The sequence below is a fragment of the Ahaetulla prasina genome, chromosome 1 (assembly GCF_028640845.1).
Source record: "Ahaetulla prasina isolate Xishuangbanna chromosome 1, ASM2864084v1, whole genome shotgun sequence".
Lineage (NCBI taxonomy): Eukaryota > Metazoa > Chordata > Lepidosauria > Squamata > Colubridae > Ahaetulla > Ahaetulla prasina.
This window is the reverse complement of record NC_080539.1, coordinates 68434336-68578514: the sequence shown is the minus strand read 5'-3', so window position 1 is coordinate 68578514 and position 144179 is coordinate 68434336. Positions and strand designations below refer to the sequence as shown.

The following is a 144179-nucleotide window of genomic DNA, read 5'->3' as shown; positions in this document are numbered from 1 at the left end:
GCGAATGGGGTTGACTTTGTGATAAGAAGCTCTTCCTCAAAGTAACTCCAAATTGTTTCACACAGGCCAGTGGTGAGTTGCTCCCGGTTTGGTCCGGTTCTTGCGAACCGGTAGTAATGGTGGCGGGAGGCTCCGCCCACCCACCCAGATGTCATCATGAACGATCTGTGCATGTCAGAAGCTTCTGCGCATGTGCAGAAGCACGTGCTCCCATTACGAACTGGTAGTAAAGGTAAGTGGAACCCACAGGCTTACACACACAGGCCCATTCACTGGTATATTCAATCTAGTGGTAGTCAACCTGGTCCCTACCGTCCACTAGTGGGCATTCCAGCTTTCATGGTGGGCAGTAGGGGTTTTGTCTGATAGTGAAGCACTTTCCTTTTTTTTTTTTAATTTAATTGACTTTAAAAAAAATTCATAGCATTATTTAAAAACATTTTCATTAGATTTTCATAAAATTCCCAGCAACAATTTTAACTTCTGAAAATATACTATTTGTATCACCCACGCATAAGTTTAGTTCACGTTACGTACGTGAAACTAAATGGCGCTATAGTGCGACCACAAACAAAAGAGCCTCATCCCAGAATAGCTCGTGCATCTCCCCCCACACCACCCAGCTGTAACAGACAAGCAGAGCTGGTAGCTGGCGCCCCCCCAAACCAATCCACGATGCGCGAGAGGCATGTGCAGATGATGATAAATGGCGCATTACTGTGGAACCAGTGTGGGGTTAGAAAATTTTCCTACTTACAGAGATGCAAAAGTGGGAAGTAGGAATAAAAAGGTTGACTACCCCTGTTCTAGTCTAATATCTCCTTTTGAGTTAAATCTTTCTCCTATTTGCTGTATATACTTGATGGAAACAAACCTTTAAGGTGCTCCAAAGGGTGGAAACAAATCCACAGAGTTGTACAGTACTGGTGTGTACTGTACAATTCTGGATTCACCCTCATTATTCTTGAAATCTACAGTGGTAGGAGGAAGAGGTAGTTTGTCTGTATTCTCCATTCACAATTGACCCATTAATTGAGTTACAGTTTGGCTTTTAATTACTCTTTTAAAATATATTTTAATCTATATGTTTGAATATCTATGTTTTTATACGTCAATGTATCTTTAGCACAAGAACCCACAGAGACACACACTTTATGAATAATGCTCCTTTTTAAATTATTTTTTAATTATTATTTTATTATTATTTCTGTATATACATCATTATTATTATATTAGTATCCGGGTATCATTCATTTAAATATAGATAATAGTAATATTAATATTTGTTACATTAATTATACTTATGTAATTGTGGTATTATTATACATATTTGTATTAGAGTGTGTTGCTTCATTGTTTCGTTGTTCAGTGTTTTTGTGCACCATTCTAATAACAATCACAATATTAATAAATAATGCTCCTTTTAAAACACTATTGCTGCTGTTTGTATTATATTGACTTTTCCCCCCAACAAAGCTTTTTAAGCAAGTGGATTGAATTTAGTGCATCCTGAAATACACTACCATATCACTATAATCAGCAAGAACCTTGACAAGAGATTCAATTTAAATACCGTGTTTCCCCCAAAATAAGACCCTGTCTTATATTTTTTAAACCCCAAACTTAGCGCTCAGCCTTATTTTCGGAGAGGTCTTATTATTTTGGGGTGTGTGGAGCAAGAAAGGGCTTTTCTTGCTGTCTTACCTGATTTCCAGCTCTGTCTCCCTAACCCTAACCAGAGGAAATGGCAGGGTCCGGCTGTGCATTTCAGGGAGGGCTTGTTTTCAGGGAGGGCTTATTTTCAGGGGAGCTTATTTTAGTGCTCAAAAGCCTGATTGGGCTTATTATCAGGGGATGTCTTATTTTCAGGAAAACGCGGTATTATCAGCAATAAGTGAGGTCCATACACATAGGAAAACCCTGCATCTTGGCTACTTCCTGTCTGTTCTGTCTCCTTCCCCACTTCGGAGTAATGAGCTGGCCTTCAGCCAGTGGATTCACGGCTCTTATCAGTCCTGGCAGAGAAATTGCAGCTGCTTGCCAAAGTTCAAACAAATGACTCGCAGAGTAAGACTTCAACTTTTTTTGAAACAGTTCAGCTAATCTTTTGCTCCCCGTGGAGTGTGAGTAGTCCCAAAGCTCCTTATATATCCTGTGGGGTAGGGCTCCTGCCCCACCCTTCCCTTTGATGATGCCGCGTCTCCAATCTTCTGAAGCAGGGTTAATCCAAGCTTGATGATGATGATGATGATGATGATTATCAGCTGGGTCTGAAGGAGTAGCCTGAGGAAGGGAGGAATCAGGAGATGATGGCCTCATTACGTACTCCAACTGGTTTGGTTCTGGCTCCTGGAGCCGGGCCAAAGGCATCGGTGCTCCCGAGGTAAGCCTTACTGGCCCTTCCACCTCACTCTCGGAGTCACTTTCAGGCAGGGGGCCAGGTTCGGGGGCTGGAGTCACAACACTGTCGGTCTGATGATAGTGATGTAAACTCAAATAGAAGAGAATGACTGTGATGAAATGTGCAAAGTGATAGCATTTAAAATGCAAAAAGACTAGCTACTAGTTGTGGCTTAAGAATGAGGTTTTGCTTCCTCTCATAAACTCAGGCATGAAAAGAGCACATCACTCTCCATTTGAAGAACTATGAATGAAGCAGCTGGAAGCAAAGCACTGGAAAAGATACAAAGTCTACACAAAGAAATAAAAAGAACAAATCAGATTTTTTTTCCTTTTTCTTTTAAAGCTCTGGCACATTCTCTTTTCTTTCCATATTTGCCTGAAGAATGCAATGCAATTGCGAGAGGGACTGACCAGGTGCAAACGTGACTTGACTTTGCGATGCCCGGTTATGCGCTGCAAAGCTAATGGTTTAGAGTGGTAAAGATCAGCATGCAGTAGAAAAGCATCAGTCTGCACTACTAAGTCCAAAGGCAAGGTAAATGTCAAAGTTTCCTGTGGCAGAAAATACTCAGCATGTGAGATTTGGCCTGTGCATCCTCCACCTCTGGTTTTAATTCCAGCCTCTCAAAAGCTGGTTGGAGAGATTTCAAATAATTATCCAGTTTATTTTGGCTTCCTCTTCATCCTTTCTGGAACTAAACATTCTTATAGAGTGGTTGTCACTTCAGGATCAATAGTGGAGGCCTGCCTCATCACCATGTCTGGGAACACCTCATTAGATCAATGACAGCCTTTGGCTAGACTCCCTCCTAGGTATAATTTATAGTGATAACAATGCTGTTTTGCTATTTACCCATCAGAATTAGTATAAAAAGATGAGACCAGAGGCATTTTTCAATAGGAGGGAAAGCAGGATACTAGTGAGTGAATATACAAAAGAAACCAGAAGAGAATAAGTGAGGGAATGGCTTTAGGTAAAGCTGGTATTAAATACAAATATATTTGAAAGAACAGAATGATAAAGAAAAGCTCCAATTATTCTGAAAACAGACTAGAAGACATTTCTGTGTGGAAATAACAAAAACATTGAAGTTTGTTGATATGTTATATAAATTTGTTGATATATTATTATTATTTTTCTTTCTTTCCTCCTCTCCTCCTTCTCAATCCTTCTTTCAATTCCTGTCTGTCTGTCTGTCTCCATCTAGTGCCTCCCCACACACAGAGGTGGGGGGAGGGAGGAAGAGAGAGATCAATGAATTAATTTTCCACAGTTGTCCCAATCCAGCAAAACTTTCTGTACATTCCCCAATTTTGAATTATGCTTTGTTTGCTTTACGTAGAGTTGAACATCTTTTCAGTGAACACTTACTTTCTGGAGCAGAATTCTATCTTATTCTTTTATATGATGTTAAGGCTATTTTATGCTACAATTCTCCTATGTCTGCTTGCCTTGCAATGGTGACAAACTGTGCCATTAATTTCCAGCAGTCATGGTTATAGAAAGCTGCAGAGACTACAAAAAAAACCCCCAAAAAACAAAAACAACTTGGGGGCTGCACATTCTCTATGTCTCTTGGAAACTGAATTCCTTCTTTTCAAACCCTTTTCAAACATTTTTTTCTAGATAACGGGCATAATTCAGATACCCAGAGGAAAGGTTACACAAGTAAAGATAAAAGATTTGATTATTCAGTGACAACCTAACATTTAGTTTATAGTGTCCCTCCTCCCACCCACTCTGTAACTACCTCTAGATTTTTCTAGCGGTCTTATGAAAGGGTGCCCTATAGCAGGGGTCTCCAACCTTGGCAACTTGAAGACCTGTGGACTCCAACTCCCAGAATTCTGGGAGTTGAAGTCTACAAGTCTTCAAGTTGCCAAGGTTGGAGACCCCTGCCCTATAGAAAGTGGATAGCACCTTGCTTCATTCCATATAAGGATTTCTAGATTATTGTCTACCAATCTAGCATTCTCTGTTGTTGTTGTTGTTGTTGTTGTTGTTGTTGTTATTCTTCTCCTCTTCTTCATTACAAGGCTAGTTCAGAATGTAATGATATGCACAAATTACTTTGAGAGGCAGGAGAGAAAGCCACAGACTCAACAACCAGCATGTATCTTTTAACTTAGCTCATTCAAGGAGGGGAGGGGGCAAAGTGTTTCAAAAGGGAGCCTCCCTAGTTTTCTGGAGAAAATAAGTGAGAAATACTTGTAATGTTACAAGATTCTCTTCATGTAACCTTACCAAAGATTAAAGACACTGAGTGTCAACTTGCAAAGCATCCTTGGCCTACTCTCGAGTTGCCATAGGGGATGGGAAACCAGAGAAATTGCACAGCAGCCAAAAACAGATGCACATTCCATGCTTATCTATCTCAAGGTTGTATCCAAGGGTTACTTACAGCAGAAAGGGGAGTGACCTCTACAACCCGCGAAATTGCTCTGTTGGTGAATGTGATTGATGACACACCCTGGAGGGAGGGGGGAAACAGGGTCATAATTGGAGCGTAAATTATGTAGGGTCAGTGCTGGCTTCTGACATAAAGCTCCTAATAAATAACTGGATTCTTTTTTTTTTTAAGCTTGGCTGAGACGGAACCCTGACACTGGGCTTGTCAGCTGGAAACCTGACAGCCTGCCATGCAATAGGGTGGGCTCCTGTTACTTGTCCCAGCTACTGCCTATCTAGCAGATCAAAAGCATAAAAATGTGAATAGATAAATACCACTTTAGTGGAAAGATAACAGCATTCTCTGCACCTCAATATATAGTCATGCTGGCCACATGATCCTGGAAGCCTCTTTGGGCAAGGCTGGCTCCCTCAGCTAAGGAATGAGATGACCACTGCCCCCTAGTGTCAGATATTATTATAGACAGGAGAAACATTTACCTTTACCTTACCATAAAGTTGAGCTAGTTCTTCTGGTTATGCTTCTTGTCTGACTACCCCACAGGGCTAACACAAGGTTTTGCTTGTAAATCCCCTTGTGCTTTTTAGACCTATACTATGAAAAGACCAGGAACAAAGCTTAGTTTAAAAAAGCACAATTTGTTTTACAGTCTAACCATTGTTAAGAGGGAAAAAAAGTTGTTCAATTCTAACATCTCTTTAGTGAGAAACTCACCACAACAGTGAATGAAATGTGACTCACAGGCATGTTATGTTATGTTAAGAGAACATTTCTGCACATAAAATTCAAATACATCAAGAAGTCGAAGCTGTCACATCACTTTGCTGGGTGCAGGGATTACTTACTTAATTGTGTAGGAGTGTTCAATAATGCATATTGGCAAAAAAGATAAAATGGCATAATACATTGGTAACCTTAGGTCCTTGATTGCCTTAGCTTTATAAAAGATTTTATATATATTTTAAAAATGCATAATGAGAGATACATAAGAATGAATGGACCAACCTCTCCATACCAGTATAACTTAATGGCTTCCTTTAAAGAGTACTCATGTTTAAAGGTTTTAAAAACTATTTGCTATGAAGACTTTTTGCTTTTGATGGCTTTTCTACATTCTACAGTGAGACATTTGTTATGTGAATTTAGCCCAATTTTATGACATTTCTTACAATAGTTGTTTAGTGAATCTGGATTCCCCATTTATTTTGCTTCTCAGAAAGTTGTAAAAGGGACCCTGGGACACTGCAGACATCATAAATATGAAACAGTTGCCAAGCATCTGAATTTTGATAACATGATCATGGAGATGCTGTAACTATGAAAGGTTGTAACTATGAAAAATGGTCATAAGCAGAGGTGGGTTTCAGCAGGTTCTGACCAGTTCTGGACAACCGGTAGCAGAAATTTTGAGTAGTTCGGAAAACCAGTAGTAAAAATTCTGACTGGCCCCACCCCCATCTATTCTCTGCCTCTCGAATCCCAGCTGATCGGGAGGAAATGGGGATTTTGCAGTAACCTTCCCTGGAGTGGGGTGGGAATGGAGATTTTACAGTATCCTTTCCCTGCCACGCCCACCAAGCTATGCCCACCAAGCCATGCCACGCCCACCAAGCTACATCCACAGAACCGGTAGTAAAAATTTGAAACCCACCACTGGTCATAAGTCATATTTTTCAGTCCTGTTGTAACTTTGAATGGTCATTAAATGAACTGTTTTAAGTCAAGGACTACCTGTACTAGCATATGTTTTTTTTTTTAAAAAAAATAATATAGTGGTTAAGATGCTTTGCTGGCTGGGGAATTCTGGGAGTTGAAGTCCTCCAGGCTTAAAGTTGCCAAGATCGGAGACCCCTGCTTTAGGTGACAGTCCTCCCAGGATTATTGTCTGGAAGGAAAAATTATGGGAGATCCCATGTGAGTCACTCTGAGCTGTCAAAAGAAAGGTAATGGTAAAGGTTCCACCGCACATGCGTGATAGTCGTTTCCAGCTCTAGGGGGTGGTGCTCATCTCTGTTTCAAAGCCGAAGAGCCATCATTGACCAAATACGTCTCTGAGGTCATGTGGCCAGCATGACTAAATGCCAAAGGCATATGGAGCGCTGTTACCTTCCCACCAAAGGTGGTCCCTATTTTTCTACTTGCATTTTTATGTGCTTTCGAACTGCTAGGTTGGCAGAAGCTGGGACAAGTAACGGGAGCTCACCCCGTTACGTAGCTCTAGGGATTCAAACCACTGAACTTCCGACCTTCTGATTGACAAGCTCAGCGTCTCAGCCACTGAGCCCTGTGGTCAAAAGAAAAGAGGGGTATAAATGTAACAAATGAAATTATATACATTTATATGTGTTAGCTTCTCAGGGATACACATTTTCATACATTTTTAGATTAGATTAAGAAACTATGCTGTAGAATGCATGAAAATGTGAAAACCGGAGAATAGTTGTGATGGGAAAGTTATAGTCATTTGAGGTTAAAATGAAAATATGAACAATATGATTTTCTTTCCTATCTCTACCCTGTGGCCTTATCCTCTTTGACTTCCCCATTCCCAAATGACTTGCTTGATTCATTTCAGGCCTCTGACCTCTTGTTTCACTTTCTACATCTCCTAATTGCATTTTGCTCTTCATTCTCCCTCTATTGAAAATTCCCTCGGGATGCATCTTATCCCTGCATGCAGATTGACACCTCTGTTCCCAAACTCATTTCCCTCTTCCAGATTACATCTGCAAATTGCATTCCTTATTTTTGTTAGGGCTTATCATTGTGTTTTCAAACTCAACATGCCAGAAGCTGATATTTTTTTTCATCTTCTTCCAATCCTTTTTTTGTCTTTCATACATATTGAAAACATCTCTGTCCAGCCTAGTGAAGAGGCAAGAAATGTTTTCTTCTGTCTACTTCCTTTCTTATATTCAGGCAATTGTCAAATCATTTTATAACCTGGAATAAAATATACAGTACTTTTCTTCTGCTTCCTTGATGAAATGTCCAGTTTATACCATAGTCATACCTTGCTTTGACTTTTGTAACTTGATTCTCTCTGGCCTTGCATGACCATAATTCAACTTTCTCATTTCTTTTCAGTATTTTTCAGTATTATGCTATCCAGGGCTGGGCTTCAAAAATTTTAGCAAGGGGTTCTCTGCCCGGTTGCTGGGTGGGCGTGGCCATGGTGGGCGTGGTCTAGTCAGCCTCCTGCACCATGAGGGGAGCATTTTTTCCCTCCCCAGGCTCCAAAGGCTTTTCTTGAGCCTCCAGGAGGGCAAAAACGGCTTTGCTGAACTTCTGGTAGGCCCTCTTTTCACCCTCCCCAAGCACTGCGCACACCTGCACTTACCTGCATCCAAAATGGGTCACGTGGGGACTCCTGGGAGGGGTGGGTGGGGTGGGCATGGCCAGCCAAGAGTGGGATTTGGGGATTCTCTGAACTGCACAGAATCTTAGCTAAAGGTTCTCCCAAACCCCTGCGAACCCCCAGCAGCTCACCCCTGGTACTACCCAATCATTCTCCTTGCTTTCATTTATTTGACCATTTCATACCAATAGTTAAGGCCTATCTGCACAATTTAACTGAAGGCCTATCTTACCAAAATCCTAATACAGTTTTCACACTGGAGATTTTTAAGATGAGATTGGACAGCCATTTGTCCATAATGGTATAGGGTCTCCTGCTTGTGCAGAGAGTTGGACTAAAAGACCTCCAAGGCCCCTTCCAACTCTGTTATTCAGTTATTCTCCTTTGCCCCCATATGACAGGGTTCAGTTACCAGCATTTTCCTACCTTCACTTCCTTTAGCTCAGGGGTCTCCAAACTTGGCAACTTTTAAGACTTGTGGACTTCAACTCCCAGAATTCTTGGAGTTGAAGTCCACAAGTCTTAAAATTGCCAAGGTTGGAGACCCCTAGTTCAGCTTGCCTGTGTTTACATGTTAAAAGCCTCTTTGTTGCTCTCTTCCTGGTTCTTGACTATGAGAACAATCTTAGAATCCCTCTCCACAATTCATGAAATCTTTGTCATAAATCCACCTCTTTATCCCTCACTAAAACTATATTTGGGACATGTCTTCAAAATGTGCATCTATTTTTCTATGGCCCTCTATCCACATCCTCATCTTCTTTTCTTTCATAACTATGCCAAATTTGAGATTGAGATTGAGATATTGCGTAGCTTCTTCTCCAAAAATACTACACTACTAACCAGAGCATATAAAACATTTGCTAGACCAATTCTTGAATACAGATTGACTGTTTGGAATCCATACTACATTTCTGACATCAATACAATTGAACATGTCCAGAAATATTTTACAAGAAGAGTTCTCCACTCCTCTGAATACAACAAAATACCTTATGCCACCAGACTTGAAATCGTGGGTTTAGAAAATTTAGAACTACGCCACCTTCGACATGACCTAAGTTTAACTCATAGAATCATCTATTACAATGTCCTTCCTGTCAAAGACTACTTCAGCTTTAATTGCAACAATACACGAGCACACAATAGATTTAAGCTTAATATTAACCGCTCCAATGTTGATTGCAGGAAATATGACTTCAGTAACAGAGTTGCTAATGCTTGTAATACACTACCTGACTCTGTGGTCTCTTCCCAAAATCCCCAAAGCTTCAACCAAAAACTGTCTACTATTGACCTCCCCCATTCCTAAGAGGTCTGTAAGAGCACAAACGTGCCTACCATTCCTGTCCTATTGTTTCCTTTCGTTATATCCAATTAATATAGTTATTACATACTCATACTCATATATATGCTTATATATTGTATAATTATTTCATGCTTATGCTTATATATACTGTGAGACAAAATAAATAAATAAATAAAATAAATTGTGGGTTTGGGGAGGGGGGCAGGAGCCTTGTTCCTTTGTAAAAAAAAAATCCATTTTATGAAGCAGTTTATTTTTTTTTAATATATGACTAAAGCTTCCTCAGTTTGATTTTGTTGCATATGGCTTAGTTTAAAAGTTAGGACTTAAAATAAGTATATTGTATCTGCAGAAAAGAATTGTGAAGTTGGAATTGGCTTTTTAATCAATTTGTTGTGCTTACCTTGTATTGACTTTTTTTTTAAAGATTGTCAACCACCAGGAGTCTCTACAGAATAGGGTGATATATAAATATTGCAAAAATTATTCAAGTAATCAATAAAAAACATGATTAGCAAATACCTATTATTATTTAACCCATCATTGTTTAACACGTTTTAATTCTGAGCAAGACTAAAACATATTCTATGATATCTGGTCACCTTTAAATTAAAACATTTTCAAACCTTAAAAGAAACCTCCTTGCTAACAATCCTAATTAATCCTAGAAGCAGTAGCTTCTAAGTTCAGTAGTTTCCCAGGAAATCACCTAGTTTCTGAAACAGTAATTTCACCCCCTGTGGAGAGAACAGAAGCTTTTGCAAGTCCAGCTCACGTTATCTATTTTCTGCAGACAATACAATCTGGTCTCTTCAATGTAGCCTCCAACTTCAATCAACTTCTAGTGTAGCATGATGACAGATGAGAACCATCTTCAAATGTTCTCTCATATAATTAAAAATCAAGTGAGGCAAAATAGAATATTCTAACTACACTCGCATGCCTTCATCCCATTATTTAAAAGGTAACGATAAAGGTTCCCCACACATGCATGCTAGTCGTTTCCAACTCTAGGGGTGGTGCTCATCTCCATTTCTAAGCCAAAGAGCCAGTGCTGTCCGAAGACGTCTCTGTGGTCATGTAGCTGGCATGACTAAATGCTGAAGACACTTGGAGTGCTGTTACCTTCCCACCAAACTGGTCCCTATTTTTCTACTTGCATTTTTTATAAAATGCAAGTAGAAAAATCCATTATTTAGTCCCTTCTTAAGTGGAACTACATTGCTTGAATTTGTATCTGAAGAATGACTTTAGGGTTTGAATATGATAATCAGTATTATTCTTTGTTCACAACAATATGAATCAGTGGAACAACTTGCCTCCAGTAGTTGTGAATGATCCAACACTGGAAGTTTTTAAGAAGAGATTGGACAACCATTTGTCTGAAAGGATATAGGGTTTCCTGCCTGAGCAGGAGTTGGACCTGACGACCTCCAAGGTCCCTTCCAACTCCAAGGTTCCTTCCAACTGTTATCCTATTCTATTCTAACTCACGGCGACAAATTTTTAGTTGGTGTTAGCTTTTATATGCATTGGGTTATTCCCAAGAACCTTGAATGTCATGATGCACCAGCAGACTACATATGCAATTGATAGATGGAAATTTTGTCTTAATTCTGATGGAATTTGCCATTAATACCCGCCCCCCCACATACACACACAACTACTACTAATAGTAGCATTCATTCCCAATAAATTAAACATTTGTCCTTTCTGGCAGAGAATTTGAAAAGCACTTACAATCTCTTGAGTGCAATGACACTGTATTTTTCTCCTAATATGTATGTCCCAGTTTTCATGATATAGACTGAATAATGAAAAGAAAAAATGTAAATGCACTTATTCCTACTTCAAACATATATACACACTCCTCCATTTATAACTACACACACACACAAAACATAATCTTCTCACATTTACCAGAAATAATTTGCAAACTACCAAATTCTTTTATATGGTATGCTGTGCACTTCCTCGTGAGACCTCAGTGAAGCCCTAATGGAGTTTTTCCCTTGTTACTGCTAATGTGTTAAATGAATTAGTTTATTAATTAGCCAAACTAATGCGATCAATTGCTTTCACATGTACATATAGATAAACATTGATTTGTAATGAAGAATACATATTTCTCTTTTAGTTATAATTACCATTATATTATATATTACAATTTTTGTCCCACTTGTAAATATATGATGCATTATGTATCCCTGGTAATTTTCTCTGTGGTTTGGTACATATAGTAATGCAAATATATATTTAAAATTTTCTATTGTCCCTTTTTCTTTTTTCCCCCTCCCAGTAAGGTGGATCAACTTTAAATAAAACACCCTAAAGTTGTGTAGTAGCAATACATACTAGAGTCAACTAAATGACATTAAATTATTGTGTCTGATAGCCTTAGATGACCTTATTGTACAACCAATATCCAGATCAGTAGGCAGAGAAATCTAGGACATAAATCTTTTCTTCAGTCAAGCATAAAACAAAGAGAAAAAAAATAACACAATGTACTACCTAATAAGTAGCAGCTTAGAAGTTTTCCTTTTCTGTGCCATCAACAGTCTCAATAAAAAGGGGGAAGAGATGTAATATCAACATGTCTCTTTATTGGTGACTTTCGTGCAAACCTAAATTACTTGGTGAGTTGAATGAGAAGCAAGATCACGTTGCCTTTAAACATTAGTATCATCTAGTTGTGAGGATTATACATTTTTCAAGTGTGGTTTCCCCATTGGAATTTCTGTGAATTTAATCTCAAAGGGCTCTTGAATGCTCTCATCAAACATGAATATAAATGGGTAGAACAAGTACAAGGTTACAGAATATAAAAAGATTATGCATAGGTACAATGTATAATATGTTGTAAAATTCTGTTTTCTAAGTATATGGACTTTTCATTAAATGCATGTTACTTTTTCATAGAATCATAGAATAGGAGATCATCAAGTCTAACTTGCTGTACACCATAGAATTCACTTCACCATTCTGACAGATGATTATCCAATCTCTATCAAAACACCTCCAATGAAGAGGAAGAAAACATGGAGGAGGGTAATCCATTGATTGACTGTTCTTACTATCAAGAAGTTCTTCCTAATGTCTAATATGTATTTAGATCCTTGAAGTTTCATCTTGTTAGTTCCAGTCTTAACTCTTCAGCAAATGAAAATAAATCCAAACCTGTTATAATGTGACAGCCTTTCAAATACTTAAAAACCGTGGCGTGCCCGCTCTCCAGCTTCTCTTCCACAATTTACCATCAAAGGTTTTTAAACCATATGATTTGGATTGTCTGATATGATGGTCCTTTTATCAACTTGGTAGCCCTTTTGTAGACTTGCTCCATTTTATCACTGCCTTTTTAAAACTGGGTTATGCAGTTTTGCTGCATACTTGCTTGGAGTATAATTGAACATTATACTCCAAGCAAGACTTAATCAAGGCAGAGAAGAGGAGGATAAATATTCCCACAATCTGTATTCTATGCTCAAGATGTTTCTTGAGATGGCTTTGGCTTCCTTGCAGTTGCCTTACACTGTTGGGACAAATGAAAAAAAAGCAAAATGTTAAAAAGTTATGATATTTATGTAGTTACTTACCAAGCACATCTAAATTATATTAAAATAATCAAAGTATCTTTACAATCCCCAAGGCATGTCACAACTTTTGAGCACCCCTAATGTTTGGAAATTGAAAGTTGAAAAATTTGACACGCCCTATGACATGTTGAACATTTAATCCTCTAGTATAGAAGATCATCTCCCAATGATCCATTTTTGACCCAGATTTGCCCCCTCTTGTTTCTTTCATTTTTCTTAACAAATTGCATGAATTTATCTTTTTTCATTTTAAATTTCATCCTGTTTGTTTCTGCCCACTGTTCTAGCCGAAGTCTTGTTCATTTTTCCACTGTCTTCCCAAGCATTAGTCACTTTTCTTAGCTTTGCTTTCTTAGCTTATCCTTATGATTTATATTGATATATTGACCATCAATTGTGTTGTAAATGTTGTACCTTGATGAACGTATCTTTTCTTTTATGTACACTGAGAGCATATGCACCAAGACAAATTCCTTGTGTGTCCAATCACACTTGGCCAATAAAATTCTATTCTATTCTATTCTATTCTATTCTATTCTTTGTATCTTCTACAAATTTGATAAGTGCTCCCTTGATTCTCTCATCCATATCTCACCTTCTCAAGGTAGACATTTTCTTCAACAGCTGCCATATATGATCAAGTAATTATTATCTGAACAATGATAGGATAGACCATGAGATTAGGACTAGTTTAAGGTATCCAGTTTATATTGAATTTTTGTCATGTCTTGGATAATTTTCTGAATTGTGGCCATGGCTTATTACCAAAATGCCGACTGTGGCCACAGGCCTGAAAGAAATTAGGAACACTTGGTTTATCTGATTTATTTTATTTCAAGAATACCAGGATGATGTATCTTAAAAATCAAATGTACAATGTTGTATTAAAACAGCATAAAACTTTAAATAACCCAATACAAAAGCAAAAAGAGGCAAGATTAGCCATAGCTATTGCACATATATCTGGCTTTCTTTTCTGAAATATTACATTTCCATTCTTAGTTGTGTATCTGACACTACCTATCCTGAACAAATGGCTTTAGTGCTGCTAGATTTGTAATAACAATAGAATCAAGTGCAAATATATCTGCAGTGGTGAAGGTCAGAGAGCATTGCTTAGAATTTATTGCCATAAAGGTTATTACAGGAACTGGGACGGGAAACATGCTTTAAAAAAAAAAAACCTAGCATACAGGATTGGCATACTATATATAGGAGGATATATCAGCTAATAATGCTGCCAATATATAAGGGACAAATGTAGTTACTGCACAAGCCCCTCATTTTTGGTCCATGCATTTTTCATTTATTGATCACTTGTAAGTTTTATTCCAAGAATCTGTCTTCTTTTTCTCTCTCCACATCCCGACATCAGTGACAAGTATAAAAGCTGGGTTGCAGAAGTGCAATTTAGGACCATGCACATCAGTGGTGGGTTTCAAAATTTTTTACTACTGGTTCTGTGGGTGTGGCTTATTGGGCGTGGCTTGTTGGGCATGGCAGGGGAAGGAAAATCCCCATTCCCACCCCACTGCTGGGGAAGGTTACTGCAAAATCCCCATTTCCTCCCAATCAGCTGAGACTCGGGAGGCAGAGAATAGATTCGGGGGGGCCAGTCAGAATTTTTACTAATGGTTCTCCGAAATACTCAAAATTTCCGCTACCGTTCTCCAGAACTGGTCAGAACCTGCTGAAACCCACCTCTGATGCACATGATTCATCTACATCTCTTTTATAGATCCCAGAGAGATCCCTATATGGATAGATCCACTAAAGTGAAATGGCTTTTTCTTTTTCTTTCTTTCTTTCTTTTTCTTTCTTTCTTTCTTTTTTTTTTTTTTGCATTCTGAGGTATGGTTGGAGCATTCAAATCACGGGTTGGAGCATTCAAACTCAATCGTGTCACGTGAGGTATTGTGGCGTATCGTGATGCGTTTTGCCTTTACGGGATGGGCGTGGCCTACACATAATGTATCTGGCCCCCAGGCCACCAGTTTGACAGGCCTGATTTAAACAGACCTCTGGTGGCTCAGACTGCTAAGACAGTCTGTTATTAACAGCAGCTGCTTGCAATTACCGCAGGTTCAAGTCCCACCAGGCCCAAGGTTGACTCAGCCTTCCATCCTTTATAAGGTAGGTAAAATGAGGACCCAGATTGTTGGGGGCAATAAGTTGACTTTCTATATAATATACAAATGGATGAAGACTATTGCTTGACATAGTGTAAGCTGCCCTGAGTCTTCGGAGAAGGGCGGGATATAAATGCAAATTAAAAAAAAAAAGACAAAAAGAATGACTTAAACTTTGCACCTGTTTAGGAAAACAATTGTACTCCTTAGATCCCCTAAAAACTCCGGTTTTGAAATTGTCTATGGCATTCAGCTCCCTGTATCACACTGCATAATATTCAGTCAAATTATTTTGGCATCTTAAATGGAGTTTTACTGAGCTTGGTAGTAAAACACAAGAATGAAAAAGCAAATTACAAAAACATGAAATAAATGCCCCAAACAAAATGTCTAAAGCAATTTTATCACTCTAGCTAATGATAGCTGGATGGCCATGGAGTTAGTGAGTGTGTATAGTATGTGTGACAGAAAGAGAGGATAATTTTAACTTTCCAAAGCAAGTAGAAAGGAATGACTGCAAATATGAACTAAAATGTAATTGGATATCTTCATAACTTCTTACTGAATTTCTTCTACAAATATTTAAATCCTAAATTGTCTAATATTATTTTATATTTTAAGGATTCTTCTGAAATCCCAGTTTATGTCAGTGGGATCTGAGCCATTTAAGCTTCATCTGGTTCTTTCTATGGCCTTTACAATCCCTAATTATTATTCTGCCAGCATAAAAGTCACATGTTATTACTTGATAGTTCCACTTCTTTCACACCAAATGTAGCTGTGCAAATTAAAATTATAATTAACTCAGTTCAATGCTGAAGCAGTGAATTTTTAAATTAAATAATTATTATTTTATTTCCAGTGGAAAGAGCTCCATTTTTTCTAAGGGTATGGTGTGATGTGGATACATTTTTTATTCTTAAAACCTTGTTTTGATACATGATTATTTCAGCAGTGAAATCCAGCCAGATCTATCCAGCTCGCACGAACCGGAAGTACTGGCAGCGGGAGGCTCCACCCACCCACCGGGACATCATTATGTACCATTTTTGACCCTCTGCACACTCTTTGACCTTTAGACTGTTGGAAGGAAAATTCATCTGGGAGAAAGATGCTGGAAATAAAATGGAGTCTGGAGGCTGATTGGAAAGAAGACCCATTTATTGATGAACAGAACCACACACACAAAGACAGAGCGCAGTTCTGGGTCAGCTGAACAATTAGCTAGATGAATGCCAGGATTTTTATACAGGTCCTGAAATGCTGCTGGGGTGTGTGAGTGTGCAATGAAGAGACTTGTGTTCTGAAAGGGTGTTGGGCAATTCCTATTGTGGCTAATGGCTTTCATCCTGTGCTGGATCTTGGGTGAGGGTTGTTGTACTAATCCTACCATTCTGCTTTTGTTAGCTATCAAACTTTGCCACAGAAAGTTTCAAAAATATCCTGTCTTGAATGGGTTTCTGCTGGCAGTATTTGCTTTGCTTATGAATGGAGCCATCTAGATAGTTGGCTTTCTTTTTCAATAAGCTCTTTATCTCCTTAAGTGCTGGCATCTTCTGTAGGTTATTAAGAAAGACTGGGGGCCGCTTTCTGCCTCTAAAAACATGTTTCTCCATTTCTCCTTTAGGGAACTAAAATATTCTGCCTTTTTTAATATTCCCCAAAATATTTTATTCTTCCGGCGAGGGTGGGGGCTTCCCACAAGACATAAAATATAGGTTGCATCACCATCTCATTCCTTTTTCCAGGCCTAAAATGGCTGCAAGTTGGTCATGAGGATATGAGAATTAAATAAATTAATTGAAGGAGAACACTGATACATATTGGTTTCTTGTATGTCTGGGACAGTCAGTCTATCCTTTACACAAGCTTTGAGCATGTGGTTTTCTCCAGTTTGAGAGGGATACCACTGGGAATATATTCTGAGAATGAAAAGAGGAATTCTTCTGATCAGTATTTTGGCCAAATTTCTTCACATTTCTAGAATTCCAAATGAATGTATTTTGCTTCTGAACAGGGAGAGATAATAACAGAAATCATATAATAGAGAAGTGGGCAACTAAAAACTGCTGCGGTCCCATTCAGAACACACTGTTGGATTCAGGTTTCCTGCTGCTTTGAAACACAAAGAACAAAAGAGTCAGCCTGAAGTCTAATAAAGAAACAATACAGTAGAAACACCCACCCACCAAAAAGGGTGTGGGGGAGGAAATCCAATGACATGTACTGGGGTGAAAGAGACAAGATAAATATTAAATTGGTTACCAAACGTAATTACATTTATTCTTCAACCATTCATGACTTCTTCTGGAAGTTATGCTCAAGAAAAAATAAGCTCTTTAGTTCTTTAACTGTGTTAAACATCTCCAGATGTTATCCAGATGTAATATCTATCACTTTCAGATACTATGTCAGACTTTTGATATGATGCCTTCTTTAGCTTCCCTTTTTAACCCATCTTTTTAACATTAACATTTAACATATTCTTTATTTCAGTCAACCAACGTGTTTCTCCCTCTGGATCCATGTAGTAGGCAGTTCAGGTTGCTAGTCATTGAAGCCAGTCCAGAATTTTGTTGCAAGGGTGGTCCTTCCACCAGCTGGGCTTTTCACCAGTTGGCTAGTGATAGTGTGAGTCTGAGTTTGTGATGCCAGCCATCAGCTTTGGGGAATTAGTATGGCCAGGAAACTGCAGAGATATAGCTTCAGGTGAATTTGCCATAGCACCTGGCTAAAGTAAGATCCAGAGTGTTTATTCCGCCAGCTTATAAACCTTTAACAAGAGATAAACTGTTTAGGAATCAGATATATCAAATTATCACATTTTATAACTTAGGTACAAGGATTGAAGCCTTCCTTCCTTCCTTCCTTCCTTCCTTCCTTCCTTCCTTCCTTCCTTCCTTCCTTCCTTCCTTCCTTCCTTCCTTCCTTCCTTCCTTCCTTCTGTTGGAAGAAATATCTATCTGGGTTCAGTTCCAAGTGGGGACAAAGACACTGGAAACATGGAGACTGCTTGGAAAGATGGTTTAATGGTGGCCAGGATCACATGGCTTGAGATCCTGAACAGAAAAAGGGCTGAGATGCTGTGTGCTCCCTGGTTTTATGCTTTTTCTGAGCTTTGAACTTTCTGGGGCACAGGAAGAGTATCCTGATTGGCTGTCAGATTCCCAGGGGGTGGGGGGTCTTAGCTAACATTGTAGGTTGTCCCTCAAGCTTGCTTGAGCCTTGTCATATGGTGAGTTTTAGTTGCTAGATGGGTTCTATTATGATGCAGATGATGATAGCCCATTAACAAAGGTGGGGAGAATGAGTTTCTACCTCTGACCTATTGACAAAGGTGGAGGGGAATCAGGAAGCTGCTTTGTCTTTAAAACATGTTTCTCCATTTCTCATCCAGGGAAATATATTCTGCCTTTTAAATATTTTCTAAAATATTTCATTCTTCTAGGAGGGGGGTGGGTACTAAATTCCTACAATCCCTACTTTTTTTTTTTTTTTTCAAAAACGTGAGTTTTGAATCATGCTCTTGGCAAAAAATTAAAATTGATCAAATCAATGGGTGCTTTTAATTTTTCTGATGCAAAGGAAGCCATTGATAGAGACAACAGAAAAAAAAGATTCCTTCAGTGGCTCCCAAAAGCTTTCAACCATGAAAGTCTAGCAGCCAGGGGAAAAGTTCTGGTAAGAATTTTACAGTATCCAATTTTCTATGCCAATTAATTTCAACTGTTAGATATCACTTTCTGTGAGCTTCCAGTCAGGTTTCAAGCAAGCACACATCCCAAAATGTTCACAGCCATGGTTTTCCTTTAAATTACAGGCTGCCCATTTCCAAGAGTTGGTTACTGAACCTGCCCTAGCTCTTACTTTAGTGCATCCAGATTTATTTTAGTCCAAATTGAGGTTAATCAGTGTGCAATCCAGGCTTTTTCCTTTCTTTTTTTTTTTTAAAAAAATTACACACAATGAGCCCTGGGACTTCTACTCATGAGACCACCAGTGCAACATATCTTGCTTTACTGGGCAACTGGGCAGCATCATTTGTGAGTCATAGTCAGGGTTTGGGTTTTGGATATCACTTTTTCTGCTATCTCTTCAAGAGAGGAATTGCCTGGGGGGGACGCCCCTCCCCCATGGAATTAGCAGGGAGATCTGACTCCTTGGGCTTTTAGTGCCACAGAGCAAAAATCAACCTAGAAGTCTTGTGTGGAGGCAAGTGAAGGGAATAGTTTCAGTCTAATTCTGAATGGTGTCTCTGTGTGTGCCTGTGTATGCAGCTACTTTTACAATACAGTCAATACAAACAATACAAACATGCTGGACAAATTTCCCTACCATTAGACAGAAATCAAGTGTTCAGAACTTACTGTGGCAGCCACTCAAATTACAATCCTTACATGAGTACTTTAGACTGATTACAATATAAAGGAGACAAGACAGAAAACCTTACAATGAATTTCCACCCTCCCGCCATAGTCTTTCCAGTTGTCTTCTGGGGATTGAAAAGAGTCTTTTAGTCTTTACTTTTACATCTCAGGGTCCTTTCTTTCATGTCTGCTAGGTGGCATGCTTGTTGGTCAGTCAGGTTTGGAAAGGTCTGCTCCAATCTGGTTGCTGTGATGACTTTCAGTGGGGGCTGGATTCAAACTCAATTCCTGGCTCCAACAAATGGAAGGTCTCCTCTGGGGGCAGCATCTGGGGGAACCATGTGCTCTGCTTCCACAGTTGCAGAGTCATCTTTTCAGGGCTGAAAGACATTAGAACAGGATCTCCTCCCCACTTTTGTGGGTAATCTTCTCAGGAAAGGCATTGTAACAGGATTAAAAGGGGGGGGGGTAAATATCTTGCAGGCAGAGTTTGAAAAGAAACAACACATCAGTATTGCAGTTACTAAAAGGTAATGCAGTTTCAACAAAATGGAGACACAACTGATGAGAAAGAAAAAAACATGCTTCAGGAAGAGGATGAACAGGTAAAATCATTTAAACACACAGTAAATGCAAGACTGAATTTTTTTTTCTCTTGTAAGTGAACTTAAAACGTTTCCTCATAAACTTGAGTTGTTACTTTAAGATAAAGAGAAGGAGAAAAAAAAACAGAAATAGGATGAAAAGTCCTTTTTACTGTTTTGTTGGCCGGAAAAAGACAGGAAAAAGGCTCTTTTTTTTTCTCTCTCTCTCTTCCCCATTTTCATTGCTTCAACCTTTTGTTTTTGTTTTTCCCTAACAATTTAAAATTCTTGTCTCTAGAGATCAGATACATTTTAGTTACAATTACCTCGAGGGCCCACAAAGACAGACATATACACATAAAAAACAAGGAGGACAAAGAGGAAAACAAAACTCTGAGATTTACACACACACTGATCATTCCCGCCATAAATCTCAGTTAAATTAGGGAAGGCACAAATCTTAACAGACAGACCACGTGGTTCAATAGAAGACAGAGAAAGAGACAAACAAGCAAACAAAACAAACAAAAACCCAAACATTCCTATTTATATATTTCCCTTTTCTTTTAAGTACCTTTATTTAGCCAAATTTGTCTTCCTGGTGTTATCTCTTAGCAAAGCCCATTTTTTTACACAATTTCTTCAATTTCTATTCTCGCATGCCAGTCAACACTGGCACCTGCCTGGCGTCCCAGGCCCCAAGCATGTCTCTCAGGGGATTTCCCTCTACCCTCAAGCTTACGCTTCCCATGATCCTCGGAATGTGAGGCTCACTTTGTCATAGCCGGGTACTCCCGCAGTTTCGGGAAAAAAAGGTATCCGCGAAGGACTCCGACTCCCTTCTGTCGAAGTATGGGCCCCTTCCTTAAGGGAACTCTTATTTGAAGATCACCAATAAAAAAAATAGTGATCCCGGAGGACCTTGCTGCCCCTACAGCAGGTACGAGCACCTCCTCTCACTCTACATGCACCACTTTAGGCTTTGCTTTCTTTTTTAGATACACCGATAGTTCCTATATATTTCTTTTTCCCCCTTCACACTTCCTTTTCCTTTTGCTCGGCTTCCATTCCTTGAAAACACGAAGTTCCACATTTGGCTTCCCCCCCCTTGCTTTCTCTAGCCTACCCGTCACGGCTCGGTGGAGCGAGCAGTAGGTAGAGGTGCGGCTAGAGGTTGCTCAAAGAGGTGGAATCAGATTGTTTCCTCAGGTGGAATCCCACACACACACTTCCTCCTTCCCTAACAGAAGGTCCTGTGCTCTGGCAAAACCCCCATGCTCTCCAGACTTTTGGTCTTTCTGCGGTTAGGAAATGCACAGAGGAAGCAAGATCCAGCTATGATTGGGAGAAGGGTTCTCTTACTCACACACATGCAGGCATACACATATTTCCCATGCTTTTCCATGCTTTAAAATTAAAATTTAGAGGTACTCACCTTCTTTCCAAGCAGTCTTTGAGCTCAACACTCAAAACCCCTTTAAAACCTAGTTCCAAATGGCCAAGGTCCAGGAAAACTTACCCACAGACTCAATGGGTCTGCTGCTAGCAAGGGAGGCTTACCTGGGCCAGGTCCATTAGTGAGGTTAGCTTGGAGTCCCATCTGTGGGTGCCAATTGTTGGAAGAAATATCCATCTGGGTTCAGTTCCAAGTGGGGACAAAGACACTGGAAACATGGAGACTGCTTGGAAAGATGGTTTAATGGTGGCCAGGATCACATGGCTTGAGATCCTGAACAGAAAAAGGGCTGAGATGCTGTGTGCTCCCTGGTTTTATGCTTTTTCTGAGCTTTGAACTTTCTGGGGCACAGGAAGAGTACCCTGATTGGCTGTCAGATTCCCAGGGGGTGGGGGGTCTTAGCTAACATTGTAGGTTGTCCCTCAAGCTTGCTTGAGCCTTGCCATGTGGTGAGTTTCAGTTGCTAGATGGGTTCTATTATGATGCAGATGATGATGGCCCATTAACAAAGGTGGGGAGAATGAGTTTCTACCTCTGACCTATTGACAAAGGTGGGGGGGAATCAGGAAGCTGCTTTGTCTTTAAAACATGTTTCTCCATTTCTCATCCAGGGAAATATATTCTGCCTTTTAAATATTTTCTAAAATATTTCATTCTTCTAGGATGGGGGTGGGTACTAAATTCCTACACTTCCTTCCTTCCTTCCTTCCTTCCTTCCTTCCTTCCTTCCTTCCTTCCTTCCTTCCTTCCTCCCTCCCTCCCTCCCTCCCTCCCTCCTTCCTTCCTATTATACAGTCATTTAGCACACTGGTTTAAAGCATCTTCTTTTTTTATCATATACTACCCAACTGAGTTTTTCAGATAGTCTCATTAGGAATAGGCAAATTGCAAATCCCCCTTCATCAAAAACATTGTACACAAGCTGCAGTTGGCAGGCACTAATTATAAGAATGGTTTGCATAGACTCTCAGATAATAAATCAACTGGTGCAGATTGGGATAGGTTAGTATAGTAACTGTGAAATTTTACAGATAAACATGGGGCACACAATTCAGACTAAATAATGTACTAGCAATGTTCAGCATCTTCATAAATGTGGCTAAGAACTATATGTATAGAAACTGAGGCATGGCATTCAGAAAGACCACTTAATCAGCTCCCTAGTGATCTCTTGGGGATGTGGTGGCTCAGTGGCTAAGATTCTGAGCTTGTCGATCGAAAGGTCGGCAGTTCAGCGGGTCCAAATCCCTAGTGCGCATAACTGGGGGGAAGTGCTTGTTACTTGTCCCAGCTTCTGCCTACGTGCTTGTAAAAAAATGCAAATAGAAAAATAGGGACCACTTTGGTGGGAAGGTAACAGCATTCTGTGCGCCTTTGGTGTTTAGTCATGCCGGCCACATGACCACGGAGACGTCTTCGGACAGTGCTGGCTTTTTGGCTTTGAAACGGAGATGAGTACCACCCCCTAGAATCAGGAATGACTAGCACATATCTGCAAGGGGAACCTTTACCTTTAGTGATCTCTGGAGGTTGAAAAAAGAACACCTTGCCTAAAAAGAACTTTGGCTTTCAAATCTGGTGCTGTTGTATATATTAGAGTGTACTTTGGAACACACGGGAGCACAGAGAGATAGCACTCATCTGCAGCTGTTTAAAGCAGCCATATATTTTTCCAATATCACATGGAAGGTGTAGAGAACAGCAGCATTAAAAAACAATGCAGTCCTGTTAAAGAGTTTTTATGTTTGGGCTCTCCCACTTTATGTGCCACTTTTCTGAATTATTTCTGAAGCATTCCATAGCCATAATATGATTTCTATCTAGCTCTATGCACTTCCTTGGCCTGTTGTTGGGTTTGTAATTTTAAGGCATTGGTAAATTGTTACAACTGAAGCTATGCATTTGAAATTGTTAAGAACTGTGGGGAAAAAAAAGAAAAATCCAGTAAATAAATCAATGTAAAAAATGCCAAGGTTGGTAATGAAATTAACAAAAGCATCAAGTATGTCAAGGTTGGATGTACCTATTTTGCAAAACAATGTAAAGCACACATACAGTATCTTACAAAAGCCAAAGTCAATGCAGTTGAATAGAATAGAATAGAATAGAATAGAATAGAATAGAATAGAATAGAATAGAATAGAATAGAATAGAATAGAATAGAAACAGAGCTGGAAGGGACCTTGAAGGTCTTCTGGTCCAACTCCGTGCTTAGGCAGGAAACCCTACACCACTTCAGACAAATGGTTATCCAACATCTTCTTAAAAACTTACAGTGTTGGAGCATTCACAACTTCTGGAGGCAAGTTGTTCCACTGATTAATTGTTCTAACTGTCAGGAAATTTCTCCTTAGTTCTAAAGTTGCTTCTCTCTTTGATTAGTTTCCACCCATTGCTTCTTGTTCTACCCTTAGGTGCTTTGGAGAATAGTTTGACACCCTCTTCTTTATGGCAATCCCTGAGATATTGGAACACTGCTATCATGTCACCCCTAGTCCTTCTTCTCATAAGACTAGACATATCCAGTTCCAGCAACCATTCTTTATATGTTTTATCCTCGAGTCCCCTAACCATCTTTTTGCTCTTCTCTGCACTCTTTCTAGAGTCTCAACATCTTTTTTACATCATGGTGACCAAAATTGGATACAGTATTCCAAGTGTGACCTTACCAAGGCATGATAAAGTGGTATTAACATTTCACATGATCTTGATTCTATCCCTTGTTTATGCAGCCTAGAACTATGTTGGCTTTTTTGGCAGCTGCAGCACACTGCTGGCTCATATTTAAGTGATTGTCCACTAGGACTCCAAGATCCTTGGAGTCCTTGGAGATTACTTGGACTTCAGTAAAGCATTTGATAAAGTAGACCACAACCTACTACTAGATAAAGTAGAAAAATGTGGGTTAGACAGCACCACCACCAGATGGATTCGTAACTGGCTGACAACCGCACTCAACGTGTAGTGCTCAACGGAACTACATCCACATGGAGGGAAGTATGCAGTGGAGTACTCCAAGGCTCTGTTTTAGACCCACTATTTATTTATTTTTATTTTTATTTATTATTCACACTTTTATACCGCCCTATCTCCCTAGGGACTCAGGGCGGTTTACAGCCATATAAAAACAGATATATACAGATATATACTACTCTTCAGCATCTTCATCAATGACTTGGATGAGGGGACAGATGGGGAACTCATCAAATTTGCAGATGACACCAAGCTGGCAGGAATAGCCAACAGTCCATAAGATAGGCTCTCAAGATTCAGAAAGATCTTGACAAACTAGAACATTGGGCGCTATCTAACAAAATGAAATTCAGTGGTGAAAAAAGTAAGGTTCTACATTTAGGCCAAAAAAACAAAATGCACAGGTACCGTATATGTGGTACCTTGCTCAATAGTAGTAACTGTGAGAGGGATCTTGGAGTCCTAGTGGACAACTATTTAGATATGAGCCAGCAGTGTGCAGCAGCTGCTAAAAAAGCCAACAAAGTTCTGGGCTGCATAAACAGAGGGATAGAATCAAGATCACGTGAAGTGTTAATACCACTTTATAATGCCTTGGTAAGGCCACACTTGGAATATTGCATCCAGTTTTGGTTGCCACGATGTAAAAAAGATGTTGAGACTCTAAAAAGAGTGCAGAGAAGAGCAACAAAGATGATTAGGGGACTGGAGGCTAAATCATATGAAGAACGGTTGCAAGAACTCAGTATGTCTAGTTTAATGAAAAGAAGGACTAGGGGAGACATGATAGCAGTGTTCCAATATCTCAGGGGTTTCCACAAAGAAGAGGGAGTCAAACTATTCTCCAAAGCACCTGAGGGTAGAACAAGAAGCAATGGATGTAAACTAATCAAGGAGAGATGCAACTTAGAACTAAGGAGAAATTTCCTGACAGTTAGAACAATTAATCAGTTGAACAACTTGCCTGCAGAAGTAAATGCACCAACACTGGAAGTTTTTAAGAAAATGTTGGATAACCATTTGTCTGAAATGGTATAGGGTTTCCTGCCTGGGCAGGAGGTTGGACTAGAAGACCTCCAAGGTCCCTTCCAACTCTGTTATTATTATTATTATCCCTCTCACAGTCAGCACTATTGAGCAAGGTACCACATATACTGCACCTGTGCATTTTGTTTTTCTTGCCTAAATGTAGAACCTTATTTTTTTCACCACTGAATTTCCTTTCGTTAGATAGCACTCAATGTTCAAGTCTGAATGTCCTTCTATATCTTAAGCCTATGTTCTGGAGTGTTAGCTATTCCTGCTAGCTTGGTGTCATCTGCAAATTTGATGAGTTCTCCATCTATCCCCTCATCCAAATCATTGATGAATATGTTGAAAAATACTGGGCCTAAAACAGAGCCCTGGGGTACCCCAGCATACCTCCCTCCATGTAGATGCAGTTCCATTGAGGACTACATGTTGAGTGCAGTTGGTCAGCCAGTAACGAATCCATCTGGTAGTGATGCTGTCTAACCCACATTTTTCTATTTTATCAAGTAGTAGGCTTTGGTCTACTTTGTCAAATGCCTTACTGAAGTCCAAGTAAATTATATCGACAGCATTCCTCTGGTCCATTAGTTTGTCACTTTGTCAAAGAATGCAATAGGATTAGTCTGGCATGATCTGTTTTTGACAAACCCATGTTGGCTTTTGGTTATTACTTTGCTTCTAGGTGTTTGCTGATTTGTTGCTTGATTATCTTTTCCAGAATCTTCCCTGGTATTGAGGTCAGGCTGATGTGTCTGTAGTTTCCTGGATCTATTTTTTTATCCTTTTTTGAATATGGGAACTACATCAGCTCTTTTCAAATCCTCTGGCAGTTCCCTAGTGTTCGAGGATCTTTGAAAGATATAGTTCAGTGGTTCTGAGATCACATCTGCCAGTTCGTTCAGAACCTTGGGGTATAATCCATCTGGCCCTGGTGATTTGAACTCATCTAGGGTAGACAGGTGCTCACTTATCATTTTCTTCCCTATTTTAACCTATGTTCCTAATCTGTTTTTTGTGGTACTGTTTTTGATAGGTTGGACTGTTTTTTGTTTCCTTTGTGTAAAGACAGATACAAAAAACGAGTTAAGTAGTTCTGCTTTCTCCCTGTTGCTTGTCATCTTCTTGCCACTTTCTCCCAGCAATAGACCAATTGTTTCCTTGACTTTTTTCTTGTTTTCAACATGTTGGAAGAAGCTTTTTTTGTGTTTTTTTTTACTTTTGTCGCAAGTCTTTGTTTGTTGTGTGAGCCTTAGCTTTCCTCACTTCATCTTTGCAAGCTCGGGCTAGTTGCTGATATTCTGCCTTAGTTATGTGCCCCTCTTTCCACTTTTTATACTTGTTCTTTTTGTTATTCAATGTATCTCTGATACGACTAGATACCTGATTAGTCAGCAGATAAAGCTGGGAAATAATTTCTTCAAATTTCTCTATGGGATCTTGATGTTCCCCAGTAGGAGGGTGGCTCATCATCAGCAGTTTTTCTAAGTACTTTGTTGATATTTTTCCCTTGCTGCAGCCATAAAAGTCACTATTCAACAGTGTGTTGAATATCTCTCCTCAGTTGTCCACTGTAGTCTGAATTTAGCTGGCAGTTGTCACCAATGTAATAATGAGGCCTTTATGAGATGGAGTAAGAAAAAGAAAAAAACTCAGAAATATCTTAAGCGTTATGTTTTCTGAGAAATTAGCAGACAGCCAAATCCATTAATGTTGCAGGTTGTGTATACCTATTTCTTTTGTTAGCTTTTCCCCATCACATACATCCTTGAATAAGTTGGGCAGGTTGAACAGCTGAGATGCCCTAGAGCTAAGATACAACCTTCTAGAGCTAATATGTGATGTCATGTTGCTAACTGATTGTATTAATGCAAAATAGAATTTTTTTTTTTATAGAATAGAATTTTTTTTTTATTGGCCAAGTGTGATTGGACACACAAGGAATTTGTCTTGGTGCATATGCTCTCAGTGTACATAAAAGAAAAGATACGTTCATCAAGGTACAACATTTACAACACAATTGATGGTCAATATATCAATATAAATCGTAAGGATTGCCAGCAACAAGTTATAGTCATACAGTCATAAGTGGAAAGAGATTGGTGATGGGAACTATGAAACCATTAATAGTAGTGCAGATTCAGTAAATAGTCTGACAGTGTTGATGGAATTATTTGTTTAGCAGAGTGATGGCCTTTGGGAAAAAACTGTTCTTGTGTCTAGTTGTTCTGGTGTGCAGTGCTCTATAGCGTCGTTTTGAGGGTAGGAGTTGAAACAGTTTATGTCCAGGATGTGAGTGATCTGCAAATATTTTCACGGCCCCTTTCTTGATTCGTGCAGTGTACAGGTCCTCAATGGAAGGCAGGTTGGTAGCAATTATTTTTTCTGCAGTTCTAATTATCCTCTGAAGTCTGTGTTTTTCTTGTTGGGTTGCAGAACCGAACCAGACAGTTATAGAGGTGCAAATGACAGACTCAATAATTCCTCTGTAGAATTGGATCAGCAGCTCCTTGGGCAGTTTGAGCTTACTGAGTTGGCGCAGAAAGAACATTCTTTGTTGTCCTTTTTTAATGATGTTTTTGATGTTAGCTGTCCATTTGAGATCTTGCGATATGATAGAACCTAGAAATTTGAAGGTTTCTACTGTTGATACTGTGTTGTCAAGTATTGTGAGAGGTGGAAGTATGGAAGGATTTCTCCTAAAGTCTATCACCATTTCTATGGTTTTGAGTGTGTTCAGTTCCAGATTGTTTTGGTTGCACCACAAGTCTAGTCGTTCGACCTCTCGTCTATATGCGGATTCGTCATTGTCTCGAATGAGACCAATCACTGTTGTGTCATCTGCGAACTTCAGTAGCTTAACAGATGGATCATTGGCGATGCAGTCATTGGTATACAGAGAGAAGAGAAATGGGGAGAGCACACAGCCTTGGGGGGCCCCTGTGCTAATTGTACAGGTATTTGATGTGATCTTGCTTAGCTTCATCTGCTGCTTCCTGTTTGTTAGGAAGCTTGTGATCCACTTACAAGTCTGTTCCGGTACCTGTAGCTGGTTTAGCTTAGTTAGAAGAATGTCTGGAATGATGGTATTGAATGCTGAACTAAAGTCTACAAAAAGCAGGGTACATTGTTTAGCTTGTAAGTTCTGAACAACTTGACTTCCATTTTGAGTGTGTCTTCTTTAATTTCTAGTATGGAATTGAAAAGTTTAAGTGTGTTTTTTAAAATACTATAGATCAGTCTCTCCCAAACAGTTTTTGGAGCTAATACTCATGGTGGCTGGGAATTTTGTGAAGCATAGTTCCATTATAGCTGGAAGGCATCACATTAGAGGAGGCTGCATCAGATGTTAGTACAGGAACATAATTAGATAAATCATAACTCATATTTAACCTAATGATAAAGGATATTTTTCATTGCTTATCTATTTGCCATGGGGTACAGCTATTTACCCCAGCTGTTTCAACTCCTACCCTCAAAATGACACTACCTGAACGCCATCACTCTGCTAAACAAATAATTCCCTCAACACTGTCAAAATATTTACTAAATCTGCACTACTATTAATCTTCTCATCATTCCCATCACCCATCTCCTTCCACCTATGACTGTATGACTGTAACTTTATTGCTTGTATCCTTATGATTTATATTAATATTGATTGTTTCCTGAATGCTTATTTGTACCCTATGACTATCATTAAGGGTTGTACCTTATGATTCTTGATGAAGGTATCTTTTCTTTTATGTACACTGAGAGCATATGCACTAAGACAAATTCCTTGTGTGTCCAATCACACTTGGCCAATAAAAAAAAAATTCTATTCCAATTCTATTCTATTATTTGTGGTTAAGATACACATGAAGCTGTTTCTTGTAACACTAGATAGCTCTAGATGAATTTTTCTGTGCAGATCCTAGAATAAAACAGTGTATGTTGGCTGTGAGGTCTACCTTTCCAGGTTAGGTAGATGAAGAAGTGCTACAGTACTATCAAGTAAGGGATGAATGGGGGATTATGCAGGGAGGAATATATGAGGGAGTGATAAAGGAGCCATGGGTCTTTTTTATTATGTGTCCTTTGTACTGTCTGACCTTGGTTGTTTTCTTGCAGATATTTCATTACCCAAACTAGGTGAAATCATCACTGCTAGTCTTCCTTTTACCTCAGATTGTAGGTCTTCTTGAGGCATTCCTGGCTGCAAGCATGGAGCTTGCCTCCACTGTGTGATTTTTCTCCATGAAGCGTTATTACCGTATTTTTCAGAGTATAAAATGTACTGGAGTATAAGACGCACCTTAGCTTTTGGGGAGAAAAAATAGGAAAAAAAATCTGCCTACCAGGTATTCATCTGGCTAGTCCTTAGCCTGGTCAGCTTCAGCACATTAGTTCGCTCATTGGTTTTGAGGCTGGGGCTGGTTGGAGGTAAAAAAGAACAGCTGATCGTTGGTGGGAGCAGCAATTAGAAAAGCAGGCAAAGCATGGAAGATCACTCAAGTTGGACTGAAAAACAGCTTCAAAAGCACAGCTGATCTTTGGAGGGAGCTCCAGTGATTAAAGCAGTCAAGCACGGGGTAAGAGAGGGCAGCAATTGTTCCGGGTAGCCATTTGGGCACTGTGTGCAGGGTTATATTCAGCCTCTTTTAGGAGGGGAAAAAAGTATGTTTTATACTCTGAAAAATACGGTAGATTATCATCATACATAGTTTCAGATCCATGCAGGAAATGAACTGAGCCCATTGCAATTAGTCAACAATGTTACTGGATGGTTTTCATCACATCAGGTTCCAGTTTCCTCCAGCTAAACTGATGAGATTTTGTGCAGTTGAAAATATTCCTGACATCATAGGAGGGAGAAGCTGTAATCTGGCATGGTGAAGTGATATTTTGCTCAGGGATATTTTTGACTAATTGTAAAGCAGAACATTAGGCTATCTGTGTGGATCTTAAGTTACATCTGGGATTCTTAGTTTAGTGAAGTGAGGGCCAGACTAGATGAGAAATTATTTTATCAAAATATTTAAAATGCTTGTGGCTTCAGGGAAAGTTTTGCTGGCAATTTCTGCAGAAAGGAAAGGATAAAAACTGCCAATTCTTCTATTGGCTGCTTATGGCAATTCACACAATTGCTAGTTATGTTAAAAGAAAAAGCATATATTAATTACATGTATTACAGTTATAGTGGTAGAAATGAAGTTTCTGTGGGGTTGCTATCTAAATAAAAAAAATGTTATACCTTTTCTTCTCTTACCAAAGGTCAATCTTACAAGCCCACACTCCAGAACTTGTTTCTCCTTTACATTTATAGGCATGGACAAACTCAAAATTGTATCACATACTACTACTACTACTACTACTACTACTACTACTACCTACTACATTGTTGTGGAGCACAGCTTCAGTTTTTATCACAAAATATATTTCCTCCATAATTATATATTTGTCTGAGATTAAATCTAAAAGATAGAAAGGTGAATTTTAAAGATACATTTGGTATACATTCAGTTGTCATTCCCAATATTTAGATATAAGGAAATGCATAGTTTACTGCAATAATTAATACATTTGGACATTTTTCAGCCTTATCCCTTTCCTCCTTCTCCTTCTCCTCCTACTCATTGTCAGCTATTAACTGCCAAATGTAAAAATATCCCAGTGCTGTTTCTCTTTAAAAAAATTCAGGCTATTAATAAATTATAAGCTTGTAACATTTAAAATACATAAATTACAGCAGAAAAGAATGGTTTATTTCTGTAAAAGGGATTGTTTGGGAGAAATGCCTACAATATAAAATCACTTCCCTCTCTCCCCCCCTCTCTCCCTCCCTCCCTTCCTCCCTCTCCCTCCCTCCCTCTCTCCCCCTCTCCTAAGGCAGTCATAGAATGGATTCCACTTGATAAAAAGCATCCACAAAAGAAACCTAAAACAAAATGGAGTGATGACATCATAAGTATGGCAGCCTAACTGCCTCTGATTATATTTAGGAAAGAATACACCTTGACTTCATTTTAAAATAAAGAAAAGTACTTTTACTAAATACATCCCATATCCCCTCATTAGTCCCTCCTTCCCACAAAAGGTCAGGCAGGCCTGGTCCAATGCCAGCTCCTTCTCACCTCCCCGTGGTAATCTTCTTCCGAAGGTCTCCAGCAGTTTATTATCTCAGGAATGCAAGGTTCATTGGAAAGCCCGCGCGTCTGGCGTTTATGCTGATTCAAACATTTGCTGTCCCCTCCCCTCCTTTTATGTCAGACGACACTCTTAAAGGGCCCTCTTCTGTTAATCTGAATAGGATAGTATACATCTTAGGTTCATGGCTATTTTACATTAACATACTGACACTGCAATCTAACTACTGAATACAAATTGCACACATATATCACAAATAGAGTGAAGCTTGGAGTGGAGGCTGGCAAAGAGAAACTCAAGACCATATAGGTTGGAAACATGCAGAAGAGGCCTTTATCCTGCAGTGGATAGACAATGGTTAGAATGATGATGATGATGAACACACACACACACACACACACACACACACACACACACACACACACTGCAGAGACCGGTGGTCCTGCAAAAAGTCTGGACTTGTATCCTGTAGGATTTATAACTGATAAAGAGCAATTAGTATTGCACCGAGAATCCTAGTGGGCAATGCTACTGATGAAGCAGAGATGTTACTTGGCTTTACTGTGATGTGTCCAACTGCATGAATGACTTCACTCTGAACCAGTGGCAGGTTTTGAATACTCTTTCAGGGCGGCCCAATAGATAAGAGCACATTGCAATAAACCAAAGGTGGCTAAAACATAAGTGAATGAGATTGGTCAATTAATCTGTTGCATTATGATTTATTGCAAACTGGCAATGTCTGTTTATCAGATAGCAAGAGCACTTGCTTATATATATCACTTCATAGTGTTCTACAACCACCTCTAAACAGTTTATGGTCAGCATATTGCTCCAACAATCTGGGTCCTCATTTTACTGAGTCAACCTTGAACCGAAGAGAATTGAACTTCTGGAGTGAGCAGTGAATTAGCCTGCAACACTGCATTCTACTCACTGTGTCACCATGGCACTTTTCTTTATGTCTATCACATAGAACAGCAGAAGAAAGAGAATCATTGTTGCTCCCCATTGTTTGCAGACTTATTGGGATGTGCTACAGATAACATGCAAATTAATTGATTATGTGAACCGGCCTGGGTGCTGGAAGTAGAGTTTGAAAATGAATTTGGAAAACATCTTGGAATTTTCTCCTAAAAGCATGTGAGCTTTGATCTATGGCATGAAGATTACTTTTCTTCCATCTTGCCTAGCAAGGTAGACTCACCAATATGGCTTATGCTGCAGCGAGTCAAAGTTATACACCACTTTCAACAAAAATGTTTGAACATGTGCAATGAGATGATAACATTGACTAGCAATCAACACTGGATTCTTGTCAACTCTATAGCAAATTATGATCAGAAATAGGAGCAACATTACTAAATTAGAACTTCATAGACTGTTTGCAATGCTTCTGAAATGTTTCATATGATTAGTTCTATGTAGAGAGAAAGGAAGATTCATGGCAGCACATTGGATAATGTGTTCCTTAGCTCTCAGGTTCAAACAGTCATATGGTATTTCCTGCGAGAAAATACCTGCCTGAAGAAATTGGAGAACTACAACTTTATGTAGACAATGTCATGCTTGATGAACCTGTGATTCAGTCTAAATCAGCGGTCACCAACTGGTGATCTGTGAGAAAATTTTGGTGGTCTGCAGAAAAATTATTTGTACTTTTTATATTGCACTAAATCAGGGATCCTCAAACTACAGCCCCTGGGCCAGATAGGTGCAATGAATGCTTGTGTTACTGCAGAGAGTCTCCCCTCTTTTTGTGTGGGTCAGAAATTCTGACTTGGGGTCTGCTTCGGCCTCCTGGTATGAGACTTTGGATGAAGGCTGGAGGGAAGCACTGCTGGTGGTGCCACCCGGAGGGCACTGCATCATGGCCTGGAACTGGCTAACCATCTCAGCCTGCTGAGCCTCCAGGCGCCAGTACCTGGCCTTGTACTCCCACAGGTCTTTCCTCTGCTTGGAAAACCTATGCTCATAGTCCTCAGTGAAATGCTTCCGCTGAGCCTCCTTCTTGGTCATATCCAATTTGAACTGAGCCAGCTATTTTGCCAACTCCTTCTCGTGGTGGCTGCTTAGCTCCAAAAACTGCTTCCTGTTGGGGACCTAAGGAGCCCTGGTGGGGAGGCAAGGAGTGGCTGGGAGGGGAGGGGTCAGTAGGGGCCAGTGAGGCACCCCTTGACATGAGTGACATCATTGGCCATGCCATGCCCACCAAGTCACATGACCACCTAGCCATGCCTACTCAGCTAGTCATTAGGCAAATCATATTAGTGGTCCACGGGATTTAAACGTATGAATTTAGGGTCTCTGAGGTCTGAAAGTTTGGTGATCCCTGGTCTAAATCATCTTCTCATGTTTCTTTCTTAAGTATAAATGTTTATCTGTAAACACACATATTGCATAAATGGCTTTCTATATTTGTAGCAATGGATAAGTTCCCTTAATACAAACTAGAACGAATTCTGATTTAGCAACAAGATGTTGTTTTCTGTCTTGATGAATGAAATTGTAGATGTTCTGTTTGTCAAGACATGTTGTCACATTCACAGTTCTGAGTAAAAAATGTTTTAATGTTTAAAACACAATGCGTGAACAGGTTCTTTGGTGTGAATAAGTAAAGGCAATAAGAATGCCTAGTAAAATGAAAACATTCAAATACTGACACATTGTTAAAGACTCAGGGTGGGTTAAATTCAACCATAATTTTTAACAATTAACCATTGGCTCAGTGAAAATTCAAACATTGATGTCTTAAACTGCAGAGGCAGTCACATGATTCCAAAGTTGAATCTGTTTTGACATTTTCACTATAATTTTGAAATACATTTCCACTCCTGTTCCATTAAATGGATAACCCTTTTCTCGATAAATACTAACACTAAGATGCTTGTTTCTGTGAATTTGGGCTGATTTGCACATGTACACAATTACTTGACTTTTTGGTGCTTGTAATTGTGTGAACTCACAGCTGCAAGGAAATCTATTTGAGGTTATGTTAGCAAAAATAGCAGTGATGGCTTCTCCTTCAATTCACTAACAGATGCAAACATGAAGAGATTCATATGAGAACCTGCTTTTACTGACATCAAATGTGCAGATACAATTTGCCAACCATTAAAAGATCCACAACAACAACAGAGCGAGCATCTGATACTAGGTAATATAATAAGGTCTTCTGTGATAGCTGAGATTGGGAAGAGTTTTAGAAATGCATGGTATTTAATTTGGGCTGAAACATTCATATGGCAAAAAAGCAATTTCAAATTACTCATGTTTTTGTCAGAATATATAATCAGAAATAACAGAGGAAAAAAACGTAAATTGATATAATCTATGTACTGAATTATAAGAAGTAAACTCTTCATTGCTTACATTAATAGGAATGGATGCAAAAGAAATGATATTTATAGTAATTTCCCCATAAGTATATAGATCCTAATTTCCAAAATAGAGAAATAGGTTTAGTCAAGTTTGGAGAAAAGAATTATTTCAAGAAAAAAAAACTTAAAATAAGTCAAATGTTTATTTCTGTATAGATTCTGTAAAGATGAGATAAGCAAGTAGGACAATCTGGCATTTATATGCAATGCTGTGAGGCAGCAAAATTTTGCAGCAATGAAAAAAAATGGATGCCCTGCAGATTTATCTGTGCTCTCATTCAGTTTCAGCATTTGCTATATATGCTGGTGACAGAAGAATGAACTGTGACATTTATCCAATAAAACATATGAATATATATGAATGTACCTCAGTATGCCTATATTATATCACCAGTACTGGTTGAACAGCACTGGTTATAACAGGACTTCCGAATGCCATTCAAGGCCTGGGTAAAGTCCTACAATGCACAAGGCCTGAGTATTTACGGGACTGCCTACTGCCACAAACAGCCTCCCACCGACCTGTCCACTCCCACAGGGAGGGCCTCCTTGGGGTACCGTCGGTGAAACAATGTCGTCTGGCGACCCCCAGGGGTAGGGCCTTCTCTGTGGGGGCTCCTGCCCTCTGGAACAAGCTGCCTCTGGGGCTTCGCCAACTCCCCGACCTTCGGACTTTCCGCTGTGAACTGAAGACTCTTTTATTCCGTCGAGCTGGGCTAGCCTAATTAAGTAATTTTAAATGGGGTTTTAGTTTTTATATTACTTAGTTTTTAATTTTGGCCACTATTTATATAAATTTTAGTTTTGTTTTTATTGTATATTTATTGTATCTTTTAAATTGGCTGTTAACCGCCCTGAGTCCTTCAGGAGAAGGGCGGTATACAAATGCAATAAATAAATAAATAAATAAATAAATAATAAATAAATAAATAAATAAATAAATAAATAAATAAATAAATAAATTTGCATGACCATCTGTCTCTTTATGTCGGCCCATCCTATACAATTCAACAGGGTTGACATGCTCATCAATTAATCAGGGACACCTTATGGGATGCAGGAATCCCTCAAAGACAGGACTCTTCCCCCAGGCACTAGGTCAGTTATGAGCTGTGGAATTAGACTCCAATGTAGTATGTTTTATTATGTCGTTTTTCAATGTATTCGTGTTTTTAACTCTTGGTAGCTGCCCACAATTGCCTGGTGAATGGTTGGCCATAAAATTGAATGCACAAATGAACAAATAAAATACTTTGTAGAGACAACAGCTTCTTTAGGGTTGCTTAATTTGAAACAAGAATTATAGTGTCCATATTATGGCGCAGTAGTGTGGACAAATAGATCTACAAGGGGAGGGGAAGGGAAGGCAGGAGTGAGGGGAGAGGAGCAGAGGAGAGGAGAGGAAACAATGCTTGGGCATGAATGCTATTTTTGTTATGTGATGAGTATTCATGAAATGAATTTCTACTGAATTCCAATTTTCATCAGCTGTAGCAAGAAGAATCACTGGAACTGACATAATATGTCACCTTGAGGGTTATATGTTTCCTCCCAATGTTCTAGCAGGGCTGTCAAACTCGCAGCCCATGGGCCGGATGCATCACGTCCTGGCCATGCCCATGCCCTGTTTAGTGAAGGGGGAAAAAGTCCTGATACATCACGTGACAATGCCATGATGATGCGAGTTTGACATCCCTGTTCTAGCTGAACTGTTTTCTCCATTTCAGATAAATTCCAAATTATATCCAGGAAAACAAAAATGAAAGCTATTGAATTAAACATGGACATCTGATTATATGCATTACCATTAGCTATGTTTCCAAAGTAAAAAAAACAACACATTTTCTTTCCGGCAATTTCTAGTTGTGTGGCATTATGACTGGTTGCACAGTTGAAAGGAAGGATAAGTTGATTAAACACAGTAGTGGAATAAAAGGAAAATAGATTTTAAAGATTCATGCATGAACATTTTTACTTATCGTTTTTCAAATAATATAGCTTTCCCAAAGAGTGTTTCTGATGCGGCCTTTTCAAGGGGAAGTCACAATTTATATTAATGTCTGTGTAAAGGAATTTTCCTTTTATACCATCTGGGCCATTAGATAATTGCACTAATTGTTCACTGTCCAAGTATTCTGGACTATACGAATAGTGCTGCATCTGTTTCAAAGAGGTTGTGGAAAAAGTCCTTCAATCCTTCGGCAAGTTCAGAATCTCTTGCTTATTAATTAAAAAGACTTTTTTCAGAAGACCTTTGAAAGTTGGTTGAGAGACCTTTGAAAGAGGTTGGTTGAGAGACCTTTGAAAGAGGTTGCCACAAAGAAAAGGGGGTCAAATTATTCTCCAAAGCACCAGAAGGAGGACAAGAAACAATGGATGGAAGCTAATCAAGGACAGAAGCAACCTGGAATTAAGGAGTAGCTTCCTAACAGTGAGGACAATTAACCAGTGGAACAGCTTGCCATCAGAAGCTGTAGGTACTTCATCACTGGAAGTTTTTAAGAAGAGACTGGACAGTCCCTTTACTGATATGGTATAGGGTTTCCTGCTTGAGCAGGGGGTTGGACTAAAAGGCCTCCTTTCCAGGTCTATTATGATTGATTGGAAAAAAAGTGTTACTACTTTAAGAAGGCTTCTCATTAAAGTACAACCATTCATTATTGACCTTTAAAGTTACAACAGCACTGAAAAATGTGACATGACCAGTCATCACATTTATATTTGAACACTTGGCCACCAGTATGTATTTAGGAGTTACAGTAATCTAGTAGTCCTGGTGATTGCCATTTGTGACCTTCCCAGCTGGCTTCCAAGAAACAAAGTCAATAGGGGAAGCTAGATTTGCTTAACAACCATGTGACTCAGTGAAAACTGCAGTGATTCACTCAACAACTGTGGCCAAAAAAGTCATAAAATTGGATGAGGCATTTTTACAACCAAGCTATGCTAGTCTGAGCCTTGAGGCATATTGACATGCTGACTTTATGTAATAATTATTGCTAATTAACATGATCTAGATTGGACTTTCCAACCTTGGGTCCTGCTGTGTTACAATGATTGTTTTTTGTGTGTTCGAAGGCAGCTTTAGTCATGTAAGTTGGAACTTCTGGGACTTGGCAAATTGGCCCCTTGAAAGGGTAGCAGACAATCGTAGCTGTTTGTACTTAAAATATTATGTGTTTGCCTTGCTGAGATACTTTTCTGAACCTTTGAAACTTTCTTATGTTCAACGCTGGCCCACTTCTTCTCTTAAAACATTTCAGAGATAAATGTAGTACTTAGCACTTAGACTTGTATACCACTTCATAGTGCTTTAGTGCTCTCTAAGCAGTTTACAGAATCAGCATATTGCCCCCAATAATCTGGGTCCTCATTTTACCTACCTCAGAAGGATGGAAGGCTGAGGCAACCTTGAGCTGGTGAGAATCAAACCCCTGGCAGTGAACAGTGAGCTAGCCTGCAATGCTGCATTCTAACCATTGTGCCACCACAGCTCCTAAGATTCTTTAGTAATAATTTTTCCTATTCAGTAAGAAACATAACCTATCTTCTAGTTGATTTTCATAATTTACCCAATTTGTACAGTTCTGTAACTCAATCTCAGTTATTTCTATTAGAAACTGGTGAACAGTAGGAAGTACAGTAACTGACAAAACATTTTGTACAGAGAGAATGTGTGTTATGTGATACATAGAATATTTTTTTTAATTTACATTTATATCCCGCCCTTCTCCGAAGACTCAGGGCGGCTTACATTGTGTAAGGCATGTGGATATTGTCAATTTCAAGGAAAGTGTAATACACATGCACACCTCTCTTACTAGAAAAAAACCTTACTTTTGTATTGCTGGTGTTATTTACAGCCAGAAGTATTTAATTGATAGAAATTATCTGCTTCTATTATCTGGAATGACCTCCCTTGGAAGAACATACAGGTTGAATCAATGATCATTTCTTTTTTCTAAGAAAACAAAAATTCATTCCAGCATTCAGATTAGACCATTGAAATAATGAATAAAAGAAAGGTTCATTTTTTTCCCAATAAATTGTTTTTACTGTACATTTTGTAGCAAAAGAGGAAGGGAAAAGAAAATATTTTGATCACAGGGATGCCATTTTCTAAAACTTCAAATAGGAAACATGATGGATAACAGGATCAAATACATAGCCATGTCACAATATATCTCTGAGCTGAACTTTTTTCTTAAAAACAAAAACAGAGGTTGTATATGAGTGTTCTCTTCCACCCTTTTACAATTCTTTTCAGCACAGACCCTTTGAAAAAAATAAATAGTGTGCAATTTCAGAAAGAGCTCCCCAATGGACGAATCTTTGGAGCAAATAAATACAGAAAACGATTCTGAATTATAGGCTGTGGCTCGAAAGGCCAACATTTCACTTCTGCCATGGAGTAGTGTTTTGGGAGGGCAAAATTTGTGCATTCACAGCTCTTCCAGATCCATTAATGTGTTTGATTTATCACTTAAAAAGGCATAATGGGTAGCCTCAAATGGATAAGGGTTTCAACAAGAAAGACAAGCATGTTGTGAATATGATGTGGGACAAAGAGAGACTATATAGCACTGTTGAATCTGGGCCACTCCTAGTCTACACTGCATTTTCCAGAGGTCATGAGGAATATTCTCACAATCAGACTTGGAGTTTCATGGGATGCTGGAGATTTCATGCCCTTCTTCTGACTGACATGATGATATGCCAATTTGTGGTATTTGATATGAAGTATTTGATCTCCCTCCCTCTACTAGGCATTTGATCTCCCTCCCTCTATTTGTGAGTCAGATTTTTCTTGTTTGTTGATTAAATAGTGATTTTGGAATCTTGGTCAGAAATAGGAACATTTTTCTCCTTTCATCCCCAGGTTATAAAAACTGAATTCTCTCTTCTGCCCCGACACTAAATTCCCTTCTATTCTTAATAACCTATGGCCATCTGTTGATGAATAAAACAGATTGAGAACAATGATAGCATCTCAATTATTAATAATTAATTATTAGATTTTTTTTTTTTAAAAGGTTATAACAAGGGAAAGAAAGGCAGTGAGTATGAACTGTTGGATTTTTTTTTTCTGGAGAGAAGAGAATCTTCAGGCAAACAGTAGCAAAATCTTTTCAAAATGTTGCTTTTAATCTTAATGTTAATTTGTATGTTCAGGGTTTCTTTTTCCAGATATATTGGTTATGTAGTGGCAGCTGAGGTTATTTCCCTGTTAGTTAGTTTTGTGTCCACTGAAATGTTCATCTCAGACAATGAGAAAATGAAGACAAACACAATTATCCTAAGAGTTGAATAGACACTTCTTAACCAGCATTAATCCTCTTTCAATTTTGTTACACAGTTCACTGGGAAATTGGGATAGCACTGAATGTTTCCAGTGAATTCCTTGAGACATTCACACAGATATAAATAATATGTCGTGGGCATATCACCATCTCCTTACACACATGCACACATCCTATAAACCTCATAACGTCTTTTACTCCACTTGAATTCTTTATGTTAATATTTATTGACCAATATGTGGCTGAATGCGTGTGTGTGTTTGTGTGTGTGGTTTGTTTTCCTTCTATCACATTTATGGCCTTTTGAACTCATGGACTTGGTTATGTTTGGTAGGACTAAGAATGGAATGGAGGGCAGCTTCTATTTACACTGTGCTTTCCATGACCCACTCCGAGCTCCCATAAGTTCCCTTTGATTCTGTCAGGTCACTGTCATTGTACTGTAAAAGCATACCATTCACTGACAAACTACGTTTTGTCCAAATGTTTGTGATCTTTTTGGGGTAGTTGCAACACTGAGAAGTGGAAAAGTCCCCCATGTCAAAAGAATGGCTACGTTTAGTTTTACCCTCCAGTGGTAACATGAGGAGGCTGCGAAATTTGGATTCCTGCTGACCCAAAAGTGGCTCCTTGTCTGAGTGACGGACCACAATGGAAGTCCTTGAGTCTATTGTTTCCTCCTTTTTCTGACACTTCAGATCCAGAGAGGCAAAAGCTCCCATGAGCCGATCAATATTGTGATGCTTTGATCTTGATGGGGGCCTCCATTTACTGGACAATGTGCCCTGCTCACTTTGGAGGCTATAGCCATCACAGTCACGGCTGTTCATGGAACTAGAGGAAGAAGAGATGCTGCTGTGTGCCGACTCACAGTTAAACTCCATGAGTTCATTCCTTACCACAACTTTGGGATTCACCTGTGGCAGGACTCCATTCTGGACAGGTTGAGAGCCATTGGTTTGCGAATAGACATTGCTAACATTGGCCATCTTGCCAGGATTGTTGTTGCAAACCTTGTACCGCACCATCAGTATGATGATAAATACCAGCAGAGTAGCCACAATGATGCCTCCAATGATTAAAATCATGGTCCCACCCAGAAACTGGCTGTGCATGGACTGGCACTGGGGATAGTCCTCTTTGGTGTAGAACTGGGCACAGCCTACAATGTTGGTAGCAGTCAGCGTTGTGGCAGTGTCATCCCACAAGGCCAGAACACAAAGATCATAGCCTGTTCCAGAAACCAGATTGTTCACCACGAAGGCTTTATTTGTAGCTGGAATCATCCTTGAAGAGAAAGAAAAGAATAGCGTTAGATTAATTTGCAAGAGAAACATAGACTGGCAAGGCAGAGGCAACTGTGGGCTCCAGAGAAGCTAAATAATGGCAATAACAGGTACAACGTTTGAATTCTCACCTTTTTTTCACTTGAGCATACAAACACAACAATCTTGTTTATTTCTGAATATGTGATTTTAAACAACTCACTCTGCCACCATATCTTGGGATTCCTCCCCAAGGTACAAGAACTGGTCCTTAAAAGATTATTTTTCACCTTGCTTAGGTAGCTCACATATTCCAACTTCCTTGTTGATATTCAGTCCGCATGCTACAAATCATAATGCCTGAAGTCCCAAATTGACAAAAGCACAAGCATTCAGAATACAAAGAAGCACAAGCATTCAGAATACTTCAGTTTAAAATCTAATAAGATTATCAAAATATACATTACAAGGTTTTATAGCAGATAGGTTATTAGTGCAGACTGTTTTCTTTTGTCTGCACTTTTAATTGTTTCAGCTTTGTATTAGATGTAAGCTGTCAAATCGGTTGGAGTGGGCACTTACAATAAATCAAGAGAAATAAATGTATTCGTTTGTTTAATCTGTATGCTGCCTGACTCCCGATGACTCTGGGCAGCATAAATAAGGTTATGATTGCTATATAAGGTTGCAAGTGCTATACCCTGCATATAATCTTAGGGTCAACATTACTTCCAAAGCATTTTCTGATGCTTTAGTGGTGCTTATGAGATACAGGGCAACCATAGCCTCCTGCTAAAGAACACCTGGAGGGAACTTTTCTCTCCAGAAATGGAAATGTCTAGAGATGGCAAGCTCCTTCCCCCACTCCCCACTCTGGCATCACACCAGCCTGTTGGCAGAGACAGTGCAGGCTTCAAAAATACAGATTCAGGGAACTTGTTTATATCTACCAGGCAAAGCAGTTTCCCCCCCTCTTGCCAGCTTTCAATCATTTATTGCATCTCTTTTCTGCTAGATGCATAAGAGGCAATGGTCTTCATGGGGATCCTAAGAGCAGTTCTTCCTGAATTGCAAATCAAAAAGACTATCTGCACCTCCATAGAAATGAGCGAGCATCGCTTTTATTAGTTCCATACCAGAAAGCATTTGTAACATTTAAAGAGCTTTGTAGGAACCCAGAGAGGCACCTATAGGAAATAAACCAGAGCTAGGAGTTGAGATAATCTTTAGTGTAAGAGCAAAATTTTTCCAAGCAGAGGAAAAGAAACAATCACAACATGTGAACATTAGAAGAGAACAGAATAGAATTTTTTATTGGCCAAGTGTGATTGGACCCACAAGGAATTTGTCTTGGTGCATATGCTCTCAGTGTGCATAAAAGAAAAGATACCTTCATCAAGGTACAACACTTAATGATAGTCATAGGGTACAAATTTAACACTTAATGATACAACACTTAATGATAGTCATAGGCTACAATTAAGCAATCAGGAAACAATCAATATCAATATAAATCATAAGGATACAAGCAACAAAGTTACTTACTCACAAACATCTAAGAATGTTAGAATATGGCAGCCAGGGACAAATAATCATCATCTGCTGCTTGCTCCAATAAGGGAGACACTTTGCTCTTTGATGACAAACTTAACAAAAGGTTCAGTTTAGCCCCGAGAGTTAACATAGTAGTTTCTTAGTTATGTGACACAGTTTTCAATACTGGGGGAAAAACACACTGAGTAGAAAGAAGAAAATTCTTCCTTTTCCACAAAGCCCAATTGAAATAAATGTCAGCTTCAGGTTATTATATGAGTGGAACATAGATTTGTAAGTTACATTTTTCATAAGAAAGACATTTTTCATGCTATGCCTAACAGCATGTCATGAATAGTAGCAGCCAGACATCCATCTTTTTAATCAATTAATGTGTTTCCTTCTATCAAACCACCAGTGGTGAATCAAGAATATGTGACCCCTGGAGTGGATTTTTTTTTTAACATTCCCCTCCTCCATTGGTGTTGCACTATGACACTTAATGACAAATAGCTAATTAGCACATCACCAGCAAAGACTAACTAACTCCAAACCTATAGCTGACCTTCTGGGTAGTCTCCTTCTCATTCCCATGTTATTAGTCAATACACCCCAATGTTGCTTATACCCAAGACAGACCACCCTAGCCTCTTTGCCCTTAATATGATAGCGGCACCACCACAAGTTATTTCAAAGGCCTAAAATGATGACCCTTAGTCCAGTGCTGGGATTCAAATAATTTAACAACTGGTTCTCTGCCCTAATGACCAGCTGGGTGGGCACGGCCATGGTGGGCATGGCCAGGTTGTGTGACAGGCAGCACTCGGTCTCCTGCATCCCCGGGAGCAAAAACGGGCCACGGGGGGCACCGCACCCCCCACGTGCCCCATTTTGGGCTTAGGAGGCCTCCCTGCATTTACCTGGGAGCCAAAATAAGGTGGGTCAGTACTCCTGGAAGGGATGGGAAGGGAAGGGGCAGAGCCAGCCAGCAATTTAACTATTGGTTCACCTGACTGGGCCTGAACCAGCTGAACCCCCCACCACTGCCCTAGCCTTTTATATCTTGTCCACTAATTATTCTGTGCAAGAATCTGAACCACACCATGCTAATAATAAAAAAGTCCCTTTTATCCAAAGGTCCTTATTGTTATTTGCAGTCCAACTTAAATAATTAAAGTTCAATTGATTTGCTCTGTCTTACACATATTACTTTTAAGTCCCCTTTGCAGTACATGTACTGTCAATTAAGAACCACTGTTATAAAATATCTAGTTAAATATGTCATTCTAGAATAGTGTTTTTCAATCTGGGCAGTTTCCAGATGTGTGGATTTCAGTCAATAGAATTTCCCAGCCAACATGAGTGTTGCTATTGATGGTAAAAGCTGAATTCTACACACCTGGAAGCTCTCAAGCTGGTAAATATTGCTCTAGAACCTCTGAGTATAGAAAAATTAAGGGAGCCATAATTTTGTTGCTGAGACAAGATAAAGGAAATCTTCAACTAACAAAGTGACACATGTGGGCACTGTATGCAGAACCTTATTTATTGGTTGACTGCATTTCCCTCTTGGTTCCAAAAGCCATTGCAGAATTTCCATCATTACCATACAAGGAATGTAAATATGATGGTGTTTGTTCCCTAATTAAAAACTAAAAGCTTCTTCTCTGAGTATTGGTAAAGTAATGCTTGATATATTAAAGAGAATTTATAAAGGTAGATTAAGCATCTTCTCTAGATCCTGTCTTCTGTGGGAATTCTATATCAGAGGTAATACCAGTGATTAAAATAATGTTAAAAGGAAGCCACCATGCCATTGGGTTAAATTAAACTGCTGCATGCCAGCAGTTAATCTAAACCTTATCTAAACAAGGTACCTGGGAACTACAAACATACTACCTAAAAGAAAATAAATTCTACCTATTCTACCTAGGAGAAAATAAACAAGAAAAACAGCTGAACATCACATGAATGAATGAATGAATGAGAAAGAACAGTCAAGAAACTGTGATTATCGCTCATTTTTCTTTGAATGTATAATAGTAGCATTGGATGTGAAAATAGGGACAGCTAGATTTTAAAAGGTAAATCTCCCTTATCCCTGCCTTTATCTTCAAGAGAATTAGGGAGGGTTTGTTTTAAACATTTGCACATATTAAATTCCTGCTATGGACTTTGATTTCTTTTAACAGAATAACAGAGTTAGAAGGGATCTTGGAGGTCTTCTACCCAACCTCCTGCTCAAGTAGGAACCTGAGGAAAGAAGAAAGGAAATTGAACAGTCACAATTTCTGGAGGCCAGCTGTTCCATTGACAAATTGTTTTAACTATCAGGAAATTTCTCTTTAGTTCTAGGTTGCTTCTCTCCTTGATTAGTTACCATCCATTGCTTTTTGTCTTGCCTTCAAGTGGGTTTGGAGAATAGGTTGACTCCTTCTTTGTGGGATCCCTTCAAATATTGGAACACTGCTATCATGTCACCCCTAGTTCTTCTTTTCTTTAAACTAGACATAACCAATTCCAGTAACTATTCTTTATAAGTTTTAGCCTCCAGACCCCTTAATCATCTTTATTGCTCTTTTCTGCACTCTTTCTAGAATTTCAATATTTTTTTTTATATTGTGGCAACCAGAAACTGGCTGTAGTAGTCCTAATGAGGTCTTACCAAGGCATTATACTTTACATGATCTTGCTTCAACCCCTTTTATCTGACTAGTGCCTGGAAGAGATTTCTCCTCTTGTTTCTGAAGACCATCCTCTCTTCTCTCTGCAGCTCTCTCTAAAAGGCTATAATGCTGGGAAAGATAGAAGGAAAGAGCAGAAGAGGATGATCAGAAGTAAGGTAGAAGGACTTACAATGGAGATGAGTGCAGCATAGAAGACCTAAAGGCAGGTAGGGCAGATTGTCATGGGGAAAAAAAAACCACCTGTCTTTGTAATACTAAGAGTTGACAGTAATTTTATACACAGCATTCAGAGAATCTTAGCGGTCACACTGAAATAAAACCACATATTTTTCTTTGAAAAATCTGAATAATCTTACTATATTTTTAATGGAGTGTTTTACCAATGTACACATCCATTGTACACTGATAAAACACTGGCTCCCCCCCTCCCTTCCATTCAGTCTTGTCCAACTCTCAGAGATTATCTGGATAAGTCACTGCAGTTTTCCTGCCAAAGTGTTTCAGAAGTGGTTTCCCCACTTGCCTCCTTCCTAGGGCTGGGAGAAAATAATTAGTTTGGCTTTGTGCCTAGGAAAGATAGAAGTCATGGTTTTCCCATTTGTAGCCTGATGCTTTAACCATTATAACAAACTGGCTTTCAAAACACTGGTAAACTGACTTTATTCATAATACACGTATGGTATGGTATGCATGCATCAATATTGTTTTTTAGCATACATTTGCACAGCTGAAAAACACTGTGTGGATGGAATCTATATACAGTCATATGCGGAATCATGCCAACTAATTTTGTAGTGTTTCATTAGTGGGTAAATTTGTGCCTCTAACATGGGGGGATGTTAATAGTAAAAACTGTGGGAGATTCATTGTAGGAACACTGAATGCAAGTAGAGAGAATGGAATGGGACTACAGAGATAGTCTCAAAATAAATTCTTTTTTCAGAGACACAGATGCAAATTGTCCATCATTTCATTGTCTAACACAGGGGTCGGGAACCTTAAACACTCAAAAAGCCACAAAGGCCCTAACCAGAAGCCCCCCGTTCAATTCTGGAGCCAGCTGGAAGTCTGATTCCCCCACAATAGAGTCTCCTTCTAGTGCGGTGTCCTTTTTCCTCTACCTATCCCAACCAAAACCTCTATCAATTGTGGAGCTGACTGGTGACAGGGAGCCTCAACAGAGGGATGAAAGAGCCGCATGCGGCTCCAGAGCCGCAGGTTGCTGATCCCTGGTCTAACATAAGGGTCTCAATTCAACCAGTCCATGGCCTGTTAGGAAGTGGGGGGCACAGCTGGAGGTTAGCATTGGGTGAGTGAGTAAAATTTCATCTGTATTTGCAGCTGCTTCCCAGTGCCATCACCTCAGGTCCATCTCAGGTCATCAGGCATTAAGATTGTCATAGGAACATAAGATCCACTGCAAACTGTGCATGTGCCTGGCCCCCATTTGTGGAAAAATTGTTTTCCATGAAACTGGTTTCTGGTGCCAAAAAGCTTGGGAACTGCTGGTCTAACATATTTTCTTTGCCTCATTTTTCCCAACCTACCTTTTTTCACTTATGGGGTCACAACCTGATTGACAGATTGAACTCTAATTTTGTTCCCAATGATCTACCTTAATTATGTCCCTATGTCTGATATGTTTTCCTTTCTGATTTCTCAGTATTTCTCAGTATGGGCCAGAAATAGTTTAGATTTGCACTGGAGACCTAAAGTAGGTATAGTCAGCCAACCATGCTTTCGTACCAATCTGACAGGAAGTGACTGTTGGCAATTCTCACTCACATAAAAATCACATATCATTCTTGGCAATTTTAGTATGGATTATGGGTTCATGCTCATTTGGGCATTTTAGATATCCACAGTTAGATTGTATAGTTAAGATAAATAATCTTAAAGGAATAAAGTTTTTTTTAAAACTTTGATGGATATGTTTAGAATACCCAGTGGAGGAATCAACAGTCAACAGAACACTGCCCACATAGGTAATTTTTAATTGTTCTATTCCCATAGATTATACAAGAGTTTGGCAAGGCAACTGAGCTCGTCATTTGGGGCTCTAGTGTTGGAGTCACTAAGGAGTCCAGAAGCTTGATTGTGACCATAGCAGATGTAGTGGAGGTAGAGAGATGTTTGTGTTGCTCTCTCCCACTCCAGCTGGTTTCTAAAAAAAAATAAATAGGTGTGAAAGACAGCTCAACATTTCTTCTGCCTCTAAGGCTTCTTCCCATTTTATCACACGTTAAAACGTCTCCCTTCTCCCACTCTCAGTCTTAAGAACAAGTGAATGTTTGTGCTAAATTGATGTCAGATTTCCCATACATTCCAATCTCCAATACCTTTGGAATGCTATCAGGCACCATAGGATTAAGACTTACTAAAACCTAATATAATGACTGAGATGTAGCTAATAAGCTAAAATGAGACCAGTCTTTGCGTGGGAGACAGTATTGATGTGGGTATATACACAGACAGACATATAAGTACCTACAGTATATGTGTATAATTTATTAGCATTTCCTGCAGTGTTATGGCAATTCAAGATATGACTTGCTCATATTAGTGTTTTGTTTACTTGCTTGTCAGATTTATTGCCCCTTTTTTCTAGAAAGGTGGCTTTCACTTTGTCCTCAGAATAACAACTCATGCATGGGCTGCAACAAGAGTGTGTGGCTGGCTTGAATTTTCACACCCGAAGGGAGACCTAAAGTTGGTTCTCCCCAAACATCGTTGATTTCTTTCACTGTCTCAGTCTACAAATTCTTTGTTCAATGCACAACACAGTATGAGCATGCAGAGTTTTGAACTGATGAAACTTTGAACAAAGGACCCTCTTGAAGGTAAAACTGCAAAACAAAGTGGTCACTTGCTGCTATCTAAGCAGTGAAGCAACCCTGACACTTTGCTCTTGGAAAACGGCATTGAGGATTGAAGATTGGCCTCATCTCCAAGTTCAGATGATGGAATGCATCACTAATCCTCTGCATTGAGCTGGGGGCATGTTACAAAATTCTGCATTGAGCCAGAGAACAAGCACTTCACATTCCCCACCCCCTGCCCTTCCCACATCATTACATGGACCTGATTTTATCCTAGAAAGTGCTTTCAGGACTAATAATTTGGTCAGTAGTATTTTATCTTTATTAAAATTAACTACTTGAATTATGTTCCTTACTACACAGGTCTTCTCTTCCATTCTTTTCATCAACGCTTTCCTCTTTCTTAATATCTCAGTTGTTTCATGGTTCATATAAAGGGTCAGTTGAACATTAAGGGTTTTTTTTATTTCCATCCTAAGAATAAAATTAATGAGTATTCCTCCCTCCACCTTACTGAAGAGTTCTTAAACAAGTGTCAGGTTCATCTCCTTACCTCTACTGAAGTGTGAAACCAACTGCTCTGGATTAACTATGGTAATCCCTTTTTTTAAAATTCATACGCCCTCCATCTGAGACATGAATTAACTGTCCTGTATAATTCCTGCTGAAGTTGGTGAGAAAGTTTATGCCTTTGCTAGTTAATTTTGACAAAAAAACAAAAAAAAAACCCAAACAAACAACAACCCATGATTGTTAGAGGTGCTATTTCATCTCCTTTCTGAATTTGTAATCTATTATTATATTCTGTGCAAACTGCCAGCGCAGAATTCTTGAAAATGTAGAGCTTTTTTTTTTTCATTCTGTATCCTACATCTGCATTCTAGATGAGCTATTTTGTCCTAAATATCACCTCTGTTTTCTTTCCATCACTTTCTGCAAGGTTCCTTTGGAAATAAAGCAAATCTTTTTTTTTTTTTTTTTGGCTACTAGAGAAAACGCTATGATTTCTTACCTACTTTGCACAGAGCTATGGATGAATGAATCTAGATTTATTTTATTTATATTTATTTATTTATATTCATTCGGCATCAGTTTTACAGTCCTTCAATCATATTTTCTTCTATTCCATGTAATATCCATGTTAGTTTGCATGTGCATATTTTCATAAAATGTACATCTTCTATGAAACTTTTCTCAACATCTTTATTTATGTATGCAATTTTTTCTTTAAAGTTCTACACCAAACAAAGCATGTAAAATTTGGGATGTTTTAAATTAAATTGTTTCCATTAAAAAAAAAAAAACAGACAAAAAAAAATTCCTCTATCCCTCTATATGCCCAATGAAATAATCAGATTGTGACCACAGTCCTATAATCTTACTGAAAATTGACTTATAAAGCTTTTATAATATCCATAGCCACATCAACATAACATCAATGTCCACCCAGCCTTTGTGTTTTTTGCCTTTCTTTGTAACCGATGCAAATAGCTGGAGGGAAATCATGAGAGCATCTAAGAATTTTTCCCTAAGAAAGAATCCTGATCTCACAGAGAAGGACTATTTGTAGAAGGATCATCTGCAAAATCGACCATGTTAGCATCTTTACTGGTTCTCTTACTTATCTTTTATATCTTTTATAACTCCCAGTTTTCCGTATTAAGCTACCATGATCATGCTTGTATTAATATATTGTTCTTGATTGATGCCACATTTGCTTTTCTCAGTGACAGGTTAATTTTCTTGAAGCAAACTTTACATATTCAGGCATAAACAACTAAGTAAAGTAAGTATATTAAGCAACAATTCTATTTTCCATGTTTCTTCTCAGGGAGTCATTATCTTGCTAAGCAAAGACTAATGCACCTTCTGCTGCTACTACAACATATTGAAATAACAATGGCACACTAGATGTTGCACAGATGTGACATGATCCCTCCCCAGAGTAGTTATTAAAAGCCAGGAAAGAAAGCAATAAGCTGCACAAGAAAATGAAGTACTAAGGACAAAAGATAGGTTAAATGAAATAGATAAACTAGATGAGACAGACTATGTGATCCTACTGTGACCCAGGGCTTTAAGAAAAAAAGGGAGTTTAGAGACTTATGAAGTATTGAGAAGTGATAGGAATCTGTTTGGTATTTCTCTTAGTTCTGAACTGAAATGGGAGGAATAGTTCCTTTTTTAAACATCCTTATTATGAAATTAGTTTTTCCACTTTGAGCATTAGATTGGAATGGAAATGTCATCCTTTGCAAAAAGAGCACTGGAAAGAAACAATGGTTGTTGTAATTCACAGATACACAACTCAGTGGTTGACCACTGCTAATCATCCTGGTTTTTGTGGAATTGATTGGTTGGAATAGAATAGAATAGAATAGAATTTTTATTGGCCAAGTGTGATTGGACACACAAGGAATTTGTCTTGGTGCATATGCTCTCAGTGTACATAAAAGAAAAGATACGTTCATCAAGGTACAACATTTACAACACAATTGATGGTCAATATATCAATATAAATCATAAGGATTGCCAGCAACAAGTTATAGTCATACAGTCATAAATGGAAAGAGATTGGTGATGGGAACTATGAGAAGATTAATAGTAGTGTAGATTCAGTAAATAGTTTGACAGTGTTGATGGAATTATTTGTTTAGCAGAGTGATGGCCTTCGGGAAAAAACTGTTCTTGTGTCTAGTTGTTCTGATGTGCAGTGCTCTATAGCGTCGTTTTGAGGGTAGGAGTTGAAACAGTTTATGTCCAGGATGCGAGGGGTCTGTAAATATTTTCACGGCCCCCTTCTTGATTCGTGCAGTATACAGGTCCTCAATGGAAGGCAGGTTGGTAGCAATTATTTTTTCTGCAGTTCTAATTATCCTCTGAAGTCTGTGTCTTTCTTGTTGGGTTGCAGAACCGAACCAGACAGTTATAGAGGTACAAATGACAGACTCAATAATTCCTCTGTAGAACTGAATCAGCAGCTCCTTGGGCAGTTTGAGCTTATCTGTATCCTGGAATAATCAGCATATGCCCATTTTCATCAAGGTCATAAATGGAAATAAAAGATATAACTTATCTACAATTACCATGATTTGCTTTAAGATTGAATAGCAAGGGAAGTCATGTGTCAGGTCTCGAAGCCATCTTTTGCACTAGGCTTTCAGACCTGCCACATTTACTACTGTGGGAAACTGGGATGGGGGGATTGTATGGAGCCAGGGTGATATGTAGTAGTAATAACATTTCTTCCTCAGACGAATTGCCCTGCACCTGGAAGGCTGGATTTGGGAGGCATCTCCAGTTGGGATGATGTTTGATTGGACCATGTGATGAACTTCTGGGTGTTGGACAGGGACTTGAACTTTTCTTTGGGTGGAGAAAATCGGAAGCTTTCAGATTCAGGTTTTCCCAGATGTGTCAATATAACATCTTTAATAAAATGTAGCTTTAAGGAACTTCAAGCCTCGGAGTTTTATTTTGTTGGGAGTGTTACTTGGAACTCTGACATTATGTTTAACATTTATAGCTTAGCTGCCCCTGTTCAGCTGAATGCAGATGCCACAATAAACTCTACTTGCTTGGAAAGGAAGGTGCAACATGGCACATGGAAGCAATAACTGCATCTTGAACAGGGGAGATGTGATTCACCATCATAAATAATAGATTTGGGATGGATAGTTATGAAGAGACATTAAATGTTTATGGAAAGAGGTGTCAAAAGACAAGAAAGGGCAAAGCCATGTGCAACCTCTGAAAAGTTAGCTGCAGATAGGTTCATAACGAATTGGTGGATCAGTGTTTCAGGTATCAAATTATTTCATCATGTATTGCCAACTGATTGCTTTGAGATTCAGAAGTAGAGAAGGATAGTTTAACCACATCTAGTTTCTATTTACTTTGTACTTAAAACAATTATGCATGTCGGCTGGATATGTCTTGTAGTTTGGTTGGGACCTCATAGCTTTGATTTTTAAAATTTGAATGCATGGTAGAAGATTATGGCATTAAATAAGTTTAAGCACCAGTGTGAATCATATCTTGCTTTTTCTTTTAATAGGTTTCCTCCTTCTCAGAAGAAAAGGGGAGAATTGATAAAATTAAACCCACTCCGTTTCAGTTCCAGCAAATTACCGCCTCAGTCTATTTTTCCTAGGCTCCAGGTTATTACAGATATCACAGCAAATTCACACCAGCAAAACAAAGTTTTGTTAGTTTACAGTATATGTAATAACATGGGAGAGACAGAGATTATTATAATCAATATGATAGCTCCAGTGGTGGGATTCAAGTAATTTAACAACCGGTTCTCTGCCCTAATGATTTCTTCTAACAACCGGTTTGTCAAACTGTTCAGAAAGTTAACAACCGGTTCTCCCGAAGTGGTGCAAACTGGCTGAATCCCACCATTGGATAGCTCTGTCCTAAATCCAATGATTGTTCAACCAAGGGACCATTAGTTATCACAGTCACAATGACTTAAGGCAGTGGACCCCAACCAGTGGTGGTATTCAGCTGGTTCTATCTGGTTCAGGCAAACTGGTAGTGGCGGCTGTGGGAGGCTCTGCCCACCTGCCTGGATGTCATCACATTCCATTTTTGATGCTTTGCGCATGCGCGCATGCTCACATTTGCAAACCAGTAGTGAATGTACGTGAATACCACCCCTGACCCCAACTTTTGCAACTTGCAGTCTGGCTGGGGAGGTAATGGGGACCTGGGTTGCATGAATGGTTGGTTGACGCACATGTGCAGCTCCACTTGCACGGTGGGCCAGTGCGCATGCTAGCGCAAGTGGAGCTGCACATGCACAAACATGACAGCCTACCACTCACACCATCCTATTCCGAATAGGCCACAGCACATTAATGGGCTGAGGACCAGGGTTTGGGGACCCTTGTCTTAAAGGGCAGAGGGCAGAGGTTGTGAAAATTCCTGTGCATAAAGAGAAAACTTTGGGTTGATGATTTTGCCTACAAATTAGTTCCACTCCACTATTGCTCAGTCTCATCCTGAGTGATAGTGGAAGAATCTATATACTATCTGACTTAACCTAGTAAATTATTTATTTTATTTAGGAAAGAGCACCACAGTTCCTTATTAAAACAACATTTTTCTTTATAACATATTTCTTCCTATCTAAATAGCATTTGGCATCAATTTTCCCCACAGAATAGAGTACTCTTGCTATCTGTGAGATCCCACTTTATGCCAAAATAAGTCTTTTTAAAAAACACTTTTAAAAGAGCATAACTTAAACATCTCTGTGCCAATTTCTGTGAAATTTGACACACTTCAGCTCCTTATTAAATACATGGCTCATGTTTCAATTTCATTTAACTGAGCTGAAAATTAAAAAAAAAAACATCACAGCCATTGTTAGTTTTCTGGAACCAAATTTTGGGATAGACAGAACTCATTTTTCTGAATCACATTGTAATTCAGGCACTGAATGATATTAAAATATAGCTAACGTAACCCAGACTAGTTCAGTCCATTTCTGGAAGTCCAGACTGATACCTTGAATTGGACTGGACAATCTATGTATGCATATACTCAGTTTCTTTCCTAATGCTAAGACCACACAAACAATGTTCCATATTAGCTATTCTAAAACTGTTGAGAAACTAGGCTCAATATTATGGAAGAAAGCAGAGGCTGAAGTGGGCACTCTGCGCTCCTTGGGTTGGAGCTAATCAAGGAGATGTCAATATCCAACAGTGAAAATACATCTGTATTGATTTTAGGTGTGAACACTCTTAAGAGTTGTCATCAATCACAGGTAACCTGCAGTATATTTTGGAGAAGGAGTCTTCTACTGAGTCTCTTAAAAAGAATGTTAGATTAAGGAACTTCATGGAAAAGTCACCTAATCCTCCCTGGATACCAGTGCTTTGGACTACAAGTTCTTCGAAAAGAATTAACCCTACTCCATTCTCCAGTACTGTAATGAGCCAAAGTATTTAATGCTCATTGTTGCTTTGATTTATTTTAAATTGCCTTTTTGATGCACTTCATTAGCATTGCTCTTGAATCGCAAGAATCTGTATTTCATGTACAGGTAGTCCGCAACTTATGACCACAATTGAGCCCGAAATATCTGTTGCCAAGTGAGGCAGTTGTTAAACGAGTTTTACCCCATTTTGCAACCTTTCTTGCCACAGTGGTTAAGTGAATCAATGCAGTTGTTAAATTAGTAACATGGTTATTAAGTGAATCTGGCTTCTCCATTGACCTTGCTTGTCAGAAGGTTACAAAAGGTGATCATAAGACCCTGGAACCCTGGAACTGCCATAAATATGAGTCAGTTTTCAACAGTCTGAATTTTATTCATGTGAACCAGGGGTGGGTTCTACTTACCTTTATTACCAGTTCACATGGTGCACGCGCATGCACATGCTCGCTCCGCATGCACGTTTGCGCACATCCTCTTCTGCGCATGCGCAGAACAGTATTCATGATGTTTGGGTCAGTGGGTGGAGCCTCCCGCCAGTTTTACTACTGGTTCTATAGAACCGGTCCGAACCGGGGCAACCCATCACTGTTGTGACCATGGGGATGTGGCAATGGTTGTAAGTGTTAGAAAGGCCATAAGTCACTTTTTTCAGTGCTGTTGTAACTTTGAACGGTCATTAAATGAAATGTTATAAGTCAAGGACTACCTGCAGAGCTTTTTGTTTTCCAGGGGTGAGGTGGAAGCTAAACCTAGTATTACTTCTTGCTCATGCTTCGTATTTCTATGAAACACTCCCAGAAGCCTCTTCGGCAGTGGTAAGCATCTTTTCAGAAGCTAAGTACCACAATATTAAAACAAATAGCCCAAACAACTCACAGGAACCCGAGCAGCCAACAATGTAATTGCTGCATATTTTCTCATTTTAATCCTTTTCTTCTTTTGTTGATACACAGGCAGAGTCCTAATTTTGTTCTTTTCATAGAACAATTATCATTAGAGTTGATTCGCTCCCCATGATGCTCAGTCCTGTCTTCTCATCACTCATACATCCAGCTGCCCTTTGGAGAATTTGTCTTGTCAGATGAAGCCCACGGTACTTGTTGCCTCATTATTATTTCCTAATTTGATTATGCTCTTTTCAACTCATTTGAAAAAGAAGGAAGAAAAGACAGAGTCAAAGGCGTATTGATAAGCTTGGTATGAAATGGCAAGCAAGACAGATCGAGATAATGAACATTCCCCCTGAGCTTCAAATAGAAAAGAAAGCCATGCAAGATTCTGTGCATGAGGGAACATTAATTAATTAATGTTGAAATTTACATTAATTTTCCAGGACTCGGTTACGAAGGAAGAATAAGAAAAATGTTTTAAGGTGATTGCGCAAAATAAGGAAAGCCTAGTTTTGGTCTGTGCAAAATGATCTTACTAGCAGGGAGATTTCTCTCGCAGACCTTATAGTTTGCGTATGACATTCATCTCTCTCTCTCTATCTATCTATCTATCTATCTATCTATCTATCTATCTATCTATCTATCTCCATCCATCCATCCATCCATCCATCCATCCATCCTACATACAAACATACATACGTATACACACACATTTGCATACGCATTTGCTGTGGTTCCTAAATGAACATGCAAAAAACCCACAAAACAAACAAATGCACAACCTATTTATATTTGAATGAATGGGAAAGCCTTTACTATCTTTAAGGATTGAACTTGCCTTCAAGAACAGTATTTTTAATTGGGGAAGCTCAGAGATTTATCTTGATTATTAAAGTCAGAAGTAGTTTCGGCATTAAAAAAACAAGACAATTTAGCCTTGTATGTCAGTAATAGATCTGCCTGAACACAAATATCAATGGTTCAGTCATCCATTTTCTAGTAATTTCCCATTGCTACAAGGTAGGGTATATGTGAAAATTGCTAACAAGGATCAGAAACATTCTGTGTCACTGTTTTATTCTCTTCACTTCTTTCCAGATAAATTTGGGACCAGGATATTTAAATGGTTTTGTCTTCCCATTCTATTGACAGAAGCAACATAAAAGCACAGAGGGCATCTATAGGAGACACTTTTCAATAGCAGCATAACATGAAATGCCTTGGCCAGAAAATTGTTGATTTCAACAGAAAGGGAAAACCCAAATAATTTTATTTGGTCTTTTAAATCCATTTCAGTGCACCTTTTTGTCCTCTTTTTTTTTTCAGTTTGTTGCGAAGTTACAATGTATATTAGAAGTTGTCCTTGACTTAAGACCACAATTGAGTTTCTGTTGCTAAGCATGACATTTATTAAGTGAGTTTTCCTCATTTTACAACCTTCGTGCCACAGTTGTTGCAGCAGTTGTTAAGTTAATAACATAATTGTTAAATGAATCTGGGTCCCCCATTAACTTTTGCTTGTCGGAAGGTTGCAAAAAGTGATCACATGACCCTGGGACACAGGAGCCATCCTAAATATGAATCTGTTGCCAAGTGTCTGAATTTTGATCATGTGACCAAGTGGATGTTGCAATATTCTTAAGTATAAAAAATGGTCATAAGTCACTTTTTTCAGGTTAACTTCAAATGGTTGCTAGACAAACGGTTGTAAATCAAGGACTACCTGTATTCTTGTTACCAAATTGCCATAGCTATCCAACTTGTTCGTTGTTGCAAGCTACTTACTTTTTTAAAAATAGGTCAACCTATATATTCTGCCAATGGAGAAATGAATGATCTTTGTCTAATATCCCCTAAAATTGTACAGATTAATAACACTAGAAACAATGTCACTTGATCTAAAAAATCTAGCATTAGTCACAACAGCATCTTAAACATCATTTATTCATGAGCTGCTGAAAATTAAGTGCTTTAAAAAAACATAATAAAGGATTCTAAATTTGTTCTTGTTCTTCCCACTAGAAAGATAGCAATGATAATTTAATGTTAACACTAAGAGACAATTACGTTCTGCAATATATATGTGACACAGAATTTCACAGTTCCTTATCTAGATTCTCTCTTCAAATTTATTGGCTTGATGAGATTACAAAGCATTAATTTGACAAAGCACTTGTTTAAAACTGATAAAAACTTTGTTTTTTCAGTTGCTAGAATTACTTCGAGAGGCAAGCCACTGACAAGTTAGACAACTGTAGCTTTTACATGTCATACGGTTCTCAATCATTTTAACCACAAGAATCTTCCTGTTGAACATATTTCCACATATTTTGGTCCCAAATCTCACATTTCATCTACTATCTCTTTGGATGAATTATTTTATTTTACTTTATCACATTTTCATTCCATCCATCTCACTCACGGGGGACTTACAGATTTTCGAATGATTCTGGGCAGTGGTGAAATCCAATTTTTTTTACTACCGATTCTATTGGCATGGCTTGGTGGGTGTGGTGTGGCTTGGTGGGCATGGCAGGGGAAGGATACTGGAAATTCTCCCTTCCCTCCCCATTCCTGGGGGAAAGATATTGCAAAATCTCCATTCCCACCCTACTCTGGGCCAGCCAGAGATGGTATTTGCCAGTTCTCTGAACTACTCAAAATTTCCGCTACTGGTTCTTCCGAACTTGTCAGAACCTGCTGGATTTCACCCCTCATTCTGGGAAGCCTATCAGTATGATGTCCACACCTTGAATTGCATCAGGAAGCCAAGGATCAGTCTATGCAGCTTGCAAAACACCAGGGCCAGATCCTGATGCAAAATTTCTCCTATCACTGCCCACATCAATACATTCTAGACTGGCTGTAGTTTCTGGTTGGTTCTCAAGAGCAGCCCCATGTATAGTGCACTATCATAATTCAATTGTGAGGTGACTGAGGCTTGTGTGAGAGTCAATGGGCTTCCCAGACCAGAAAAACTGCAACCAATGCACAAGATGTACCTGTGCAAAGACCTTCTTGGCCATGGTTTCTCCCTGCTCTACAAAAGGAGTCCCTAAGCCATGATCCATGGACTGTATAAACAGGGCTGCACCTGTTTATGCAGTGACAAGTGCATAACAACTGATGGCCCATCCGTGGGAGGCAGGCAGCATACAAAACCACGCCCCCTGGTCTCTGGTGCCCAAAAGGTCCTTTTGGCCTCTGAGAGTCCAAAAGGATCCCAGATTGTGCACAAGCCTTGAATGGGGAAGCGGAACCCTATTGAGAGTAATGCTGGAATACCTCAAGATATTCTAGCCATATATTATTATGAAAAATATTTTCTTTCCAGGCATTTATTCCTATGGAAAAAGAAATCTATTTGTAAAATTTACTTGCTTTACTCAATTTCTATAGCCCCTCATCTCAATCCAATTGACTCATATTCTTACGAAATATCCTGTATTTATACTTTGTCTTCTTTATTTAAGTTGGTTTACCATGACCAGAATAGTTGAAAGGAGTGAGCTCTCATCAATTCTCCATTGCCAGCGTGCAACAATATTAGGGAAGAAAGGCATTAAAAATAATTCTGCACTTCAGTTTACCCAGCCTTTGCAATCAGAACCCATTATATCTTATTGCTGTTCCACAAATCATGGTTTTATTATCAAAGCTAAAACAGCATTTGGTTTCTAGAATGAGAAATGCATCTGTATGGCTTCTGAGTTAATGCTCTTGTGATTTTCTGTTGCCTGAAATTAAGAACTGTATTTTTATTAGTTCAGTTATTTATATACCTTCCAAAACTGCAAATAGCAACATATCCATTGGGCCAATGAAAACAATGATAATAATAACAACAGAGTTGGAAGGGACCTTGGAGGCCTTCTAGTCCAACCCCCTGCCCAGGCAGGAAACCCTACACCATCTCAGACCGATGGTTATCCAACATTTTCTTAAAAATTTCCAGTGTTGGAGCATTCACAACTTCTGCAGGCAAGTCGTTCCACTTATTAATTATTCTAACTGTCAGGAAATTTCTCCTTAGTTCTAAGTTGCTTCTTTCCTTGATCAGTTTCCACCCATTGCTTCTTGTTCTACCCTCAGGTGCTTTGGAGAACAGCCCGACTCCCTCTTCTTTGTGGCAACCCCTGAGATATTGGAACACTGCTATCATGTCTCCCCTAGTCCTTCTTTTTATTAAACTAGACATATCCAGTTCCTGCAACCGTTCTTCATATGTTTTAGCCTCCAGTCCCCTAATTATCATTGTTGCTCTTCTCTGCACTCTTTCCAGAGTCTCAGCATCTTTTTCACATCGCAGTGACCAAAACTAAATGCAGTATTCCAAGTGTGGCCTTACCAAGGCATTATAAAGTGGCACTAACACTTCACATGATCTTGATTCTATCCCTCTGTTTATGCAGCCCAGAACTGTGTTGGCTTTTTTAGCAGCTGCTGCACACTGCTGGCTCATATTTAAATGGTTGTCCACTAGGACTCCAAGATCCCTCTCACAGGTACTACTATTGAGCAAGGTACCACATATATGGTACCTGTGCATTTTGGTTTTTTTGCCTAAATGTAGAACCTTACTTTTTTCACTGTTGAATTTCATTTTGTTAGATAGCGCCCAATGTTCAAGTCTGTCAAGACTTGATTATAGATATGTATGGGGAAAATGTATTCTTTGATTAATTTTGTGTCGTGGTCAATGCCACATGCATATGTGCATAAATTTGGTCTGTTTTCACATTGTTTCAATTTAGAAAAAAAAAGCAACTTCGTATGAAATTGGATTTACTGTATATTTCTATATGTGCGCATAAAATGAATTTTATATCAATAGTTTAAAATCTATTTTCTCTCAAAATACACCTTTCTCATTTGTTATCACGATGCATTTTTAAAGCACAATTGATTTTTTTAAAGAAAATGTAAAAAAAATGCTGCAATGTTCAAGAAGTCAACACATCACTCTGTTTGAATTTGCATTTTAATTGGAGAAATCCAAAACTGAGTTAGCCCATAACTGAATTCAAAAAGAGTTATGAATTCAAGCATCCATGCATACAACTATAAATCCCGTAGGTATAACATTTATAGCTGGCATTTTTGGGTGCTGGGCATCAAAGATGTTGACCATGTCTGCTTCACAGGTATGGCAGGTCATGAAATGCCATCTGAAGGATAGCTTGGAAAAAATTTGGAAAGGTAGTATGTCTTACATATGGCCTGTGGTCCATATGGATTACCATATGGCCTTGAAAGCTTTAAACAAAGCCCCCTTTCCTAAAATACTACTGAATTTAAATGAGACATTAGAGAGAAATTACCAGAAATATGGAAAGTAATTATGTAAATTAAATTAAATTTCAGTACAATGAGACCAGATCTGATTTATGTGCTGTCCCCAACCATTCTTCCCTCCAGTCCTTGGCACGCCACTCAAAGACCAAGTATGTTCTCCATCCCATTGGTTAATGACATCTCAACAATGATGTCATTAACCAATCAAAGCAGAGAATTCCTGAACTTGAGAGGATAATCTGGCAGAAAATATTATATTTTATTTATTTATTTATTTACTTACTAATCAAATTTATATGGCTACCCATCTCACCAAGGCTAGTGTGCAATAATCCAATAAAACTACACATATATAAAAACAGCCATATAAATATATAAATGGATAATGTTAAAAATTAAACAAGATTAAAATTAATGTTACAAACCCCAGGCATGGAGAGAGTCAGCATATCCATTTCAGTAATGGAGTCATCTCAACATGCACCGTTAAGATACCCACTGATGGAAGAATTGTCCACTGGGGAGACTGTCAAAAAGCTGCAAGGCTCAGTGTCTTTTTAGAGAGCTGTGAAACATTCAGCTTTGTATTTTTCAGAGTATTTTGATCTAAAACCTGTTCAGTGAGAGCTAAAACCCTTCTTTATATAATAGCTAATTTAAATTCAGATTTCTATATCTTTTAGTTTTAAAGAAGGACATCCAGATTTAAAGGAGCAATTTTCTTGATCTAGCTGTTGAAGGTTTGCTTTAGAATAGAATAATTTGCTGATATATTAGATGAGACATTTGGTTCTATCATGATCTATACTGTAGTACTCTCACAAATGCTTATCTCAAATCTACTGCTTGAGCAGATTGCAACATTTCAGCTCTAGCCATTTTTAGATGACACTAATTTTTTGATCAATGTTAATTTGGGGTTTGTCCATACTTCTTTCTCTTCCTATTAACTGCTGGCTCACTACTTCTTTTCTTTACTTTGGCTTCCTTTTTTCTTCTTATTGTAACTGGCACCATCTCTTTAATATGCTCCTGGAACATGGGGAAACTGCCGGATGACTGGAAAAGAGTTGATGCATTTAAAATCTTTAAAAGGGGAAAACACTGGATGCAGAAAGTCTACAAAGCAATCAGCTCGATATCATCACCTGGGAAAATCGTGGAAATGGTAAATCAAACAGTGAGTTTGTGAGCATCTAGAAATGAGCAAGGGGATTACTGGAAGCCAGCATGGGTTTGTTGGAAACAGGTTATGCCAAACAAATCCTAGTGCTTTCTTTCATAAAGTGACTAAATTAGTGGATCAAGGAAATGTGTGCATGTAGACTTAGATTTCATTAATGCATTTGATAAAGTAGACCACAACCTACTTTTTGGTAAGAAAGAACAATGTGGGACAGACCTTACTACTTTCAGATAGATACGCAGTTGGCTGACCAACTACATTCCACTCAGAGTATGGCTCTTAATTGGCCTATATCTACATGGAGGAAGTGTGCAGTAGGATTCCTCAAAGTTACACCTTAAGCCCACTGATCTTTAGCATCTTCATCAATGACCTAGACGAGGGGATTGAAGGGGTACTCAGATTTGCAGATGACACAATGCTGGGGGAATTGTTAACATTTCAGAAGATAGATTCAAAATTCAAATGGATTATGACAGTTTTAAGTATTTGGGCCTGTCTAGTAAGATGTTCAGTGGCAAGAACAGTAAGATCCTGTATCTATACTTCATCAGTAGTATCTTTGAAAGGGATCTCAGCGTCCTGATGGACCACCACTTAAGTATGAGTCAGCAGTGTGCTGTTTCTGCCAAAATAACCAATGTAGTCCTTGGTTGCATTAACATAGAGTAACAAGATCAAGGGAAGTGTTAACACCACTCTATGCTGCACTGGTAATGCCATATTTGGAATATTGCATCTAGTTCTGATTACCACAATTCAATATGCTTAAGGTTAGAAAGCTAAGGTCCTAGGAAGAGTGCAGAGAAGAGCAGCAATAATGATTTGGAGTTTGTAGGTTAAATCCTAAGAAGAACAGCTGAAGGAATTAGGTGTTATCTTAATTAAAAGAAAAGTTGGGAGACATGATAGCAATCTTCCAATGTCTTAAGGGTTGCCACAGATACGAAGATGTTGATTTATTCTCTATAGCACCAGTGGTAGGACAAGTAATGGGTGGAAGCACATCAGAGGAAGATCCAACGTGGAAATAAGGAGGAATTTCATGACAGTAAGACCTGTTAAGCAGTGGAAAACTTTACTTCCCAAGTTGTGAGTGTTCCATCACTGGAGGATTTCAAGAAAAGATTGGACAATCATTTGATGAGATGAGATGAGGATTCCTGCTATTGGCCTTCTATGATTCTATGATATGTTGCAACAAATGACATATTCCCTGAAACTTCTGACACGGCCTTCTATTTCCTCTTTCCTTCCCTCTTTCTCAGTTCATTGTGAACCATGTTTCTTATCCTTTCTACCATTTTCTTACTTCTTTCATCTTCTTCATTTCTGTGCCATAGTATCTATTAGCTTTTTAATTTGCTTATTTACCCTTCTTTGCTTCAGTTCATCTTTTAACAACCTAAATAAATCACAACTGTTTAAATCATGTGCATTTTACTTTGAATCCTATTTGTAATAATGGCCTTCTGGATGCTGTTGAGCAGTCCACAAAGCTTTCTCCCAGAAAGCAACTTTTTAAAAAGCTACTTCTGATCCCCAAAGTTCCATTTAGCATCATGACCTATTTTCACTAAGTGATAAGAACTGCCCTTCTCTGTCAAGTAGTTAAACCAAATTATAGATAGGGTCATTGTTACATTCTGTGATAATATAATGTAAATTAATAAATAATAAATTAATAATTAATAAATTAAGCTCAATGGATTTTAAAAACTACATAAAGTAGCCATTGCATGGATTTGTAATCCAGTTTGTTTAGACATGTTTGTGTTTTCCTAGAATCTAGTTTGTTTTGTATGCTATTTTCATACTGTACAGCAAGAGTATCAAATTCAAGGCCTGTGGGCTGGATGTGGCCCACAATATGGTTGGATCCCAACAGCAGTGCTATCCTGGTCTCCCCAATGTGAAGAGGAAAGATCAGGTCAATGTACTTTCAGCCCGGTCTACCCAGTGTGTAGAGGAAAGATCAGTTCAGCGTAGTTTTGGCCAGGTCTATCTAATGAGAAGAGGAAATATGCCAGCAGCTTTGGGAGTGGCATCAAGCTAACCATGCCCACCCAGTTGGCCATGCCTACCATTTAATTTGAGTGTTTGCATGCAGTGTAGGATGTTGGCCATACCCATCTCCTACACTGCAAAAACATATGGACTACACAACTCGATCAGGGCAAAGCAATAGATGCAATTTACATAGACTTCTGTAAAGCCTTTGATTCAGTGGTACACAACAAACCACTTCTAAAACTAAAATCTTATGGCATTTCTGGATACCTGCCTAAGTGGATAGTTGCATTTCTGTCAAACAGGCAATAAATAGTCAAAATAGGGAGTGGTCTATCAAACCCTGCAGCTATTAACAGTGTTGTCCCCCAAGGCAGCATTTTAGGACCCACGCTCTTTATACTTTACATAAATGACCTTTGCGATCATATTATAAGCAACTCTTTGATGATGATGTAAAACTATTCAATACCACCAACAATGCAGCTGTTCTACAAAAAGACCTTGACTATGTGTCAGAATGGTCAAACAATTGGCAACTCCAAATCTCAACCAACAAATGCTCTGTCTTACACATTGGCAAAAAAAATCAGAACACCAAATACAAACTGGATGGATATGACCTTGTAGATAACCCTCACTCTGTCAAGGACCTTGGAGTACTCATCTCTAATGATCTAAGTGCCAGAGATCACTTGTTGTGGCTTGCCAGCAGCCACAACAGATGATTGTGCAGCAGATTCAAACAGTGAGGAGGTTGGGTAGGAATGTGGGCCAGTCCTGGAGTCTAGGGAAGGCTCGGATGAGGGCTCTGAGTTGGAGGCAGAGTGGGGGCCAAGGCTATCTGGTAGTTCTTTGCTGCCTCCAGAGTATCTGGAGTCTCACATCAGTGAGGCAGAAGAACAGCAGGAGTATGTTCCCAGTGTGCACATGTGCAGAGCTGCCAGAAGACAGGAACAATTAAGAAAATAGGGTCAACTTGGGAGTAAGGCTTGGAGATGATTGGCCCCTCCCATAAGACATAAAAGAGGAGTGATGGGACATGAGATTTTGCAGGAAGCAATTAGTTCATCTGGTCATCTGGTCAGTAAAAGCTTTGAAAAAGTTCTGTTTGACTCTGTGTTAAGTTTAGCCTTGCCCTGCATGTGGCAATTAGTTCTCTGGCAGCATTCCAAGGGAGATAAGGTAGCTGTTTGTAAACACTTCCCTGAAAGACTGTTTTAGAAGCCTTTTGGACTGGGAATGACAATAATTCAAATCTGACTGAATAAAAGAGGTTTGCTGGGGCTAAGATTGTGCTGTATACTTTCTAAGGAAGCCTAGGTCAGAACAAGCATTGTCAAAAAGGCATTAAGGGTTGTTAACCTACTCTTGCAAAGCTTCTTATCCAGTAATATTGTACTGCAAACTAGGGCATACAAAACCTTTGCTAGACCAATTCTCAAATACAGCTCATCTGTCTGTAACCCGCACTGCATATCAGACATTAATACAATTGAGTGACTCCAGAAATATTTCAAGAGAAGAATTCTCCATTCCTCTGCTACAACAGAATACCTTATTCCACCAGGCTTGAAATTTTGGACTTAGATAACTTATGCTGCCTTTGGACTGACATAAGCATAGTACACAAAATTATCTGCTACAACATCCTACCTGTCAATGACTACTTCAGCTTCAACCATAATAATACACGAGCACACAATAGATACAAACTTAAGGTAAACTGCTCCAAATTCATCTGCAGAAAATACAACTTCAGCAACAGAGTGGTCAATGCCTGGAATGTACTACCTGACTCTGTGGTTTCATTCCCAAACCCTCAAAACTTTAACCTTAGGCTGTCTACTGTTGACCTCACCCCATTCCTTAAAAGTCTGCAAGGGGTGTGCATAAGTGCACCAACATGCCTCCTGTCCCTGTCCTACTGCCCCCATTTATTTGTATCTTTATCCTGTATTCATAATCATGTTTATACTTATATCTGTTATCTTATACATGCTTGACAAGAAATAAACAAATAAAATAAATCAGGTCAGACACAACCCTGATGTGGCCCTCAATGAAATTGAGTTTGACACCCTTGCTGTACAGCATATATAATATTGTATTTACTTTTTGACTGGAAAATTCTTTTGAAAGATTCTAAAGCTATCAAATACGTTAGGACAGCTGTCTGTCAGTATACATATTGCTAGGGGAAACATTTTAAGAGGTATACATTAAAAGCAATCAAGATTTTTTTCCCCTTTTGCTAAGCCATGTCTAACACATGTCTACTGATTTCAACAGAACTACTTTAACTATGATTGGAGCCAATCTACTGATTTTATATATGTGTATATGTTTTTAGTCCCATACAATTTAGGCATTTTGGGATGGAAGAACCTCTGTCACTTATGAATAATAAAGTTTATAGGTAGTTTTATATAGTCTTATGGTACATATTTGTAGGGAGGACTTCAATTGTTAATAACCCAATAACATGTTTCTTGTGAGATGATCTATCTGCTGAAAATATGTTCTATTTTTGCTTCAAGGAACTTAGGATAAGATTTAGAGTCATCTTGTTTTATCCTCAAAACATTGTATATTCTTTTGAGCCTGAAACAGTGATTCGATCAAGGCTAAACACTGAATTTAACAGCTGAAGTAGGAATTGAATCTCACAGAATTATTAATATCCACTTGCAGAGGCTACTTCATAGCCTTTGAAATATTTAAACAATGGGAACCTAATTGAAGCAAAGATAGATAAAAGTCAATCGGCATTTATAGCAAAATATATATTTAAGCAAATTGCAACTGTCTATGTATATTGGGAATTGCAGAATACAGATCGTATTTCTAGCACTCTAGCACTCAAATTAACTAAGATTGGTATCCACTGAGATTCAGATTCCATTTTCATTACAGATTTGTATGAATAGTCCAGCAGCATTAGAGATGATAGAAGGTAAAACTGGCATTAAATGGCAAAATTTTCATGCAATATACAAATATGTTTGCACATGACTCATACAAAATAACATAGCACTGCTCTTGGTGGAACAAAATGGACAAATATTTATTTTCTCTGGCTTTGGGGAAAAATGATTAAATCTAATTATGACATGTTTATATTAAAGAGAGTTTTTTTTCATATCCTACTTGGGTTGACTTTAAATTTGTTTAACTATTGTGAATAGTACGGGGAAGAGCTGTCCTCTCTTCTGCTTAAGTAAAGGTAAAGGTTTCCCCCCACACATATGTGCTAGTCGTTCCTGATTCTAGGGGGCAGTGCTCATGTCCGTTTCAAAGCTGAAGAGCCAGCGCTGTCCAAAGATGTCTTTGTGGTCATGTGGCCGACATGACTAAATGCCAAAGGTACATGTAACTCTGTCATCTTCCCACCAAAGGTGGTCCCTATTTTTCTATTTGCATTTTTTATGTACATTTGAACTGCTAGGATGGCAGAAGTTGGGACAAGTAACAGGAGCTCACCCCGTTACGTGGCACTAGGGATTTGAATTGCTGAACTGCCGACCTTTTGATCGACAAGCTCAGTATCTTAGCCACTGAGCCACCGTGTTCCTCTCTCTTCTGCTAGGACACCAATAATAGATTGCTCATTGCTTTTTATTATTGGTGTCCTAGTGTGACCTCTCTTCTGCTAGGACACCAATAATAGAAAGCAATGAGTTTTGAGGATTATACTGTGTCTCCTGTTTTAGGGAATAGCCTCCATCACTTTGTATCAGCCTGCACTGAGCTTTACTTGAATGAAGACAACTCCAGTCTTAATTAGCCCTATTGTCATATGTGTTGTAGAACAGAGTACAGTTTTCTCTTTGGATCTGCTTCCATTTTGGCATTTCCCTGTCAGTTAAAAATAATGAATCTGAAGGCTGAGTGACACCGATGCAGACACACATTATAGCTGCAGTGCAGTTAAAGTGGTACCTTAAATATTCAAATATCAGGTGGAAATGCTAGAAACGCAGGATTGGTTATTAAGCAGAATGAAGCTGCTACTTCAGGTGATGGCCCTGGATGCATGGCAAATTGGGGCCAAGCTTTTGCTGCCCAACTGACTTATGATTGAAAGTTGTCATTTCATTGTGCCTAAGATTGTAACTCTCCAAATCGGCCTATATACGTTGCCTCCTTACTGAATGGGCCTCTGGTAATCTTATCGTGGTGTTCTCTACATTGTACTGCTAGCAGTAATAAGGTAACAGCTTCCAGCATCTGAAGAGAAAATGGGCATGCTGCAGGCAAGGTACAGCAGTTATAGCTTATTCTTAACCTAACTAACATACAAAGCAATGTCACTAAGGTATTACAAACATTTTCTTTTCATGCAAGGAAAAAGACAGAGACAGGTAAAACTGTTATGCTCGCAGTAGCTGAGAATTCCAAACTACAGCTGGCTTTTGCTCAGGGTGTGCACCTGCAGATTGTGCTCCATGGAGAAGTTCAAGGAAAAAGCCACCTGTCTTTCCCTATTATTACACTCAGACTTTCTCAGGCCTCTTGATACACAACTTTCAGGTTGCCCCCCCATCTTTCAGAAACTTTCTTTTAATCAGTTGCAGGGAAGAAGAGTGGTAAGCTGCAACTCTTCTAGTAAAACTGTCATTTCTTCATGCCTAAAAAGCAGACAAATTTGAAACTAGATATATATAGGGGGTACAGCTCTTCTGGGAATGCTGTTTAGGAGGGACAAATTAATTTGGTCGTAACAATCATTTTCTGCAATATTTTTCGATTGTTATTCTTCACCCCTTAAGATTGTCAGAAGACTGTACAGATTTTTATATTGTATTGGATGCAGTGCATTATATATTTTGGATATAAATTACCTCGTATACCAGTTTATTTGGGGCAGGGGAACAATTCAAGATAGTAGGCTGAAATTGCTTGGTATTGGGATATTTGAAAGGTTTCTCCTCCCATATGACTGTAGTTTATATTACTTTAGAGATTATTCTGTATCTCCCATTCCCATGAACCTATGGACTATAAATAGCAATAGTACTTCAACTTATATACCACTCAATTGTGTTTTTACAACACTTTCTGAGTTTAACGCATATTTTCCCCAACAATCTGGGTTGTTCCATCCTCAGAAGGATGGAAGACTGAGTCAACCTTGAGCCCCTTTAGGATCGAACTCCAGACTGTGGGGAGTGTTAGCCTGCAATATTGCATTCTAACCACTGCACCATTGGGGCTCTGTAAAATAATAGTCCCACGTATAATTTAAAAAATGCTTATCACAGGTAGAAATTCTTCATTCCAATGGGCAAGGGCCACATTAAATGGAAATATTAGGCTTAACTCTGCACTCTAGACACAAAGATGTGAATCTGAAATATCAGGCTTAATCTTCTAGATACAAAGTTCTTCCATGGCAAGGTTATTATATTCCCTGAAAGAAAATATTTGTAGCTCAGGGTTGAAATGAGGGACACTTGGTGCTCTCTGAACTTGGATGTTTTCTTGCTGAAGTTTCATTATCAAAACTAGGTAACTTCATCAGTGCTAGTTTTTGATGATGTTATCTAGTTTGGGTAATGAAATGTCTGCAAGAAAACAACCAAGCTCAGAGGGTACCAAAGACCCCTAATTATATTCCTTCCATTAATTGCTGCAGCTTCCCCATGGTGATTACACGTTTTCCAGATGACCAAGTTCAGTTTGCTAGGGACTGATTCTTAGCAAAGAAACAAATTCAGATGTCTTTCAATGGATTCTGCTCTATCTGTGGTGATGTCTTGATGTCACTCCTAGTATATAATCCCGAAAAAAGAATAACAGATAAAGAATTGCTATTTTTATTTTTTTAAACAGGATTATATAATGATAAATAGTAACAACAATGCTTCATTTCATTTTAACCAAACTTGGCATTTGAATTACTCTGTGAATACATAACATGAGGGAAATTTACAATTTCATCCATTTCCCTAAATATTCCTTTGCAAATGCCCCCACAGTTTTGTTTTGGATCTTGGACTAGTAACTATCAAAGGAATGTATTCAAATTCACTTAGTTATCCTCTGTTCTAACCCCCCCCTTTTTTTCCTCCTGTTTTTAATTCCCATTATTTTTGCTCTTCTTTATGTTAATCTTGTTCGCATTTATGAATTGTCCCTTGTTCTACAAGAACCATATTCAACAAATCTACTGTTCAGATTACCCAGGCCACAGTGTTATCCTTAATTTTAGCCATCATTCTCCCACCTTCTTCTCTCCCTTCTCCCACATTCAGGTTTTAGCAAACCAAGCCATTCCATACATTCCAGACTTCCATTTCCAGATGCCACAATGAAGGTGACAAGAGGAATTTCAATCTCAATATAAATTTATGTCTAGGGTTATTATTATGAGGAAACCAAGTGGAAGGGGCATTACGTATGCAGCCTTGACCTGTACAAAATAAACATTGGACATACTACTACTACTACTACTACTATTACTACTACTACTACTGACAAATCCAGTCTAAACATCTGGATGACTGGGTGGAACCATATTAATAATAAACAATAATTTGCACCACAAATTCTTTTCCAAATTTATACACACACAAACAAACACATATGCTACATACACACAATTAGCATTCCCATATGTATGCTATTTTGCGTGGTTCCATGCAATCCGTAGAAGTAAGGGATTAGTCAGGACACTGGATGGAAAAATAAATGGGGCAAAATTCTTTCTCTTGTCTCTGTCCTTTCTCCTATGTCTCCTCCACAAGCCTGGGAGCTTCCTAGCTCATCTTTTCATAAAAGCATTCAACTGTTGCCTAATTTGCATCTCATCATGCAGAGTTTGCATCTACTTCCTACTTGCTCTCAGGTCACCTCCTTGTATCAAGGACTCACTTAGGAAAACCCATCTACTTTCTCACAATATTTCTGTTCCATTTTGTTTCCTCTTAACTTGGTCTGGTACCATTCCATAGCTATTGGTGGATGGATTCAAGTTTGAATTGCTGTGCAGCTGGAGTGGAGGGGTAGTTCTCAATTTAGTAACTGAGAAACTGGGATTTGAACTACTATGGCTGGCCATCCCATAATCCTGCTCATTTCGTCAATGCGTTGGTTCCATCCCAGGCTCCTGATGGACCCAGAGAGGTTCCTGATGGAGCTTGGGCCGTTTCCCGAGAATCTGGCCCACGGCATGACTGAAGAACTAGTCGCGGCCTGGGAACAGGCCGCGGCTGGAGCTTTGGACCGTGTCGTGCCTTTGCGGCCTCTGACCCGGCGCCGATCTCAACCAGCTCCTTGGTTCTCCGAGGAGCTGAGGGAGATGAAACGCCGGAGAAGATGCCTAGAGAGTGTCTGGAGATCCAGCCACTCTGAAGCTGACCGGACACTAGTTAGGTCCTATAGTAGGACCTACCTAGTGGCATTGAGGGTGTTGTGTCTTGCCCGCTCTCACCGCAGCCGGGGTCTTCTTATCTGCTTCCGAACGCTGAAGAATGTCCTAGTATGCCTCCCGGCCTCAGCCCTGGCTCCATGCCCAGACAGGCTGAGGAGGAGGGGGCACCTCCCGGCCCCAGCCCTGGCTCCATGCCCAGGCAAACGGAGCAACTAGACCCCTCCCCCTCCCCCACAGCATGTGAGCCTGAGGGAGGTTTATTACCAACAGCTGCCGACTGGAGTGACCCTCGCTTCAGAAGAATTGATAGGCGGCGGCGTCAGAAGGAAGGGAGGGGCAGGCCTGGATAAGTGCTGAGTCATGGAGCCACACCCCATGGCCTATATAAAGGATCTGCTTTCTGGCAGTCTCTGAGTCAGGCAAAGTTGAACATATCTTGCTGAAGTCACTTTCTGGTCTCCTGCCTGCCTTGAGGACTTTGCTAGGACTTTGGCAGAGCTGCAGAGGCACGCCTGATTCGGATTTCCCTGACCCGCCTGTCAGCGGAGGAGTGGGACATGACAGAGGGATGTGAAGCGTTCTTACGTTTCCTCCCTCATTGCGTCGGCAGATAACCGCCCGGCCGCCCTGTTTCAGGTGACCCGCTCTCTCCTTCAACAGGAGGGGCTGGGGGACCCATTATCAGGGCGTGCCGAGGAGTTTAACAGTTATCTATACGATAAAATGTTCAGCTTCGGGACGGATTGGATCAAAATTGGGTAAAATTGGTGCTGGCCACGCAGGAGGTGACACGAGGCTGGCTCCAGGGGATTACAAATGCTTCTTTGTGGGAGGGGGTCTTTCCCGCTGCCTTGAAAGAGGCAGTGGTGAGACCTCTCCTCAAGAAGCCTTCCCTGGACCCAGCTGTTTTAGGTAATTACTGTCCAGTCTCCAATCTTCGCTTTACAGTGAAGGTTGTAGAGAGTGCGGTGGCATGTCAGCTACCCCAGTACCTGGATGAAACTGTCTATCTAGACCCGTTCCAGTCTGGCTTCCGACCTGGATACAGTATTGTATCTCACCCCAAAACCACTGATACAGTATACAGTACTGAGTATACAGTATACAGTACTGAGATGGCTTTGGTCGTGTTGGTGGATGATCTCTGGAGGGCCAGGGATAAGGGTTACTCCTCTGCCATGGTCCTATTAGACCTCTCAGCGGCTTTTGATACCATCGACCATGGTATCCTGCTGCGCCGGTTAGAGGGGTTGGGAGTGGGAGGCACCGTTTATCGGTGGTTCTCCTCCTATCTCTCTGACCAGATGCAGACGGTGTTGACGGGGGGGGCAGAGATCGACTCCGAAGTGCCTCCTGTGTGGGGTGCCGCAGGGGTCGATTCTCTCACTCCTCCTGTTCAACATCTATATGAAGCCGCTGGGTGAGATCATCAGTGGTTTTGGGGTGAGATACCAGCTGTATGCTGATGACACGCAGCTGTACTTTTCCACCCCAGGCCACCCCAATGAAGCTATCGAAGTACTGTCCCGGTGTCTGGAAGCCGTACAGGTCTGGATGGGGAGGAACAGGCTCAAGCTTAATCCCTCCAAGACGGAGTGGCTGTGGATGCCGGCACCCCAGTACAGTCAGCTGCAGTTGCGGCTGTCTGTTGGGGGCAAGTCATTGGCCCCGATGGAGAAGGTGCGCAACTTGGGCGTACTCCTGGATGGGCGGTTGTCTTTTGAAGATCATTTGACGACCGACTCCAGGAGAGCTTTTTATCAGGTTCGCCTGATTCGCCAGTTGCGCCCCTTCCTGGACCGGGATGCCCTATGCACGGTCACTCATGCTCTCGTTACTTCTCGCCTGGACTATTGCAATGCTCTCTACATGGGGCTTCCCTTGAAGAGCACTCGGAGACTCCAGTTAGTCCAGAATGCGGCTGCGCGGGTTATTGAGGGAGCAGCATGGAGCTCCCATGTAACACCTATCTTGCGCAGACTGCACTGGCTACCTGTGGTCTTCCGGGTGCGCTTCAAGGTATTGGTGACGACCTTTAAAGCGCTCCATGGCTTAGGACCGGGATATTTACGGGACCATTTTCTGCCGGCTTCAATCTCCCAACGACTGGTGCGTTCTCACAGAGAGGGACTCCTTAGGGTGCCGTCAGCCAAACAATGTCGTCTGGCGGCCCCCAGGGGGAGGGACTTCTCTGTGGGGGCTCCTAACCTGTGGAACGAGCTTCCCCCTGGACTCCGACAACTGCCCGACCTTAGGACCTTTCGCCGCAAATTTTTTTTTTTTAATTTATATCCCGCCCTTCTCCGAAGACTCAGGGCGGCTTACAGTGTATAAGGCAATAGTCTCATTCTATTTGTATATTTACAAAGTCAACTTATTGCCCCCCCCAACAATCTGGGTCCTCATTTTACCTACCTTATAAAGGATGGAAGGCTGAGTCAATCTTGGGCCGGGCTTGAACCTGCAGTAATTGCAGGCTATTGTGTTCTAATAACAGGCTCCTTACAGCCTGAGCTATTCTGGCCCTTAAAACCTATTTGTTTCGTCTTGCTGGACTGGCTTAATTTTTAAACTTTTAAATTGATTTATTGGGGTTTTTAAATTTTAGTGATTTTATAGGGTGTAATTGTATTTTAGCTTGGCCAATTGAATAAGTTTTTTATGGGTAGTTTTTAATATTGTATGGGTTTGTTTTTTGTATTTTAACTGGCTGTTCACCACCCTGAGTCCTTCGGGAGAAGGGCGGTCTATAAATTAAAATATTTTTATTATTATTATTATTATTTCTGATCTTTGGATCCCATCTTCTTTCTTAGCAATGTTGCCTCCTTGAATCCTGCCAGGGATTCTAAGTGTAGTGCAACAAGTAATGAGAAAGGGTCAGGTTTCAATCATGTGGAAGACAAGGCAAAGTACATACAATTTATTGTTAATAGTACTAATCATATAAGTACTAAGGTGCTATTTAAAGAAACTAAACAAAAAGGAAGACAACAAGCAAGAAATATAATATTCCACCCTTTCAACTGCTGGAAATTCTAAAAAGTAGTAAGTGACTTCATCAGACCTTTGAATACAGATAATCTTAATTTAGACCATTCATTTAAAGACAGTTCAAAGTTACAACAGTCTCTGAAAAAAAATACCACCTATACTTGCACTTACGACTGTTGTACCACCCTTGTGGTCACATGATTGCAATTTGGCAATTGAACACCTTGTAATCAGCTCTCATTTACAACTAGTTACAGTGTCCTATGGTCACATGACCACAATGTTATCTTTGCCTTGGAGATTTTGTTTATTTCACCAGAGGCAGGGTTGCAGTTTTTCTCACAGTGTTGTCCTCTTTCCAGATCTAGCCATTCAGCAGGCCAGCAAAATGTATACAGGCCATAGAAGATTTGTGGCAACACCCAATGATAGGATACTGCTGGTTCAGACCGGTTCAGATGACCCTGGCACAATCTTATATCACTGTGTTTTTTGCTGCTGCACGCATGTGCAAAAAATGTGCATGCATGAATTGCTGTGTTTTTTGATGCTGCACTCATGTGCAGATTGCGTGCATGAGCGAATTGCCATATTTTGTGACTTTGCATGCAGGTGCGGATGGCATGAGCACAAGTGAAGTGCACGTGGGGGAGAGGCATAGCCAGTGTCACGATGAGACGACATGAATCCTGAAGTCCTGGGAAGAATGCCGAAATTCCAATCATTTTGGGGGTCCTTAATGGACCATAGCTGTCCTGGAGGGATAGCAAAGAAAGAAGACATTGGCTGGTGTGAACAGGGAAGTTGCAAATTCTCTGGAGTGCTGGCACCCAGCCTTCTATCCAGCGACGAGGAAAAGCAGCCATTAGGAGCTGCCATAATCGGGATGGTCACACAAAAGCATTGAGCAGGAATGGAGATTTGAACAGAGTATTGTTACAGGGTGAGCGATTGGCCATCTTGCAGGTAAGAAGAAAAACTTTTAAAGCTGAAAAGATTTTCCAGTTTGAATTTAGCGGCTAATTGGCACGTGAAAATTTAAAGCGAGAGGAAACAAACAGCAAAGAGGATTTATAAGACAAAAGCCCTAAAAGAAATAACGTTCCATCTGGATTTAAAATTAGTTTTGGAAGAAATTATAAATATTAAAAGGAGAACAAAATTGAGAGAAAGTATCTTTTGCTAACAAAAGGATTTAATTGAGGAAGACAAAGGAATTGTTTTTGTGGATTAATGAGTGACATTTTGTTGCCGGGATTTGTGAATTGGAAAGAAACATTGCTGGAAAGGGAAAAATAACACTGCATTGCTTAGGCTACCAAGAGAAAGAGAAAGACTGAAGGAGTACTTGTTTAAACAGCTGTGGCACAACTTCAAAAGACTGGAAAGATCAAAGACTTGAACTAGAACAACTTAGGAAAAAAACTTCTGAATTGGCTTGCATTTGGAAATAGAAAAAAAGGGGGGGGAAGAGACAATATTTTGGACTTGAATTTGAACTATACTTAAGTTAAAATAAATACATTTAAAAAGCCTTTCTCCTTATATTGAGAATATGGAGAGTTGGGAGGATGAGTATGAGGAACTATGGGAGATGCTTCAAATAGTATGAGAATCTTTTAAGGGAAATAAAGAAGCAGAGCAGTGGCTTAAAAATAAAAAAAATAAATTATGAATAAATTATGAGGAAACAAGAGGAACAAAAATACAATGCTGAAAAAGAAATGAATGTGGATAAAAATACAGATAATTATATTGGGATTGATAGTGAAAGAATAGAAATGTAGAGGGGGAAGGATACTTTAAAAAAGAAAGGGAAAAAAGGGAAGAGAAAAAGATTGAGGGGAAAAATTAAAAGAATAAAAAAATAAATGATTACACTAGGATTGGCAGTGACAGAATAAAGAGAAAAGTAGGAAATGGAGAAAAATTTAGGGGGAAAATTAAAAGAGTAAAGGTTAGAGAAAGGAGGTGGAAAAGAAGATACAAGAAAGAGAGAAAGAAGAAGATAAGAGAATGGGAGAAAGAGAGAAAAATATTCAGAGATGGGATTTGCGAGAAATTGAAAGAAAATGGTTAAAAGGAGGGAAAAAATGAATAGTAGAAAAGATATTAAAATAGTTGTAGAAATTTTAGGAATGATGGAAATTAGAAGAAATATATAGATCATTGTAGATCACCCCTTCCTTGACCGGGATGCCTTATGCACGGTCACTCATGCTCTTGTCACTTCCCATTTGGATTATTGCAATGCTCTCTACATGGGGCTGCAGCTAGTCCAGAATGCAGCTGCGCGGGTAGTAACGGGAGTCACTCGTTGCTCCCATGTAACACCACTCCTGCGCAGTCTGCACTGGCTTCCTGTGGTCTTTTGAGTGCGCTTTAAGATTTTGCTTACCACCTTTAAAGTGCTCCATGGCTTAGGGCCCGGGTACTTATGAGACCGTCTGCTGTTACCTCATGCCTCCCACCGACCTGTACGCTCACACAGAGAGGGCCTTCTCAGGGTGCCGTCCGCCAAACAATGTCGGCTGGCGGCCCCCAGGGGCAGGGCCTTCTCTGTTGGAGCTCCTACGCTCTGGAACGAACTTCCCCCTGGTTTACATCAAGTGTCTGATCTTCGGACTTTTCGCCGTGAGCTGAAAACGCACCTATTTATTCAAGCGGGACTGGCTTAAAAGTTTTATTAAATTTTAATTGGGGTTATTTATATTTTTAAGGTTTGTTAATTGTTTTAAATTTTCGGCCACCCTTTAATATGTCTTGTTTTAATTTTGTTTTTAATGTGTATATTGTGTATTTTAAATGGCTGTACACCGCCCTGAGTCCTTCGGGAGAAGGGCGGTATAAAAATCGAATAAAATAAAATAAATAAAATAAATAAATAAATAAAAGGAAAATAAGAAAGGTTGAAATGAAGTGAATGAAGGGAGCAAAAAAGAAGGAATACACTGTTTAATGTAAAATGGAGAAGTAGATGAAATATGGAAGATATAATGGGATATATATTTTCTTTTTCTTTTTTTGTCTGAGAATGCATGAAATGAGAGAGAATTATAGTGGATGGTAAAGAAATAAATGTTAAATATAGGAAAGAATGAAGAAATTAATTGAAAACAAGATATAGAACTGAAAAGAAGTTAAAAAAGAAGTATTTTGTTGAAAAAATAAATAAATAAATAGCCCAGCAGATGAAGTTTGAAAGACAGTATGGCTTATAAGTGAAAATGATTGAAATTAAGAAGTAAAAGGGAATAAAATTGAAATGTTAGTAAATGATGTATCCTATTGGAAGAGAATAATAATTATTGAATTGTGAAAAAAAACTTTAAGAAAATAAGAGGTGGAAGGTTGTATTGATTGATTGTAAGGTACAAATGGAATAAAATGAAGACAATGTTAATGACTAGAATATATGAGAGGAAGTTTAAGAAATATACTTAATAAATGAGAAAATTGGGGTTGTCTGGACACCAGAAATATTGAAATGAAAATAAATACAGCAATGGAGGGAGATAAGAAGATGGAGAGAGATGGAAAGGGAGAAGGAGGGGAGAAAAAGAAGAAAGGAAGAGGAGTGAGAAGGAGAAGAGGAAAGGGAGGGGGAAAATAAGAGTAGGAGAGAAGGGGAGAGGGGGGGGAAGAAGGGAGGAGGGGGAGAAAGGAAGGGGAAGTAGAGAAGGGGCCGGATAGCTCAGGCTGGTAAAGCCTGTTATTAAGAACACAAAGCCTGCAATTACTGCAGGTTCGAGCCCGGCCCAAGGTTGACTCAGCCTTCCATCCTTTATAAGGTAGGTAAAATGAGGACCCAGATTGTTGGGGGGGCAATAAGTTGACTTTGTAAAAATATACAAATAGAATGAGACTATTGCCTTATACACTGTAAGCCGCCCTGAGTCTTCGGAGAAGGGCGGGGTATAAATGTAAACAAAAAAAAAAAAAAAAAAAAAAAGACAAAAAAATAAATAAAAGGAAAATAAGAAAGGTTGAAATGAAGTGAATGAAGGGAGCAAAAAAGAAGGAATACACTGTTTAATGTAAAATGGAGAAGTAGATGAAATATGGAAGATGTAATGGGATATATATTTTCTTTTTCTTTTTTTGTCTGAGAATGCATGAAATGAGAGAGAATTATAGTGGATGGTAAAGAAATAAATGTTAAATATAGGAAAGAATGAAGAAATTAATTGAAAACAAGATATAGAACTGAAAAGAAGTTAAAAAAGAAGTATTTTGTTGGAAAAAAAAAATAGCCCAGCAGATGAAGTTTGAAAGACAGTATGGCTTATAAGTGAAAATGATTGAAATTAAGAAGTAAAAGGGAATAAAATTGAAATGTTAGTAAATGATGTATCCTATTGGAAGAGAATAATAATTATTGAATTGTGAAAAAAAACTTTAAGAAAATAAGAGGTGGAAGGTTGTATTGATTGATTGTAAGGTACAAATGGAATAAAATGAAGACAATGTTAATGACTAGAATATATGAGAGGAAGTTTAAGAAATATACTTAATAAATGAGAAAATTGGGGTTGTCTGGACACCAGAAATATTGAAATGAAAATAAATACAGCAATGGAGGGAGATAAGAAGATGGAGAGAGATGGAAAGGGAGAAGGAGGGAGAGAAAAAGAAGAAAGGGAAGAGGAGAAGAGGAAAGGTAGGGGGAAAATAAGAGTAGGAGAGAAGGGCAGATAGGGAGGAAGTAGGGAGGAGGGGGAGAAAGGAAGGGGAAGTAGAGAAGGGGCCGGATAGCTCAGGCTGGTAAAGCCTGTTATTAAGAACACAAAGCCTGCAATTACTGCAGGTTCGAGCCCGGCCCAAGGTTGACTCAGCCTTCCATCCTTTATAAGGTAGGTAAAATGAGGACCCAGATTGTTGGGGGGGCAATAAGTTGACTTTGTAAAAATATACAAATAGAATGAGACTATTGCCTTATACACTGTAAGCCGCCCTGAGTCTTCGGAGAAGGGCGGGGTATAAATGTAAACAAAAAAAAAAAAAAGGAGCAGGAGAGGAGAGAAGAAAGTAGGTGGAATGAAAGAAGGGAGGAAGAGGAGTGAGAAGGAGAAGAAGAATCGCTGTAAAAAGGAAAAGATGAAATGGAAGAAAGACAACCTCGAACACATTTGGATATATTAAGTTAAAAATTGAAACAGTTAAAAAGAATAAAAGAGAATGAATATTAATAAAAATGGAGAAATTAGAACTTGAGGGCGAAAGAAGATGTGACTTATGGAAATGAGCAAGGAAATATTAGGATATGGATAAAAATATGAAAAAAGAATATTCTGGCAAAAATTGTAACTAAGTAAAATGTATTTGAATATGCTAAATTGTATAAGATATGATGTGGCCAATACTCTGTTCATAAACTATGTATGTGTGTAGCGGGGGGAATTAAAAAAACTAATAAAAACTTATTTTTTTAAAAAAAAGTGAAGCGCACGCTAACATTTCCCATACTGGGTGAACCAGTTGTTACAGTATGCGACACCCACCTCTGGCAACACCACTGCTGTGTCTCTACTAAGAATGATAGTACTCTTCTGCACTAATTCTCTTCTGCTAAAAGGAGCAAACAATAGGTAAGCAGAAAAAGTCATTTGCACTGTAAGCAGTTTAATATAAATCACTAAAGTTGATCCCCCCCTCACCCCCCCCCACCCCGCAAACAATAGGCCAGCAAAAACGTAATAGTCAAATACTGGCAGAAAAGAGTAGGGCTTAGGGTTTTTCTTAACTAGCTAGCAAGCAACAAACCACATGTGCCTTTGCAGCATCTGAACATGTGCAAAGGCAAGCTCCACCTACAATAGTATCATGATGCAAATACATAAAGAAGGAGCTTACAGAGTGACATAGCTGTAAGGCAGGGTTTGTCATAATTTGTCCTACTTTGCAATCATGCTTTGGGGGAAGGATTGCTTGAGAGGGAGTGTGAAGAAAGAAGAGGTCTCTCAGGTCAAAGAGTGGGTGCTCCTTCTCACTGCTGTCCTATTGGGCTGATTCTGCAAAGTTATTCCTAGACTAGAGTACTCTACAGCAGGGGCCTCCAATCTTGATCCCATTAAGGATTGTGGATTTCAACTCCCAGAGTTCCTCAGCCAGGGAGTTGAAGTCCACAAGTCTTAAAGGGACCAAGACTGGAGACCCCTGCTCTACAGAACACAGTTGCCATGGTAGACTCTTTTGTGTGATATAGACATCACTACTTTTTTTTTTTTAAGATAATAATTTCACTTGCTTAGGGAGTGAAGTTTTCAGACTTCTGGTTTAACATACACCCAAATATTGTCAGCCAGACATTCTCTTATTTTGACATGCAAGTATATGGAAATCTATTTTTGAAGAAAATTGCCTTACAGGAAAAAAAAAAAAGACAAACAACTGTAGTCCCTGTCTTTGAGCTTTAAGAAAAAAAAACATTTTTGGAAGTGATGATGACAGTTATTCTGTTTTTTTCCTAATATATTTATCATTTCGGAATCTATAAATTGGAAAAGCTTCTTTCTGACTGTCTTTTCTTCTGTGTCTCTCTTTTCTAAAATATGGTACTTATAGAAGCATGGCATTATAATTAGCAAAGTAGCACAATTTTAAAAACAAACAAGCAAATAAATCACAAGACAGAAAAAAATCCAATTAGAATAGAATAGAATAGAATAGAATAGAATAGAATAGAATAGAATAGAATAGAATAGAATAGAATAGAATAGAATTTTTATTGGCCAAGTGTGATTGGACACACAAGGAATTTGTCTTGGTGCATATGCTGTGAGTGTACATAAAAGAAAAGATACCTTCATCAAGGTACAACACTTACAACACTTAATGATAGCCCTAGGGTACAAATTTAACACTTAATGATACAACACTTAATGATAGTCATAGGCTACCTTTAAGCAATCAGGAAACAATCAATTACAGTATAAATCCGCCTACTGTTACCATATGCCTCCCACCGACCCGTACGCTCTCACAGAGAGGGACTTCTCAGGGTGCCGTCCGCCAAGCAATGTCGGCTGGCGGCCCCCAGGGGAAGGTCCTTCTCTGTGGGGGCTCCCACACTCTGGAACGAACTTCCCCCGGGTTTACGCCAAATACCTGACCTTCGGACCTTTCGCCGCGAACTGAAGACGCATCTTTTTATTCGCGCGGGGCTGGCTTAAATTTTATGGATTGTATAGTTTTATTATTAATTTTAAACGGGGTTTTAATTTCTATATATTTTAAAATTTTAGGCAAATTATAATAAGTTTTTTAATTTTGCATTTTATAGATTATTGTCTTGTCTGTTTTTATTTGCCTGTACACCGCCCTGAGTCCTTCGGGAGAAGGGCGGTATAAAAATCAAATAAATGAATGAAATGAAATGAATGAATGAGTCAACCTTGAGCCAGTCAGGATCCAATTTCTGGCAGTTGGCAGAATTAGCCTACAGTGTTCTAACCACTGTACCCCCATGCCATCAATGCCCAATTAAATATCTTCATGGAGTTTTTTCCTCGAATTGAATAGATGTCATAATTTCATAATTTCATTGTAAATCTTCCCATTCAACATAGGTGCTCAAATGTGAAAAGCTAGGACTGAAAGAGGAGGGGCTAAGAGGAGAAGCAATAAGTTAACTTATTAATCATATTAGCAGGAAGATTCAAAAGAATGTAATTAGTACTAGGCCATGGAGTGTGCTTTCAGCAGTGTGCAACAGCCTCACTACAAACTATAGATGGGAGCAGGACAATAATTAAATATTATTTCATTTCATTTGGATCTAATATTTAGCAATAACTAAATAGGCAATGATTTCTCTCATCATATATTTAACAATTTCAGTTTCTATCACATCAAGAATGGTAACTTGGTGACAATGTTTGAGATGCCTCTTTCAGCCACTTCAGGAAGTCATTGCCTGTGGCTTGCAGCTCATATTGCACCCCTCTGTCTTACATCAGTGGCAGTCAAGGCTTTTTAGTTCTGGCTATCAGACTGAAGGAACCCCTCACTACTCAAAGTATAGAAACTTAACAGCTCCCTTCCTCCAAATATTCACAGGGCACATTGATAAAAAGTAAGATAGTTGAAGGGTCTCATCAGGGAAACCCATAATCTCCATTGCTTCTCACACAAACCGTGATATTTAAGAATCAAATTAGCTTAACTGAGAAATTCTTCCTTTTTCAAATTACTGAATAAGCTGGGGTGGACTTACAGCCAGGGCCAATAAAAGGATTTTGATACTTGGCCTAAACATCATCATGCAACTAATCCTGAGTTATTTACAAGGGAGGTTATTGTGCCACTGAATAAAACACAGGGTTAGGCAAATGTGTTATTAAGTAGTTTGTTAATTATTGCCAATTATGTAGGAAGGGAGACTTACAATGAGTCACTATTTCTCCATGAAGCAGGGCCGATACCTGTGTCCAGATGAGAGCTCAAGTAGCATTTGTAACAAATTGACTTTGTTCATACTTGTAGTTTTCCATGATGAAGGGAATGTAGATGGAATTCTTTTTTTCTGAGAAATTAAATATGACGAAATTGCAAACTAATATGCCTGTATCCAAAGACATCGGTCTTTAGTTTCACTTAGCTACACAGCTAATTAAGGTATAATTCCAGCTCATTGTGATTAAATACAATTGCTTTATTAGGAGGATATTTAATTAGTATTAGCTCTAACCACTTTTTTTCTGGTGAAGAAGGATTCATTCAGTAATGGTTGAACTTCACTGCTAGGTTTATAAAATCCAATTGCAATTTAATGAGCAAGCTGATTGTCTATATAGCAGTCAAGGAAAAGGCAGAGGATTATCTATGAGGATCATTGATTTCATGGGCACTGGAACAGACGCACAAATAATTGGTAACTCACTTGAAAGTCCAGTATTGTTGCTGTGTTGTTAAATGTTCAAGCATTCCCATGCTTTCCATTGATGGTCTATTTTCATTTCTGAAGTTAACATAAGGAATTGATGCTTGTCTGATTTCCATCATCATACTACAAATACTTTTCTTTTTCATCACATTGTAATATGTATTCGGTCCATGCAGAATTAGGCGCATCAGCCTTAATGCTGTTGGTAAGTCTTTTGAATTCTGTTGGTGTCTTTGAAATTCCCTACTAAACTCAGTATACACTGCAGCTGATGATGTTACCTAGTAGGGCAATGAAATGTCTATAAGCAAACAACCAAGTTCAGAGAGCATCGGGGACTCCACAGTTCAACCTTGAGTTACAGATATTGTCTTCCATTGGAATGCAGTATTTCTAATCCTCAGTAACTTTAACGTGTATGGACTTCAGCTGCCAGAATTTCTTTGCCAGCATATTAGCTGGGGAATTCTGGGAACTGAAGTACACAAAACATTTTAAAGTTGCTGAGGTTGGGAAACACTGTTAAAGTAGATGGCAACTGCTGCAGCAGCAGCAGCTTATTTTCAAATGTCCATTTGCACCATTGCAAAGTGGCTGTGGGGACATAAATAATGCTGCACATTGGACTGTACTTCATACAGAATGTGGACATTACCAATTGCAGACTTGGGTTAACATTGCAACATAACGTTGACCCAAGAGCAACACAGTTCTCTCCCCTTTTAGTGCTACTTCCCGATGCCCTTTTGAATGGCATTGGGTGTCACAACAAAGTGGCACAGCAACAATGATCAAAGCATCACATTAGCTGCACCATATAAAAATATCCACAATATTGGCATATTAATTTTTGCATGTAAGCAGTCAGAACAAACACTGGACACTACCAAAACTATTGACATACCTTGGAAAAGTTATGCAGAAATGTTTAAATAAAAATAAGAGACAACTCAGTCTTGGGAAAGGAGAAAGAATGAGATATAAACTCAAAGTAACATGCTTTTTATAATTAATAATTGAACATTTCTGTTCTATTATATCTGTCTGTCTGTCTGTCTGTCTGTCTGTCTGTCTGTCTGTCTATCTATCTATCTATCTATCTATCTATCTATCTATCTATCTATCTATCTATCTATCTATCTCCAAATCATTTCTGGATCATAAGTATTGTTCTAGGTGTACATGTGTATACAGTGTAAAAACCAATATACATATTTTGCAGATAAATTTCTAGTGAAATGCATTTTATATATTATTTTCATTGATATGTACATTTTAATTATATTATTTTCTCATGTGCATTTCTTCATATTTTCAAATTGAAAAATTGTATTATATAATTCAAATGTGGGTGTTGAATGACAGTACTTTACTGATACTAAAATAATAAATCAGCTATGTTCTCATTAAAACTTAACTAGATTTTGCCTATGAATGCTAGCCAAACCTCCTAATAGTGATCATCATACCACCACAGTGGAACTAGTTAGCTAGAGAGGTGATGATGGAATTTGTCTAATGAATTTGTACAGAGGCTGGAGAACCCTTTTTGATATGGTTTAATTTGAATTCTTAGATTTAGCAAGGGTTGGAGGTGATAGTCAAAACTCTATTTTATAGATATACAAATTAAATGAACTTCTGCTCCATCTCAGGCAAAATTTTGAATGCCATCCTTGAAAAGCATGCATAAAATTTAAACTGGAAATTGTTTTCTTGACATTTAAAATAAGAATACTACTTTGTTTCGACCGTAATTACAATAGATTGCAGCAAACAGTTTCACTGGTTTTGTTCATTTCAGTAACTTCAGACTTCTGTTAAGTATTTTTTTACTTTGAATAGGATTTTTTTTTTTTTGGATAAGTGAATTCTTCAAAGAATTGCATGGAACTGTAAGCACTATCAAACACCATAACTCTTTACCAATGATTCTTTTGCTGAGCTATAAGACTTCAAGGTATAGGATGCACTCAGAATTCTTTTAAAGTAACATTTCTCCCACGAGAGGTTATGTACTGATTCCCAGTTAGATGCATCTGGAATCTTCTTTTATTCAACATTTTGTCAGATCAAAAGTCTTCTCTCTACTTTTTAGACCATTCATCTTCAGAAGGGGCATGCCCAGACATGCTTATGTACATCCAGACCATCGGGTAGATCATGGGTGTGAAACTCAATTTCATTGAGGACCATATCAGGGTTGTGTTTGACCTGGGTGGGGCCAGAGTGGGCATGGCCAGCTCAAGGTCACTCATATCAGGAGCACCTTTGATGGCCTGAGCGCTCTGCCAGTAAAAACAGACTCCTAAACTCTGTTTTTGGCTGTGATGGCTTCCTGCAACCCTCTGCCAGTGAAACCAGAGCTCAGGAGGACTCTTTACCAGCGAAAATAGCTCATGGCCCTCATGAGCTCTGTTTTCAGCTGCAATGGTATCCTGTAAGTCTCTGCCGGTTTGCTGGCAGAAGCACCATGGACTGGTCCTTTGCTGTTTCCATGGTGGCCCCATGGGCCAGGTCTAAGCCTGAGCCTTAGACGGGCCAGGTCTAAGCCTGTGGGCCAGATCTGGCCCCCGGGCCTTGAGTTTGACACACCTGGTGTTTATAAAGCAACATGCTAGGCTGATTTTCCCATGACTAGCCTTATAGGAACTATAGGAATCATCTGGAAGATATTTCAATTAAACATACAAAATTTGATGATCAATCTGAACATCTCTTCATAACCTACAACTTAATAACTCAGTGGTACATTGCATAGGAGCAATAATCTGAAGTTAAATGGAAGCTTTTGGGGATAACTGGTTTCCAAGTCAAGGGAGGGTTGAAGTTAGTGAATGAAGGCCCAGGCAGACTTAGCAGTCAGTGTGATCTGAATCAGTTATGAGTTGACAGATGTAATCAAGTCATGGTTCACCGGTCGTGTGATATCATCCTAACAATGGCATTGCCCTTGAAGATGACCCAGAAACATAAACTCTTTTTAAATTTGTTTTTAAAAATAAGCCAAATTCTTTTAGAGCAGCAAAATGCAAGTTGACAGGTGCAGCCAGATGGGATCATGTTGAAATGAAGTTTAAATTACATGAATCATAAAATATCCAACATGTTAACATTATTTTAGTTTAGTTTTGTTTCCGTTCTGTGAGCATGCAAAGACCAATTCCCAGTAAGCTTAACCCTTCCTCCTTTAGCCATTGGCTTCATCACACCCTTCCACAAAACATCAGGGAACTGGGACAAACAAACACAAAATTCCCAATTACCTCCATTGGGTTGAAATAAAATGAACCGAAGTTTATCAAAACTTTTGAAGGTTGAATTGGTATATGGCTCTGGAAAATGTTTTATACAATGTATAAAGGTATTTCAGATTTATGTTGGAAATGCGTACAATATGAAGGGTTTTATCATGCCTGATGACCTTGAAAAACAGTGAGAAAAATGTGGGTTCAAATACCTATACCAATACAAAGAATTTTAAAGACCAAGTTTCAACTGAAACCAGAACTTTTTTTTACCGGGATTAATGAACAGAAAATTATAAAAAAATCCATAGATGAATATTTTTACATATAATCACTGCTGTGAGATGACTATATGCACAAAAATGGAAAGACTGATATTACCACAATTGAGGAATAATTGGCAAAGATGATGTAATTAGCAAAATGGCAAAATTAACCTGTTTGCTTAGAAAAAGATTCTATTAAATTTATCAATGACTGGAAGCCTCTTATAGACTTTTTGACAACAAAGAAAACAATGAATTTGTAATTCATTCATTTGATGGTTAAAAAGAGTAGTTTATGGAAGAAGGAAATTGTGATGTCAACTTTAGAGAGAGAGAAAGTAAAATACAAATGCATTTATAAATACAAAGAAGTAGCTCAAAAACCTTGATTAAGGTTAATTGCTTATTTAAAAGCAATACAATCACTTCTGAGTATTTTCTAATTTTTCTCCTCCAAATCTTATTAATAATTACAATTTGGAGAGTAACCTTTGGAGATGCTATTGGATTTGGGAGGCTTTGTGCGCCCCTTTGTTCTCAAGTTATACCAAAGATCCTGGCTTAGTGGAAGTCACTATATTTCTGCAAGTTGGACCAACCAATTTTTGCAAGTTGTTTCTAGACCCTTAAGTTTCAACTCATGAAATTGCTCCTGAAGCCTTAGTATGGGTGTCAGTAACCCGTGCCTCCAGAGCCACATGTGGTTCTTTGACCCCTCTCCTGCAGCTCCCTGCTGAGTTGGTCGTGTGACTTGCTCTCCACCCTGAGACACTGGCCCAACTCAGTTGCGCGACCTGCTCTCTGCCCTGAGAAGGCATGAGCCTCTCTGCAAAACTGTGGGGCTGAAGCACCCCAAGCATTTTCTCTGCACTGCCAGCTGCTTTTTGCAATTCTGCATCTTTCACTGGCAGCTCAGCACCAGCCATGGTCCCCTTCATGTCAACTCAGGAAGGAAGAGAACAGGGAGAAGCAGCCGCCACCGCCTGATGCAGGGAGGGAAGAACTCCAGCTCTCCTGCTCAGTGTGGCCAGCTATATACCTGTCACCATGATTCTGGCCCATGAGGGTATCCTGCTTGTGCGCGCACACAAGAGAGAGAGAGAGAGAGAGAGAGAGAAATGAGAGAGAGAAAAGGGGAGAGAAAGAGAGAGAGAGAAATAAGGAAATGAGGGAGGGAGAAAATGAGGGAGAAGAAAAAGAGAGAAACAATTGAGAGAGAGAGAAGGAGAGAGAAAGGGAGAGAGAAATGAGAGAGAGCTGGAGGGAGAGAATGAGGGAGAGGAAAACGAGAGAAAAACAAATGAGAGGGGGAGAAAAAGAAATGAGAGAGAGAAAAGGGGATAAAAAGAGAAAGAGAATGACAGAAATGAGAAAATGATGGAGAGAGAGAATGAGAGAGAGGAAAAAGAAAGGGAAGCAAATGAGAGAGAGAAGGGGAGGGAAAGGAAGAAAGATAAAGAAAGAAAGAAAGAAGAGAGAGGAGAGAGAGAGGGAGAGGAAAAAGAGAGAAAAACAGTAATGAGAGGGAAGGAGGGAGAGAGGGAGGGAGGGGGAGACAAAGAGAGAGAGAGAGAGAGAGAGAGAGAGAGAGAGAGAGAGAGAAGAAAAGAAAACACTAGGAGCCACAAAACCAAGGTAGGCATGGCTGGGGGTCATGTGACTGTATGGGAGTGATGCAGAGTTGGCCATGCCCACCAAGGTTTTGTGGCTCCCGGTGTTTTCTTTTCTGTGGGAAATGGGTCCAAATGGTTCTTTGAGTGTTTAAGGTTGCAGACCCCTGCCTTAGTAGTACTACAGAACAGTTTAGCAATTGTTGTGGAGGACTGAAGTAAATTAGAGAAATGAATGAACATTGGAAATTCTTGTGATTACTATTCTTAGAACCTAGTTCCTGCAGGCTGTAGATTGAATTATTCTCACATTCTGCTATTATTTTATTAATAATAACTCAAAGAAAATCTGATCTATAGGCACATCAGGATCAGAGCCCAAATGGTTCAGAAATAGAGTCAGGGAGCAAACTTTAGGAATTGTTTTCTGATGGGTTCTACTAGACTTTCCTTGGATTTAGAGGCTCAAGCAGAACTTATCTGAGTACCCAAGATTGGATTTAGAGGCTCAAGCAGAACTTATCTGAGTACCCAAGAATGCAGTTAAAATGGGCTAGAGAAAAAGGAGGCAATATTCTTTTCTTAGACTCAGATCAGAAGCAAATGCTTCGGAGTTTGTTCCTGGATTTGTTCTTTCTCTGGTTCTCTCATCTTACTCCCTCATCTCATCACCTCTTAAGAACTGAGTCTCAAATGTATGGTATACAAGAACCATTTTCCCCCTTACTTTTTCATACGGTCTTAAAGGATAACATCTCTGATTCGGTTCTGCAACCCAACAAGAAAGACACAGACTTCAGAGGATAATTAGAACTGCAGAAAAAATAATTGCTACCAACCTGCCTTCCATTGAGGACCTGTATACTGCACGAATCAAGAAGAGGGCCATGAAAATATTTACAGATCCCTCACATCCAGGACATAAACTGTTTCAACTCCTACCCTCAAAATGATGCTATAGAGCACTGCACAACAGAACAACTAGACACAAGAACAGTTTTTTCCCGAAGGCCATCACTCTGCTAAACAAATAATTCCCTCAACACTGTCAAACTATTTACTAAATCTGCACTATTATTAATCTTCTCATCGTTCCCATCGCCAATCTCTTTCCACTTATAACTGTCTGGTTCGGTTCTGCAACCCAACAAGAAAAACACAGACTTCAGAGGATAATTAGAACTGCAGAAAAAATAATTGCTACCAACTTGCCTTCCATTGAGGACCTGTATACTGCACGAATCAAGAAGAGGGCCGTGAAAATATTTGCAGATCTCTCGCATCCTGGACATAAACTGTTTCAACTCCTACCCTCAAAACGACGCTATAGAGCACTGCACAACAGAACAACTAGACACAAGAACAGTTTTTTCCCGAAGGCCATCACTCTGCTAAACAAATAATTCCCTCAACACTGTCAAACTATTTACTAAATCTGCACTATTATTAATCTTCTCATCGTTCCCATCGCCAATCTCTTTCCACTTATAACTGTCTGGTTCGGTTCTGCAACCCAACAAGAAAAACACAGACTTCAGAGGATAATTAGAACTGCAGAAAAAATAATTGCTACCAACTTGCCTTCCATTGAGGACCTGTATACTGCACGAATCAAGAAGAGGGCCGTGAAAATATTTGCAGATCTCTCGCATCCTGGACATAAACTGTTTCAACTCCTACCCTCAAAACGACGCTATAGAGCACTGCACACTAGAAAACTAGACACAAAAACAATTTTTTTCCGAATGCCATCACTCTGCTAAACAATTTCCTCAACACTGTCAAACTATTTACTAAATCTGCACTATTATTAATCTTCTCATCGTTCCCATCGCCAATCTCTTTCCACTTATAACTGTCTGGTTCGGTTCTGCAACCCAACAAGAAAAACACAGACTTCAGAGGATAATTAGAACTGCAGAAAAAATAATTGCTACCAACTTGCCTTCCATTGAGGACCTGTATACTGCACGAATCAAGAAGAGGGCCGTGAAAATATTTGCAGATCTCTCGCATCCTGGACATAAACTGTTTCAACTCCTACCCTCAAAACGACGCTATAGAGCACTGCACACCAGAACAACTAGACACAAGAACAGTTTTTTCCCGAAGGCCATCACTCTGCTAAACAAATAATTCCCTCAACACTGTCAGACTATTTACTGAATCTGCACTACTATTAATCGTTTCATAGTTCCCATCACCAATCTCTTTCCACTTATGACTGTATGACTATAACTTGTTGCTGGCAATCCTTATGATTTATATTGATATATTGACCATCAATTGTGTTGTAAATGTTGTACCTTGATGAACGTATCTTTTCTTTTATGTACACTGAGAGCATATGCACCAAGACAAATTCCTTGTGTGTCCAATCACACTTGGCCAATAAAAAAAATTCTATTCTATTCTAATTCTTTCTAAAATGTGCAGTGGATTTTTGTTACAATCGAAGCATCAAGTGCACGCCAAAACTGGAAGGCACCTGATTGTCAGAGGTCTGAAATAGAAAAACAACAACAACAACACTTTCAACACTATTAATTGAAGTTGGAAGTGATTTCTGTCTATCTCCTGCTTCAGCTTATTTAAAGCTACGTAAAGGCACTGGCACCTACAGTATTGAAAGTGAGAGGGGGAATGGTTTGTATTCCAGATCTCTCTTTCTTTCTATGATTAGAAATGGTACTCATATAATGGTATCCATTTCTCTTAGTATTAGAATAATACATATCACATTGGTAGCCTGCTGAAATCTCTTTGTATTAAATCTGCAAAAATTGTACGGGAGGCAACCAGAACAATATATTCCTAAAGCAACTGCAACGTTGGCAAGCATTGTGTCTTGTACTTGTACAGTTTAACTTAGCTGCCTTCATGGGAGGTTTGTGGTTATTAGGAAGAGATTGAATATTAGGCTATATTAAGTAGCCTTTTCCCTAGCATGCTTTGCTTGAAAGCTCTGCAAATAGTACATCTTGCAAAATATTAATGATAATGTAATAATATGAGATCAATTCACTAGGTTTGGTATGTTTCATTCATAAAGCACAATAAAAGGTGGAAGCAAAGTTTAAAACCACTTAGAGTCTGAGGGAACTGACCCTAAATAATCAATACTATCCCGACCTTCACTCATCTAAGCCAAAGGTTTTGGCACATCCACAAGAAATCTAGTTATGGTTTTTTTTCCCCTTAACTGAACACATTTTCCAAATTTGCAAGTCCCAGTGCAGTGTGCATTAATCCCATGAGATGAATTCATATAGTACAATATGAAACAAGGTGATTGGCTAGTCCATGGTTCAATGTGGCATGATTATTATGTATAGGGCCGTGATGGCAAACCTATGGCATGCATGCCAGAGGTGGCACGCAGAGCCGTCTCTGATGGCATGCGAGCCGTCATCCCAATTCAGGTCCACTATGCATGCGCGCGCACCTCCTGCCGGCCAGATAGTCTTTGGGACTCTGTCGTGCATGTGCGGGAGGTGGAGGGGGGGCCTTGCACACATGCACATGGGGCAGGGCACATGTGGGGATGTGCGGGGACATGCGCACATTGCATTTTGGGGGTTCGGGAATGTATGCACTTTGGGCATTAAGTCCGGAAAACGTTAGCCATCACTGACTGGTATAGGGTATTATGATCAATGATTAAACACGTAGTGTTTATTCACTGATCAACATATGCAAAAACAACAACAGCAACAACTAACCCTTAGATTTATTGGTTCTTCATCTAATCTCAGAATCCCAACAGATTCCTTATATCAAGTCAGACTATTGCTCTGTAGTGCCTGTTATTATTTACATTGCCTGATATTAGTTTGCCAGGATATCAGACAGGAATTCAGTCCCAGGACACCAAGCACCCCCTGAGAACTTGGAGGTTAGCCTAGAGTTCTCCTTAAGTAGCTGCTATAAAAGTGTAATATTTAATGCTTTATTTTATTTATTTATTTATTTATTTATTTTGTCACAACAATATATGTAGGTATCATACAAAAAGATTATATAGCATATAAACACATATATGAGTAAATATTAGGCGGTATAAGCATGTATATATATAGGAAGAAGAAAAGAAAAACAATAGGACAGGAACGGTAGGCACGTTTGTGCACTTATGCACGCCCCTTATGGTCCTCTTAGGAATGGGGTGAGGTCAATAGTAGAAAGTTTTTGGTTAAAGCTTTTGGGATTATGAGAAGAGACCACAGAGTCAGGTAAAGTATTCCAAGCACTGATGATTCTGTTACATGCTGCACAAGGGAAAAAAGTTTAGCTACTTAAATGGAAAGTAATCATGTTCATTTTGATAACTTTTTTCAGATTTGACTGTTTTTCAGATGTCCTTTATTTTCCCCAAGAAAATATTGGCTCAAGATACAGTAGTGGATCTTGCACTGATCAGAGGGTTAGATTAGATAGCCTCAAGGTTCCTTCCAACACTAATACTCCAAACCTGAACCTGCTGGTCAAAATTCCTTTAGACTCCTTTAGATTTGAAAAAGTCTGGTTTGGCCAAATAATGACAGTATTTGTTAGATTAGAAGACATCCATAAGCTTTATTGTTTCTGCTACAAGTCAGTCTCCTTGTTTGGAATCCATAGTTCTTTTTCTCTCTCTCCTAATAGCATTTTAAAATTGTGTGTCCAAATTTGTAAGGGGAAAAAAAAAACCCAAACAGCAATCATAATGAATCAGAAACAAGTTCTTTGGTAAGAAGTCTGAACAATATCTTTCTGCCAGTTCACTTAAAGATCTAGCTGAAATGTCCTCAGTTTTTAACAAGATAAAAAAAAATCAGCTTTTGAAAAAGAATATAGTTGATGGCTTGTTGTTTTTCTCTAAATTAATCTCTGCACTATTTAAGAAAGGCTTTTGGTTTCTTGCATGATAATGAGAGGTACTTCAAGAACAGCTAAAATAATCTCTTTTCAATGGTTGGTATCCATAGTAGTTACAAGTGAAAGCTTATTTCAATTCACTCTTTAATATACTTTCTAAATCAATATGTAAATTAAGGTTATTATTTGATTGTCTCATATTTCTGACTCTTAGAATGGCTTTGCAAAGAGAACACAAATCACGTATTTGGGAAAATATATATACATAGATAATGCATGTATTTGAAAAATGTGTATAAGCATGAGTATTATGAAAATATAAATTAAAATGAGAGCTGATGGAACAGTATTAATGGGAAAAATGAGAAACTAAGCAGAAATTAATGAGAAATTATTTCAATATTTACCTGTTTAATACAAACTTTTATCAAACAAACACTAGGATATAATGCTTGTGATATTCATTCCAACTTCAGCTGTTGAATGGTTTTTCTGTCAGGGATCAGAGGTGGGTTTCAGTAGGTTCTGACCAGTCCTAGAGAACCGGTAGCAAAAATTTTGAGTAGTTCGGAGAACAGGTAGTAAAAATTCTGACTGGCCCCACCCCCATCTATTCTCGGGCCCCCAATTCCCAGCTGATCAGGAGGAAATGGGGACTTTTGCACTAACCTTTCCCTGGAGTGGGATGGGAATGGAGATTTTACAGTATCCTTCCTTCCCCTATCATGCCCACCAAGCCATGCCACACCCATAGAACCGGTAGTAAAAAAATTTGAAACCCACCACTGTCAGGGATGTGTTAATTTCTAAATCAGACTTGGGTGAAACTAGTCAAGTGTATGCCTAGACATTTAAATTTTATCTGAATATACGTCCAAAGGATATAAATTTTGATCCACACAATTTAAACATTCATCAAAACAGGGCAAAGAACATGGCAGAGATATTATTGTCCATGTAATAAAAATGCAGATGAGATTTCTTATGGAAGTCAATCTTGGATTAAAACATTCTGGATACAAGTATGATTTCTTTAAAGCATAGCAGACAACAAAGCTCTGTGGACCCAAGGAAATTTGAAGACCGAGGCTCTTGTGCAGTGAAGCAATGAAAGCAATTAAGAGAAACTGTGAGAATTTCCTTTTTTATGCTTCCTGTTCATAAACTTCCTTTCACTGTATCCTTACATTCCTTTCTTGCTTTCTCTCATTAAGATGAACCACCCAATGAAATAGAGGACCTTTGCAAGTGGGGAACTGAAGCAAGGAGGTTTCTGCAAGGGCACCAAGTAGCTAAGCCTTCCCCAAATCTAAAGCAAAGTAATTATCCAAAAATTGCAATTGCTTCCAAAGAAGAAGAGTTAAATAACTGGCCCCAGAGACAGATAATACTTCTTAGTCAGTTTGTTTGGGGTCTAGATCCATCTTATTCTAAGATGGTGGCAGTAGTGGTGGTGGTGATGATGATGAAGATGATGATGATTTATTAAGATATTCTGACAGTTATTTATCTAAATACTAGTAAAGATCCTTCCTTCTTCCCTCCCTCCCTCCCTCCCTGCCTCCCTCTAAGGTTGTCTAGAAGCATATTTCTTTATTGTTTTTCCTGAATTTTCTCATTGATTTTTTTCCATATGGCAAGCAGCTTAATGTGGATTTATGTAAAACATAGGTGGCAAAGGACTTGAAAGAGAGAATAGAATAGAATAGAATAGAATAGAATAGAATAGAATAGAATAGAAGAGAAGAGAAGAGAAGAGAAGAGAAGAGAAGAGAAGAGTTGGAAGCGATGTTGGAGCTCTTCTAGTCCAACCCCCTGCCTAGGCAGGAAACCCTACATCACTTCATACAAATGGTTATCCAACATCATCTTAAAAACTTCCAGTGTTGGAGCATTCACAAGTTCTGGAGGCAAGTTGTTCCACTGATTAATTGTTCTAGCTGTCAAATTTATCCTTAGTTCTAGGTTGCTTCTCTCCTTGATTATTCCCCACCCATTGCTTCTTGTCTAGCCCTCAGATGCTTTGAAGAATTGCTTGACTCCCTCTTCTTTGCAGCAACCCCTGAGATATTGGACCACTGCTTTCATAACACCCCTAATCCTCTTTTCATTTAACTGGACATACCCATTTCCGGCAACTGTTCTTTATATGTTTTAGCCTCTAGTCCCCTAATCAATGTTGTTACTCTTTTCTGCACCCTTTCTGGAGCCTCAACATCTTTTTTACATCATGGCAACCAAAACTGAATGTTGCTCTCCTCTGCACTCTTTCTAATTAAAATGCCAATACCAAAAAGGAAGTACTAGAGAATCAGATTATATTGCATATTTGCATATTACACATAATTCACTAAAAAAATGCTCAAGGTTTTGTGATCTGGATGCAAACAATGTGTGGAACAAGAATTGGCAGCTGCATAGGCCATATGCGGAAGAAACAGGTTCTCCAAAGATCACACTGCTAACACATGGTGGATAATGCAAAATGCAATGAAGTCCCCCCTAAAAAAATATTTATAAGGCTTTTTGACTGTGGAGCACTACAAAGTGTGGATAGCCATTAAAAACATTGATGTTCCAATTTTGCTCATGTGTGCTGAAAAACCTGCATTTGATTGCCAAGGAATAGATTGAATGGAATGTGTTAAATCTAAATAGTTTGAAATTGACAAAGAATGCATTACAATTGTATACTGTTACTTAAGTCCTTTAACTTGTCTGAAGAATATATTGTGAAAAATGCTAGATTAAAAGAAATAGAAATTGGAATTAAAATTGCTAGGAGAGATATCAACAAACTCAGCTATACTGAAGATATTGTTCTGATAACTAGAAATGAGAAAGATTTAAGGAACCTTTTGCTGAAAGCAGGGAAAAAAGTGCAAACCCCAGTCTGTTGCTCAACAATTTTTTAAAATAAAAGAACATGTCCACAGGCAATGTATCCAAATGACAGCGGAGAATTGTAATAGGTTTACCTTAAAATGTACAAAGATGGTGACTCTAGCCATGAAGTAAACATCTACTACTTGGAAGAAAGGCTATGACAGATCTAGACAACATATTTAAGTGTAGAGACATCACATTGCCAGCAAAGGAACATACTGTCATGGTTTTCCAGTAGCAACATATAACTGAATGGTAGAGTATCAGCAAGGTTGTACAAATAAAAACTGAAATAGTGGAGAAGATGGTTGAGAACACTCTGGACAGCAACAAGAACAACTCATTCTGTATTCAAAAAGACCAAACAAACCTACGCTGCAAGCTAGAAGAATTAATAAAACAGCTAAAGATTGAATATGTTTGACACAGTCCAAAAGCAAGACTCATTGGAGAAAATCCTGAAGCTTGAAAACATCAAAAGCAATCAATAAAAAGACTGAAGCATGAACTTCAAAGAACTCAAAGAAGCAGTTGAGTGATTGACAGTTCTGTTGAACTGATGTCCACCAATTAAGAAATTACTGAATGACTGAACATACACACACATGCTCATACACGTATATATCTTGATTTTTTTTAATGAAAAAAAATCTGAAATGGGCTATTAATTTCTAATCTTATTGCAGATTAGTAAAATAGGGGTTTCCCCTATTCCACTCCCTTCAACAAATGGCATTTTCTACTGAATTCTACAGATGTCACAGAACTAACTTTTCAGACATCAAATGAATTTGGATTAGTAGTAATACAAACGTATCAGCTTTGAGTTTATAGTGTGTAGAAATACATATTAAGAAGGGTGGTTGCAATAACAGGGCATGGCTAGTCTAGTGAAGAGAAGGACCAGGAGTGGCATGATAGCAGTGTTCCAAAATTTGAGGGGCTGTCACAGAGAGCAAGGGTTCAATCTATTTTTCAAAGCAACTGAAGAAATAAGGAGGAATTTTCTGAGAGTGAGAACAATCAACCAATAGAATAGCCTGCCTTCAGAAGTTGTGGGAGATTCATCACTGGAAGCTTTCAAGAAGAAACTGGACTGCCTTCTGTCAGAAATGGTGTAGGTTCTCCTGCTTGGGTCGGGGTTGGACTAGATGACCTACAAGGTTCCTTCCAACTCTGTTATTCTGTACATAAGAAAATGCTAAAAATGCCAATGGTTGGAATTACAACAAGGTTGGAAATTAACTTCCCCCCCCCCTTGATTTATGGATGATTTGGAGGATTTACTCAAACAAATGAAAAGTGATAATGGTAGCACTCTGAATGGTTACTTTCACATGAATATGTGTTTGTGAGTGGATGAATGCATGTAAAATATTACAGAAAGAGACCTGATACATGGAAATATTCCACTTTATGTCCTCTCATTACCATATAAACTGTGGTATTTGCTTAGTGTATAGGAGAAGAACTAAGTCTGTCTGCAATACACACCATGACAGGACAAAGTCATTAAGTTGTCATAACTGGCTGGTTGAAGCTATTAGAATGAGCCATCTAGCCAAACACAACTCATCTTCTTCTTTGTTTCTCAATCCACAATCTCTCTTTGTCCTTGGTAAGGCCACACTTGGAATACTGCATTCAGTTTTGGTTGCCATGTTGTAAAAAAGATGTGGAGACTCCAGAAAGAGTGCAGAGAAGAGCAACAAAGTTGATTAAGGGATTGGAGGCTAAAACATATGAAGACCAGTTGCAGGAACTGGGTATTTCTAGTTTAATGAAAAGAAGGACTAGGGGAGATATAATAGCAGTGTTCCAATATCTCAGGGACTGGCACAAAGAAAATGGAGTCAAGCTATTCTCCAAAGCACCTGAGGGCCGGACAAGAAGCAACGAGTGAAAACTAATCAAGGAGAGAAGCAATTTAGAATTAAGGAGAAATTTCCTGACAGTTAGAACAATTAATCAGGGGAACAACTTGCCTGCAGAAGTTGTGAATGCTCCAACACTGGAAGTTTTTAAGATGTTGGATAATGAAGTGACGTAGGGTTTCCTGCCTAGGCAGGGCGTTGGACTAGAAGACCTCCAAGGTCGCTTCCAACTCTGTTATTCTATTCTATTCTATTCTATTCTATTCTATTCTATTCTATTCTATTCTATTCTATTCTATTCTATTCTATTCTATTCTATTCTTATTTTTCTTCCTCATTCAATAGGATACAAAGAGAGGTGGATTGTCTCTGATTGCAGAGGAAAGCATGGGAAAAAAGCAAAGGGCTTATGCCAGAACTGAATCATTCTATTTTTCCCTCTCACGTGCCACCTTATATACATATTTTCAAGCTACCTATAGAAAAGCATGTATGTAACCTTGGAGAACAAATGCAATAGCAGTTACACAATCATCAGCTTAGCCCTGAAAGAGAGGAAGGGTATAAAGGGGCAGACAGAGAGAGAGAACCTCCATCAAACTTTCAAGTTAATGTCAACCAGGTGAAGATAGAATTTTTTTTTGTTTTTTTTTTGTTTTTGTTTACATTTATACCCCGCCCTTCTCCGAAGACTCAGGGCGGCTTACAGTGTATAAGGCAATAGTCTCATTCTATTTGTATATTTTTACAAAGTCAACTTATTGCCCCCCCAACAATCTGGGTCCTCATTTTACCTACCTTATAAAGGATGGAAGGCTGAGTCAACCTTGGGCCAGGCTCGAACCTGCAGTAATTGCAGGCTACTGTGTTCTTAATAACAGGCATTACCAGCCTGTGCTATTCACTCGCAATATCCTAATTTGACCTGTTATATAAAGATCTAGCTTTCTAGAGAAATTTTATTTTCACTCTTTGTGAGCTTAATTCACATTTTACTAAACATTGCATTTCTTTTCCAAGCTTATCTCTGTGATTTTTCTATAATTAATCTAATACCAATTCAATTCAAATTTAAATCTATATTCCTTCTACCACTCTGTCCAAGTGCATTATAGTGTGGTGGTTATGGGAATCAAATCAAAGAAGAGAGTGCTATGTATACTGTTTTGGCTTTGGGGCAAGACTTGGCTTTAAGCTTTGGAACAAGGAGTAGATCTTTCTCTCCCTCCCTCCCTCCCTCCCTCCCTCCCTCCCTCCCTTCCTTCCTTCCTTCCTTCCTTCCTTCCTTCCTTTCCTCTACCATTATAGTGGCAGCTTAGTGAAGATAGTAGTTATGCACTCAGTAAAAAATGCTGCTGAATTAATGAAGTAAAATAATTAAGTTGTTTTGATGCATATTTGAATGGGGACTTCCTTTCCCCTGGCCAGGGACAAACAAGGCTTGATATGCTAACTTGATTTGTTGAGGAGGTGACAGTGTTTCATTTAGTTTAGTGATCACTGATAACCTCCAAATTTCCAATATCTAGAAGTCACTGATAATAATATTTAGTGCTGTAACAGGGAGTTATAACATATGACTTACTGTATCTCTAGAGATAACCTCTATTAAGGCATCATTTGTGAAATTGTTATTTGCAATTTTTATAACACTGATGCCAATAAATACATGAACAAGACCATGCTGCTGGTGTTCTCTGTGACCTTCCCATATTCATAATATCTAATATTACTATTAGATATTAAAGGAGGACTCCAGCTCTGTAAAGACATATTGTTTGTGAATAAAAATGCAGCTCATCGTCAGATACTCTGAGTAATGGGCAATAGCTCAGAGACAACAAAAGATAGTATGAGGTAGAATGTGATGGTATAAGTGAGAGGGACACAATTTTGGGTGAGTGTGCATGGAATAGGACTCCAAAGAATGTCCAGGTATTCTTCAAAAATGGCTGGAGAATGGCGTGGGAAGGAATTAGAGCAAAAACTAAGTTTGATTTGATGGAAATTAGCCCATCATCAATCAACCAGCCAAATATGTTCGAATGTTTGCTCCCCTTGTGACTGATACATTTCCCCCCCATCACATTAAACAGTAATTTTATGACATCATTTGGAGGGTCCCTAATGAAAGGGTATGTCTAAATATCCTAGGCCCCTGAAATTAGGGATATGGTCACTCTGATTCCCTTATCCTCAGGGATCAGGACTCTCACATCTGCAAAGCACCAAAATTGTTATATTGTAATTCTATTTTTCAAGATCATCAAATCTTAGGAGATGTCAGCATTCTTGCTTAACTGTTGGTGCTATTCATACATTAAATTCCATGAGATCTCAGATAAAAAGCTGCTAAAATCTTGAGTACTTTAAAGGTACTCAAGGGAAAAGAATTTTTTAAAGCATAGTATTTGAAAAGATTGCAAACTATTTGTTAATCTTCATGTATTTGTTAAAACTATTCAAAAAATTCTAGAAAACATGAGAAAATATGAGTGCCTGAAAAAATGATATTCTCAATGTAAGACTTGTGACAACAATAATAAAAATTTGTCTGGGCTACCATCTTGCATATTTATCTCTAGCAGATGAAATATTGTTATTCTCATGAATTCGCTCAATGTCACTCATGAAAGAAATCATTCACTTGGCTGAACAGTCCATAAATAAAACTATATTATCAAATGAATAAGTTCAAAGGAATGCTGTTGGATCAACAGATAATTACAACGAACACATACATACTTGCCTTTCTTTAAAAGAAAAATTCCAAAGAAAGCTATTCCAACAAAGCAATGCAGCTTTCTTCTACCAGCAATAAACTAAAGAAGTTTATTTTAGGAAATATTAAAAGGGCAGAATATTTCCCCTAAAAGGGGGGCAGAAACTCAGCCCCCCATACCTTTGTTAATGGGCCAATAAGGCCTGGGCCAGTCTATTCTACATAAGAAAGATCTACCTCCTTCAGGCAGAGCCATAGTAGGAATTGTCAAAACCCTTTCATTACATCATCACCCAGCAAGAGTCAACCAAGCCTGGGACACAGACAACCTACAAAGTCACCCCTATGTGGCCTCATGGGAGTCTGAAAACCAATCAGAATACAAGCTCAAATTCAAAGCCCAACAGAGGGTATAAATCTCTCTCTCTCTCTCTTTCTATCTCCCTCCATCCCTCCCTCCCTCCCCCCCACTCTCTCTCCCTCTCCCTCCCATGTGCTCAATTGCCAAGGACCTCAAATTATGTGGTCCTGTCCACCATTAAACCATCTTTCCAAACAGCCACCATGTTTCCAGTGTCTTTCTCTGAACCCAGGTGGACATTTCTTCCAACACTTCACAAGAGCTTTCTTTACAATATGGAATGCATATAATGACTAAAGGACTGATGGATCCTTGCTGTTGTTTGAGTTTGATTATTTCCTTGCAGATGTTTCAATACACAAACTAGGTAACATCATCAGTGCTAGGAAGGAGTGGGGTTTGTTCTTAGTTTAAATGTCTTGCCCTATCAGTGTTGGTGGGGGTGGTCTTAGAGATTATTTGGTTGGACTGTTTACTGTTGGCTTGTTTGACACTTCCTTGACTGGATTATTGTTTACTTGATTGTTGGTCTCATGTTAATCTTGGAGTTAATTTATGCTCATTTGGATGTTGATCACTGATAGGTTAGAACAATTAATCAGTGGAACAACTTGCCTCCAGAAGTTGTGAATGCTCCAACACTGGAAATTTTTAAGAAGGTGTTGGATAACCATTTGTCTGAAGTGGTGTAGGGTTTCCTGCCTAAGCAGGGGGTTGGACTAGAAGACTTCCAAGGTCCCTTCCAACTCTGTTATTCTATTCTATTCTAGGTTTTGGTTTTTGTGTTCCCTTTTTTGGCTTATTGAAACTTGGGGTATTGTGTCTGGTTGAGGAGAATTGTGCCCCCCCCTCCTTGTGCTCCTTCTTTGCTTCAATTTAAAGTTTCTCTTCAACGAGATCCAAGATACCTTATACAGTTTTAATATTTACATCAGTCACTTCTGTTCAAAAACAACAGCAGGTTGTTGTTGTTGTTTTTTAACAGAATGAGACGTTAATGCTATTGACAGGAAACATTACCCTTTTGTATTTGAATATGCATGCTAGAAACCCCCCACCCCAGACTAATCTGTTTAAATAATCTTGCCATTTAAAGCCAATCAGAAAAGACTGAAGAAAAAATATTTAAAATTAAAATTCTCTCAGGGCACCTTGATTATCTACCAGTTAGCTAGTGCAGATAGTACTCAACTTACGACCACAACGGAGGCCAAAATTTCTGTTCTTAAGTGAGGCATTAGCTTTGCCCCATTTTACAACCTTAAGTGAATCACTGCAGTTTTTAAGTTAGTAACCTGGTTGTTAAGTGAATCTGGCTTCTCCATTGACTTTGCTTGTGAGAAGGTCGCAATAGGTGATCACATGACTTTGGGGCACAACAAAGTCCATAAATATGAACCAGTTACCAAGCAACTGAGTTTTGATCACATGATCATAAGGATATTGCAAATGTCGTTAGTGTGAAAAAAGGTCATAAGTCACATTTTTCAATGATGCTGTAACTTTAAATGGTCACTAAACAAACTGTTGTACGTCGAGGACTACCTGCATGTACAGGTACTTTTGCTTTAGGTTTGGCATTCTGTACCTCATTTGTAAAGTAAACTTAAAATGCCTCCTCACCCACAGAAGCATCTTCATTTCCAAAATGAAGGGGCCGGTTTAGCTCAGGCTGGTAAGGCCTGTTATTAAGAACACAAAGCCTGCAATTACTGCAGGTTCGAGCCCGGCCCAAGGTTGACTCAGCCTTCCATCCTTTATAAGGTAGGTAAAATGAGGACCCAGATTGTTGGGGGGGCAATAAGTTGACTTTGTAAAAATATACAAATAGAATGAGACTATTGCCTTATATACCGTAAGCCGCCCTGAGTCTTCGGAGAAGGGCGGGGTATAAATGTAAACAAAAAAAAAAAAAAAGAAGTCACTAAAAAATAAGAAAATTATTTACTGCCACAATAGGTTTGTCTCTGGATTAATTCATTGACTTAAATGTACTTAATAATATGTACATGCATGACAGAAATTGGATGTGCAACACAGGTGGGAAAAGGTGGATAAACCCAAATATTATTTTTCAATGGGATCTGGGTGAAAAGAGTTGCCTATTTTGACAGCAACCAAAACTGGGAAAAGTAATACAGAAAATTAATTTGACCATTTAACACAGAAAACTGGCTGGCCACGAAATTACAAAAATAAGGTAATTAACCATCTCCATTCGGACAATGCGCAGATACGTTTAGCAATCTCTCTCTCTCTTTTAAGATTGTTTTGTGTTTTTGTGTGAGCAGGTTGGTGGGTAAGTACTATTATCTTTATTTCTCTTGCTATTCATCACTATACAAAAAGTTTGGCATGTCTTTTGCATCAATATATAAAGTGAAAGACTTCCTTGGTCAATATTTCGGTATATTAATTTTTGACCCACCCGCATCCTTTTCGCTCAATGTGTGGAGTTTTTGAGAATGAGTAAAAAATGCAAAATTGGAAATTGGAAAGGAGAAAACTGAGGATCTGGGAAGAAGGAAAAGCTGGTACAATATAAATCTATGGGGTTTTGTTTGTTTTATATCCTTAGGTGTAAATTCCCACATATTTACCAATTGGAATTCCCCACATATGTACCAGTTGGAATTCTGAAAGAAGGAGACAATAATAATTTGGGATATAAGTATAGTTTGATAAAAAATATATGAAAATGATTTATTCTCTCAGTAAGCTGTACTATGGAGAAAAAGCACCCATTTTTAATGTCTCTGCCAGTGTCAAGATCTATACTTTGAATCCTGGAGAAAGAAATGTGTCTTTTTCATTTGCCTCTTTGCTTATCTTACTCCATAATGTATACTTTAAAATGTAGTTGCTTTTTGTATGTATTTTTGTTTTGAACGTTCCTTACATTGGGAAATCAGGATGAATGATGTCTAGAAGAAACTGAAATCCTGATAATGGATAGAACACTAAATATCTGGACTGTGCAGCAGTCTTGATGCAAAAGAGAAAAGGCGATTCAGAATGTAAATGAATGCTTTCTCAAGGAATCATAGCTGATTTCTGGGCTTGTGGAGTGATGATCATGTAATCCCAGAAAAAAAAAATTGCTTGGTTTAACAATCAGGAGTTGTGCTACTTCTATATTCTTCAAATACTTTTTGAATCTGGATAATATAAATAACCCTTCTATGTATTTATAGATACGTTATTTTATGTAAATTAACATTGTTTATCTTGTTATTATAGTGCAGTGAACATATAGTCCCTCATAAATATATATGTATGTATGTATGTATGTATGTATGTATGTATGTATGTATGTATGTATATGTTCACACTTCTTCATTTCAGTGAGTTTTTTCACAATAAACAAAACTTTGCAGCCATTTTTTTTCTTTCCTTTTTTTGGGATCTTTTTTTTTTCTAAATTATTTTTAGACTTTTGTTTTATTTTTCCATTTGGAAATGGCTAGTTAAAATTGGGGATTTCTAATCTGCAGTATTCTTTTTTTAATTGGAGGCAAACTGCCCTGAAATCTGTAAAGATTACTCTCATATGAGAGAGTATATGATTTTAATAGGATCGGGTAAGTGCTAAAAATCAAATTAATTAAAATTGAATATATGTATGTATGTGTGTGTGTGTATATATGTGTGTGTGTGTGTGTGTGTGTGTGTGTGTGTACATACACACACACACACACACACACACACACACACACATCTCTGCCCCGCTCAAGGAATGGAATCCAATCCAAAATAGAAAACTCTTCTTTTTGAAACCTGATTCAGATTGTTTTTATATTCTATTTTGCTTCCAATCTTCACTTTCTCTTCTTCAAACAATAAACAAGAGGATTTTATTTAAGGAAAGTGACAAGTAGCAGCTGGAAATTTCACAGATGCTCCAGGACTATGGGAATGTTGCATACATAAATTTCTTGATTTCTGCTGACTTCAGAATACCTTTGATATTCTATTAGCAAACTATTTAAGTCAGCGAAAGCTCAATTTAACAGACAATTTAGTGGGAGGCAGTGTGCAATCTTCCCAAATGTCCATTAGGTAGAAGATCTAATAATTTATATTGATTTGTGTCATGTGTGTGATTATATAATTATGCAAATTGCTGTCATTTGCACCACATCATTAAGCAAATTTCATAAATTGCTGTGAATAAGGAAAATTTAATGTTTTCAAAACTATTTTAAGTGGCTTGTCCAATGGCTTGTATTTGGGTGTAATGGACATGTCTGCTATCTTGAGAGGCTATCCAGACAGAAATATTGCCTGTTGCATCAAGAATTTTCTAAATGAGTTTTCACTACCTATATCTTCATTGAATTACTGAAGACCAATGTAAATCAGCTCGGATTCAATTTGTGTTGCAGATTTGAAATTAAAGACATGCTTTGATAGAAATTCAATAGAAATTGATTTGGTTTGGTTTGAACCAATTCAAGATTTCTCTATAGGTTACAAAGGCAAACTTTAAAAGATCTGAAGCTGTTTTATTTTGGGCAGAACACAATGAAAATACCAGTAAGAGTAGACCCTTTAGAAAAGTTTCTTCTAGCCACAGATAGGTTTTCTGAAATTTTTGCAAAGTCCTTCTGCTGTGTCTTCTCCCTTTTCAAAGTTAAGAATCTTTACCTTTAGGAAAAGGGATGAAAGAATACGGAGGCAGTGCTAGCTTTCACCTGCTGCTATAAAGGAGATTGATGTATCAAAGGAAGGGCAGAACCGTCTGGAGATGGGATACATACAAAGGAAGCACACAATGTATCAGTGGGTTTGCATAGGTAAGTGAGATGGTATTTGGCTATGAAAGACACCTAAATATGAAAACACCATGTAGTGCTATGTAGAATAAGTACAGGTGCCTACAGTAAGTAACAGAGTTTCAGAGTGTACATTAACTCTTGATTATGTCAATTTAAAATATAATAATTACACATGGGACGATGATGATGATATTAGATTTATATCACACTTGTCCTCTGGAAGCTCTACCAAAGTATACAATCTTTCAATTTTATCCTCACAACTACTGTGATTGGGCAGGGCTTTCTCCAATCCAATTCTGTCTGCACCACCTGAAATTTACTTGAATGACTGCATTAAATAAAATTAAAAATCAGAAGAAGAAAAAAAACCAATGTAGGAAGAAAAATTAAAATGATTTTGCTTCATTTTTTTCAATTGAGTAGAGTTGAACAGTTTTAAACTTTTTCTATTACAAAATTATATTATGATTTCTCTTGGGAAATATCTTACATCCATAACCAAGATTATTTTCAGGACCTGACAATGCGCTGTAAGGCATGAAATAAAGAAACCTTCTACAATATCTCAAGGAAAACTACAGTTGAGTCCCAAACATACATGACGAATTAATGCAATATTCCCAACTATTTAGAAAAAGTAAATGTTTTTTACTTGATTTTACATTACAACACGGTTGAGTTACATACTGGATTTGACCAGAGAGATGAATCACTAGGAATAAATTGGCCATAACTAATATAAGCTGACTCACCATTTGGCTGCATTTTAAATTTCCCTGCTTTTAGACTAATTGTCATGTAGCAGATCTCCCACAATAGGCAAGTGGGATTTATTTATTAGTCTGAAAAGTTTATAGGCTTCCTCCTTCCAAGAATGAAACCTAACCTGAAAAGGATTTAAACTTTTCTAAAGAGGAAACGAGATTTATGTCTCAGTTATTTGGTTCAGTTCCTGTTGTATTGTTATTGGCAGATCTTTACATCTAGCCAGATGAACTTCAAGGACAGAGATAGAGAATTCACACCTTTCCATAAAGCCTGTTCAGACTGGTCTATTCCTGTCCATTTACTGCAATAAATGAAACTGATACTAGTTTGTGTGGATATTTACATCATTTTGCACCATAATCTGCAGCTTCAAGATGAACAGTAATTGAACAAAATTATGGTGTAATTGAAAACCCCCAAAGAAAATAATAAAGCAGCCAAAAATAAAGTAGGATCAGCATTGTTCTTGGGATAAACAAACAACTAAAAGCCAAGTAGTGTTGGGAGAGTCATCAAAATGAGAAATTGCCTTTTCCATTGTGAAAGTGGACATTAAGATTTGTAAGAGAGGCACTTCTGGAATTTTTTTTTTCTGTTTTAGGACTTCAAGTCTATAAAAAGCCCTTTGAACCAACTCTTCATGCCTTTAGAAGAACACTTTAGAAGATGCATAATTTAAACTATGACTTTGAATATCGGTGATATTTTTGGTTACATTTTATTTTTTTAAGCGCACTGCTCTTTATTTATATTTGCTTCTTTAGTTTAGGAATCCCTGAAGGAGGGATATCAATTATGTCCTGTAAACAAGTAATAACAATTTTTTTAAAGGTGAAGTCAGAATATCAAAAGTGAAAAGAACCTATTTTAGGTCACCATTTACACCACTTTTGAAGGTAATTCTAAAGATCCGTTAGTCCCTGTGTACAAAATGTGATATTTGTGCAATATTCTCAAAAAGTAATGTAATGTTCCCATAACTGTTTTGCTGCTATTTCTGATAACTCTGCGTTCTAAACCTGTCTGTGGTTTTACTTTGGGCTAACAGATGGATACAGCTCTCAAAAAAATTCTGTCATTCTCTGACTTCTTTATTAATTGAAGCAGACTTCAAATAAATGTAGATTCTGATTAGCCTTTGCTTCTGTTTATTTAAGTATCACATTAAATTATGACTTTTTTTTTTCAAATTGTTTTCCTCCATCTTCTTAATTTATTTTTAGGGCACTGTATAATTCTTCACAGAGCCAGTTTGGTGTTATTGTTTAAGGTAGTGGTCACCAACTGGTGGTCCGCAAAAAAATTATTTGCATTTTTTATATTGCACTAAATCAGGGATCCTCAAACTACAGCCCCTGGGACAGATACATGCAATGAACATTTGTGTTGCTGCAAAGAGTCTCCCCTTCAGGGTCTTTTTGTGTGGGTCGTAAGGGGGCAGAAATTTCAATTTGGGGTCTGCTTCGGCCTCCTGGTGCAGGCTTTGGGCGAAGGCTGAAGGGAAGTGCCACTGGTGGTGAAGAGATGGAAGACCTTATTCCAATGGGACTGCATCATGGCCTGGAACTGGCTGACCATATCAGCCCGCTGAGCCTCTGACACCTGTACCTGGCCTTGCACTCCTGCAGGTCTTCCTTCTGCCTGGAAAGCCTATGTTACTAGTCCTCAGTGAGGTGCTTCTGCTGAGCCTCCTTCTTGGTCAGATACAGTTTGAACTGAGCCAACTGTTTTGCCAACTCTTTCTTGGTGGCTGTTTTGCCAACTCTTTCTGTGGTGGCTGTTTAGCTCCAATAACTGCTTCCTGTTGGGTCCCTAAGGAGCCAGGGTGGGGAGGTGAGGAGTGGCTGGGAGGAAGGGGTGAGTAGAGTCTGGCAAGGCACCCCTTGATGTGAGTGACATTGAGTTGGCCACGTCCACCCAGTCACATGACCACCTAGCCATGCCCATCCAGCCGGTCATTAGGCAGATCATATTAGTGGTCCGCAGAATTTAAAATTATGAATTTAATGGTGCCTGAGGTCCAAAAGGTTGGTGAATCGGTTTAAGGCACTAGACTGGAAATTGGAAGCCCACATGTTCTAGTCATGTTTTAGGTAACAAAGCCAGCTGGGTGACTTTAGGCTTTGGGTTGGGGAACTTTGGTTAAATTCCTTTCGCTCAGCTATAAGAAGAAAGCCCAATTCTAAAAATCTTGCCAGGAAAACTTTATGGATTTGCCCAGGCAGTTGTCAGAAGTTAATAATGACTTGAAAGCAAATGCAAACACATACATTTTTTACTGGTAGAATAAGTGGTATGGTCATTTCAGATCCCATTAATTTCCCATGCTTACTTGTATCATTTTTGAGTCACTTCTTGTCAGGTACTAATGACCTCCTTCCTAAGGATTCCAAACTTGTAAAAACATTGTGTCCCTGGGACTTTCAGACTGGACTAAGCACAGCAACAATTTCTAAGTATAGGATATGAGCAAAGAACAAGAACTATGCATCATGAAGCATCATAAGTGCTATTGCTAAGAAGAAAAGACCAATCACTGTCTCTAGGAATTTACGACCTAAATTTCAGTTAAGGAGAGACTACAGAAGCCATAAGAAGGGGAAGTAGAGGCAAAGACAGAGAATGAACATGAGTCACTTCTTGTCAGATACTAATGACCACTGTAGCATGTAGGACATAATATTGAGCAAAACAATTTTTCTTGGGTTATTTTCTTTTCTTCTCATTCAGTGTGAAGGAAGTAATATTTCTTTTGGAATACTTGTGGATCGAAAGTCTACCTCCCACATAAAAGGAAACTCCAAAATACCATTAAAAACAATTTCTCAAGTAGCCTAAGAATTAAAATAGGGAAAAAAAACACCAGATCTTCTTAATTTGAGGGATATGTATATATACACTGAAACTTGTTTACAAAGGAAGACAACCTCGAAGAAACCCCAAGGCAGATTTCCAAGCATTCTTTGTTTTTTTTCAGGTTGAAGATGAAAATGGGTGACTGTATTTGGGCACAATACCTATATCCATTTATTCAATCCAGGCTCAACCCAGGATTTCTTCTCTTTCTCCTTGTTAGGAATAATGCTACTGCAGGATGGTCTTCAGAGCTATGACAGGAGCGTGCTCTCTCTCTCCTTGTCATTCTATAATACCTGTTTGAAGCTTGAAAATTCAATTAAAATTCAACAGACAATGCCAAGGACTAAAGGCCGTAAGAGAGTTAGAATGGAATCCTGACACTTTAGTTGGTTAGGGATCCAGCAGTCTCCTTTGTTGGCATTTAATATTGATGTCTTGTATGAAAATGTTAAAACATCCGATTTCACCCATGAGTCACTTGAAGTTTAGCAAACATGCTGTTTCAAGCAAAGCATCTTTTCAGTGTTGAAAGCGCTAGTGCGAGCCTTGCCATTTAGATGCCACCCAGCTAAGGGAGGAAATGTGACAGATGTTGTGGGTAAGCACCGTGATGTGATTCATCCTGAATGTGCCTCAAGAACAAATGCTTAGCCTTTGATGAGCTTGATAAACCATTGGAGGCAGTACTAAAACAGAGCAAGATTAACATGCTTAAATAGTTACCACAAAGACATCTTGAAAACTTCCTATGATATATTCACTCCCACAAGTGTAACTCCTGTGACTTTATTGCTGATTAACACCAATGTTACATGAAACACAGTCAGCCTTTTGTAAGTGCAGTTCCTAAGGCAGGGTTTGGAGCCATGTTTGTAAAGCCAAAATCATCAAGATTGCTTTAAAAAAGAAAGAAAGAAAGAAAGAAAGAAAGAAAAAACCAAAGGCAACTTGTCTCCAAATAACTCAGTGTTGTACAATCACTTTGAAGATAAAGCCCCAGGTCCACCTTGTCCATTCTGGTGACCTCCATATCTCCTGCACTTGCAACTCTCAGAAACCCAAATGCCTATGCAAAGCAGAAAATCTAGCCTATGTAAGCCCCACCATATCCAGCAAGTACCAAACTGGGAAAGGCTAACCTACTTGATACTATATGAGAAAATCATTACAATAGCCAGTTTCTTCCTGAACATCAGAATTTGTAGATTTATCCATCCATATACTTGTTTGATCTATTTCTAAAATATCTCCAATCATCGATGATTCTTGGGCAGTTTACAAAGGATTAAAAGCAAATCAGTAAAGCCAACTGCAGTAATGTACTAGTCAAACCAGGGAGGGGGAAAAAAATCTGATATACAGTATGACAGCTCCACAGTTACATAGCAATAACATAACAATTAATAGATCTCTGGCTCTGTTCTGGCCCAGTGCCTAGAGAAGAGTCAAGTCTTCAATTCCCTTTTAACAGAATGCAGGATTGGGATTATGTGAAACTTGGGGGAAGGGAGTCTTTACTTTAAATATTTAACATACCACAAAGGTTCCCCAACCAGATTGCTAACATGTTATAGTAACACCTTTTTTAATGCCAATGTGCTCATGATGTTGCCATTCTCATCCTCAGCCCCTAACTATGGTAGTTTAAGGTCATATTTGTTCAATGCAATTTTGGTAACCTAGCATCTTCATCAAAGACATGGTTGATGATAGAGTCAGGGACTGGAGTTGGCCCAGCTTCTGCTGGTCTCTTTTTCCTGCTTCAGGCATGTTTCCTGCTTCAGGCATGTTCCCATGACAAGATGTTCTTCTTGTTATGGGAAACACTCCTTTGCCATTTTGGTTTGGACTGTAGGACAGGGAAACACCAGAGGTCTCTTCATTTGTGATGAAAAAATGGTGCTTTCCAAATCAGTTGTCAGATTTTACATTTATACCTTATATACATGGATTTAATGCTCTTTTAAGAAAATATTAAACCTGGTCTGTGTGTGGGCGTGGGCGTGGGAGTTGATTTAAAAAAGGACAAGGTAAATCCTGTGGTATATAGCTGATTTAAACAAGGTTATACATATAAATATATATGTATATATGTATATATATATATATAAATATATATATAACACATATAAAGCATCTTTTTACTGCTTTTACTAACAAACAGTTGTATCTGGCCATACTTTTAGTGTTGTTATTACCTGGAGCTGGTGGGGTGTGTGTCCTACTTTGCCTATTCCATTGGGGAGTGATACTGAATATAAGTGGTATATAAATATTTCTTTTTCTGGGATTCAACGTTTGTGGTTATAAGAGGGTCCTTGTGCCCTTCAAGGAACCAACTCCTTTTTTAAGAAAAAGACTAATTTATCTCTCTGGACATTGGCACTCACAGAAGGAGGCAAGGGAAGCAAACGATAACGTGCTTTGCAACATAACATCTAAAATAATTTTATAAATGATGTTGCAATGCACATTTTCCTATAAATTATGGAAGAATCCCCAAAAACCTTTTGTTTGTATGGGTTACAGTTATCAATTTTTATCAAATTAAAAATTAAAGTTACTGTATTCCTAGACAATTTGTTTACTGAATTATGGAAAAATAACAATATTAATTAAATCACATTAGAAATAAAATAATAATAATAAGAAAAGTGACATTGCTTTTATTTTTTGCAAATATCTTGAATAAGTGACAAATAATTTTTATTTGGGGGGTTCCTAACAGGGTCTTGGTGGACGACATAAGTCCTAGAATCACACTGTAAGAAACACTGGCTTAACACAATGGAAAAAAGCTCAGTTCCTTCACTGACCTTGACAGGGATATTGAATGAAACATTATTGCCTAATACAGTTATTTTTTTTCCCAGTAAGAAATGAAATTAAGAGGAATCCTTAATGATAATGAGATTAATGGAGCTCTACCGGAGTAAGGGAAACTAATTCACCTAGGACAGCAGCCCCTATCCTTTGGGGCACCAGGGACCAGTTCTGTGGAGAAAGTTTTTTCCCCAGACTGGAGAGGCCATGGTTTTGTGTGCTGCTTGCATCCCATGAATAGCCTTTGCTTGTTTACATGGACCGGTTGCTGGCATGCCGTGGCCTGGTGCTAGTCCATGGACTGGGGGTTGGGGACTCTAACCTAGGAAGTGGAACCCAAAGTCAAACCTGGAAAAAAGGAATGGTAAACATGTATAAACATGTATATAACAAGGCATTTTAATTATATTTCAGTGTCAGAAGTTAAGACTTCCAGATTACAAGTCACTTCTCAAGTTCATCAGCGAGAGTCAGATATTCATTAGTAGTTTCTGAGGTGAAGAAGGGTTATATTAAAGCTACAAGAAAGCAACAAGAAAGTAGCTTTAATTGTTCTAAATTGATGATCTTACATGTTACGAATGAAGGCAAATATATGTGGCCCAGGATAATGTTGCAAGATCTAATCTGAGTCGGTCACAAAGAGAACACTAAATAGACATAAGAGAAGTGGTAGGTAATTTTTGGCAAGTTTCACCAATGGGGGATTGCCCAATAAATTAGTCAAGGAGATTAAGGTATGCAAACATCAAATTTGATTCCCTGCACAGATGAGGAAACAGGGAAAAGGGAAGTTGACTGAATTGGGTAGATAGAAGAGATCTAACACAGAAGCAAGCAGGAGAGAGGGAGAAACAGCAGTTTATGTTCTATCTGTGAATTTCCAGCATTTTGTAAAGGGAGTTGATTCATATAAGAGTTCTAAGATGTGTATGGGAGTGAGAAAGAGGTGGGATGTTAGATTTTCAACAAGACTGTCTTCAAGATAAAGAAAAAAAAAATAACTGATTCAACAAAATTTAACAATTTAGTTTTGTTGAAAGTCATTGCTGTACCTATATTACCCTCTTGCCCATTTGATGGCTGTTTCTTTATTGCAAAGTGATTTGTGGCTTTCAACAAGTGCTAGTTTATTTTATTGTATGTCCCAGAAGGAAAGAAAAAGGAACCACTAGTGCCTCCCTACACTAGTTGGAGATATGACACAAAATTGGACAGATTCTTCTTAGGATCTTGGAAAAGCTAATTTTTTTCAACCCAGGACAGAGTCTGTTTTAACACATGCAATTTTCATTAGGAATGTATGTTTAAACTGTTCAAGAGTTAGCTTATATATTTCTTTGAAAAATTAAAGTTTAAAACTATATATATGGGATTCATAATAGCAAGTCAAAGTATTTGATATCCAACAACTCCTCTTTCTGGACATCCTAATCTACAAAAAACCCAATGGTTCCCTAGGACACACCATCTATCAGAAAAAAACACACACCAACCACTACTTAAACGCACAATCACATCACCACCCTGCACAGATCAGCTCCATAGCCAAGACTCTCATCTCCAGGACCAAACACCTAGCCGACAAAGACCACCTGAAAACTGAATTACACACTCTCACAAACGTATTAATCTCCAATGGATACTAAAGAAACACAGTTACCAGCCTAACCCAAAGGGAGACACTGCCCAAGAACCAAGACACAGAACAAGACAATGGCATCACCCTCCTCCCATACATCAAAGGCACCACAGATAAAATCAGCAAAATTCTCCACAAACACAACATCAAGACAGCCTTCTGCACAGACCAAAAAATAGCCAACATCTTAAGAAACCCCAAAGACAAGATCCATCTAGAAAATGAAGGAGTCTATGAAATACCATGCAAAATCTGCCCAGCCACATACATTGGACAAACTAATAGGAGAATAAATGCACGCATCGCAGAACACAAAAACACAGTCAGAAAAGAAGAAAAAACCTCCTCCCTTTTCCAGTACCTTAAAACCACAGGACACGAAATTGATTTTGAAGGAACCAAATTAATCTCCAAAACTGAACACTATAACAAGAGAATAATTATGGAAGCCATTGAAATAGAGAATCACCCCCACAATATGAACAAGCGGGACGACACCTCCCGCCTACCAGACATCTGGAAACCAGCCTTGGTCAACAAATGAGTCCCAACCATGAAAATTGACCCCAGACCCAGAACAACACACAATGTCACCTCCAATCATCCTCACCAGATTCAAACTCAAACTCATCCCACAGACGAAACACAACCACCATCCAGAAGCCAGACCATGCTGACACCACTGGCTGCTGCACCCCCCCCTCCAATCCCCACACAAAGCAGGCTGACACACACCAGGAACACATGACAGGACCTCAGACTCAGAGCCAAACCAGGGCCTGGGATGCTGCATCACAGCCATCTGCTCAAGACATCACATTACAGAACTTCAGAGGCCACAACCCCAAAGCTCAGGAACAAAAGACCAGGACCACACCCACACAGGATGCTATGAAACAGCTGACCAATCTCCAAACACCCACTCCATCTACCAATCAGGATGCAACCACAGAGCCAACCAACCCGCTCACAGCAACACTCCCCACCTTGACCAATCTGCAAACACCCACTCCATCTACCAATCAAGATGCAACCACACAGCAACACTCCCCACCTCCCCACCAGTACTTATAAAGAGACAGCAGCTCCGACCACTCTTTGCTCGAGAAGCATGAAGCCAAAGACACCAGCCTGAAGATGATGAGTGAGATCTCATCGAAATGTCACCAAGATACTCTCAACGTTTCACGGGAAAAGACCCGAAAATGCCAAGACCTACACACACACACACACACACACACACACACACACATAAAATCATTGATGTTTCTGAGATGGCCCTGAGTTTAAATATGGTGATGGCTCAGTGGCCCCACGTTTCTGCAGAGTAATTTGCAAAAATGAGACCAGCAAAAGGAAATTCATTCATACCATTAACTCAATTGCAAAAAGCAACTCAAACTATAACAAACTTTGCTCAAGGCCAGATCTATCTACACTTCAAAGAATCCACTCCCGTGAACTACGTGCTGAACTCAAAACACGCCAAAACCAGGGAGAAATGGATTTATACATTGATTACCATGCCCACTGAATTAAAAGTAAGAACAATGGTCCGCACTCCATAACCACCACCCCAACAACCAACACTAGGCATGCATGCCCCTAACTTCCTCAAAATCCACCGTCACAGACCTTAAATACAAACTATGTAATTCACAAAGCTTCGTAAACAAAAAACCATAATTCCTCCTACTAAATATGACTATATTCAACATTATATTTTTATGCATGATGTGGCTTAATTCATCACTACCAGATTCCATTACCACAGTAAGAGACTATCACATGTACTGATCTGTCCGTGAAATCCGCAGAGGGGGTGGTTTTGCTATCTTCTATTAAAAAATCCCTAAATCTAAGAAATATTCAAGTTACACAGGAGTTAGCTTTTCCTGAGACCACTGTATGTGACCTTTCCCTAAACACAGTTTACTTCCTACTCTGTTACAGAGACCCTGATTATGACCTTCTATATGTGAACAAACTAACATCACTACTAACAGGGGCAGCCTCTTCCCCACACCCTCTTATCTTTCTTGGTGACCTAAATCTACCTCTTATTAATTGGACCCTAAATGAATGTACAACTGAACCCATACATACAACCCTGTACAATGCTGTAACTAATCTGGGACTAGATCAGCTAGTAACTAATAACACTAGACTCAACAATTGCCTTAATCTCATCTTCTGCAATAGTTTAAATTCAGTTTATGGACTACAAATAAAAGAACCCTTTTCCCAACAGTGACCATAGCATGATAGACTTTTATCTCCTCACATAGATAATCATAATGAGGGAAACCCAAAGTATAATTTTAGAAAAGCCAACTATGATCTCATAATGATGATCTTTCATCTCTTGATTGGCAAACTCAGTTCATTGGCTGCATCACTGCCAAAGACCATTATAACATTTTTTTTGCAAGAAGTCAAAAGTATACTATACAAAAGTATACTATACTATAAAAGTATACTATATATAAAGTATACATCAAACTATATGTACCACTAATAACCCCCAAAACCAGGAAAAATAAATTACCCATAACTATAAGTAAGGTTCAAACCAAAACAAAAAACAAAAACCCTCTGGTGCAAAAACAAAACTGGCTATGTAGCTAACTTCAAAAGTTGCTGTAAAACCATATGCCAACAGATAAAAGCAGAATGCATCAGTTTTCACAGCAAACAAGAAGAAAACCTAATAAGCACTAAATCTACCCAGGCCTTCTACAATTGCATAAACAACGAATTTAAAGATTCAAGATCCATCCCACTACTAAAAAAACCAAACAGGAAAGACTGTAATGATTGAAACTGTTAAGGCCAACCTCTTCAACACATTCTTCGGTTCAGTCTTTGTAAACAGCAATGTTTCATGTCCCTTATTTCCCAATCATACCACAACTATTCACAATGATCATGTCGATTTCACAGAAGATGCCATTGTAAAGGCACTACACAACCTAAAACCATCTCTATCAATTGGCCCTGACTGATTATCTTCCTACTTCCTAAAGAAGCTCTCAACCACCATAACAGAACCACTTAGCATAATCTATGAAATATCTTTCAGAACCAGCTCCTTACCTAACTTATGCTCACTGGCCACAGTCATCCCTATTTTCAAAAAGGGTGACCCCAGCCTAATTGATAATTACAGACCAACCTCATTACGTTGTGTCACCTGAAAAGTCATGGAATCAATCATAAACCAATCCATTATCCTTTATTTAGAGACTAACAATCTACTCTCTAACAAACAATTTGGCTTTAGAAAAAAGTGTCCTGCAACCTGCAACTATTACACTGCAAAAACACATGGACTTCGAAACTTGACCAGAGTAAATCAATAGATGCAATTTATATAGACTTCTGTAAAGCCTTCGATTCAGTGGAACACAACAAGTTACTTCTAAAACTAAAATCTTATGGTATTTCCAGATTCCTGCATAAGTGGATAGCTGCATTCCTATCAAACAAGCAGTAAGCAGTCAAAATAGGGAACGCCTTATCTAACCCTGTACTTGTTAACAGCGATGTCCCCCAAGGCAGCATTTTAGGACCCATGGTCTTTATACTTTATATAAATGACCTTTGCAATCATATTATAAGCAACTGCATTCTCTTTGTGGATGATGTAAAACTATTCAACACCACTGACAATGCTGCTACTTTACAAAAAGACCTTGACTATGTGTCAGAATGGTCAAACAATTGGCAACTCCAAATCTCAACCAACAAATGCTCTGTCTTACACATTGGCAGAAAAAATCAAAACACAAAATACAAGCTGGACAGATATGACATACCAGATGACTCTCACTTTGACAAAGACCTTGGAGTACTCATCCCAAATGATCTAAGTGCCAGAGCTCACTGTAGCAGCATTGCTAAAAAAGCATTAAGAGTTGTTAACCTAATCTTGCATAGCTTCTTCTCCGATAATATTGAACTGCAAACTAGGGCATACAAAACTTTTGTCAGACGAATACAGCTCATCTGTCTGGAACCCGCACTGCATATCGGACATTAATACAATTGAGTGACTCCGGAGATATTTTACGAGAAGAGTCCTCCACTCCTCTGCTCGCAACAAAATGCCTTATGCCACCAGACTTGAAATTTTGGGCTTAGACAACTTAGAACTTCGCCGTCTTCAGTCTGACCTAAGCATAGTACATAAAATCATCTGCTACAATGTCCTACCAGCCAATGAATACTTCAGCTTCAAACAAAACAATACAAGATAACACAATAGATACAAACTCACGGTAAACCAATCCAAACTAGACTGCAGAAAATACGACTTCAGTAACAGAGTTGTCAATGCCTAGAATGCACTATCTGACTCTGTGGTTTCTTCCCCAAATCCCGAAAACTTTAACCTTAAATTATCTACTGTAGACTTCACCCCATTCCTAAGAGGTCTGTAAGGGGCGTGCATAAGCGCACCAGTGTGCCTACTGTTCCTGTCCTATTGTTTTCTTTTATTTGTATCCTTTTCATGTATTTATAATTATGTTTACACTTGTATCTGTCATAAAATACATGCTTGACAAATAAAATAAATAAATAAATAAATTTAAGTAAATAAATAAAATCAATCAATCAATCCTGGTGGTGGAGTGGTTAAAGTGCAGTATTGTAGGCAAACTCTGCCCACAGCCTGGAGTTTGATCCTGATGCGGCTCAAGGTTTTAACTCAGCCTCCCATCTTTCTGAGGTTGGTAAAATGAGGACCAGATTGTTGAGGGCACTATGCAAACAACAGTTCTACATTATAAATCTCCCAGAGAGTGATATAAAGCATTATGGGGCAGTAGACCTAAATGCTGTTGCTATTGCTATCCTGCAAAACCTTTTAAATTGGTCAGTTCACACACCATATGCTATACATTCTGACTGAACACCAGTGTTGCTTTGAAACAGTTTCTATCTTGAAATGATTAAAGATCAGACAAAATGTGAATTTGAGTAGATAATTTTAGTATTCATTCAACCAAGTTTGCTTGGAGAAGCTAAAATTGAAATATGCAGCATAAAATTAACTTTTACATTTAATAAATGCTGGAAAAGTTTGTATGAATTTCTCAATCTACAGCTCTCCATGTGTTGAATTATAATCTCCATCAACCCTCACCAACACAATTGCTAAAGCAAAGTTCCTTGACATTCTGTGCCTTCACAGAAGTTCATCCCCAAATATCAGCAAAGTATAAACTTTGTATTTGGATGATCCAGTTTAACTCACAGTTACTGCATATCTAGTAAAGTGGGGAAAAGATTCCTAAATGAAATATTGCCGGCTCACAGCATATCAGTACCATTTCCCATTTGAATTGCAATTCCTTCATCTAAAACTCAATATGGGTCTAGGAAATTGAAATGGCTAGCTAGAAAATCAGGTTTTCAAGTCAGTACTGAAATAGATGGAATCTGATTCAATATAAGGAACAGTTAATATTCAACATTTATATAAAATACATTGAACTCCATTCTAGCTCTACTAATTAGAACACAAATAATCTATGACCAATAATCCTAAATAATTTTACTTGCAATATATTCCTAGTAGAAATGATTTGAGTATCAGGCTGAACTATGATAAAAAGTAATCAAGTCAACTCAAAATTGTTTACATATGCCAAATAATGGTACATCTAGATATTATTTTAAATATGTAACCCAAAATTATGTAGAATAAATATATATTGTATACACAATTTAATCTAAAGAAATATCTGACATACTTGTTTATAGTATGAATATTGCTATTGCACAAACTGAAATAATTTGTATGTCAGCATTCCAGAAAACCCCTCCTGCAGAAAAGAATCCGAAACCAACATCTTTCAAAGTTCTTTTACTAGCATAGGTAAACTGGCACAGTTGGATGAAAACCGAAACTGGGGATTCCGGTTCGTCCCTCAGTAATACAAACCCCAAAATCTCCACCCTCATGATCCCCCTGCCAGTCACATGCTCCAATCCCCAATGGTCCCATGTCGAAGCCTCACTCCAGCCACTCCTTCTCCAGATGCGAACCCAGCCCGACCTTGACCGGCAGGAAAAAAATGTTGTTATGTCTAATCATCCCTTGCACTACCACCCTCCTCCCTTCCTTTTCCACAGAGGAGAATTGTAGCAGCGTATGGAAGCCTTCGGCCTAGTATGGCTTCCAAAGCTGACATTGTAATCTTTTCATCATCCTTAATACGAAATATACCAAAATAAAATGGACTTAAATGTGCCATAAACTGGTGCACTCAAAGTACTTCTTGGAAGTACATTCTAGAGTAGAAGCATCATTACTTTATTACAGTCTGTTCCAGTCTTGGTTTTTGCAAAATTATCAGTGAAGTTAATTTTCAGCAGCATTAAATTGGCCCTGCCTGATCCAGGGAAATATTCTTGCCAGCAATTCCAAAGTTGTGATCTTGTGTATGAGTCTCTAATCAAGAACTACATTCTAGGGCAAGGATGACCAACCCCTTTACAAACTGTGAACCATGTTGGCTTAGGAATTTTGGGAGGTTAGTTTAATCACCTGTGAGCAAAATCTATTTCTATAAAGATAAATAGGGTATCAAAGGTTATGGGAGTATGCTGAAATTCTAAGTAAAAGCATTGTAATTCTAGAGAAACAAACATACATTCTATTACCAGTGTGACCATTATTTCTAGAACTTGCAATTTGATAGATTTTCAGGTTCCATGAACTGGGGGAAAATCTTTTATTTCTTAGGTGTATTAATTTGTAGATAGTCACTGAAACCATGAAAGCTCTTTGACTAAGCCAGGAATGTCCTTGAGAAAACAATAATATTGTATTATCTGAATGAAAGGCATTCAAGATCACAGTTGTATGCAATAGGTATGAAATAATAATAATACTCTTCAATAAAATTCACTGACAGCAGAATGTATTTTATTTCCTGGTTTATATTGTAAAGAATTTCGAGAGGGGGGAAAGTTCAGGATTAATTATACATAATTTGTTCTATATGCCAAGAAGAGAACAAGCTGTGCCACTTCTCCTGGCATAAGATTTTATTTATTTGTTTGATATAGATTCAATTTTGTTTCCTGCAGGAATTTCCCTTCATTTTATCTAGATAATAGCAATTTTCTCAGGTAGGTTGTTCTGAGAGACAATAGCTGGTCCAAAGCCACCAACATAAAGACAGCTTTTACCCTAGCTCTACTGAATCATACACCTCTGACTTAGTTTTCAATCCCCTCAAAATGTTTTCCGCCCTTTGACTAAAAACACATGCTATTGCTCTATGTATAATAGCACAGCATTATTAGCCTGCAAGTCACCAGCTTCCTTACATGACCTCACAATTGCCAATTCAACCATTTATATTCAAGACATCATGCTTATTGTATAAGGTTAAAAGGTGACGTGAATCTATAGCAAAATACAAGGCAGTTTCAGCTTCTTATAGCTGGAAAAGAAAGAATTTTGATGTGGGGGAGGAAAGAGTACATTTAGACATAAGAGGAGAGATTACTTATTGGATCTTATTAGTAAACCTATAGTTCAATACTGTCATCAGGACCAAGATTTTTAAAAATACTACTTCAGACACAGCAAAGATTGTCAATATGCATAAGATATTTTTGCTATTTCATAATATAGACGAGAGGTCGAACGACTAGCCTTGTGGTGCAACCAAAACAATCTGGAACTGAACACACTCAAAACCGTAGAAATGGTGGTAGATTTTAGGAAAAACCCTTCCATACTTCCACCTCTCACAATACTTGACAACACAGTATCAACAGTAGAAACCTTCAAATTTCTGGGTTCTATCATATCGCAAGATCTCAAATGGACAGCTAACATCAAAAACATCATTAAAAAAGGACAACAAAGAATGTTCTTTCTGCGCCAACTCAGTAAGCTCAAACTGCCCAAGGAGCTGCTGATCCAATTCTACAGAGGAATTATTGAGTCTGTCATTTGCACCTCTATAACTGTCTGGTTCGGTTCTGCAACCCAACAAGAAAAACACAGACTTCAGAGGATAATTAGAACTGCAGAAAAAATAATTGCTACCAACTTGCCTTCCATTGAGGACCTGTATACTGCACGAATCAAGAAGAGGGCCGTGAAAATATTTGCAGATCCCTCGCATCCTGGACATAAACTGTTTCAACTCCTACCCTCAAAACGACGCTATAGAGCACTGCACACCAGAACAACTAGACACAAGAACAGTTTTTTCCCGAAGGCCATCACTCTGCTAAACAAATAATTCCCTCAACACTGTCAGACTATTTACTGAATCTGCACTACTATTAATCGTTTCATAGTTCCCATCACCAATCTCTTTCCACTTATGACTGTATGACTATAACTTGTTGCTGGCAATCCTTATGATTTATATTGATATATTGATCATCAATTGTGTTGTAAATGTTGTACCTTGATGAACGTATCTTTTCTTTTATGTACACTGAGAGCATATGCACCAAGACAAATTCCTTGTGTGTCCAATCACACTTGGCCAATAAAAAAAAATTCTATATATGCCACCATTCGGATAGCCATGAGACAGGGAGACTTATGCTACAAATCCACATTATAATTACTCTGCTAAAGAAATGACACCATTTGCGTCCTAAGGAATTCACACTTACCGATAAATTAGAACTTCATCATCAGAGCAGTTATATTGTAGCTGGTACATTTTAACTCTTGGTGCTGACTTGCTTACTGTCCATTTGACTAAAGCTGAAGTAGTTGTCACCTCAGAAACCAAGACTGCCCTATCTGGTGGCCCCTTGCTTTCTCCTCGATTGGACTTGCTGGAACTTGTGATGTCAGAAAGTCTTGATTTAGGAGGGGCTGTCCGACCTGTACCATTGCTGAGATGTGGAAGCTGGACAATGGATAACTCAATTGTTGCAGTAGACTCTCCAGCAGCATTTGCTGCTATGCATGTGAATATTCCAAAATCCTTTGAGGTTGTGATAAGGATTTCCAAAGTGCCATTGTCATAAACTATTGTTCTTGAAGAATTGCCCATAAGTCGATCATCTGGTGCCACCCAGTGAATAATGGGAGATGGATCTCCAATAGCTTTGCACTTTAAAGTGGCAGTTTGTCCTTCTAAAACTAAAAATCTGTGAGTATGCTGAGTAATTAGAGGGGGCTCACAAACAAATTCCTCTTCCCGGACATACCAAAAATATCTTCCCTTTAAACCCGGAGGAGAAGCACAAGTTTCCATATCGTCGTCCCTCTCCAGACGTCGTAGCCACAGTAGCTCACAGTTACAGTGCAAAGGGTTTCCGCCAAAGCTTAGAGATAAAGGTGGGGAAAATGGTGTTGTAGTTAATGGAGATATTTGAGACCTGGCAAAAATGGGATCAGGAGGAAGCTTCTGAAGTCTGTTAGAAGTTAAATCCAACCTGGCTAGTTTCTGAAGATCTGCAAAGGTCCCCTCTGTGATATAATCTATCAAATTATGATCCAAACTAATCTGGTGCAAGTTTATCATCTTCATTATGGATTCCCAAGGGATGCTTCTGAGGTTATTATAAGAAAGATCCAGATCTTCCAAGGTAAAAAGAAACTCTTCAAAAGCATCATCTGAAATATAATTTAGTTGGTTGTTGTTTAGAATCAGGTGCTGAAGGTTAATCAAGCCCCTCAAAATGTCCTCTCCAATTTCAGGCAACCTATTACTGTCTAAATGCAAAGATCGTAGGCTTTCTAAATCAACAAAAGAATAGGGCTGGATGTAACTGATGGTATTCCTAGACAATGTGAGGTCAACAAGGCCAGTCATGTTGGCAAAGTCCTGCCTGCTGATGTTAATAATAAAGTTGCCCCCAAGTCGGAGTTCAACAGTCCTCCTGTCTATGTTTGGTGGTACAAAAAGAAGTCCCTTTGAAGGGCAGAGAGTTCCCAGTGACTCAGACAGATTTTGACAAACACAGTATTTTGGACAGGCGTTGACTGCAACAACTACTCCAAACACCAGGATGCTGCAGAACAGTTTTTCCATGGTAAATCAACGATGGGGCCTGCAGGAATGAGAAACAGTTACACTTTAGAGAATTGCTTTCATACATACATACATACATACATACATATATACATACATACATAAAATAAACCCTAAAACAGCACATTTTAAAATCTAGTGGCATCTGAAGTGTTATTTTACCAAGTAGGATATGAGCAATCTAAGCATTTACAGAATTATGTTTTGTGGCTGTTTTCCAGATATTGTTGGTGGTACTTTTAGGAAAGTTTAAATCTGCTGCTTTTTCTGTATATTGACACAAATGGCATCTCTTTTATTCTGAGAACTATTCCTTATTTAGGTAATCATATAGTACTATTTCAACTGGAGAGTGCAAACTGTTTTTTTTTTTTTATTCAAAAAGTTTTACAAAAATTTTTTCCCCCCTTTCCCCCCAACCCCTTTCCCTTCACAAACCCCCTCCCCCTCCCACCCTGGCTTCCCGGAACAAACACAAGGTATAGTTAAAAATAAAACAAACATATGCTAAAAAAAATTTTTTTTCCCCAAAACTATTATACCAATTCTCCCTCTCTAGCTCTGACTTCCTCCTTACATAACCAAATCCTTCAAAAAATTAACAATAAACAATAATAAAATATATAAATCAGTAGAACAAATTAATCCTAAAATATTTTAAAACCAGCTAAAACGTAAAAATCCAATCCAATTCAGAGAATATCTCCTTATAGCTTCTATAACCATATAACCATATAATTCTTTCGGGACACAAATATTTTGTCTATTAATATTTTAAAAACCTTGTTTCAAAAATAATACTATTGTCTCTTGCCATTTTTTGGTGCATTAATCTCTGTCTTTCCTTCGTTGCTCCTTTTAAAAGTCAATCACAATATTTCCTAGTAATTCCTTATGTCCAGAAATCCAAAAATTACTGCCGTATATTCCATCAGTCCAAAAGAGAACTCTTGGGAAACATTAAGCTTGTGAGTCTTTTCCATTTGAGGACAATCTCCTGTAGCACAAATTCAGGCAGCTCATCCAAACTATTTAAAGAAAACTTCTTTAGATCACCTTGTTTCTTCACGATCAAATCTTCATATTTATCCACTTTTATTTGTATATCCTCCATTCCATTTTCCAAATAATTGCACTGGTTAATTTGGTCCAAACTCTCATCCAAAACGTGCCCATTTTTATCAATTTGTATTTTGAATAATTAAATACATTCTTTCTGTGTAGTCCTGTATAACGTCCGAACCCATTCTTCTGAAAGAACCTCCATAACAAAATTCCTGCTGAGAATCCCCTTGTAACGTACTTAAACAGCGTAATATAATCCAACAGTCCACAGTCAAACACAATAAGATAAAATCTCCATTCAGTTTCGATTCAACAGCAAAGCTCCCTTTGATGTATCGCTCTGCTTTCAGTTTCTCTAAAACGAAACTGAAGGGGGGGAGGAAGTCAGAAAATCAAAAATACTTGCAAACCAATAATTGCTCCTCACATTTGTTCCGCCTGCTTTTCGTATCCACAAAAAAAATCAATTGCTAGCAGAAGTGGACATCTTCCTCTTTTCCTGCTTTTTCAGGAGCGCAGAGAATACTGGAGGTGGGGGAGGGGTAAATAAGGGGATTCACCGTTCAGGACTTTGTATTACAAAAACAAAGCCCCTAGGGGAATCTACCCACCTCCCTTGCTCTGTCTCTCTCTTTCAACCAGAGAGAGAAATTAAGCCGGGATCAGTTGTTAAATCCGGCTTTTACGGTATTCAATGCGGAGTGCCATAAATTGGCACCCAGCGAGAAAGATGGCGCCACCCGGAAGCCCTAGAGTGCAAACTGTTTTTGAGGGGTGGGGGAACCTTACCCTTATTTAACTCCTTTGAGGGGTTGGAAAAAGCTCGGATGTCATTTGATGTTTTACTTGCAGTTTGTGCCAAACTCCAAGCAAACCTGGAGCAAATTTAAGACCAAGATAGGAAATCACACACACACACACACACACACACACACACACACACACACACCGACAACATGCACACAAAACATGAACTCCCCCTCCCCAAATGTATTAGTGTCAGGAAATGTTTATTTAAATGCCTTCCATTACATATGAAAGGAGGGAAGGGTTTTTTTTGTGTGTGTGTGATTGTGAGAAGATCACACTGAGTAGGAAATTGCTGCGAAGAAGACAGGGCTGCATCAAACGTCTTTTTCATATTTGAGTGGGAAAGATTTGTAACCTTTTTTTTAAAGGGCAATTGTAGTACTTAAGTTACAGTGTTGGGGTGTTCTGAATCTTCCCATGATGGAAACATATGTCATCAGATATCATCACTTGTGATAAGAATGAGCTTTAAGAGCCACTGTGGAAGGATTAGGAGAGGACGAGGAAAGGAGGATTTAGTGGATCCTGACTTTCACTTTCAAACAACTTTCTTCAAGCATATGCTAGCCAGTGATTATAAGAGCTAATATCCAAAAAGGTACCAGATTAGGAAAGTTACTTTAGGATATAGATTTAATTCTTTCAATCACTATGTGACTGAATTTACTGTCCATTGCACACATCTTTGCTTCAGTAGCTGAATGGTTCCTATGCATTTAATCCTATGCATTTATTTATTAACAATATTAGCAACAGGAACACCACTTAGACTTATATACCACTTCATAGTGCTTTACAGCCATCTCTAAGTGGTGTACAGAGTCAGCATATTGCCCCCAACAATCTAGGTCCTCATTTTATTGATCTCAGAAGGATGAAAGGCTGAGTCAACCTTGAGTCAGTCATGATTGAACTCCTGGCTGTGAGCAGAGGTAGCCTGCAATACTGCTTTGTAACCACTGCACCAGCGGGGCTCTTAACTGATCATCTTTCCCGAGTTCCAAAGGATACTGGAGTGGTATACGGCTAAAAAACATCAGCTATACAGATATATTCTGTATATGTAGACAGTTCAGATTATAAAAAATAATAGTAACACTATGTAATAATAGCCATGTAATTAAATAATGAATGTATAGATAGGCAAAATGGGGCTCCTTTTTCTCTTCTGACATGCTAATACTCTGCAGAAGTAAGTTAAAACAAGAAAAGGTCATATAACAAGAAGGGTAGCATAGCCTTCTCCATGTCTGAGATAATTAGTTTTATGATGAAGGATTCTGCACAAGTATAAATCTAGAAATAGACTATCTCAGAACAAGCTAGACTTTTTCAGAAATGATTTTTTTCTGAAAAATCACCTCTTAGCAAAATATTGAAATAGTAACCTTTTGCTTTTGTTGCATTTGAATCCGAAGCTCCTAGTACTAAGAATTTGGTTATAGCAGCCTTTGAGATTTGCTGCACTTAGAGAATTCCTATTAATGTCCATTTCTAGAACAAGACAGTTCACAACTGCAAAGCAATGCAATGCAACACAACTTCCCTTCTTATATATCATGATGCGACCTATGAAGAGGTAATCTCCTAGAAATGTTTGTACTGTAAGAATTTTTCTGCTCACAATTGTTTAGCTCTTAGTTTATGCAGTGCAATGGAGGGGGAAGGGGAGGGGGAGGAGGAGGAGGACGGGAAGAAGAAGAATCATCCCATTATGTTCAACCCTGCAAATAAATAGAGGACAATTCAAGCATATGTTTAGCTTTACCTTCTCTTATAAACTAGAATCCTGTGGCTTTGTAACCATGCTGTTTATGCAAATCTCTGTTACAGTTAGCAAAGCTTTGAGCATTGTATTTATTCATTAGTAACAGACAGTGGGCTTTTGGAATCTTAAGTATAATTAGATTCTGCAGCTTTAATTTAGTGTGCTATCCTAGAAGCTGCAACTATAAACAAATAGACAAAAAAGGCTTTAGAAAACAATTTGAGAAAGAGTTTGATACAATTAATTAGCAATGTGCAAAGATTTCTTTACCTACTCCTTCCCCTATTGCCTAGCCCAAATTTGATTTTTTGTCCCAAGATTTTTGTGTACGTTCTCCTTCTAGCGTGTTCTATTTTCCCCATTTACCATTTGGGGAGGATGCTGTTATGTTTCACTGCACTCCTGAGAGCAAGTTGAGATCAAGAAGCATAACTGAGGAGTAGCAATTGAACACAGTTGTGGGAGATAGGTAACAATATCAAAGAAAGGACAGCTTAAGTTATGTTTATAACTTCTAATACCTAGGAAATACATTTTCCAGGTATATGTATGAAAAAGCAAGACAGTCTCTGTGTCAGTGGTGGGATTCAAATTTTTTTACTACCTGTTCTGTGAACATGGCTTGGTGGGCATGGCAGGGGAAGGTTACTGCAAAATCCCCATTCCCTCCCGATCGGCTGGGACTTGGGAGGCAGAGAATAGATGTGGGCGGGGCCAGTCAGAATTTTTACTACCAGTTCTCCAAAGTACTCAAAATTTCCTCTACCAGTTCTCCAGAACTAGTCAGAATCTGCTGAATACCACCTCTGCTCTGCGTATTATGAGAGTTTCACAAATATGAATGGTGCCTTCCGTTCTCTCTTTGTGCTCATGACGCTAATCAATCTATCCCAGAGAAAAACTTAAAGTGGATTTTGTTGAGTGGGAAATTAAATTTATGTGGATCTCTGTCAGACCACACTGCCGCTTGGAGGGAACAAGTGCTTGCTCATAAGGGATTGGATTACATGGCTTCTAAAGTACTAAAGTTCCAATTCTATGCTTCTAAGTGTAAGCCACATTTTCCACATACATAAACTATAAAGGGGTTAAATAAACCTTTTCACCTCTCTACAGTTCTATGAGATACATTGAAAACAAATGCATCCAGTCCCAAGAACAGAAAAAATTGCCTAAGGGGAGGGGGGGAAACTAAAGAGAAACATGACCAATGCCTCCTGAAACATCTCTGATCATTTCTAGTCCTTCATGGGGCAACCTTATTCCTAATCCCCAAGATGTCTATGGATATTCTCAGTCATCCAGGTCATGGTTATTGCAAAGGTGATTTTTCAAGAGTCAACTGGACTTTCTGGTATTTCTTTGAAGATGTTTCGCTTGCCATCCAAGAAGCTTCTTGGACAGGAAGCGAAACATCTTCAAAGAAAAACCAGAAAGTACAAATGCCTCTTGAAAAAACACCTTTGGGAATCCCCAAGATTCACATTGACCTTGATCTGAAACAAAGTACATTTTTCAAGTCTTTTGAATGGAAGGAAAGATATGGACCTAATGACAACATAAAGGGTTCCAAATCAGATTGAAAGTCCAGCTGTGCACCTTCCTTTTAACATGGGTGAAAGTAATAAAAAGCTGAAGAAGATATTGGGAGATGGAGGAGCTGCTGCCATGGCTGTCAGTACCTACCCAAGTGGTAGAAAATGAAGAAAGTGGCATGCTTTGGATGACATCTGCCAGGGGGAATAGAGAAACTGGAATGCTGTGGATGATATATGTCAGGGGTAATAAAGTAAAGAAACTGACATGCTGTCAGGGGTAATAGTATCATCAGTGTTGTATCATACAGGATATTCCATCAGTTATCCGGAATTTTATAAAAGCCTAACTAAGCATATCTAGCTAGTTTTTCATGACTATTTCTATAGGAAGCCCTTAAAGAAAACATGAATTCAACTACATCTTCCCTTTTCATTTTTGGCATCTGGGATCCAGAGACAAGATGCTGCATTTGCTAGACCTAATTTTCTACCATACGGTCCTGGTTGCAATAGTCCTTCTGGAGATGATACACCTGAAAAAGAACGTGGCTTAGTACCAAATTCTCTATAGAATCTACCTTATTTGCCTGCTCTAGACATATTTTTCCCTTTGGCAGAATCATCTGCTCCATTACACAATGCTTCTATTTATGGTGAACATTTATCCTGGCATCTCCTTCCACAGCTGTTCTACTCACCAGCAAATGTTTTACAGAAGGCCTGTGATCTCTTATTACTTTGCTGATTTGTATTTAATAGATTTCCATCAGACTGCAAAAGTAGCATTCCCCTCCACACACACACCAACTCAAAGTAGTTTCCTGGGTGCTGAGTGAAAAATAGCCTCTTTGGACCTCTTACCACATAATTCAGCATAAATTAATATGAATAATAATAAGCTTCACAAATACCTTTTTTAAAAAATTCAAATCTCTCTCATAAAGATACAGGTGTTGAGAAGGAGCATTTAATTTTTAGGGATGTCTCCAAGGAACTTTGTTTAAAAATTCTGTGTTCAGTCATTGAGCTTTGCATATAAATTACAAATGAACTTTGCATACGTTGGTAATATTATAAGGTAATTTGCATATTAACAGCTTGTTGTATGTATCTATGTGCATGGTATCAAGCAAGAACCAATTATATGCCAGTCACATTCCACTTATTTCTGCATGCTTTTCCTTGGGATAGGCAAATATGTCAATATCACTTGGCTTAGTTTCTAATTTTTAGTGATCAAGGACCACTGATTTGCTCGGCCACATCTTCAGCTCCAAAAGTACCCATACCCTCCTACACTGTGTTACTCTGTCTCATCCCGCCTAATTCTTCCTATGAATCAGGGACAAGGGAATCTTGACATCTATATATGCAGGAAAACATATAAACACACCACAGTGCCTATAATGTTTTTACTTATGATCAGAATGGGGTGTTTGCAAGACCCTTATGGGAAGTTGAAGCGTGCAACATAACACAGATATTGGTGTAGGGTTTTTTTTTTTCAATTCCATGATCTGTGGAATCATGAAGCATTGAACATGGGTTTGCCTCTAAACTGTGTAAGTAAAAAAGCCTTGCTCTAGCAGGTATGAGATCACTTAATCCAGCTTCACAAAAGCAGTGCTGGGAAACTCATAATCCTGACTAAAGGGTGACAGTTCCTTCCATTGCTACTGCACAGCTGTTCGTATTTAAAGAAATGTGGTCTATGATCTGGCAAAGGGCTAGCTGTTGTGACCCAAGTTCCTGGACCCGGACTCCTGGACTCGGATGATTCAGAAAGTGAGGGAGAAGACCTGGCCAGCCCTGCTTCTCGTGAGCCCTTTCCCTCCCTGGCACCCACTCAAAGGGAGGAGGAGGGGCCGGCAAAGCCTGATTCCATGGAGCCTCCTTCTGATTTGGCAACGCCCCAAGAACAGTTTTGGAGTGATGCAAGATTACGAAGACGTGATCGGCGTGCGCAGCAGCGGAAGAGTTGGGACAAAGCCAAGTCATAATTGTCATGCAGTGACATCTGCAGAGACTATAAATAGGAGGCGGGACTTCCTGGTTTTTTGTCTTGGACAAAGTAATGAATTTGCGCGGGCAATCTGTATCAACGGAGGGAAGAATATATTCGTGAGTAATTCTGGCCTTATCTGTAATTTCCTTGTTATCTCCAGAAACTTGGCAGGCCCGTGGGTAGACGTAGCCAGGACATTTATATATATGTAAATAAATCAGAAAAGAGGCCTCTGACTGACTCTTTGCTGGGAGTATTGGGGGAAGGGAAACAGAACACTAGCGGTGAAATCCGGACGGATTTATCCAGATCGCATGAACCGGTAGGGCCGGCAGTGGGAGGTTCTGCCCACCCGCCAGGACATCATTACGTCCCATTTTTGAGCTTTTGCATATGCGCAGAAGAGGCGCACCCTGATGTAGCGAGTGCGCACTTGTGCTCACATTCTCGAACTGCTAGCGAAGGTAAGTGCATTTCACCGCTGCAAAGGGCCATCAAGATTTGCATTCATGAATGCTCTGATCTTCCATGAAGCTATCCAGTTTTTTTTTTTAAAACAAAATTTGGTAATCATTACCACAACAACGTTTGGCAGCAAAAGCCATGGGTTCATTATAAGGTGAGTGAAAAGGAATGGCCTTCCGATGGGCCTGCTTTTTCTTGACTTTATTTTGATTGGGTGATCTTGAGTTTTCAGATGGACTCCTCATCTTTAACAGCTATGTGAAAAGCAGTATAACTGTGTTGGCGAACCTTTTCGGCACCAAGTGCTGAAACGGGAGTGTGCATGTGGGGGGGGGCACCAGAAACCAGAAGAGCAGTTCTGATGATGAACCTATAGCATGCGTGCCGGAAGTGGCACACAGAGCCATCTCTCTGGGTACACCAGCCGTCGCCCTTGCCATTGCTCTTCCAGGTTCAGCTGGTCTTCACACGTGTGGACGTACTGGAAACCAGAAGAGTAATTCCCTGGCGTGCATGTGAATGCCAGGAAGCTAAGCTTCCAGTTTCTGGTGTGTGCATGCATGCTGGTCACCTGGTCTTCTGGTTTCTAGTGCGTATGCATGTGTGTGCCGGAAACTGGAAGCTCAGCTTCCCGGTATGCCCATGCAAACCAAGGAGCTGCTTTTCTGGTTTCTGGCACTCCCGGAAACCTGGAAGAGCAACGGCTGATGTCTTGCATGTCCGGAGAGAAGGTTCTGCATGCCACTTCTGGCATACGTGTATAGGTCCGCCATACAAACGGTGTATAAATAAGCCTTTCAAGTTGTTTGGATGCAAACAAGTGAATATTTGGTTAATTAGAAAAAAAAACCTGAGTTAATTTGGTATATTCTCATGAACCCAAAATTAGCATGTTTTTTTAAAAAAAAATAGGTAAAACCATCATTCATACATTACAAAGCAGAGTTCAACTCATCTTATCAACTTTTCCTTATAAAACTAAATTTAAGAATATATAAGCAAATGAATTATATACAGCTCAATCTTGAATGATACATAGATACTAAAGACAATGGTATCTATATCCTGTTCGCCAACATGCCTTTGAATTTCTACATTCTCTGTCCTCTTGTATGCATCCTGAATATTTTGGCCATTTACATGATATATTCTTCCAGGAAAGCAAGCATTTTAATGCATATCTGTAAGGTATTAACGCAATGTGAACTCAACTCTGTTCTTGGCTAGGCCTCTCATGTCTAATTGCAACATGAGATAATTAACAGCATTAATTACATGAACTATAATTTTGACTCAGCCACTATTATCAGCAGGAAGACATTATATTCAGACACCTTTTGCCTTTCTGGCCATCATCTGTTCCTAACCAATGAGATGGACAGATTCATTTCCATGGCAACTGAATAGCTTCAATTAGAAATGAGAATAGAGGAAGGTGTTAGAAAGCACTTCCAAGTTATGATAAAGGGACAAAAAAATATCCTGTGAAATCATTATGTAAAAGATAAAGGAAGAAAGAATATTTATATGAAAATTAAAAAAATAAAAATATAACAATTAGAAGATTTGAAAGCTGGGAAAAGGAGTGACCTGAGACTTTAAAGACAGATAGACCAACAACTGTGCAGATGCTGCATTTATTACCTCCCTGGTTTGTTGGATTCTAATTTATCTTTGCTCTTATCATTTATCATTTTGTATTTTTAAGTATTTACTAGTTAGCTTCTTTAATCTTAACTGAGCTGTGCTATAGAGAAACCCAAGCTGCTGTATAATTCTTTGCACAAGAAATTCTACAGTATTGACAATGCAGTGCCTCTAGCCACCACAAAACAGCAACCACAGCTGAAGATCATTGGCATTTTGTTAGATCTCTGATGAATACTGAAGTGTCATCACATCTCCCGAGTTCATGATCTCATGAGATGACATTTCACAGATAGATCACCAATGTTTTGCAATATTTTTATTCAATTGCAAACATTTGTATGTTGACTATAATCAGAATTTTAGACAGCTTACAATAAACACAGTAACATTCTATAAAATAGTCTTACAATCAAACCAATTAAAATACTATTAATAAAACCTATTAATAAAAACAGTTGTTATCATCAGCCAGATCTGAGTGCTATTTTCACCATTGTTGTGAAAGCACTATTAGAGTAGGGACAGAGGCAACCCAGGGGAGATGTTGTGGTTTGCAAACTGTTCTTGAGCAAGTGGGATATTAATTACAAAATTATTTATTCTTTAGATCCAAAACCCTGATCATTTTCAGGGTAGATACATAGAGCATCCCTTCCTTATCAGATTGTATAATGCAGTGATAGGTAAGCTTTTCTGGACCGAGTCCCCAAAGCATGGCCAAACCCCCAAATTGCAATGCCAAAGACCAGCTGGCGGGTGGGAGGCACACGTGCATGTGCAGCAAAGCTTAACTGGGGTGATGGCTTGTGTGGCCACAGAGAGGGTGCTGCGTGCCACCTCTGGCATGCGTGCCATAGGTTCACCATCACAGGTATAGGGTAGGCAGGTTCTACCTAAAGAAGATGATATCTTGAAGTCGACATAGATCTGAACATAAAACAATTTAAGGACAATCACAATAACTTGAATGAAGACTGGCGGCTTACAGGCAGCCAGTAAAATTCCTTTTCCTTCTTCTATTCAATCACATTCAATTTTTGAAGACTGTCTGGAAAAAACCAGATCTTTTCTTGGGAAGCTGTTTTTTTGACATTGCCTCCATTCTAGGGCTGAGAAAAATGACTGACTTGGTATCACTCAGTGGCTCTGTAGCTAAGGTGAGAACAGAATTCTCAATATCCTGGTTTCTAGTCAGATGCCTTAACCACTACACCAAACTGACTTGAAGCTTTTTTAGACAGGTGTTATCGTATTAAACAAGATAACACTGCTTGGCAAATGAGCTGCTGCATTTGGTGCTAAACTATAATTGCATATTCTCTTTGAGTCCAGTCCAACATAAAGCACACTATAAATTGAGAAGGGTATAAATTACTGGTTTATTACCTAGTCTAACAGGGGCCGTGAGTTCAGGAGAACTCCCAAAGTATGCAGTGATTCCTTCAAAAGAAGGAATTCTCCCTATACAGATATAAGGAACATCTATACCACTCAAAGATTTCTGGAAAAACAAAAGGAAAACAATTCCTTCTTGCTAGTATTCAACTGTACTCTGTTTGCTTCAAATATTGCTTCATGGCCTCCAAACACCAAGTCAGAACATCTGTCAGATCTCCTTATAGGTTTCTCAAATGATACCATGGTACTAATGGTTGATGGTACTGAACAATCCAAAACAAGAAAGATTACATCCACTTACAAGTTCCATCATTGATTATCTCCAATGCAGTCCCTATCCCATACTGAGCCCTGAAACCTGCCTGGAAAGGATTCTGATAATCCATTGCAAAAGATAGTGTGATAATGCCAATGGCCAGAAAATATTGTTGAACCTTTTTCTAAAGGCCCTCCTACATTTTAAAATACAGAGAGGCATAATGTTACTTTATTTGCAAATGAACAGGGCATACTTTTATCAGTATTTTGCTAACATATTGACCGCCACAGTCTGTTAACCTCACAGGGTGCATGGGGTTTAGGGTCAAAGCCGACGAGCAGATCAATAACTTGCACCATGCAACAAACATAAGAAAACTTAGCCCTAAAGTTGGGCACTTGAAATGTTAGGACAATGACCCCCAGCCTTTCTGATGAGTTACAAGAAACAGATGACATACATAAGACACCTGTCATTGACATGGAGCTGAGCAGACTGCAGATGGACATCATTGCCCTTCAAGAGACAAGGCTGTCAGACTCGGGATCTGTTAAAGAGAGAAACTTCTCATTCTTCTGGAAGGGAAAACCATCAAACGAGTCTAGGGAATATGGGGTTGGCTTTGCAGTCAGAAACACCCTACTAAGATTCATTACTCCACCTGCTGCAGGAAGTGAAAGAATTCTGTTCTTACAGCTCTACTCATCCGCAGAGCTGGTTACTCTTATTAGCACATATGCACCACATTATCATCTTCAGTAGAATCCAAAGACAAGTTCTACAATGATCTGGCCGCTACTATCAAGAAAATCCCTGAAAAGGGATTTCAATGCCAGAATTGGACCTAATTATAGTTCTTGACTATAATCAGTTCCTGATTATTAGTTCTTGTTTAGGTCAGTTCAGCATCTGGAAGATGAACAAAAATGGCCAACGCCTGCTAGAATTTTGCTGCTACTATGGTTTTTGTGTTAGCAATACATACTTTAAAACAAAGCCTCAACACAGAGTCGCTTGGAGACATCCAAGATTGAAGCATTGGCACCAGCTTGACTTGATTCTTACCAGGCACTCCAATCTTCCCAATATTACAATCACACAAAGCTATCAGAGTGCTGATTGTGATACAGCCACTCCTTGGTGTGCTGCAAACAAAGAGATTGCATCATTCGAAGAAGGAACGAAGACCACAAATCGACATCAACAAGACCTGCAATCAGGGCAAAGTGGAGGAATTTGCACAAGCACTCAAGGAAACTCTTCCAGGCCCGGCTGAAGCAAATGCATATGAATGTTGGGAATATTTAAAGAATGCTGTTTATAATACCTCCTTGTCAGTATTTGGTAAAAAGATCAGAAAGACAGCAGATTGGTTGAAGCCCATTTGGAGGACCTGATACCAGCCATTGAAGAAAAAAGGAGAGCTCTAATTGCATATAAAGCCTGTTCCAGTGAACACAACCTACAGGTTCTGCGAGATGCTCGTAGCAAAGTCCAACAGACTGCCAGGAGATGTGCTAATGATTATTCGCTGCAGCTTTGCTCTCAGATCCAGACACCATCAAGGGGATTTATGATGGCATCAAGCAAGTCTTAGGTCCAACACAGAAGAAATCTGCCCCTCTGAAGTCTGCTACAATTGAGGTTATTCAGGACCCAGCACAGCAGATGGCACATTGGCTGCAGCACTACTCTGAGTTTTATTCCAGAGAAAATGTGGTAACTGAAGAATCATTAAATAACATTGAGTGCTTGCCTGCCTTGGAGGAGCTTGACAGTGAACCAACTAGAAGAACTAAACGCGGCCCTGGATTCTTTGCCTCCAGCAAGGGACCCAAGAAAGATAACATCCCTGCCGAAGTTCTGAAGTGCTGCAAAAAGAACATCCCCACTGAACTGCATGAAATCTTCTTTGTTGGAGGGAAGGTGGAATACCACAGGACATGAATGATGCAAATATCATCACACTGTATAAGAACAAAGGCGACATGGGTGATTGTAGCAACTATCGCAGCATCTCTCTTCTTAGTGTTGCAGGGAAGTTGCTTGCCCATATCATACTAAAGAAGCTCCAGGTGCTTGCAGAGAGTGCCTATTCAGAACTACAGTGTGGATTTCGAACCAACAGGTCCACTATTGACATGGTATTTTCCCTTAGACCGTTGCAGGAGAAATGCAGGGAACAAAGACAGCCCCTTTTTGTAGCCTTCATAGATATTACACAGGCTTTTGACTTGGTTAGTAGGGGGCCTTTATAAAATTCTCCCCAAGATTGGATGTCCACCTCAACTCCTCAGCATCATCAGGTACTTTCATGAGGAAATGAAGGGCACTGTAGTTTTTGATGGCTTAACATCAGATTCCTTTGACATTTGAAGTGGAGTGAAGCAGGGCTGCATCTTTATTTGGGATCTTTTTTGCTGTTGTGCTGAAACATGCTTTTGGAACTGCAACAAAGGGTATTTGTCTCTGGACCAGATCAGACAGAAAACTCTTCAATCTCTCTAGATTGAGAGCAAAGTCTAAAGTCCAGCTGAAATGCTTATGGGATTTCCTCTTCACTGACGATGCTGTTGTTACTGCTCACTCTGCTGGAGACCTTCAAAAACTTATGGATTGTTTTAGGAAGTTCTGCCAAGACTTTGGACTAACAATCAGCCTGAAAAAAACACAAGTATTGAGTCAGGCCTTTGATTCACCTCCCTATATTAGAATCTCTGCACAAGAACTGGAGCTCGTCCACGACTTTGTGTACCTCAGCTCAACTATCTCCGACACTCTCTCTTTAGATACTGAGCTGAATAAACAGCTTTATTGGTAAAGTGGCCACCACATTTTCCAGACTTACAAAGAGAGTATGGCTTAATAAGAAGCTGACGGAACATACAAAGATCCAGTTCTATAGAGCCTCTGTCCTTAGCAAACTCTTGTACTGCAGTGAGTCTTTATGTACAGCAGGAGAGAAAGTTGAACATCTTTCATATGCACTGTATCCGACATATTTTTGGCATCACCTGGCATGACAAAGTTCCAAATAGCGCAGCCGTGGAAGATACTGGAATTTCTAACATGTATACACTATTGAAACAGTGACAGCTACACTGGCTTGGCCATGTCATGAGAATGGTTCATGGTCGGATTCCGAAAGATCTCCTGTATGGAGAATTAGTGCAGGGAAAGCACCTCAGAGGGAGACCACAGCTGCGATATAAGGATATCTGCAAGGGGGATCTAAAGGCTTTGGGAATGGGCATTAACAACTGGGAAACCTTGATCTCTGATCATTCAGCTTGGAGGCTAAAGACACAGCATAGCCTTCTCTAATTCAAAGAGACACTTGTTCGGCAGGCTGAGGCAAAGAGGCAGTCCTGGAACCAGCAAAATCTGAGGGCTGGGCAGGGGACAGAATGTATCTGCCCTCAGTGTGGAAGGGATTGCCACTCTCAAATTGGCCTTTTCAGTCACCCTAGATGCTGTTTTAGGACCTCTTTCCAGAGCATGATAGTCTTTTGAGACTGAAGGATGCCAATGTAATGCTAACATATCGGCAGTAATGATATTAAAGGGATGGATGGCCTCTTCCTTTTAAGATCAACTATCAACAGCAGTAACCAGCAATCAAGAAATATGCCACAGACTAGTATTTACTGGATAGCAATGAAAGCTTTCAAAAACTTACTCAGATACTGTGATGTAGAACAGAATCATGTAGGAAATGGTATTTCCTATGACAGTGTATGAAAGCTGAATTTGGACTTCAAAGAAACAGGATTGAAATAGAATTGACACTTTGGGATTTTAGTGGCACTGAAGATTCCTGGGAATACCATGGATAGCCAAGAAAACAAATAAATGGATCATGGAAATAATCAGTCCAGAATTCCTACTTGAGGCACAAATGATGAGGACCATATTTTGGACCTACTGTTCAAAGACCTAGCTTTCCCGAGAAGTTTATAATACTGGAAAAGGTGGAAGGAAGGAAGACAACAACAAATAACAAAGTGGATAGACTCAATTAATAGCAGAAATGTGTGCACTATTGGATGACATGATCGTCCCTAGTTTGGGGACAGATAATCCAGAAGAAAGCTTATATATTGATTGCTAGAAGTTGTCACCAATTTGATGGCACATAATCAATTTATTCCTAATTCAATGTGGGTTTCCAAAAAAGAATACAAAATATTTTATTAAAGTGGAATAGTTAATTAATACTTATAATCTTACAGTGGTGAATTCTGCTGTAAAAGGTGCAAATGTAACACTATATGCCTGATTCAGTTTTACATTGTATGTTTATACCTCTGCATAACAAATTCTTGGTTTTTAAACTTCACTGTCTAGCAAAAAATAGTTCTCAGTTTGTGCCAAGTTTAACCACAAATTAAAAATGACTTTGCAACATAAATATTTGGATTGGAAAACAGTTTCTTGTGAATTAGGCTTTAGTTTATGTAGTGCTTTAAAACACAAGACAATTTTTATAGTCCTTGCTATAATCAAAATAATTTAATGCTTTGATTGGATAAAAATGTGCATTGCCAACCAAATTTAGAAGCACAATCTCATATAACTGTAGTACGCTCTTGTGAATTTGGCTTGAGATATTGTAAAGATATATCCAGCTGCAAGATGCAAAATGAAGCAGTGCTCAGCTGTGTTACTTGAAGCCAATGCCTAAAATATGGTGACTCATTACAAACAAATTGTTTTTCAGTGAAGAGAAGAAATTTTACAAGCCTTATAGATCCTGAGAGATACATATATTAGTTCTCAGGCCATAAGAATGGGCTTCTTCTTCTTCTATTTTTGAGATATTCCAAGCACTTGCCAAAAACATTTTCCCTCTCCTTCCCCCTCCCCACTGCATATGTGATTAGTAGTGAAGGTTAAAATATTTTGAAGAAATAGTAAAGCCTGGGCCATCTAGATACCATTAAAAGCATCATGCATCTTGATTCAAGCACTGCCTTTAGAATACCTACAAAACAACACTATATCATTCCTTAGCTATGATAAGATTTTCTTGAGTTAACTTCTTCCCACAGGAAATAAAATGGGGCTTCAGAGAATGTATTGGAAACCATCTCCGTGTTTCATCATGTCCACATATACCATTTCATTAAGGCCCTGATGTTAACTTTTTATTTAACATTCTCATTCAATAAGTGATTTTGGTAAAGAAGTTACTTCTTGATCCAGTCAACTGGCTTTAAAATGATCAACAAATACTTCTCAATGTAAACAACTTGGGAGTAATTAGCTAAATCTCTGGAGTCTTTAGCAAATTTAGGTCATGTTTGCTAATTCAAAATAAGGCAAACAAAATTCATCAATGTAAGATAATATGCCATGCCTCTCTCTTTGTTTTTTTGTTTTGTTACGGTTGGTCATGCAACCAGCCCAATGTTTAGCAATGATTTGGCATTTTTATCCACCCACCAGGTCTTTTAGTAGGCATGCGTTGTTGTCTGATGATGTTAAAAGGTACTGTTGCAGGATAAAGGCTTTTCTAAATGAGCAGACTTTTACAGTTGACTGATGGTGATTTTGTTAATGCTGTAATGGTGATGATGATGATGGTGGTGGTGGTGAATATCATCATCATCATCATCATCATCATCATCATCATCATCATCATCTTTATTCATTAAACAGGAAACTCAGTCAACAGAACATTCAAAAAGGCATCACAAATACCACTGACTGGTGCTAATGGTTGATACAGGCTGCTGCCAGCGTCCTAGGTATCAACAAAGTACCTTCTTAAGATGTACGATGTTCCAAGTAGCACAGTTTTTGCAGTTCTGCTAGTGTTATTGCAGGAAGTGTTGTTGTTGTTGTTGTTGTTGTTGTTGTTCTTGTTCTTGTTCTTCTTCTTCTTGTTGTTGTTGTTGTTGTTGTTGTTGTTGTTGTTATTATTATTATTATTATTATTATTATTATTATTATTATTATAACAACAGTTTAGTGCAATACAAGATGCTGACTTATTTTGATAGATTTCCAGTTTTCTAGAAGTGAAAAGAATAAGTTCTCCCTTTATAAAGTAGAAGTAGTAGTATCTGACTCAAGTATTAGGTTTTCTTTTATAGGATCCAACATTCTTATATACTTTGTTCTCTTCCATTGTCTGCTTTTCCTTTCCTTTAAGTATATATTTTAAATGCCATCCTTCTGGAAGCTATATTGAGAAAGCACTCTTTGTCACGGTGACAGAATGTCACCGTGGCAAAGACAACTATATTATGAGAATAGTGAAAAGACATAAAAATATGAAAAGGAAGTGCTGTATATGTATATATGTATAAAGTGTGATAGTTTTGCAATATCCTCAAAATTAATGAAACATACCTACAACTTTTCTGCTATTATTTCTGATATCTCTGTACTTCTGGGGAAAAAAATGACAAACTGAAGATGACTCCACTAAAACTGCAGTAGAATGAATGAGTACACTATCTGTCTCAAAAGTGCTTTTCAAAACACAACTGGACTTTCTTGGGGAGGGGGTGTTTTATTTTTTATTTATTTATTTATTTATTTTTATTTGTCACAACATTATATATAAGCATAAGCATGAAATAACTATACAATATATAAGCATATATATAACCATAAGTATGTAATAACTATATGAAATTGTATACAATCAAAGGGAACATTAGGACAAGAACGGTAGGCACGTTGGTGCTCTTATGCACGCCCCTTACAGACGTCTTAGGAATGGGGTGAGGTCAATAGTAGATAGTTTTTGGTTAAAGCTTTGGGGATTTTGGGAAGAGACCACAGAGTCTGGTAGTGCATTCCAGGCATTAACAACTCTGTTTCTGAAGTCATATTTTCTACAATCAAGATTGGAGCGGTTCACATTAAGCTTAAATCTATTGTGTGCTCGTGTATTGTTGTGATTGAAGCTGAAGTAGTCTTCAGCAGGAAGGACGTTGTAACAGATGATTCTATGAGTTAAGCTCAGGTCATGTCAAAGGCAGCAGAGTTCTAAATTTTCTAAACCCAGGATTTCAAGTCTGGGGGCATAAGGTATTTTGTTGTAATCAGAGGAGTGGAGAACTCTTCTTGTAAAATATTTCTGGACATGCTCAATGGTATTAATGTCCGAAATGAGGTATGGGTTCCAGACAGGTGAGCTGTATTCAAGAATTGTTCTAGCAAATGTTTTATATGCTCTGGTTAGTAGTGTAGTGTTTCTGAAGAAGAAGCTAAGCAAGATTAAGTTTACAACTCTTAAAGCCTTTTTTGTGATGTAGTTGCAGTGGGCTTTGGCACTTAGATCATTTGATATGAAAACTCCAAGGTCTTTAATGGGGTGAAGGTCATCTATAAGGTAGTGTCCATCGAGCTTCTATTTAGTGTTCAGATTCTTTTTTCCAATGTGTAAGACAGAGCATTTGCTGGTTGAGATTTGGAGTTTCCAAGTTTTTGACAATTCCGACACAAAGTCAAGGTCTTTTTGAAGGATAGTTGTATTGTTGGTAGTGTTAAATAGTTTAACATCATCAGCAAAGAGAACACAATTACTTATAATATGGTCACAGAGATCATTAATGTATAATATGAAGAGTGTTGGTCCAAGAACGCTGCCTTGGGGAATGCCGCTATTGACAGGAACAGGATTTGATAGGGCACTGCCTATTTTGACAATTTGTTGTCTGTTTGACAGGAATGTTGTTATCCAATTGTGGAGGGGGCCGGAGATGCCGTAGGATTTTAGTTTTAGGAGAAGTTTGTCATGTACCACAGAGTCAAAAGCTTTACAGAAGTCTATGTAAATTGTATCTATTGCTTTGCCCTGATCAAGATTTGTAGTCCATATGTTTTTGCAGTGTAGAAGTTGTAAATTACAGGATAAATTTTTTCTGAAACCAAATTGTTTATTAGAGAGTAGGTTGTTTGTTTCTAGGTGGAGGGTAATGGATTGGTTGATGATTGATTCCATTACTTTGCAGGTGATGCAGCATAAAGAGATTGGTCTGTAGTTTTCAACTAGGCTGGGGTCTCCTTTTTTGAAGACAGGGATGACTGTGGCTAGTGACCAAAGTTTGGGAAGGGAGCTGGTCGTGAAAGCTTTTCAAAGATTATGCTTAGGGGTTCTGCTAAGTTAGTGGAAAGCTTTTTTAAGAAGTATGCACATAGACCATCAGGTCCAATAGATAGAGATGTTTTCTTGAAAATGTTTCACATCTCATCAAAGAAGTTTTTTCAGTTCTGACTGAATGGTGGAGTATGGAAGGATTTATACTCTTTGCAGTCATCTGGTTGATACAGTTCTGAAGGTTGGCTGTTAGCTTGACCAGATGACAGCAACAGCAAAAAATATCAATCCTTATATTCTATCTAAGAATATAAATCTAGTCAGAACCGAAGAAGCTTCTTTGATGAGAAATGAAAAGTTTTCAAGGAATAAAACACTTTTGGGACAACCATGACCTGGACAATTGAGAATCTCTACAAACACTGGCTGTTCGTAATTCTTCTCTGGACAAGGAGAGGATTTTGGATTGCCCACAAGTATTCCAGACAATTGCAACGTCCAAGGAGACCTCAAGGTAGTGGTCTCCAATAGTTTAAAGAACTGGTATATGAGGGAATAGCTATGATCAGGACATTTAAAAACACTGGATTCACATACTTCTTTTCCTAGTTACTTTTGGAAATTGCATGTTCAGCTACTAGGAATCTTTGAATCATCATATATTTTACTCTTTTCTGGTTGGTAGAGACATTTGGATCATATGGGTTCCATCCAGTATACAGCAATATACAAAAATGCTCTCTGTTTGCCTTTTCTGTTCTAGAACTTTCCAAGCCCCTTAGCCTACATTATAAAGTTCTTGGGAAGTCATATTGTCATTTGGGAAACAGATGTACATAAATGAAATCACAGAATCATAGAGTTGTGCAGTTGGAAAAGACAAGGTTCATCAACAGAATGCACAGGAAATTAAATCATTTTGGAGAGGTGGTGGCTGATGAAAGAAGCAAAATGTTTAAAAAGTTATGATATTTATGTAGTTACTTAAAGAAGCATATCTAAATTATATTAAAGTAACCAAAATATCTTTACAATGCCCAAGGCATGTCACAATGTTTGGGTGACCCTAGTGTTTGGAACTGAAAGTTGAAAGATTTGACACACTCTACGTGTCCAAAG

The 144179-nt window shown here is 38.7% G+C and overlaps 1 protein-coding gene across 1 annotated transcript; it reads right to left on the bottom strand.

Annotated features, from left to right (window-relative positions):
- Positions 1–40792: 40792 nt before the first annotated feature.
- On the bottom strand, positions 40793–124046 carry LRFN2 (leucine rich repeat and fibronectin type III domain containing 2). Its single transcript, XM_058163796.1, has 2 exons — positions 122674–124046; positions 40793–41714 (listed from the first exon to the last, which is right to left on the bottom strand). The coding sequence occupies exons 1-2, from the start codon at positions 124044–124046 to the stop codon at positions 40793–40795; spliced, it is 2295 nt and encodes a 764-aa protein (XP_058019779.1).
- Between the last annotated feature and the right edge of the window lie 20133 nt (positions 124047–144179).

Coding starts and splice junctions, on each gene's coding strand:
- LRFN2 (XM_058163796.1), bottom strand. CDS start 124,046: ATGGAAAAACTGTTCTGCAGCATCCTGGTGTTTGGAGTAGTTGTTGCA. Junction 41,715..122,673: donor GATGAAGTTCTAATTTATCG/GTAAGTGTGAAT, acceptor TTTCTCTTCAAG/GATGATTCCAGCTACAAATA.